The sequence below is a fragment of the Cryptomeria japonica genome, chromosome 4, assembly GCF_030272615.1.
Source record: "Cryptomeria japonica chromosome 4, Sugi_1.0, whole genome shotgun sequence".
Classification (NCBI taxonomy): Eukaryota; Viridiplantae; Streptophyta; class Pinopsida; order Cupressales; family Cupressaceae; genus Cryptomeria; species Cryptomeria japonica.
In genome coordinates this window covers 398,314,571-398,458,749 of record NC_081408.1, presented here as the reverse complement: position 1 = coordinate 398,458,749, position 144,179 = coordinate 398,314,571, and the positions used below count along the sequence as shown (strand labels likewise).

At 38.7% G+C, this 144,179-nt stretch overlaps 1 protein-coding gene across 1 annotated transcript; it reads right to left on the bottom strand.

Annotated features, from left to right (window-relative positions):
* Positions 1–36,249: 36,249 nt before the first annotated feature.
* On the bottom strand, positions 36,250–139,124 carry LOC131074670 (uncharacterized). The gene is made up of 7 exons (XM_059219172.1): positions 138,402–139,124; positions 87,457–87,516; positions 57,997–58,056; positions 57,544–57,792; positions 57,443–57,459; positions 43,693–44,136; positions 36,250–36,492 (listed from the first exon to the last, which is right to left on the bottom strand). The coding sequence occupies exons 1-7, from the start codon at positions 138,796–138,798 to the stop codon at positions 36,250–36,252; spliced, it is 1,470 nt and encodes a 489-aa protein (XP_059075155.1). The 5' UTR covers positions 138,799–139,124.
* Between the last annotated feature and the right edge of the window lie 5,055 nt (positions 139,125–144,179).

Below are 144,179 nucleotides of genomic sequence, written 5' to 3'. Positions count from 1 at the left end.
TTCCTTGAGTTATCTTCATGGTTGTTGGATGTACTTGAATCACGCTCAATCAAAGTAGTTTGTTAATTAGAAAGACTAAGTGTGAGATTTGATATTTGGTAGGATTCGCAATCCAAACCACTAGCTTCTTGCTGATTGTAAGAACGCCTTGCGTGGTCGACTGGAAAACACCTTGAGTCCTTAACCTTCAAGCATTTTCGTATCTAGGATATGTACCTTCGTAGTAGTGTCCTTGATCTTTGATGCATTGAACATCATTATTACCTTAGAAGATCGCACTAATTTCAGTTGAGTTGTTATCTTATGGCAAAATTGAAATTGGTTGAGTCTTGCCAAATCTCATTCATGCTAAGTCGTTCATAGGGTTAGACTAGATTAGACCTCTCAAACCCTGTCCTTTTTCCTTTTTTTTGAAAGTTCCTTTTAGATTAGTAAAACCTTCGAACTATTGAATCCGTAAGACGCCTTGAAGGAAACAGCAAATCACATCATACCACTAAAAAAGCTTGTCCACACGTGGAGACCCCACTAAAAGAACCTTGGAGTCCACCTAACTGATCCTTTTTGCAGATCTTCAGCAGTTAGAGACTATTTTCTCAAGAGAGGATAAGATGCCTAATGGTATTTTATTCTGTGTATGATTGTGTACAAAATACACGTCAACAGAATTGGCGCTAGAAGGAGGGCCTCTTTAGTTTCAAAGTTCGAAGTCCGAAGATTTTGAAAAGATATTGCAAACATGATCATGAAGTGCGATGGTGTTGCCAGATGAAGGACGGAATCAAGTGGTGCAACCCAATTTGCAAGTAGGCAATACCCAAGAAGACATCATTTCCCAATTGAATCAAGTAGCTTGGAACGCAAGGAGAAGCCAGGTCGAATATAACAGAGTCAGAATCATCTTAGAGCAAGAGGAAGATATAGCCGAAGAACATCAAAGGGTCATAGCTAGGAATCTTCGCAATCAGAGGAATCCACAATAATCCTTGCAAGACTTCACGCTGGATCGCATTGGTTCTTTCTCGCCCGAGAAACATCAAAGATTGTTGAGGTCCACACCAGGCATCAAGGATCTAAGTGAACTTCAGTTTACTTCCAAAGCAAAGCGAGTTAAAAGAGAGGACACTCCCAAAGAGTTCGAACTAAGATTGGAAGGATCTCCTGAGTCATCACGAGTTCTCCAAGAACAAGTCCAAGCGGCGATCCAATTTAGTATCCAAGCAATTTCACAAACAAAGAGCCAAGCTAGTTCATCAAGTTCAGTTTCAAGAAATACAATGGCTCATCGTGCTCCACCACCACCTCCTCCTCCTCATGTACTCAATGGTGCGACATGGCTAGTCAACAATCCATCACCGTTGGAATTTGCAGTTTATCATGATATGCCGAAGAATCCAGAACACTTTTGTTCCAAGTTCAATGTTAGTGATTTCCATCGCACAGCAGAAGATCACATCAAGATGTTCGAGGACCTTCTTCGTAACAGACAAATTGAATATGGAGATGTGGCATGTAGGCTTTTTCCCTACTCATTGGGAGAAGAGGCATACTTTTGGTTTATTCATTTGCCTACAGGGTCCATCAGGACTTGGGACGCGATGAAAGACGCATTCATTGCAAAGTTTGGCATCCCAACTACACCAGCAGAGTTATACAGACAGTTTGTTGAGGTTCGAAGGAGAGAACATGAACCTATTACCTCCTTCAATGACAGATTTCACCGAGCATACACAATGCTACGTCCTCCTTATCTTATTGCAGATCCAAGGGAAATTTACTATGGAGCCTTAGATCATCTCACAGCCATGTTCGTAAGGACACATCCAACTCCGAATGATCTAAATGCGGCATATACAAGAGCCATTGAAGTAAGTAAGCACATGGGACAAAACATCACTGGACCACTACTACACATGGGATCCGTCGCAGCACCTAACCAGATGCAGGCAGTTGGCACGGCTTTGGCCAACCAAACTCCAGTCATGAATCCAATTCCGCAAGCGACATATCCCAACGTACAGCCGGCGAATCAGTTGGTCCTCCACCCAGGAGCTCCAATTTCTCAAGCCCCACCCGCTCAACCTGTGTACCTGCAAAATGCTACAAATTCGTCAAGGACACAAGAAGAGAAAGATGAAATGAAAGAGCTGATTGAGCAAGTCAAGAAGTTATCAACTGAGGTCACCCATTTGAGGAACCAGAATAATCAACTCCAGAGCATGCAGAGGGCCAACCACGGCCAACACGCGAACAACCAGAATTTCCAAGGCAATAATAATCAAGGATTCAGAAACAATTATCAAGGAAATAACAATCAAGGTTTCCAAAGAAGACCATGGAATACAGCTCCAAACAATGGAAATGTGGTGACGCCTTTGGACAATCCACCAAATGCGCAAAGTCAAGAGAACCCCTCTTCGGGCAAAGTGTTTTTAGCCGAAGCAGCCTTGTCTAGTTGGTGCAGACTCCACAACACGAACCAACATTCCGAGTTGCAGTGTCCTGAGTTCAAGATTGCGGCCGACATTTTCCAACAAGAGATGCGTACTACCAATCCGCCTGAAAATCCTCCCACCACAGGGTACGAAATTGTTCCAACCACGCAGTATGGTCAAGCTATGATCGTTGAAACCTGCAGATATTCACAAGAAGAAATTAGTCAAGAACAAAATGGGAGATTTCCTCCAGAATCGGCCAATGGACCGATGTTACCACCAGGATCTCAGTTTCCGCCAGCATCTGCAAATGGACCTGTAGAAGATTCAGAATACTATTTCCCACCATTGAACGACAGTGTTTTAGTAGAAGGAATCAAGGAAGTATTCCACCAAGCGTCAGGAGGTGCAAACCAAAGAGTTTATCACAGGAATCAGAGAAATCCCGAACCATTAACAACATCGATTCCTCCAAACAATTTTTCAACTCCGCCAGATCCTCAAGCCAGCAACGTCCCTGAATATCCACAAAACACTCAAGAATACAGACAAAGAAGAAATATTTCACCTCCTGCGGGAAATGAAATGAAAAGATTGGCCGCCTTGGTGTTAGATGAACTCAAGAAAGTCAAAGTAAGTTTACCACTCTACGAGTTGCTCAAAGTGTCTGAAATTAAAGAGACAGTGATCAGTAGTTTGAATGAACCTAGTGCAACGAGGTCAAATGTTCAAGCCACTATCAATGTGACTCAAGAGGAAGCCGATTCTCAAGAACAACCCGGGCAAAATGAGTGCATGGTTCAAACTATAACCTTCCCAGCTAAAAAGGAAGATATGTTAGAAGGAAAAGTATTACTCAAAAGAGGCGAAACCAAGAAAACTCAGCCTATAGTCAAAGAGAACCTCACTACTAACTTGGTTCTTCCCGAAAAGGAGGTTGCAATCAAGAAAGATGTGGTTAAAAAAGGAAAATCTGCAAACCAAGCCAGTCACTCGAAAGAGGAGAGCCTAGCGAAGGAAGATTACTCGAAGATTAATCAAGTTAAACATCAAGAACCAAGTGAAGAAAATTCAGTGCCTTCTCAAGGAAAGGACGAACCGGCCCCGTTCCTACTATCAGTCAGAATATTTGGAAAATTATTACACAATTGCCTTTATGATTCCGGAGCCTCAAGCAATGTCATGCCCTTAGCCGTTTGTCAAAGACTGGGAATAACTCCCGCACCTACCAAGAGAAAAGTCACTCAGCTTGACAAGACAGAAGTTCCAGTCATGGGAGAATTGAACAACATTCACATGCAATTGGCCGCAGATCCAAGGATCCAGAATTTTATAGATATATCAGTAGTGGATATTCCAGATTCATATGGAATGCTCCTGAGTCGAGATTGGTCCCGAAAATTGAATGGATATGTATCGACCGATTTCGCACACATGTGGCTACCATGGAGAGGAGTCCCGAACCAGATTAAAATTGATAGCACCCCAAGGTTGAGATTGATGATAACTGAATATGGAGAAGACAACGAAGTTCTATTTTTAGAATCCGACCTAGGAACATATAAACCAAAAGTAGAGGAGATCTTGATGATACAAGATATACAAGATGAAAATACCCAACAAGAGGTCATAGAGTCAACTGAGATCGTCATTGAAAGCGATCAAGGATCCGACCAAGAAGACGAAGGGATGTTTGAAAACTTCAGAAGGTTTGTACAAAGAAACATCCAGCAAAGTGTACAACTTGGCAATAGAGCATCTGTTCGAGAGTTGCTCCTTCCGAATTGGTGTAGAATTCACAATGCCGTCCACTCGGAATTATCTTGTGCTTTATGCCAGACCGCACTGGAACAAGTATACAAAAGGGTCCCACAGACACCAACTATAGAAGAAATTCAGGATTCAGAGAATGAGAGCTCTACAGACACCGAGAGTTTGGTGGAAGATGAAGTTTCATCCGATACAACAAATGAAAGTCATGAAAGTCCAGAAGCAAACAATCAAGAAAGTCAAATATGGACATTAAGATTCGACGGATCTAAGTCCAAACAAGGATCCGGAGCCGGATATGAATTAATTGGTCCTAAGGGAGAAACATACTTTGCCGCTCACAGATTGCAGTTCCCTTGCACCAACAACGTAGCGGAATATGAATCTTTGGTTCATGGATTACTGCTAGCCATCCAAAAGGGGGCAAAGATACTGCAAGTATATGGAGACTCAGAAATCGCAGTAAGGCAAATCAGGAAGCAATATGTTTGCCATGACAAAAGGCTAACTAAGTATAGGAATCGAGTCTGGGATTTAACTGAAAGTTTCGAAGCTTTCAATATCAATTCAATTTATAGACATCAGAATCAAGTGGCCAATTCACTTGCACAGGCTGCGAGCTCATTGATTCCATTAGCGATGGAAGGGTTAAAGAAGTTTACCATCGAGTTAATATCAGTTCCTTCAGTCCCAGATAACATCACCAATTTCCAGGTTTTCGAAGACGACAAGCACATTCTAGACTTCCTAACCAGCACAGACGTCTTCTTAACACAGATCATAGATGAAGATGAAGTGGGTGAAGCCGAGTTCGATGCCGAAGGAGTCCTGAACTTAAAAACAAACACTATTCCGAAAGGAATGGTCGAATTAGAAAGGATTTTTGATCCTGACAAGTTGAAAGAAAAGAAGAATCACAGTGTAGAAGGCAATATGTGTGACGTGATCAATCTAGGTGACGAGACACAAGTTAAAAATGTTTTCATTGGAAAGTCCTGCACAGCGACTGAAAAGGATGGAATCCTGAAGAACATGAAGGACTTCCCAGATGTCATCGCATGGAGCTATGAAGATCTCAAGACCTACGACACTGCGGTTATCACTCACACAATCCCGTTGAAACCAGGAAGCAAGCCATTCAGGCAAAGACAAAGACCCGTCAATCCTTTGTTAGAACCGCTGATATACCAAGAAGTGAAAAAGTTACTCACAGCTAAAATCATCTTCCCAGTAAGACATTCGACGTGGGTCGCCAACCTGGTGCCGGTTAGAAAGAAAAATGGAGAGATCAGATTGTGTGTTGATTTCAGAAATCTCAACAGAGCATCAGAGAAAGATAACTATCCGCTTCCATCATTAGATGAAGTACTGCAGATCGTCAATGGATCACAAATGATGTCCTTCCTAGACGGATATTCAGGATACAATCAAGTCCTAGTCGAACCTGAAGATCGAATAAAGACTGCTTTCACCACCAAATGGGGAACATTTGCCTATAAGAGAATGCCTTTTGGACTCATAAACGCCGGGGCCACATTCCAGAGAGCTATGGATATCGCTTTCAGAGATTTAATTGGTAAAAGCATTATTATATATATGGATGATATCACAGTTTTCTCTAGGCAGAGAGGAGATCATGTGGAAGATTTGAGAAGAGTTTTCCAAAGATGTAGAAGATACGGTGTCTCCCTTAATCCGAAGAAATGCATATTTGGAGTCACAGAAGGAAAGCTTTTAGGACATGTCATTTCAGAGAAAGGAATATCTATTGATCCTGAAAGGGTGAAGGCCATATCTACTATCAATTTGCCAGCAAGCAAGAAAGAGCTCAAATCATTTTTCGGCAAAATCAACTTCGTCCGAAAATTCATTACCGGATTTGCCGAGATTGTCAGGCCATTGAATGAAATGTTAAAGAAAGATGCAAAGGTCGAGTGGACTCCACAAGCCAGAAGAGCATTTGAAGAAATAAAGACCGCAATTATGGAGGCGCCAGTCTTGATTAGTCCTGATTATCTCAAACCATTTTATTTATATTCCTTCGCCTCCGAATACACTTGTGCCGCCATTCTCACCCAAAGAAGTGAAGAGAGGGATGAAAATCCCATTGCTTTCATGAGCACCCCGTTGAAAGACGCAGAATTAAGATATCCAAATGTTGAAAAGCAAGCATACGCATTAGTAAAGGCAGTTAAAAAATTCAGACATTACCTCCTGAGAGCCAAGATTTATGCAATAGTGCCTGATGCGGCAGTCAAGACTCTTCTCATGCAAAATGAATTAGGAGAGAGAAGAGGAAAGTGGGTCGCCATTATCCAAGAATTTGATATTGAGATACAACCCATGAAACTTGTCCGAGGACAAGCTTTGGCACAGACATTAGCGATAGATGGGCCAGGATTAGTCCAACAAATTTATGAATTAGAAGATGTCACACCTGATGAATGGTACAAAGACATTGTGACATATTTGCTTAATCACAGATGTCCTGCTCAGATGACACCTACACAAAAGAGAGCATTAAGGTTAAAGTGTCAACATTACGTGCTTCAAGGATCTGTTCTATACCGGAAAAATTATGAAGGAGTATACCTGAGGTGTGTTGGCAAAGACGAAGCAAAGCAGATAATTGAACATTTCCATTCCAAGTTTGGAACCGGACATGGAGCCAACCTCGCCACAGCTCACCAGATCCTAAGAGCAGGATATTACTGGCCTACGCTTTTTAAAGATACGTTCAATCACATTAAGACTTGCCACACATGCCAAGTCGCAGCTATAAGAGAGAGAAATCCTGCCATGCCACTGAATCCCGTGATCGAAGCCAGACCATTTGCGAAATGGGGAATGGACTTTATTGGTGTCATCAACCCCGCATCCTCAGCACAACACAAGTACATCATTACAGCTACTGATTATTGTACCAGATGGTCAGAGGCACAGGCACTTAAGGTTTGTTCTACTGAAGTTGTAATCAAGTTTCTAGAGGAGAACATAATCACAAGGTTTGGATGCCCTTATGCGTTGGTTTGCGACAATGGATCGGCATTCACATCATTGAGATTCTCAAATTGGGCTTTTGAGTACGGGATAACCCTCAAGTTTTCATCAAATTATTATCCTCAGGGTAATGGATTAGCAGAATCTACAAACAAAAATTTGCTCAGCGTAATCAAGAAATTATTAGAGAGAAGTCCAAGAGAATGGCACACCCAGCTGAGATTTGCTTTATGGGCAGACAGAATCAGAACAAAGAACGCATTAGGCATCTCGCCTTATTTCCTAGTCTATGGCCAAGACCCAGTCTTCCCCATGCAACTCAGGATTCCAACCTTGAGATTCATTCAGGAGTACATGGAAGACACTGGTGCAGTGCAGGCCAGGTTGACACAGTTGATGAATTTAGAAGAGAAACGAGATCAAGCACTAGAGACCTTTGCTAAACATCAAGGAGTGGTGAAGAGATGGTTTGATCGACAAGCAAGAGTCAAGGCGTTCCGAATTTCGGATCTCGTCCTGTATTGGGACAAAGCTCATGAGAAAAGAGGAGAACATGATAAGTTTGATAAGCTTTGGAAAGGTCCTTATCAAATTTCAGAGATATTGGGAGAAAATGCATTTAGGTTGCAGACTTTAACTGGAGAGGACATTCCGTTGCCTGTCAATGGGAGATATCTCAAACACTATTTCCAATCCTAAAATGCCAAGGCCTTCCCTTGTACATAGCTAGTTTAGTTTGCTTTCGTCGTTTTCCGTTTGTTTGTTTTTCTCGCGTTGGTTTGCCTTTTGTTTTTTTTCTTAGTTTAGGTGCTTTTGCTTTTAGGTTAGTTGTTTTGTCCTGAGGGGTATCCATTTGGCATTGGGTGATTTTGTTATATTACGCTCTGACTTCCTGCTAGATTGTTGGATGCATTTGGAAAATCATGAGGTCTTTTGGAATTACTAAGGGAGTTTCTTTTAATGAAGCTTTGAGTCAGGACATATTTGCATTGAAGTAGATTAGCTTATTGAACTCACGTATTTTTGTCCTTCAGTTATTATATTTTCACACACTTATAATCTCCGAGTCATTATGGTTTACAGGCGAAGCTGTGATCAGTGAAAAATCTAAAGTCTAGCTTCAGCGCCACCGCAACCCTCAAACCCTAGTGAGTTTCGTTACTCACAAGCCAAAGAATTGACAGAACTGAAAAGCAGTATCAAAAGAAAAGTTGAAAAGATGAGAAAAAATCAAAATGAGCTAAAAGGAAATATCAAATTGGCTAAAGGGAATATGCGAGTAACTCCATCGGGGCTATAGACGCCTGACTGGCAATGGAGCAATGTTCGTGAGCTTGCGGCGATAACCTCGTCGGGACTATGGACGTCTGACTGGCAGCGAGGCTCTATCCAGGATGCTTTTGGAGTTTAGACGAACCATGTAGCTTATCACAGGGGAACCTGAAGATCATGATTGTCTTGTTGAGGGGAATTAACGCATTTGCACACACATGGGTAACTGTGGATTTGATACTTTGTCTCAATATGATGGTCTCTTCTTGTAAGTGTTTCTTAACTCCTGGTTTTGTTGAGGGAGGTTTTCTGAGTCTTCCTTTAGAAGGATTGATTCCCAAATGTTTTGCAACATTTCTCAGTGGTGTCGCCAGATGTTGTGACCATTTCACACATCGCCCCATCGCAAATGGGGACCCCCTCTTTTTTGCTTGTTTTTGTTCGTTTTCGCTTTCGTTTTTAGGGTTTTGTTAGTCCGTTAGTTGTCTGGATTTAGGGCTAAGCCTTAGGGTTTTAAATTTTGCCTTTTCAAGCCAAAATCCAGTCGCTTTTGAGAGCTTTTTGAGCTTCTTTCCTAGAAGCAAATTTTTGAATGCAATGAATTCGCCAAAATGGTCTAATTTTCAATTGGAATGTTCATGCAGAGCTTAAACTTGTCTAAAGGATGACCGTCAATGTGAATTTTTGTCTGATTGAATATTTTGACCAAATTTTGACTTTTTGAAGTTTGATCCTGGGCATTGGAATTGATTTGTTTTCGCCTCGTGAAGTGTTAAAATGTGAAAAATCTTGTTATTTTGGCCTGTAGGAGCAAAATCGCTCCTGTCCCTCAGTGAAGGACGGGAGCTCAATTTCAAATATCTCATTGTCCTTGCAGAGCCCAGACAAATTTTACGTTTGAAGTGATGAAGAACGACGAGATCTTTTCATTGAATATAAATTGAAGATTTTCATGAGCACAGAAAGGTCTCCAGAAGGAAAATCGCTCCTGTCCCTCAGTGAAGGACCGGAGCTACAATTCAAATTTCGCCATGCCCATGCAAGATTTTGATAGCTCAGCAACTGGAGGACGTCCGAAGGAAGATACTTTGCCAAATGAATATAATTTGAGATGCAAAAAATGAAGGAAAATGACCTATATTGACCAAATCGCTCCTGTCCCTCTCCAAGGGACCAGGGCGAGGTACCTTGTAGCTCTCGTCCCTCTCCCAGGGACCAGAGCGATTCCCTCCATTTTGCAAAAACCAGACAAGGGTCAAGACAAGTTTACGTTCAAAAACGAAGGAGAACATGGGATGAACGCATTGAATATAAATTGAAGATTTTTGAACGTCCATAACAGTGCTAAATGCCTAGTTCGCTCCTGTCCCTCAGGAAGGGACCAGAGCGATTTTTGATATAATTGCTCTTCTTGCAAAGTTACAAATGATGTCAAGGCATGAACGAATGGAGGGAAGAAGGACGAGTCCGTTGAATATAAACTTAGAGCATGGCAAAGTAAGATGAAAGCCACAGGGGAAAAATCGCTCCTGTCCCTCTCCAAGGGACCAGGGCGATACAAGGGTGAAGATACGTCCCTCTCAAGTTCAAGGTCGTCCCTCCAAGGTTCAAGACCGATCCAAGCCAGGACAAAAGGTGGCGAGGACATTTCAAGGCATTTCCACCAGGCGCAAACGTTACAAAGGTCATCACATGGAAGGATTTGTACTCTAAAGACCTAGATCGCTCCTGTCCTTTGGTAAGGGACCAGAGCGATATCTACATAATGGCGTAGATTTCAAAAGGCGAACAAAGTTTCGAGCAACCAAGAAGGTCGAAAGGACGTCATTTCACGCAATGAAGTTGATTGCAAGTTGGTACAAACAAGAACAAGCATATAATGATGAACTTCGCTCCTGTCCCTCAGGAAGGGACCAGGGCGATGTTAGATGCATTGCCCATTTTATGCAAAATTTACGTAAGGACAAAACATTGCAATGTTCTGGAGGGTCCATGGTATGACAACAAGGTGATAAACAAGAGAGTTGAACGTCCAAACATCGCCAAATGGTGTAAAGGCCCCACATCGCTCCTGTCCTTTGGACAAGGACCAGGGCGATCCTATCAAAAGCGCTCATATTCCTCCAAAATCGAAACAAGGCGAGGTTAAGCAAGACAAAGGAAGGCGTTTGGAAAACATCACAATGAAGGATCGAAGGTCAAAATGCATGTTGAACGTGAAAAAATCAAGATCGCTCCTGTCCTTTGGACAAGGACCAAGGCGATGCTATTAAAACACTCCCGTCCCTTCAAAGATCAAAGCGAAGCAAGGTTAGGTAAGGTGAAGGACGACGTTTGAAGGACATTACCATGAAGATCGAAGTACAAAGTTGACAAGGCCAAGGAAAACATGTGGATCGCTCCTGTCCCTCTTCAAGGGACAAGGGCGATGATCCTTATAACATCGAAAGTACCTTGCAAAAGCAAGTGGAAATAAGCGCAAAGGACACAAGCAATGATATTTCGAAGGTCAAAGAACGCAAGGTGAATGCGAGATGGACATGAAAACAAGAAGATCGCTCCAGTCCTTTGGACAAGGACCAGGGCGATATGCACTTAAAGGACACCCATATGCGCACACAAGGCGATCAAATTCGAAGGACCATCAAGGTGATCGATTTTTAACGTGGAGATGAAGGAGTTGGACGTAAGAAATGCAAGAATCATGCCAAAGATAGTGAATCGCTCCTGTCCCTCTCCAAGGGACCAGAGCGATGAGGTACGTCCCTTTGTTTTCCAATTTTGGCGCCAAACAAACAAATTTAAATTTCCTTAAATGCTAAATCGATTAAAAAATTGAAAATCCATTTTTATTTAGCATTTAATATGGCGTTATCTTTTATTAATTATATTTTGCCTTTATTAAAAATCGAAATTCTCATTTAAAAAAAAAACGCAAGGCATTTATAATTAATTATTTAATTAATATAAAAATCGGTTTGAAGCGCCCAATTAGGCAAGTCGGCCTTGTTATTTTATTGCAAATCATTTAAAAATGGTTTTATTTGTCAAAGTCGGCCTAAGAGGTGAAAGGGTATGAGCGCTATTTATAAGGGGAGTGAAACGTTCATTTTTACATAATCATTTTTACCTTCCTTCATGCGAATCAAGAAGAGGCGAATATAGTGCGAAGTGTGTTCAAAGGTGGTGCGATTTCAAACCAAAGGTGGCGCTAGTATCATCTTGTGTAGAGTGCGAATTGCGTTGAAGGCCAAAGGTGGTGCGAATTTCATTCATCCAAGGGTGGCGCGCTTAGCTATCAAAGGTGGTGCGATTCCAAACCAAAGGTGGTGCGAATTTGAAGATCACGCCTAAGGCGAATTTGCTAAAGACTTGGAGATTTATTTGTGCGAATTTGAAGATCCATTTGAGACCACGTCCAAGGCGATAAGTGAAGATCACATTCTATCCAGAGGTGGCGAAGTATATTTTGAGGGAACCATATTGAAGATTATCTTATACCTCAAATTTTGCCTAGGCGAATTTTGTTTTTGCATTCTAGAGTTAGCTCTCTATCGAGGTATGGCGATTTAATTATTATTGTTTTATTCATTCATCGTCATATTTCAATTTTTGAAATTTTGATTCTTGAATTTCTCTCAGCTCAATCGTTGTATTTTAGGAAATGATAACTCTAGGGACTTATCATGAGGTTTCCTAAAATCTATCTCTCTTATCTACGTTATTTGTTTCAAAAATCTATTTCTTATAGTGAAATGTTGTGTAGGTATGGCGACCCCAAAGGCGGGAGCATCCACCAGTCGCTCGGCCCTCATGAAAGAAGATCAGAAGACCGAAGAAGTGGAGACTAAGATCGTGTCCAAGTGGAGCAACATTGGAGATACAAGCTTGGGGAACTTTAGCACGAAGAAGTTCCGAGAGGTCCCTTACATCGGCAAGCCATCACCTGTCGCCCGGAGAATAATAGAAAGTGGCATCATTAAGGCGGCCGGTTTTCCTCCAGCTATTCAGTGCCACGAGTTGATGATCGAGTGTGCCCGTCATTACAATCCACAGTCCAGGACAATTGTGTCCAATGAGGGAAACATTTTGGCGTACCTTTCAGAGGAGGCCATAAGTGAAGCCTTTCATCTTCCAGAGCACAGGGACATGATATACAAGAGCATTGAAGGAGCCAGATCAGTGTACGATGATGATCCAGATGCTTGCCTAAGCATAATCAACAAGAACTGGCTACTTAAGAGTCGTCCCCGTCTGAGCAAAGTACCGAACACACCACACAGGATTGATTTCCAAGAGGAGTACAGAGATTTGATCACCATGCTCAACAGAGTTACAGGAGCACCTCATGCCTTCTATTTTGAGAAATGGATGTTTTACTTCATCCAGGTGATTGTTCAAGGAAAGGGTACAATACATTGGGCTAGGATAATTAGCCATTGCTTAGACGTACAGTTGAGAAGACTCAGGGCCACTAAGTCCTTCCACATGAGTTCATATGTCATCTATGCCTTAATCAGGAGCGTTGAGTACGCAGGACTACCTCACAGAGGAGTGATTGGAAGAGGACCCGGCGAGGTCAGAGTTTGTGAATCCTATACCTACTTGCATCATCCACCAGGGAAGAACTACAAGTTAATCAATGATACTTTCACAATGAACATCACCAGGACGTTGCAAGGAGGGATTCACAACAGATTATCTCAGGATGCCCAGGAGTTAATCAAGAGGTACGGTGCTTGGTTCATTCAGTTTCCTAAGTTCACTTACATTAGAGTGTATGGATGTCCTTTACCTCCATACATGTTGCCAAGATACCCGACAGACAGGATTGTGTTACTTGAAGTAACAAGGCAGTTGGCAGCATATGTGAAGGCATTCAGACACAGACATCAGAATGGAGTTCAGGTACCTATTATTTTGGGTAATTCGGTTGAGGTATGTCCCAGTGTCTCAGCCATGGATGATGCAGAGAGGGAGTTAGCCTTGTATCCTTTTTCATCTTTTGCTTGGAGGAATAGTTTTGATCCTCATGGACATTTAGAGGAGACAGTCGGTAGAAGATTTAGACATGAGTACCAGATTGAAGATTTTATGATGAATCTCCTAGATGATCTCGAAGTGAAACGTAAGATACATTCTAGATTGCCTCTGGATTTCATCAGGAAATGTAAGATTTACAGAGTAGCCGACCAAGCTCAGGACAACGGCAGGCACATCCAATCTTCATATGATAGAGAAAGCAAGACAATAAGTTTGAATTGGAATGAGCCCGAGGCCGTGGATTTAGATGGATTGATGGCACCAGTCTTGTCTTGTACTCGCAGATGGGTAGATGTTCAGCACCAGAAGTTGAGAGAACAAGGCATAGCCATGTCTTTTACTTTGGAAGAGAAACCAGCCGAAGGTGGAGCCAGCGTTAGTGAAGGCAATCCTAATCCTAGGAATTCAGGTGAAGGTAACCTTCGATGTGCCAGTGAGGGCAATCTCCATTCGAGAGGTTCAAAGAGAAAGGAAAGATCAGAAAAGAAAGAACCTTCCAAGAAAAAGCAAGGTGCCAACAAAGATCAGACACCAGGTATTTCTTCCAGGCCAGAAGATAAAACAGTTCGAGTGGAAGAATCCATGGAATCGATGGTACAGAATGACAGGCAGGAGGGAGAACAGGCACAGCATGTTTCATCCGATGGATCTCTCCAAGACTATGATTTAGAAGAAGATAATGAAGTAACATCTCCTCCCAGACAAGAAGAAGTAGTGCACAAAGAAATTCAAGTTCAAGAGACAAGATCAAATATCCCAGATTGGTTGAAGGAAAGATTGACTAAGGTGATCGTAATTGAGGACGAAGACAGTGCAATCGATCTAGAGAGCCTTGTTGGACGTTCACATATGACAACAGAGAAGAAGAAGGCTACAAAGATGTCCAAGATGATTCGAGATGAGACTGGATCTAGAAAACTGCAGGTAGCTACACCGGCAGCAGACAAATATGAGGGTGAGATCCTAGCGGAGGACTATGATATACAGACTATTGAGTTAGGACCATCCACAGCAGAGCAGACTTTAGATGATGCCACCGACACATTTGAGGCATTGAAGGACAAGTTCAGAGAAGAAGTAGAAAAGAATAGAAAGCTTGAGAAAGAGGTCGGTGCATGGAGAACATATTTCAGTCACATCAATGAACCTTTGGGACGTCAGGATCCAGTTAGATCACCATTGCAGGCATTGCCCCTTCAATCAATCAATGAAGCGGAAAGATTCAGGAATATGGTCCAGCGTACATGTAATTGGATGGATAGATCTCACACGGTGGCCATTGAGTTTATTACAAGGATGTCGAAGATCACCCACCAGGCTATCCAAGTCCTTGAGATAATCCACAGACTGATGGCAACAGTAGCTGCATTTGCCCACACCAAGGACGTTGTCATTCCTGTCTTGAAAGTTATAAGACATACATCCAGAAGAATTTTAGCACAAGAGAAGATCTTGGAAGGCGATTCTCACAGTTTGTTTCAGTGGTCAACCTTACTCCATATAAAGAGTGTTCTCTTTGAGGACATCAGTGTTAGATGTGGTCAAGTTGAGGAGGTGATCAATCCGATCCAGGACAGAGTATTTGAGGTACTTCGTACCATTCTTGGCAGAAGGATCGAGGTCGAGACAGATGTGGATTTACAAGAATTTGAAGATAGAATCAAGATCATCTTTCGCAAGGACGCAGATGTTACAGATGAGCAGTATGATCAGATGTATGCCACCATGCTCCTAATTGATAGAACTAAGGAACTTGAACCTACCTGGGACACAGCTCTTCTAGATGCATTTGATCAGGTTATCCACTTAGAAGAGAGTATCAAGAATCTTCCCGAGATTCCAAGCACAGAAATCGAAGGAATTGTGACAAAATTCATTGCATATGCTAAAAAAGAAAATTGGAAGGGGAATAAGATTCTAGATGAAAGGTTGTTACAGATGACATGACATCTTAATTCTCATTGGCTGATACCTCCTAGATTTTTGTGCCAAATTTAATATTTGGCTATGTATTTAATATTGTTCAGTAAAAAGGAGGTCATTTGTAACAAACCCTAATTAGGGTTTAGGTGTCATGATCTTGTCCATTGATTTACTTTCAATCTGGACCTTTCATTGTAACTGGGGATGCTATTTATACCCCCATTTTTCATTTCATTTATATCAGAATAGTCAATAGAGAAATAGAGAATAGAGTTGTAAGCAATTTTTATGTTGTAGCAAGATTGAGTCTTGAAGAGAGAAGTTCAAGCAATTGTTGTATATGATGACTTGGAAATCAATAAAATATTGAAGTTATGGTGTTTTGTTGCAAGTTCCTTGAGTTATCTTCATGGTTGTTGGATGTACTTGAATCACGCTCAATCAAAGTAGTTTGTTAATTAGAAAGACTAAGTGTGAGATTTGATATTTGGTAGGATTCGCAATCCAAACCACTAGCTTCTTGCTGATTGTAAGAACGCCTTGCGTGGTCGACTGGAAAACACCTTGAGTCCTTAACCTTCAAGCATTTTCGTATCTAGGATATGTACCTTCGTAGTAGTGTCCTTGATCTTTGATGCATTGAACATCATTATTACCTTAGAAGATCGCACTAATTTCAGTTGAGTTGTTATCTTATGGCAAAATTGAAATTGGTTGAGTCTTGCCAAATCTCATTCATGCTAAGTCGTTCATAGGGTTAGACTAGATTAGACCTCTCAAACCCTGTCCTTTTTCCTTTTTTTTGAAAGTTCCTTTTAGATTAGTAAAACCTTCGAACTATTGAATCCGTAAGACGCCTTGAAGGAAACAGCAAATCACATCATACCACTAAAAAAGCTTGTCCACACGTGGAGACCCCACTAAAAGAACCTTGGAGTCCACCTAACTGATCCTTTTTGCAGATCTTCAGCAGTTAGAGACTATTTTCTCAAGAGAGGATAAGATGCCTAATGGTATTTTATTCTGTGTATGATTGTGTACAAAATACACGTCAACACTACCAAATTAGTAAATTAAGGCATGGGCCTTATTTTGCAAGCAGATTTTAAGATTGGAGGATGATACAAAGAAGAGATACAACAACAATTCATGGTTGAGAGCATAGAATGCTTTCAAGACAGAGATGGTCATGACATGAAAAGAGGAAGGCAGCCCTTTCCCTCTTGAAAAGCCAGTACTACCCTAAGCAAGAAGATAAGGTTGAAGTTCGTTGGCCAACGACACAAAGACCATTAAGGATGCAAATTCCCGTTCCAGTTCAAGATGTCTTCACTAATTCAGAATATTTCAAGTTCTAGCATCCTGAAGCAGCATGAAGATCATCACAGACAAAGGATGAAGCAGTTAGAGTCGTGAAAGATCCCCGAAAGATCCCCGATGGATCTCTTTTACCAATCTGCTGTAATTTTTATTTATTTAAATTGATTTTTCCTGCTTATTAATATTTTCTTTCAGAAATAGACAGAAGTTGCAGAAGGGTTGAATTCTTTTTGTATTTTGATGATTTTTCAACAAGTAAATAATGAAGTACAAGTACATGAACAAAGTACTGAAAATGAAGTTCATATACAGCCAAAACAAATTCGATTCAAGGCAGATTTCTGAATATAAAATCAAATATTTGACCAGATGAAGATTTCCAATAATTTCAGGAAGATTACAATCAGGAATAATTCCAACCTGGATGCTGAAAGAGTAACATAACTAGGAATGAAGTTGTGGCAAGATTCCAGCCCTCCAAGTGCTGCACGTGGGAAGGAAAGTGGCTGCCAGGTACAGCCGTACGGCTGCCAAGTACACCCAACTGGTTAGAAACCCCAAACCCCACGCTGAACTCTGTCAGAATTGCTGAACCTCCAGAAAGAATGCCGTACAATCTCCAAGATGCTAATAGCTGCAAACAAATCCAAACCACTGTATTGGGGGCTACGTCCCAAACAGGCAAGGCATTGGGGTTGGCGTCCCAGATGCTGAAAAGCTCTTCCAGAGCCAAATCTCAAATCCAAGATGTAAAATGTGTAAAAGATAATCATAGAATGAAGCTCCTATCCCCTTATAACCCCTCTCAATTGCAAATCGAACCCTAATTGTCTCCAAGTGGCGTGGTCTAGTGGAAATGTTATAATTTCTTATTTTAAAGTGGTCATGTTACTAGAAAATGACCTTTTTCCCCATAGACAGAAATCCGCTCACTGAATTGCCCTGAGACCAAAGAGAAAGATTTAAAGAATTTCAAGATCTTTCCAACGAGCTATCACACAATAGGATGCGCATCCAGATGAGACCAAAAATCCCCTTATTACTCCAAAATGGCTAACAACTTAGCCTTATTTAATTATTAAACGCTAACTTAGGAAATATTAAAAATATAACCCAAATAGCCACAAAATGCCCAACTGACATTACAAACCCTAAAATCATCCTGTCACCTGTCTGTGACTGAAGTCGGAAATCAAGGATTCACTGGTAGTCTCATCCCTAAAATCTAGGGATGTTCCTAAAATTTAGGAAACAAGCCCAATCTCTTTGAAACTGAAACCATCTAAAAGGTCATGAATAACCTCATGACTGGCAACTGTCACGACCTCCTAAAATTTAGGGATACCCCCTAAAATCTAGGAACTGCTCCAAACTGGCTCCAAACTGCCTGTAAAGCCAAAATCCAATCACTATATGCACTGAATGAGTCCCAATCAACCTCTGCTAGCCTACGAGACTCCAATTATAGGCCAACTCCTCCGTCTCCGATGTCCACTCTAGAAAGGGGACATGACAAGCCTCCCCTCTCGGAGTTGCTTGCCCACAAGCAACTGAAACACCAATCCTCCACCATCCCAAATAAGATGTAAACAAATCATTGCATGTAACTACTGCTCATCTCTGATATAAACAACATGCAATGCCCCGGTTTGGAATGGCTCCTCAAAATGCTGAAGCACCTGTGCTGTCAAATCAACACTGTCTGGGTCCCAGAGCGAAGCATAGCTCCCGCTGAATACCTCAAGTGAGCAATGGAAAACTATATCATCTCCATAGATCAAATATCCATAAATGCCAAGACCACTAGTGTGTCTGTGATCACCAACATGCATAACATCCGTCATAATATCCACTGAATGCCAATCCATGGAAGACCCTCTATGATCTGACCCCATCTGACACAAGTGACACACAACTGCCACACACTGCTGCTGATGTGCCGGAAGATCTAATGCCAACTCACTAGACAATATATAATACTGACTAAAATCATCACTGTCCAAGCTGGCATCTAAAAATATGTAATCACCAACTAGCAATGAAACAATCACCCTGTCTAGAGAATCAGGTGAAATTGCCACATCAACTGGCTCAAAGTACTCACTAGGAGTAACATCACATAACTCATCCAAGCCAGCTATCTGATGACAATCAACCTGTGGATCAACTGTCGTCCCACTCTGCTCGATAAACTGAGATGGATAGTGGGTAAACTCCAGCTCCATCCTCGTGATATTCCGAACATACCGTCCAAGTGTCAACAACCACTGTACACCCACGACTACATCTATACATTTGAAGTGAAGCAACCCATGTAGGATCCACGAAAGAAAGGTACTACACATGTCTATACCATGATCCCACACAAACCACTTGTAGGACATAAACTGCTCCTGCTGCTCTCCTCTGATATAAGTGCCATATAATCTTAATATCTGGAGCAACATACTATAATCCCTATAAGATGCTGTATCAAATGAATCAACACCTGGATCCCAAATAAAACTAAATCCACATCCATCTGTCATGAAGAGACAATGATAGTAAGAGGCATCGTCGATACCGTGTCTCTCTATAGCCACTGTGAAACCATAAATACCACCAATCTTCAATGTTGAAATGGACCCATCAATAAGACAATTTCCAACAAGCAAAGTGTGATGGAAACCTCTCCAAAACCTTTGATCAGCGGCTGCAACTTGCCCAATTTCTCCACAAGTTAGTATGTCTTCATTGGAGGATGCCAAATAAATATATTGTTTAGCCATGCACCAAATATAGTCTCTTACACGCTGATCTTCATAGCCCACTATCACATCTAAGAAAACTGAGTCACCAATTAATAAGTACATCGCTGCCCTATCATATGAAAGAGGTGACAAGTCCACAAATGAATAGTAGATGTTTTTGTTCTGCAACATGGATAAACCTTCAGTGGCTGGTCCACTATGAATGCCACCTAACAACTCATAAACTTCACACCTAGTCTTCCCAACTTGAATGTTCTCAATGCAAGGTTTCAAATTTGACTCATTAGATGAAGGAAAATTGCTGATCAAACTCAGAAAATCAAACTGATTTCTATTTCCATTCAATATATCTTCGCTGTCCTTTTCTTCCCTTGGAAGAAATAAAGATCTAATGGATGATTCTCTTTGTATCCTTGCATCATCTAACCGATTGTGACGCTCTTTGACTCTTTGGAGGTGGTGTCTTGCTTGGGCAGCAAGCGTTTTTGCTTGGGCAGCTCTATGTAACCAATCTTCGTTCAACTTTTGGCAATGTTTTATATCAGCTGCCCCAAAGTACACAAAATCAGACTTATGGTGAGTTGTATTATTTGCATCAGCATAACCCATGCTTGTACCATAAGCACCCGCAAATGTAGAATGCAAATCTCTATTCTCTTCATGACCAAAGGCTGTCATATCTTGAGGGAGATAAGTTATGTCACTGCTGTTATGGACTTCAGAATTATGATCATACTGTGGTGACAAATCTTTGGATTCACTACACACCATTAAATTTCGACTTTCCTCATGGTCTTCCCAATTGAGAAGAGGAAGTAGTGTGACAAATGAATCCAAACTTACGCTGTCCATTTCAACCTCATGTTCTTCATCAATTGCTGATTCAAAATCAGTCTTTGGGCAATCTGAAAACTCATCAAACCTCTCATGAATGTCTTGTGTATTGCTTGAAGTTACAAACTCTTCCTTCACATCTTCCACCAAAAATGATGGGACAGCGTTGTAACCAACCAAAGAGGCACCAATTGGATCTACATGTCTCTCAAAATCTTCAAATAGTTTCCTACCAATCTCACTGGTAAACATCATATCTGCTCCTCTTCCTTTGCTTCCCTTGCTCTCAATTGACTCTTGTTTTGTTCTTGGTTGATGACGTGGACTTGAAAACATCAAGTCATCTTCAACTGGTACACCCATGAATTGTGTGAAGGAAAGGTGGTCACGTATCTTTTTAGGAAGAGAGCAATACTTATCATAGTTGTTCATAACTATATCATTGAATGTCTTGGCAGGAGACCTTCTCCTTGTACTTGTTGAAGGAGTTGTACCCTTAGACTGTCTGGAACTCCTTGAAGGTGTTTGTTCAAATTCTTTTCCTGCTTGTTTATTTCTAAACAACCCTGTCATGATGTCCAATTTGATTTTCAACCAAACTAAACTCAAATCTGAATTAGAACTCTTGATCTTCACCCAACAGGCTGGCAAGATCAAAGCTCTGATACCACTGAAAGATCCCCGATGGATCTCTTTTACCAATCTGCTGTAATTTTTATTTATTTAAATTGATTTTTCCTGCTTATTAATATTTTCTTTCAGAAATAGACAGAAGTTGCAGAAGGGTTGAATTCTTTTTGTATTTTGATGATTTTTCAACAAGTAAATAATGAAGTACAAGTACATGAACAAAGTACTGAAAATGAAGTTCATATACAGCCAAAACAAATTCGATTCAAGGCAGATTTCTGAATATAAAATCAAATATTTGACCAGATGAAGATTTCCAATAATTTCAGGAAGATTACAATCAGGAATAATTCCAACCTGGATGCTGAAAGAGTAACATAACTAGGAATGAAGTTGTGGCAAGATTCCAGCCCTCCAAGTGCTGCACGTGGGAAGGAAAGTGGCTGCCAGGTACAGCCGTACGGCTGCCAAGTACACCCAACTGGTTAGAAACCCCAAACCCCACGCTGAACTCTGTCAGAATTGCTGAACCTCCAGAAAGAATGCCGTACAATCTCCAAGATGCTAATAGCTGCAAACAAATCCAAACCACTGTATTGGGGGCTACGTCCCAAACAGGCAAGGCATTGGGGTTGGCGTCCCAGATGCTGAAAAGCTCTTCCAGAGCCAAATCTCAAATCCAAGATGTAAAATGTGTAAAAGATAATCATAGAATGAAGCTCCTATCCCCTTATAACCCCTCTCAATTGCAAATCGAACCCTAATTGTCTCCAAGTGGCGTGGTCTAGTGGAAATGTTATAATTTCTTATTTTAAAGTGGTCATGTTACTAGAAAATGACCTTTTTCCCCATAGACAGAAATCCGCTCACTGAATTGCCCTGAGACCAAAGAGAAAGATTTAAAGAATTTCAAGATCTTTCCAACGAGCTATCACACAATAGGATGCGCATCCAGATGAGACCAAAAATCCCCTTATTACTCCAAAATGGCTAACAACTTAGCCTTATTTAATTATTAAACGCTAACTTAGGAAATATTAAAAATATAACCCAAATAGCCACAAAATGCCCAACTGACATTACAAACCCTAAAATCATCCTGTCACCTGTCTGTGACTGAAGTCGGAAATCAAGGATTCACTGGTAGTCTCATCCCTAAAATCTAGGGATGTTCCTAAAATTTAGGAAACAAGCCCAATCTCTTTGAAACTGAAACCATCTAAAAGGTCATGAATAACCTCACGACTGGCAACTGTCACGACCTCCTAAAATTTAGGGATACCCCCTAAAATCTAGGAACTGCTCCAAACTGGCTCCACACTGCCTGTAAAGCCAAAATCCAATCACTATATGCACTGAATGAGTCCCAATCAACCTCTGCTAGCCTACGAGACTCCAATTATAGGCCAACTCCTCCGTCTCCGATGTCCACTCTAGAAAGGGGACATGACAAGTCGTGTCTTTGGACACATAGAATAGTTTTAATTATGCATTTGTAATTTTATTTTGACAAGTTACATGTAAAATATAACTTTCTAATTGCAAGTTAACTCATCACTTGCACTTTTGTAATTACATGTAAAGCAACTACAAGTTGAGTTCAATTAGGACTGTAGTTGGAATAAGTCATGATGGTTGAGAGAATTTCTCATTAGTTAGGATCCTCCCACCTTTTTCTCAAGGCTCCCCTCCTATAAATACTTGAAGGGATCTATTGTAATAGGAATCTTTTGGCAATGCAACAAAATTCTGCCAGTTTGTATGTGCACTCTAAGACGTTGAGCTTAGATGTAAATCAGATTGCTTTCAATAAAAGAGCCAAGTCGTGTTGAGATTTGTGCCAATTCAAGTTGTTATGTGACGACATTTTCTGGAGTTGATTGTGATTTTTGTTCTATTGTTCAAGAGAGATTTAAATTCAATCTTGCAGACTTTGAGCTGCTAATTGTATTTAGAGTTATATATTTGGTTTTCAGATTTGGTCTTGCAGACTTTGAGCTGCTTATCATATTTGAAGCTAGTGTGGAAAGCTCAAGAGGGAAGATAGCTTGTAGACTTTGTGTTGCTTCTATTTTTAAGACTTGTGCATGTAAGGTGAAGTGCATCATGTATTTAGACTTTGAGTTGCTACATACTGTGTTTGGTTACTAGAAAATCATCTACAAAGGTTGATACGACAATAGAAGTGTTGAAGACTTTGTGCTTTCATTTATGTTTTCCCGTCGCGGAGAAGTGACGGAGGTCTTTGTGCCTTCATGGAAACTTTGCTTCCCTTTATGTTCCAAAAATCCTACAAAAAAGTCTCATTTTCTGTATTTGCTATTATTTATTTCCAATTGCTATTACTTTTCTGTGAAGAGAAAAGAGTATAGTTTTTCTTGAAAGAAGAAGAAAGATTGTTGTCCCACACATATTAGATTAATTTTGTTTGTAGAAAGGGGGAGCCTTCCCTAAATTAGGAGAGTACCATACTCACACACTGTGCCTGAAACCACAATTTTGCACATCCCCCAAGTGTACAAATTTTTCAACCAACACTTCCCAAAATTGCTTGTCCTCAAGCAATGCCACCACAACTCTAGAAAATTTTAAACTAATCCACACCAAAGCAAGCACGATCCCAAGGTCCCATGTTCGTCTCAGGGAGAACCCACCATGTCGATGTTGCGCCACTCTGATCACATCAATGAAAACATCATGCCAAAACTGCACTAACCTCCCTTGTAACTCCAAAATGTTACCATCCATGATACTCAAACTGAAAAATTTTGAAGGTCTGAAATCAATATCATGCAGGATCTCATGCCCATAAAGCTCTGAGTAATCAATATCAACAATGCCACTGTCTATCACAAGCCTGGGCAATAGGAAATAAAGTCTACTCAGCTCACAATCAAACTCCACAACATATCTCCCCAAGGTATCCAGCAGAGCCATGACTGTAAATGTGACTTCTCCAAATCTCCCTGCAAAGAGGAAAACAATCCTTTGCAAGAGCTTAACAAACTCATCCCTATAACTCCACATGAATCTACTAGGCCTCAATTGAATTATTCTCAAACAACCATGGAAACTTCTGAAAACTCATAGTTCCCACTCCAAACACCTCAGAACGATGAACCATAGAAAGCAAAGGTTCGTTGTCCCAATCATAAGTAGAAGAGAGGACATAAGGATAACCACTAGTTAGAGCTTGAACACTTCCCATACACGGATACTGATTGCCCCAACTTGCCATACCTCTCATCTGAGACCATAAACCCGTCCTACCAGGAGACTGTGAAGTCAGAAAAAGAGTACACTAGCAGCCCACCAAGTCTGAAATGAATATCTTCCCAATCCACTAGTTGATGAGCAAAAGGAACCATCGAACACAAACTTCGTAATGAATTCCATCTATTCTCCTGAGTGAAGAAGAGTCCCAAGTCTCAACTAGTCGCTATCTTTCAAGTGAGAAGCCAAGCATTCAATCTAGGAGGAGACAATTCTCGAAGCATTCAATCAACATTCCGACAGCACTTCGCTATAATATTTATGGATAGTCTCAAATGAAGGCCAAGGCACTTATTTATAACTTCCCCTCCAAATCAAACTTCCTTTCCCTCCAATATGGGATTAAACAGTAACATTCAAATTTCCTTTAATTTGTGTTTCATTTCATTCCCTCATCAAATTGCCCAAGGAATAATAATAATATTTTATTTGGCAACAAATACATTATTCCCTCAAGTGGACGCCAACTTTAGCCAATGCTAAAATAATACTAAGAATAAACCTTTTTAATGAGAATTTCCTTGAAAGGCGTCCAACCATAAGTTATAAAATTTGACTGCATTTTGGCGCCCCATTATGAAGGTAAAATATTTTGCCAAGTAGACATAGGATAAAAATATTAGTTCTCTGCAAGTGGTCCAAGTCTAAATAAAATAAATAGAAGGCTTAACCATTAAAATATACCTTCTTCACTTATTGACAACTGCCAATGTTGAGCTGAGGCCAAAGTACTGAACTGCATTGCTAAAAATAGCCATCTGAGCTAGAACACAGGAACTTGCCAAAAATAGTACTGCCAAAAATAGTACTTACTATAAATAGCATACTGCTAAAGATAGTAATTTTTCCCAAAGTGATTTTAACCACATTCTGAGCAATCGTCGCAACTTACTAAAAATAGTAAGTCCGGAAAAAGTCTTCAGATTGATTTGCATATTATACCATCGCGAAGCTCTCAAAAAACCCAAAGAAATAAGCTGCCCTTGCCTCCACTTACTAAAAATAGTAAGTTTGTCAAACTCCACTGCTTGCTATGCATGTACCATCATTGCGAAGCTTTCTGAAAACCCAGAAAAAATCCAGAGCCAAAACTAACAAACTCGTTTGTCAAACTCCACTGCTTGCTATGCATGTACCATCATTGCAAAGCTTTCTGAAAACCCAGAAAAAATCCAGAGCCAAAACTAACAAACTCCAACATGCAAGCCACCAAAAATGCTGAAACATCCTCCCAGAGGTAGGAAACCCTAATTTCTACTTCCAACTAACCTACGAGTCTCCGACGGAATAGGCTAACAATCAATTGAGTTGATTACTGCTGAGAAGGGGACATTACACTTTGTCGGCATGTGTGGCAGCCTGGGATGATGGACAAGACTCTAATCCTTTTCCAATATTAAGAGGAAAAGACGCTCTTGTCTTTTGCTTTCCTCTCTGCACAATTATAAAAGTCTCCAATTGCCTTATTACCTCAAGTAAAACCATCTTGTTTGTGGGAAACATGGGCAGTTTGTACAGGGGTCCGACGAATCCTTGAATTCGCAAATATGTGAACCGGGGGTATTGGATACACCAATATCCAAATCTGCTAATCAAATCCTTCGACTCCTGAGAGAGTCACTGATGAAGGCCTCCTTGAAGGGTTCTTGTGATATGCATGAGAAATGCATCATTGACCCTCTTAAAATGAAATTTCTCTTCCAAATGTAACTGTGGGTAGCAATCATAAACACTGAACTGGTTCTCTTTGTTTCCCACTATCCCTACACACTAGGCTTTTGTATCTATATGTTCTGGCCAAGGAATAGATCAAGTAGGAACTCATGTAAAATGTTTTATTCTTCTTTAGGTTCCTATGTTGATCATCCAAGTTATCACTGATGATCCTAGCTCAATTGATCACCTGCATGCCAAATGTAACTTCATGCATAAAGTAGTACATCCATGGCTCAAAGGGAGCACCTTGTTGGCTCCCATAACTCTGTTCAACAAGACAATAAGGTCGCCATAATCCTCCTTAAAATAGGGCTTGAGAAGGGTCTTAGGCATCTTTGACACACTCTTCCTTGGCTTCTCCAACCATGAGTGGTTGATGTTAGCTTCATACTCTTCTGTGTTGTCTTCATATAGTTTGGTTGCCTCCTCTCTGGTCATATAGACCGTGTTGTGGTATTCCGGAATACAGAAGGCCTCCTTATTGCCACTTATCCTATATTGGCGAGCACTCTACCATCAGGGGCTACAATCTCTCTATCCACAGGGTTGTAGTGTTTGGAACACTCAACGATCAGCTCATTACACTGGGCTGCCGGAAGGAAACCAGCAGCTTGCACAATTCCGTTTCTCATCATTCTCCAAGCAATCAGAGTGGGTAGTTGTGTGTCTGTGCCATGCATTCTCTTCTTGAACTCACGAAGATTGATGTGTCTGAGGTTGGTGTCTCCAACCTGCTTCCACTTCAGGTTCATCTTGGATTCCGGAGGGGAATCCTTGTCTACTTGGAACTTCATTTCAACTTTTCGTGATGATCCGGCTCCCGAGGTCATCCAAATCTGCAAAAAGTTAAAGAAGATTAAATTAAAACCTTCATTTTGGGTGTGAATTTGGAAGTTTTAGCAGCTAAGTAAACTTTGATTTTTCACTTAGCATTTTAAAGGGGTTTTCAACACTCAGATGTTCTTGAATAACCTTAGGAAAACCCTGAAATACAACCAAATTTAGGAACCTTGGGTCTGATTTTGATCAAAATCAGATCTGAGAATGAGAAACTAAGTCCAAAACTTGACTAAGTATGCATCAATATCTAGTTCAAGGGGTAGAAAATAAGAAAGAATGGAAGGAATTTGTAGAAGATTAGTTCTTTCTCTTGAAAAATCTTGAAAAATCAGTTTAGGAAACCTGATAATCTGCCCTTGAAACCAAATTTCAACTTCAGAAAAGATAAGAAAGAAGGGAAAATGCTGCTTGTGATGAAAAAAAATCAGAGGTTGCACTTTGAAATATTGTGAAAATAATCCTCAAAACTGTCAAAATCTTCTTCCAAACTGTGTTTGAACCTTCAAAATCTTGATGAAAACCATAAAACCTGCGTAAAACCCTTTAAGAACTTCCCAATTTTCTCTCCTAAGTTCGAACTTCTTGTGAATGAATGAGAGAATGAAATGCTATTTGTATAAAAACCTCATGAAGTTCAAACTTCCAAGTTAGAAACAAAGAAATTCTTTCCTGATTTGCTTCTAATTGCTCTTTAATCTTTTGAGTTCCAAAAGAAAGTTTCTGTTTTGATTTTAATTGAGTTGGAATCCTTTGGGCAGGTTCAAACTGTGAGTTTCAGTCCAAAAGAATGTTTATATTTTGATTCCAAGTTCATGGATCGAACTTAATCTTCAATTTTTCAATTTTAAAAACTTTCTAAAATCGATCCTTAGTTCGAACTTGGATAAAATATCTTGTTGACAGCCATGAGAATATTCTTTCACTCCCAATTTAGCAAGTTTCTTAAGTTCATGAAGGCAGACTTGAGGAGGTTCTTGCCTGTGTATCTAGGCGGACTTCATGAGTGTTGTTTCCATTTGCAAGTTGTAGGGCGGGCTTGGTTGATTATCCTCCCAATGAGAGCGGACTTCACAGGCCTCATGCCCCTTAGGTAAGTTGGACTTCATGTGACTTGCTTCCTTAACTTGTTGTTTCCTAAACCCTTGGGCGAACTTCCTTGACTCTTTGCACCTCCTAACTTGCTTCTTTTTTCACTCAAGGGCAGACTTCACCACACCCTTGCACTACATACCCTCTCCATAGAGCGGACTTGGTTTGTTTCATTCCCTCCTACCATACTTCAAGTCGGACTTAGACATATCTTTGCTCTTTACAAGGCAGACTTGCTCATTCTTTGCACTTCACAAAGCGGACTTGAGCAGAATTGTTTTCCCCATCCGAGTCACCCAACAGAGTCTGAAATAGACTACCAAAGATTCTAAAAACTTCGTGTGCCAACTCCCCAACAGAGTCGCCAATCTGTTGGGTGACTCGGATGGGGAAAACAAAACTTATCAAATCTTCAATGAAAAAACACTAGAGCTTCTAGGTGAATGTCAAACTATGTATGTCAACTCCCCAACAGAGTCACCAAACAGATTAGCGACTCTGCTGGGGAGTTGTCACACGAAGTTTTTCAAAATCTTTGGTAGTCTATTTCAGACTCTACTGGAGGAGAGATCCCAAAAGATCAGTTAAGTTGGTAATATTTCCTCTTAGGAGGTGGTGACTCTACATTTTAATACATGAATAATAATTGGTATGTTGAGAAAATAAGAGAAACCCCTAGGAATTTGTCAATAAGATTTATGCAGGGGAGGAGGTCTTTGCATAAGGGACAAAAAAATTTTGTTCAATTGAGTCCCAAGAAAAGGAACAAAGAGAAGAAATCAAACATGGTGTTTGAAGGATATAAGAGATTTCCTAGTAGGGAGGAAGATTCTTCATCTGCTGGCAAATCTGAAAATAGGGAGGAAAATCCTTTCGATAAAATAAGTACAAAAGATAATAGACATAGTCATGATGAGATCTTGACTGAGGAGGACAAGCAACTAGATGAAATCATACTTAAAATGGCCAATTTAAATGGAGATGAATCCAAGATGGCGAAAGCTCTTAAGAGACAACCGGATTGGGTGTTGCAAAAACTAGGATTAAACAGAGATACAATTCAAAGCCCTAGGCCAGAAGACATTGAAGACAAAAGTAAAGGTGAAGGAAATAGGCCAGCAATTCCTAAATATAGTCCCCCTCATAGGAGAAGAATAGAACAGCCTTTTGTAACTTATGATAACCCGTTATTAAATGGAACTAGAAGATGGAGGGATGTACATAGGGATCAAAGTGAAGAAAGGCATGAGGATGGAAGAAAGAACGGAAATGGGGGAAATGATGGGAACTGGAATAACACAAATAGGGGTAACCATATAGGAAGTAATGGGTATGGCATCAATCAAAGTAATGGACATAATAGAGGTAACAATGGCAATTATGGAAATGGCAATGGTGGAGATAGGAACAACAATAATGGCAATGGAGGTAATAATGGAAACAATGGCAATAATAATGGTGGTGGAAACAGTGGGAACAATGGTAATTATGGCAACAATGGTGGATTCAACAGAGGAAGTATGAACAATCAAGGCAACCATCATGTCGGCAAACGGCCTATGATCATGGAAAGATACAGACAGTTGGATTTCACTGTCATTGTTGGTTTTCCAAATCAGATCACTTGTGATTTAAGATCAGCAATCCCTAAATTTTCAGGAAATGGAACTGATTCGGCAGAACAACATGCAGTTAATGTAAAAAATATCATTGAAGAATTCGAGTTTCCTCATGAGGATGTATTCATGAAGTTGTTTGTTCAATCTTTGACAGAAGATGCAGGGGAATGGTATAGGAACCTCCTTGATGGATGTATCGGCAGTTGGGATGAGTTTGTAACATTGTTCTTGGAAGAATTTGGAGATCACAATGATCCTTCATTTGCATCCCATGAATTAACAAGTATAAAGAAAAATCAGAATGAATCAGTTGCTGAGTTTAATAAAAGATTTAATAAAGTATTAAATAGAATACCCAAAGATGTCAGACCTGTTGATTCTTTTCTGATTAATTTTTATTTGAGTGCTTTTGAAAGCAAAACCCATTATGAGATTTTGTCTCATAGACCTGATACTCTACAACAAGCATTCAAGATTGCTGCCACTATTGAGAACAATAGGAAGGTTGCTAGGAAAATTGCTAAAAGAGATGATCCAAAGTTATACAATCCTAGGGTTCCCAAGAAAGATGACCTTACTCAAATCATGGACATGCTTAAGGACATAAAAGGTAAACAAAATCTTAATGAAAAGCCACCATACAGAAATAATAAGCAAATGAATTTCAATAGGCCCAGACTCCATGATATGCCTTATAACACCAACTGGAAGGATGGGAAGCCAGTAAAACCAAATCCGAGTAAAGAAACTCCAGATCCACTGAAGAGAGAAAATAACTTTGTGGGAGATTTTCCATGGTGTGAGGTCTGCAACCTTCCCCATGATGAAAATCAATGCATGATTGCACAGGGTCTGACGGAGAATTGGCATCAAGAAGAGGAATGTGAGCCTGCAATTAATGTTTTGTCATCAGATCCTATGTGGGGTAGAGATGAGCATTCATCTGAGGAAGAGCAACATTTAGATATGCAAAGGATGAGAAACCATAAGCAGTATAGCATACAAGTAGTTTTTTCTGATGATGATGAAGATACCCCTGCCTTGAGAAAATTGTTTCAAGAGGAAGCAGTGCCTTCTTTGAGAAACTTGAGTGAAGAGGAGAAGAGAGCATTCACAGTGGCTGTTGTTGCCCAGGCCAAGAGTAATTACTAGCTGAGAAACAGAACAATGAATCCTGAACAGGGGAGGCCAGCAGGAATATTTGCAAAAGTCTCAAAACAAAGTGTGAACAAGGAGGCAAATGACAAGAAAGGAAAAGAGGATCCAAGTGAACCGGCAAAGCAGATTGATGCTCCAAAGTTGGTCAAGCCTATGGAGAAGAAACAAATCAGTAAGCCTCTTTCAAACTGTGGAACTTTTATGTCTCAAGCGTTGTCTCAGGTAAAAATTTCTATGCCTTTGCTTGAAGTGATGAAATTTCCAGATTACAAGAATGAGACTTTGAAAATCATATCAAATGTGGGTGATGCCAATAAAGAAAATCAAAAATCAAAAGAAAATCCTCCTATGGTATATTTAGGCACGTCCATTACCAAAAACTTCGCACAAGTGGATTCTTTTTATTTAACACTGCTTATAAACAATAAGATGGTTAAAAACTGCATGATAGACTCAGGAGCAGCAGTGAATATTATGCCAGAGGATGTCATGAAAGAGCTAGGAATGAAGGTAGATACCCCTTATGGAAAATGTTATGCAATGGATAATAGGTCAGTCCCAGTGGTCGACATCATGAAGGATATTGAGTTCAAGTTTCCAGCTTGCCCAAACACTACTTATAAAATGGATGTAACAGTTGTACAAGTGCCTGCGAACTATGGAATGTTGCTATCCAGACAGTGGTCGAACTTGGTAGGTGGATATGTGCAATTAGATCTATCATATGCTACCATCCCGGTCAAAGGAGCAGAGGTAAGAATCAACAGAGAACCAAGATCTCCCTACCTCATAGAAGAAGTTGATCCGGATCAAGTAACTTGCTTTTGCCATTCCGACATGGACAACTTTCAGGTAAGTATTTCTAAACCTTTAGAAGTTGAAAAAATTGCAGAGGCTGCTAAACACAATGAAAGTTTAATTTGGAAATTGTATTTTGATGGTGCCTGCAATAAGGATGGAAATGGAGTAGGAGTTGTGTTTATTTCACCTAATGGAAAATCTTTTAAATACTCTTTCTCATTGGCTTTTGAATGTACTAATAATATTGTCGAATATGAAGCTCTCTTATTAGGACTTAAATTAGCAAACAAGCATGGCATTAAGTTAATAACAGTTTATGGTGATTCAGAATTAGTTGTTTCACAAGTTAGAGGCAAATTTGCTGCAAAAAATACAAAATTAAAAAGTTATAGGAATGAGGTTTGGGATTATATTGAACTTTTTGATGCTTTTTCCATTAATTGGACTAAAAGGTCCAATAATATTTTGGCGGACTTTATGGCTAACCTGGCAGGTAAACATAATGATATCCCTCTTGATAATATTACACAAGTTGAAATTAAAACAAGACCATCTGTTCCTGATAATGTTAAGAGTTGGCAAGTGTTTGATGATGACAGGGATCTGCTAAGATTTCTCTTTTGTGAAGATCAGTATGCAGACCAGCAAATTGATTGGAATGGACTTGTAGAAGATAAGGATGGCACAGAAACAGTACTTGGGCAGGAGGTGTTGCAGCTGAAGACAAATAAAATCCCGAAGGGATTGATAGAGCTGGAAAGAATGTTTGATGATAAAGACATGACTAGTTTTAGACCTAGTTTAGGAGGGTGTGAAGGTGTTCAAAAATTAAACTTGGGAAGTGAGAGCAATCCAAGAGAAGTGTATATTGGAAAAAAGCTCACACCAAAGATTAGAACAACATTGATAAATTTATTGAGGAATTATAGGCATGTCTTTGCCTGGTCATATGATGACCTTAAAGCATACAGAGAAGTCCTTTTTCAGCATGAGGTACCATTAAAACCGGATGCTAAACCTTTCAGGCAAAAGAAAAGGCCTATAAACCCTACCTTGGCTCCTAAGATGAAGGAGAAGTTAATGAAAATGAGAAATGTAGGGATTATCGAGCCTATAAGGCACTCAACATGGGTGTCAAACTTAGTACCAGTACGAAAGAAAAATGGTGATATTAGGTTATGTGTAGATTTCAGAAATCTAAATGTTTCATCTTTGAAGGATAACTATGCTTTGCCTAACATGGAAGCTCTGTTGCAGAAGGTTACAAGAAATGAATTGTTGTCTATGATGGATGGGTTTTCAGGCTATAACCAAGTTAAGGTCAAGGAGTCAAAGAAATACAAGACAGCCTTTACTACACCATGGGGGACTTACGTGTATGATGCAAGGATGCCTTTCAGGTTAAGAAATGCAGGAGCTACATTCCAGAGGGCTATGGATGTAGCCTTTGAAGGGTTAATTGATCATATTTTAGCAGTGTACCAAGATGATATGACTACTTATTCTAAAAATGCAGAAAATCATTGTAACGACTTAGAAATTTTTTTATTAGAGCATTAGAATATGGCATATCTTTGAATCCTAAAAAATGTCACTTTCGGGTTACTGAAGGAAAGTTGTTAGGCCATATTGTTTCAAAAGATGGTGTAAGAATTGATCCAGAAAGGACTGCTACTATTGATAAAATTCAAATCCCAAAAACAGTTAAAGCAATTCAATCTTTTTTCGGTCAGATTAACTTTGTAAGAAGATTTGTTTCAAACTTCTCTGAAATCATAAGGCCTATTCCTAAAATGTTGAAAAAGGGTGCTGAAATAAAATGGACTAATGAGGCTCTTGAAGCTTTTGTAAATATCAAAAGAGACATCAAAGAAGCCCCCGTATTAAAATCACCTGATTTCTCTAAACCTTTCCAAGTGTTTTCATTTGCTTCATTCCATACTATTGTTGCTGTCATGTTACAAAAGAATGATGAAGGTCATGAACAGCCAGTGGCGTTTTTTGGCAAAACATTGCAAGCATCCGAGTTGAATTATGATTTAAATGAAAAACAAGCTTATGCTCTTGTGAAAGCTGTGAAATCTTTTAGACCTTATCTAGTTGGTGCCACTGTCATTGCTTATGTACCAAATGTTGTTGTTAAAGACATCTTCAGACAATCAGAAACTACTGGGAGAAGATGCAGATGGATAAATCAGATCCAAGAATTCAATATTGATCTACAAATCACAAAGTTGGTAAGGGGTCAGGGTTTGGCAAAGTTAATGGCAGAATCCAATTTTGAAGCAGCACAGGTAAATCAAGTAGAGTTTGAAAATGTACAAATTAGCATTGAGAGATGTCCTTGGTATACAAATATCGTATATTACTTAAGATACATGAAATGTCCAGATAGTATAAATGATAGTCAGAAGAGGACTTTAAAGCTTCAAACGTCTAAGTATGTGTTACTTAATGGAGATCTATACTGGAAAAATAGAGATGGTATTCTTTTATTGTGTCTAGATGAGTGTCAAGCATCTGTTGTTTTGAGAGACTTACATGAAGGCATATGTGGAGGCCATTTCTCAGCTAAAACCACTACTCATAAAATTCTAAATGCTGGTTATTATTGGCCCCAAATTTTCAGAGATAGTCATACTTATATCAGAAAATGTGAAGCATGTCAAAAGTTCTCAGGAAAACTTAAGTATAATGGGGCTACTCCTCTCAGACCCATGCATATAGAGGAACCATTCCACATGTGGGTATTGACTTCATAGGGGAAATAGCAAACAAATCTAGTGGTGGCCATAAATGGATTTTGGTGGCTACTGACTATTTTACTAAGTGGGTTGAAGCCATTCCTACAAGACAGGCTACCAGCAAAGTTGTGATAAAGGTTCTTTTGGAAAACATTCTTACTAGATTTGGGGTAACTCGGAAAATTGTGGTAGATAGGGATGTGTTTCAGATCCAATGAGTTCTCTGATTTCTATGAAAACTATGGCATCACTTTGTCCTATTCATCACCTTACCATCCCCAAGGAAATGGACAAGCAGAATCCAGCGATAAAAACTTGTTGAAGATTATCAAAAGGATGTTGGGTGATAATAAAAGAGCTTGGGATTCGAAATTGATATCAGCAGTATGGGTTGATAGAGTGACAATCAAGAAGTCCACGGGATTTGCTCCGTATGAGCTTGTGTATGGCAAAGAAGCAAGATTACCTTTGAGTAATGTGCTCCCAGTTTATAAATTTGTTACAGAGGCATTTTCAGAAGAAGTAAACTTTATGGGGGACAAATTGATGGCTTCGGTTGAGTTGGATGAATGTAGAAAAGAGGCTCATGAAAGAAATATTCAAAGGCAACAAATGGTTAAGGCTTTACATGATAAAAGGTCTTGTGACAGAACTTTTGAGGAGGGAGAATGGGTACTAAAATGGAATGCCAAAGACCAAGACAAAGGAAAACATGGAAAATTTTATGCACTCTGGCTAGGACCTTATATCGTCTTTGCAAAAGGTGGAGAAAGATCATATTACTTGCAGGATACTGATGGAGAAGTGCTGGAATTTCTAGTTCATGCTCAATATCTCAAACATTTCTTCTCTTGATGATCAGGGAGTATTTCTTGTATTATAGTAATATAGTTTTTTCTCTTGTTTTCAGTTTTCATTTTGGTCTGCTTTCCAGAGATAACTAGGATCTTGCTATGTCCTTAAAGAGAACATACATCCCCAGAAAGAGCCATTGTCAGCACATATTTTTTAAAAATACTTTGTGCTATATATAGATGCCCTTTTTCTTATCATTCGAGCATTTACTGCGGGTGTTTTATATGCAGGAGCATACTGAATAAAATGGAGTTGTCCAAAGATTAACTGGCATCGCCAAGACCCCCCAACCTGCGCATATAGAACGGTGGAAAAGGCTTTGGAAACTTTCAAGTGTGTTGCGCTAGCAGAGGGAAAGCCTTTATCCCACATTGTTTGTGGGATAAGCTCGTTTAATGTTTAAGTCCAAAATGGCCCATATGATAACTGTCGAAAGACAAAAGGCTTTTGGCGTGAAGAAGGCTGAAGTTGGTGGACCCCACACGCGCGTGTATCCCGAGGAAACCAAAGTTTTACAACAGACTGCGAGGATGGAGGCTAAAGCTCGAGCAAGTTTGACTGATCGGACGGTAATCACAGAGGATCTGACGGTCGTCGCTATGTCGCAAGATAGAGATGCACGCTGGTTTAAACCCGCGACTTGGCGACTAAGCATGTGCGGAAAAAGGGAGGTTAACAAGCACGCAAGTTCGAAGTGGATCAACGATCGTCGCTATACCGCAAGATGGAGTTGCACGACCTATATCCCCCGCGACATAGCGACTGCCAAGGTGGCAGATGATGTGTCATCCCGGTAGATATGCAAGCGAATCGAGATGTGCCACGTGATGGAGCGCAGAAGAAGAACCCAAGTCGAGTGGCGGATTAAATGGCAAGACAGATAGGGTACAGTGGCAGTCAAGGTGGATCCGCGGGTAAACCAAAAAGTGACACGCGGCACGGACAGACAAAGAGAAGAGAAAGCCGCTCTGGCAAGATTAAAGGCCGAGCAGATAAGGAAGATCGGACGGTCAGATGGATCGATCAAATGGTGGTCGCTATACAGCGATCGGAAGGTGCTCGATGTGTATTCATCGCGACTTGGCGACTAACCGCTAGCGGCAGGCGGTAGAATGAGGCGGTTAAGGGAAACAGTTGAAGTGAAACAGTTTGGCGGTGCTGAGCTTATCAAACAAACTTAGGTTGCGATGGATTTCAAAAAAGACTCACCGAAAGCGGCAGTTTCATCGACATGAGGTTCATCGAAGAAATCAGCAGCGGTCCCATCGAAAACAAAAGGTATCGATGAAATTACAGAATCAATAAAACACGCAAGCAGTTCACCGAAGGAGGAAGTTTGGCTGAAAGATAAATGGTGATCCGCCAGCAAACCAGAAGAGGATACATGGCACGAATGGATGCGCAGCAAAAGGGAAAATTCCTGAAAATAATAAAAGGGAAGTACATTCTCTCTTTTAAGTTATTTGAAAGTGCATTAAAAAAAAAATTTATTTATATTTGAATGAATGCCTTAAGTATATATTTTAGAGTAAGGTATTATTTTATATGAACGGATGCTATGTTTGCAAAATATTGAAGGGAAATACTTTGGTTTTATTGGACTATTTTAAACAAGTATTTATACAAAGATATTTGACTTTTCAAGATCTAAGGTGGAGTATATTTAATTTTCAAATCAAGGAATTTGATTGGCTCATCTTTGTGTGCAGAAAATAATGAGAAGATAATGAATACTTGCCGAGGAATTTTATCAAGGCGGAGAATAGAAGACATATTGTTAAAGCATCATTTAGTATTTTAAGGGTTCTCATTTGTAATTTTTATTAAACCAAAGGGTGTTTCCTTTGGAGGGAAACTGTCTGTAACTCCCGTTTGTATGAGAGGGTGTGTCCTTTCATATATGTCTTTTGATTCACATACTTATAGGGAGTCATTTTTTATGTAAAAAAAAAAGAGGTCAGAAGAACAACATAAGGCTGTAGGGATTGAATATCATTTTGTATCAGAAAAGTCTATAGGAAGAAGAAGTATCATTTTATGCAAGCAATCTGTAATGAAGTATTTACAAGTGCAGCTTATGTATGCAATCATTTCCTAAAGATTAATATACAAGGTTCACTGTTTCTTTTTCCAAATATTGTGTACACTTTTGTGTTGATGAGTTATCTTTGTCCTCTTGATAAATTTGTTTATAGATTTGCTATGATGTGAAAGATCCCAAATGGATCCTTTGCAGTTGCTGCTGTAAATTCTTAATTAAACATACTATATTTTGTAATTTTCCGGTGATCTTATAGAATAGACAGAAGTTGCAGAAAGGGATTGTTTCTTTTTGGGTTTTGATGTTATAAGTAAAGTAATTGATAAATAGCAAAAACTGTGAAATAAAACAGTAAACAATGTTTTTATGTAAGAACACTTAAGCAATCTGAAAATACTGCAAATCATACCAGGCAAATAACCTAGTTTTGTATTCAGAAAGAATCCATACATTTATTTGGAGTTGTTCTCAATCTGGATTGATGCCAGATGGAGGAATATTACTAGCAACGAACAAGGAAGACCAAATAAGCTGAATACAACCCTTCAAGCCAACATACAAACAAGGCGTGGTTGCAAAGGAGGCGTGGAAGCTGCTGCAAATCACATGCCAGCTGAAATAGACCAGCCGCCCTGTTGAAACCCCCAATATGCACGCTGAATCTTCAGGCCAAGAAGATGTGTCTTCTACCTCTTACAATCTTTGTGCAATCCTGGATAAATCCACTGTCAACTCCTGCTGAGGGCTACATCCCAGCAAGTTCAGACCTGGGGTTTACGTCCCAGACCAAAATCACTCTTCTAGAGCAATTCCCAAATTCGCAAGTTTCAAAATGATCAAAGATGCTATCAATTAGGTTTTCATCTGCTTATAACCCCTTTCCCTTTGCAAGTCGAACCCTAAAGAATAATAAAGCTTGCGCTTTATAATTAAAGTGACACTTTCCCAATTATGGCGTCAAACTATAGAAAAATATCACTTTATTGCGAATAAATATCTTCAAGCATCCAAAAAGACTCCGGGAGGTGAGAATCATGTAGCAAAGTTCAAGACCTTTCCAACGAGCTATAACACATAGACATATCAAACCAGATGAAGCCAAAAACCCCTTATTACTCCGAAATGGCTATATACATAGCCTTATTTTAATTTATTTAATCGCTAACTTAGGAAATATTTAAATATATTAAAATATTTCCATAGATCCAATAATAGCCCAAAATAAGCAACCAAACATCAATCTGACTTTGTCACCTGTCTGTGACTGATGCCGGACAAGATGGGCCAACTGGTAGTCCCATCCCTAAAATCTAGGGATGCTCCTAGAAACTAGGAAACACATCCAATCTTCCTGAAACTGAAACCATGGTATGGTCTCGTGGAACCTCAAATATGGAAACTGCCACAACCTCCTAAAAAGTAGGGAATCGCCCTAAAAAGTAGGAACCTCTCTCCAAACACCTGTAACTGCTCAAAAGGATCCTGCTCTACTCCTTGGTCCCCCAGGTGGTCATTCAGTCAACTGCCAGTTCTCCCTAAAAATAGGAGACCTCCCTAAAATGTAGGAACTGTCGTCTGAAGGTCCAAAACGGCTGACAGAGCCCCTGCAAAGCTCCATGACCCTCAGAATGAGTCCCCTAACCATGTCATTGACCTACGGGAACTCGAATGGTAGGTCAACCCCTGCTCATCTCATGTCACCTAGAAAAGGGGACATTACATGATGTGAATCGCATGTCGTTGCATTAAGTGAAAAATTGAGTTCTTATTGTTTGTGTAACGCATACTGAACCTTCATAGTTGAAGAGAAATTGTCTCTTGAGTTGATAAGATATTTTGTCCACAGAGTGTCATATATATCCCCGGATAGAGGCACTAGTATGTTATTGATCTTTTAAGGTTTTGATCTGTATGCATTCAAGGTCCTTGATAGAGAAACATTCTTCCCAAATCCTATATGAACTGATCTATGCAGATTTTATTTAAGTCCTGAAAGCAATCTCATTTTCAATATACATTCACAATCATTTCTTTTCAAAGCATTCAGTTAAAGCACATAATAAAGCATAGTTGCAGAACAATAATTTGCCAGTTGCGTAAACTTGCTAAAAGGTTTAAATCCACTATAAATAACCTCTTTTGTGCTTGAGAGGAAGAGGCACACCCACCTTGGTTCAGTGGAGCCTAAAGTGTAGAGGGATTTGGTCTTCGACCATCCCTGTTCGTTGGCCAAGGCTGATTGGACTACTTGAGGATTTGGCAAGTCTTTTGGTTTTCCAATCTGTGGTTTTGGGCACCAACACATAACTTGTGCAATTTTACTCGGACCATCTTGAAATTTGAAAATCACACACTATTTTACCCTTGAATCCCTCTGGATCCCTAAAATTTAGGAACTTAGCTTTTTCGGACAAAATATCAATTTTGGGTGGAATCTCGATCATTTCCAATATAACTCAGAGCCAATAGTGCAAACCCTAGATCCCCCTCTCCAAAAATAGAAAAAGCAAGGCTCCCTAAAAAATAGAAAAATCTTTCTAAACAAAGCCATTTCGGGGATCGTGCTTAAAGTGACAAAAACAAAACTTCCTAAAAAATAGGAAAAAGCAAAAAAAGCAAAACTTTCCAAAAATAGAAAGTTGTCCAAATTGACCCAAATTAATTGCGATCTTTGTCCTTCGGACCTTCTAAGCACATTGACGATGTCTAGACTCTGTTCTGACCATGGTTTGCAAAGATTAACTTATGACTTCCAAAACTCGAACCTTTCAAAACTAACAAAAATGGGCGCCAAGAAGGTTGCGAGGCTCTAACAAAAACCCTAAAAAGAAAAAGCAAGGAGGGTCCCCATTCTCAATGGGGTGATGTGTGAAAAGGTCACAACAAGTTGGTGTTGGCGTTGGGGGGCTTTCTAATGCACCAATGAGTTCAAATGGATTAATGGAAATGAACAACACCTTCTAGGGTGATTTTGAACAACTTGTCCAAGACTTTCTATTTTTAGCAGTGGCCATTTTTAACACTTACTATTTATAGTAAGTTTTAGTGCATCCCAGATTGGGCCAGTTTGGTGTTTAGACGCACTATTTTTAGTAGTGTTTATTTCTAGTAGCAAGTCGGCCTCTATTTTCCTAGCAATGAAATATGTCATTCTTGGACGTTGGGTGAAGTTTAATTGTGTTAAAAGAAATATATTTTGATTTTCAGTTACTTAAGTCTATTATATTGTCACTTTACGACTTCAGTAAATTGTATCCCTTGGCCTAGTTGCACAACATTGTTTTAAAAGGGGGGCCCTTTTATGTCCTTATGCGAGGCTTATTTTTTAAGAAATCTTTTATCCCACATGGATTGGTAAAGAGAGTGGAGCCTCTTGAGAATGTTTTAAAAGAAACTTAGTGGAGTTCATTTCTCATGATTGGTTTTATTATTTTTTCTCATGGAGAATTTGGGAGCTTCTGGCTTTCGGTTTCGTGCCCTAGGACGGAAACCCTTGGGTTCTTTTGTCGGAGAACTCGAAGACACTGTGAGCTCTTTGGAGAGTTCATTTTAAGGTCTTTTAAGGACAAAAACCCTCATAGCTAAAAATCTCTACGTCGTTGCAAAATATAGTCTGGAGATTTAGTTTGGTGCCTGCATGACCGGTATGATCTTTGTGCACATTATAATTATATACTACATTTTGGCTTATTATCGGCATATGATTGCAAGTTGAAGCAATGATTTGAGGAATAGGAGTTGGTGACTAAGACAAACACCTTACTGGAGCTTATTATCAGAAATTCAGGAAGTGATTATTTGTGGAGGCTGAAGCATGTTTTGGTTCATAACATTGAGAGAGGTTTAAAGTCGCTTCTAGGTACATTGCCCTTGCATTCCTCTTAGCTCGCCGCATTTCTTAGAGCTAGTACTTGTGAGATTTGGATATGAAATGAATTTATTAAGCCAAATCGCCCCTTTGACAGGCAGCAGCCCTCCCCTCTAGCACGTGGTTATTGGAGAAGCAGTTTATCTTTATTAAGTAGTTCGTTCCCGTATATCTTTACACAGTTTTTTGTAGTAGACTTCTACACCTTATTTTCTAAGCATTGAGAGCTGGGTTTGTGGATCGTAGCCCTTCTTGTACGCACAGGCTGCTGTAGTAGAGTTGTTGTGGTAAAATCACAATCACAACTACATTTTTCCCAGGTCTGCAATGATGTTTAATTCAGATTTGTAATATCTTGAATGAGTTTTGATGATGGTTGAATGAAGACTAACTGTTATCAGCTCATTGTCCATACATTATGTTGCAAATATACTATGCTTGTCTATGGTCTTCATCTTGAGTGAAATCGGAAAGTAAACAATCAGTGAACTACCTGTTTGGTTCACATTTGCAAACAAATATTTTCAAAATATCAAGGGTGTCCATTACATGCACCCAAGGATACACCTCTTGCATAAGAGAGAATCCTTGAATAAACAAACAACTTCACACAAGCAATGACATTGTATCATGAGCAAACACCACTCATCCTAGGAAAAGTGGATCCTATAATATCACAGATATTTTGTTTTTGTTTTTAAGACCAATAATAATCATCCACAAACAGATAACCCGTTAAGGTTAGAAAACATAAACTCAATACTTGTTGAAAATTGCAACCCTTCCACTTTCTGATCACCAAGTGCCCAATATGGGAAGGTGAGAGCATACGGTGAATAGTGGATCGTTAGATCTCAAATTTGCTGAAAAGATGAAATGAAGACAATAATGGGCGGCAAGCCAACCCCTTCCGCTTATCCAGCAAGAAAACAAGAAACTTGGCGGTGAACCTGCTAAGAGAAACATACAGCAGACACAAATCACTCAACTGCGGTATTTCAACGAGAGGACTGAATTAAAAATAAACTCAACTCGATCGCTTATGCAGCGGGAGGACCATTACAACCAATCATCACTCGACCGCTTATGCAACGGGAGGACTGAATTACAATTTAACTCAAATAGGCAGCAAGCCAGCCTCTTCCACTTTTCAGCGGGATGAGAGTTTACAAGCCAGAATGGTTAGTAATACTACTACTTAACCTTACAATATTAGAGAGAGTGAGAGTAGAAGAGCAATGCTGAACATCCAAAATAAATAGCATGAAATTCTGCTAACATGAAATCTGCAGGCTGGAAATGTAAAACCAGCAGCCTATGAACTCACTAAAACACTCATAACTCTCTCATTTCTCACCCAATTCACCCCAAATCAGTTCTAAACCAATACTATACCCGCAACAATGAAAACAAACCCAAAGGAAGCTATCAAAACACTCTCATTTATTTAGCACGCATCCCAATGCACTCACTAAACCCAACACCTAACCAAAGAATTTCGATTTGCATTATAAAATTCCACACTAAATGCAAGGTGCTAAAAACTTACAAGATGAATCGCAAGTGGCAGGAAAGATGGATGAGCCCGTACCCAAAATGATGGAATCGCCTGGCCAAGAGGTAAGAGCAAAATATAGTTTCAGCAGCTCCGCAACCAACAACCAGAAAACATTCCAATCCCACACAAAACACTCCACAATCTGCAACTCACTCACCAACAGCACTAGAAATGCAAGGACACAGCTAGGTACTATCTTCCAAGTACGAAACTGAGACTTAGCTAGGAAGCCACACTTCGAAACTCAGATTTTTCAATCGCCAATCCGGCAGCATAACGATGCAAATTCATAAGATAACCAAAATGGGAGCCCAAAGATCTTATTTATAACTTCTAACTCCACCAAATCCAAATGCAAATACTCACAAATGCGCCCAAATTCAACTTTCCCATTTGCATTTCATTTACCCAAGGATGGCGCCATACCATAAGTCAAAATCACGCCAAGCAAGCAAAAGACCATGATGTGACTTAGCAAATACTTTTGGTGAATAAAGTAGTATCTCCCATTATAAAAATGGCGTCCCTTTCCAGACATAATAATTCGCCTAGCACTTAGGAGACATTATGCGCAATTTCAAAAGTCATTAATCAATAGTAAAAATAATCAAATTAATTAAATATTAAACCTTAGGATAAGGAAATAATATTTGATTACATCACTTATGACTCCAATACAGATTATTGACAAAACCAGGATGAAGCTGAGCAAGGAAGACCACTGAACTGTTGCAGGATCAGGACCCTGTCCACTGCCAAAAATAGAACCATCCCATACTGCCACTTACTAAAAATAGTAAGTCATGAACTATTGCTCCAAAAAGCATGATCTTCGCACCCAGTGACAAAGCATGGAGAGCTCAATAGGACAGTATCACCAAAACAGCCAACCTTTGACTTACTAAAAATAGTAATTTCTCGCCTCATCAATGTTTGGCCCTCATTCTTCATTCCACATAGCCTACGGGTCTCAGGAATAGGCCAATGGACCACTGGAAGTACATCAACGAGAAGGGGACATTACAGTCCGCCCTCCCCAAAATTGCTTGTCCTCAAGCAACTGTAAGGCTGGATGCAGTAAAATCTCCTCATTTTCCCATGTAGCATCCTTTGCTGGTAAATTTTTCCATTTCATCAAGTATTCCTTGATCACCCTTCTCCTCAAAGAACGTTCCCTGAAATCAAGGATAGCTTCAGGAACCAAAACTATCTCTCCCTCCTCATCAAGTGGGGGTAACTCAGCTAAAGCAACAACGTTGTGTCCCAAAGCCTTCTTGAGGCGTGACATATGAAATACATTATGAATCCTGCTGCTTGCCGGTAATTCCAGCTCATATGCCACTTCTCCAATTCTCTTGTTGACTCTAAAAGGCCTATAGAATCGTGGATTCAATTTCTCAACCCCACTCTTCTTGAGAGTAGACTGTCTATAAGGCTGGAGCCTCAAGTAAACCATGTTGCCCAACTCAAAGGTGTGCTCAATTCGCTGTTGATCAGCATACAACTTCTGCTGATTCTGTGCATGCTGGAGATTGTCTCTCAGAATCCTCAGAATATCTGACTCTGTTGCATCATATCCTTCACCTGAGGGGTTTTGCTATCACAAATACTAAGTCAGCAAAGCTAGGAGCTTCATAACCGTATAGTGCCATGAATGGTGACATCTGGATGGACATGTGGTAGAAGGAATTGTAGCAATACTCTCCCGGGTGAAGCCATCTCACCCATGCATTCTACTACTTCGAGACATAGTTTCTAAGATATCCTTCCAACCACTTATTCACTATCTCGGTCTGCCCATCAATTTGTGGGTGATAACTTGTGCTTGGAGTGAGCACAGTACCACATAATCTGAAGATCTCCTGCCAAAAGGCACTTAGGAACTTGTTGTCCCTATCACTCACAATGTTCTTTGGTAACCCATGTAATCTGAACACATCTCGAAAGAACACTTCAACAACCTGAGCTGTTGTAAAAGAGCTAGTGATGGCGAAAAAATGAGCAAACTTAGTTAGCCTGTCTACCACCACATAAATACTATCCTTCCCTTGAGCCCGTGGCAACCCAGTGATGAAGTCCATGGAAATACTTTCCCATTTTTGACCGGGAATACGCAAGGGTTGTAACAAGCCAGCTGGCAGAGTGTGCTCATCTTTGTTTCTCTGAAATGTGTGACACTCCTTGATGTACTTTAAAACATCATTTTTAAGTCCCTTCCAAGAAGATCTCTCTCGGATCTGCCTGTATGTTTTGAAGTAACCTTGGTGACCAGCGAGGGGGATATCATGGAAAGTCTTCAAAATCTTCTCCTTTAGCTTAGATTCAGCCATAATGAAGATCCTTTCGATTTATAGTATCAACCCCTCAACCAATTTATACCTTGCATCATGAAAAGTACCTTCTATAATGCTGGTTGCAAAGCGATTTTTGGCATAATCAACAAGCAACAACTCCATCCAATCAGCAGTAAGCTCGCATAGTGAGCTCAAATGGGGCCTTCTGGATAAGGCATCAGCCACAACATTGTTTTTTCCCTTAACATACTCGATATTGAAATTGTAAGCCTGCAGCTTACTCACCCACTTCTATTGTCTTTCATTCAGATCCTTCTGATGCATGAAATGTTTAAGACTATTATGATCAATCTTAACAATGAACTTACTCCTCACCAAATACTGCCTGAACTTTGCAAGGGCATGCATTATGGCTAGCATTTCCTTGTCATAAATCGAATACAGCCTTTCAGGTCCTCTCAACTTCCTGCTCTCGAAGACTATAGGATGCTTATCCTGCATGAGGACTGCACCAACACCTTCTCCAAATGCATCACATTGCAGTTCAAAAGGTCTGGTGAAGTCAGGTAAAGCCAAAACACGGCAGGAACTCATGATCCCCTTAAACCGCTCAAACACTATCTGTGCCTTTTCGGACCATTTTAAAAGCTCCTTTCCCTGTAAGATCTGTGAGGGGGGCAGCCAACTGAGAATATCCTTTCACAAACCTCCGATAAAAACCACACAAACCCAAAAAAATCCCTTCAGATGTGTTATGTTTTCAGGAGGAGGCCAATCAATGATGACTCTAATCTTTTTGGGATCCACCTTCACACCACCTGCACTGATAATGTGACCAAGGTAGAGCAACTCTTCCATTCCAAACTCACATTTGGACTCCTTGGCAAACAGGGATTCGGATTCTAGTATGCTTAGCACCTCATCCAAGTGTTGTAAATGCTCCTTCCAAGATTTGTTGAATATGAGTATGTCATCAAAGAATATCAAAACAAACATCCTTAGCTATTCTTGGAAGATTTTGTTCATACATGACTGAAATGTAGCGGGTGCATTCGAAGAGCCAAAGGGCATGACTAGGAACTCAAAATGCCCAAAAAGGCATCTGAAAGCAATCTTCTCCACATCTGAAGCTCTCATTCTAATCTGATGATACCCCGACTTGAGGTCAATCTTAGAGAAGAACACTGCACCATGTAGCTCATCAATGAGCTCATCAATTCTCGGGATAGGATACCGATTCTTGATAGTTTTCTGATTCAGGGCTCTGCAATCCACGCACATGCGCATGGTCCCATCCTTCTTTCTCACCAAAACAACAGCCGAAGCAAAGAGGCTTTTGCTAGGCCGTATGTAACCAATGTCAAGCAATTCCTGGATTGCTTTCTCAATCTCATCCTTCTGCTTCTTAAGATACCAGTAAGGAGTAGTCATAACTGGCTTAGCTCCTTCTTCAAGCTCAATGATATGTTTGGCACCTCTCTCAGGGGGTCTACCAAGAGGTGGGTTTTCAAACACCTTACTTCTCTTGGTTATCAAGGCTTGAATGTCTTCAGGATAGTTCCAATTTTCTTTTAGTGGTTCTGAGGGCATGACCATGACCTTACTTCTATCCGTGATCATTGCCTAGATGTCTGTGGAATAGCTGACCTTATCTACCAATGGATTGGAAGGCATTATCAAACACTCTGCTGCCCACTCCACCTGGTTATGGCAGATCAGCCTTTCCATCCTTTTCAAAGATACAACTTTAAGTCCACCATGTGACATTCCTCTCAATACTACCTTCTTTCCCTAAGACATGAATTTCAGCTCCATGGTTTGCAAGTTTACTGTAATCTCACCAAGAGATCTCAGCCATTGAACCCCGAGGACTACATCATCAGTCCCACCAATGCTAACCACAAAGAAATCATCTATGATTTCATGATTTCCCAACTTCGGAGACATGTTGGAAATCATCCGGTTGCTGGATATAGTGGAGCCATTTGCTACCATGACTTTGAAGCTCTCAACTTCCTCTGCCACTAGTCCCCTCTTAGCAACAATCCTTTCATCAATGAAGTTGTGTGTCGCTCCTGTGTCAATGAGAGCAATGACACGATGCTCTCCAATCACACCCCGAACTCTAAAGGACTCATTCTTGTGAATGCTTGAGAGTTGAGCAACCACTCCTCTATCTTCTGACCCAATTTCAAGCCCTTCAGGAGCCTCTTCATACTCGCTGTCCTCAACTTCAGTTTGCTGTTCTGAAATTTCAGAATCTGATCCATCCGCAGAATAGCACTCCATCTGATGTAAATTGCCCTTTCCATGACACTTATGTCCTGGGGCCCAAGGTTCTTTGCAAGAATAACAAAGATTATTCCTTCGAAGCTCTTCACGGAGCTCATCATCCATTCGCGAAGGGAACCTCTTGGTCTGATTTGTGAACTTCTTCTTATCCTTTTTGAAAGGAAAAGGCTTGGACTGAATTTTATTCCTTGAGGCAGCCAACTCCATGCTCCGAGATTTCTTAATAGCTTCTGCCAAAGTGGCCGGATCAAATGCTTTAACCCAACCTTACAAAGGTTCCTCAAGTCCTTCAATGAAAAGGACAACTAACCCCTTCTCCGAGATGCTACTTACCATAACTGATAGATTTTGGAATTCAGTTACGTAAGTGTCTAACGAACCTTGATGTTTGAGTTAAGCAAGTTCTCTAAATTTCACCTCTGGATCCTTGGTGTCAAATCTCTCAATCAGCTTGTTGGTGAAATCAGCATAGGTGGTGATTAAATTGTGACCAAGGGTGACCAACCCATGGTACCAAACCACTTTCTAGAGTGAAGGTTGAGCACTTCAGAAGAGGTCTTGGTATGATTCAAAGGTAATTGCTTTGTAATCTGTACTTATATATTAATAAGATGTTTAATGTGTAAACTTCTTTGTCGTGCTATGACTTTTATGGGCTCCACCCCCTGTGTACATTTCTAAGAGGTGACGATCTCTCAGATAATGAACACTTGTATGAAGACATTATAAGGTGATGATCTTATAATGATCAAACCAGATATCATGTGTGATTCCTGGTATGTCATGGATGTGCCATGATTATATTGTGGTAAAGACATTTGAAAATGTCAGTGCACATACCACAATTTGGATAAAGTGAGGATTTAATTATTCTCATGCATTTATCCTTAGTATTGCTTGCTTTGCAATACTGATATCACGTGCTTAGGTGATATCTTGTCATCACAAGTTAATGTGGTGAACTTCTTGTATCACGTGTTTAGGTGATACTTCATGTCATGTGCTTAGGTGATATGACTTCTTGTATCACGTGTTTAGGTGATACTTCATGTCACGTCTTTTAGGTGATATGATCCTTTGGAGAGTGAGATTATAAAACTACATAAGGAATATTGATCAGCATGAGAAATGTGATGCTAGATATGTTGTTTGTCATTCATCTTCCCGAGCTAAGAGGGAGTGTTGATACATGATAGCTTCGGTAAGATAAATGATTGAATGAGAGATAAATGAAGTCTCTCATTCAATCATCTATCTCATCGATAGACTATAATAGACTTCACTTATTATTCCTTTGTTCTATCATCTGATATTACTATTATAATTGCTCTCCTTATATATATGGTGCATTATCGGTTTTACCGATTATAATCATACAAACTGATGTTAAATTTACGATCATGCTAGGATCGTATTTCACGATCTGTGTTAATATATAAACATTGCAATCTAACAATAAACAGTAACCTTGATATCCCGATTGTTATTGGGCTTCATTGTTAATGCCACCGATTAGTTATCGGGCTTCATTGTTACGCATTGACACCAATTAATATCGGCATTAGATTGGTTCCGTATTGCAAATGAAAAGGCACGATCAAGTGGCATCTTGATCAGCCATATCTAATAGACATGTCCGATCAAGGTGTCACTTGATCGTCCCTATTTTTTATATATACCGATCAATGATAAATGGAGAAGACATCGAAATTATTAATGATCTATCTCCACCTGCAATACACAAAATATAATTAATCACCAGAACAATTATATTGCGATAAACATTTACATTACAACAACATTATATATATACCTTGATCATTGAATTGGAATTTGAAAAACATTTACAAGGCCTTCTTTAGAAGATTGTGTAGGAGGGTCTACAGGGATCTTAATTCCTTGTTCATGTTTGCTAAGTCCTTGTCCTCTATAGCCTTGTTTTAAAATCATATCATATCCAACTTTGTAGGATGTTCTCAATTGTAAGGGAGAAGAGCTTTCATTATGAATTTCTTCAAAATTTGCATTGTAAGGACACATAGAAGGGTCAAAGGGATAATTAGATGAAGAAGGGATATCCTTTGTAGGAAGACTCTCCTTTCTATCATCATCATTCATGTCTTCTTTGGTAGGTGGGAAAAAAGGGCCCTTATCATCTAAGGCTTTATCTTTGCTTAATGTTATGTGAGGAGATAGATCATGAATAAAATGCATAACATCATCTTGTCTACAAATATGCTAATGATTAAGACAAGTTCTAGGAGAATAAGGAGGGTCTAGAGAGATTGATACACCAACATTTTGACCTTGCCCCCCTTGCACTAGAGTATGTGTATGAGAAGAAGATGGTGTCCTGTTTCTCTTCAATGCTTGCTCTCCATTGGAGAGATCATTGGAAGGAGTATTGATTCTTTCCTCATTCTCATGAGATACCCTAGGAGAGGTACAAGTGTTAGCCTTTTCAATGTCATCTCTAGGATTATCGTTGTCTACGAAATCTTTTATGTGATCTAAATATGCAATGCATTTTCTTAAAATTATCATCGTAAAACAGCATACAACATGGATAAAAGCTTTAAGAAATGATTTGCAAGTAGGAAATATCTTTGAAATTCTAATGATGCCATGTGCAAGAGTACTATGAATGAAAGGAAGTAATGTAAAGTAAAAGAAGCCATTATCCAACACATGATTTTGATGAATGTAAGTAAGAAACAAAGTAATCACATGTGAAATAGAAAACCAATCAGATTTAGTGAATTCCATTATGAAACACCCCAAATCAAATATGAAAATCAGAAGATGGAAATGTAAGATAAGTTGGGTTCACCAAAATGTATTGGTGGTAAAATTAAGGTTTTACCAATTAAGATAATAAAACCACTAATCTTACCCAATAGACCATTACATTGAAAAAGGGGGATGAATCCAATAGATCTAGCTACAATTGGATTAGAAAAAGGGCTAAAATATTGATTAGATTCACATGTTTTTCTGTCTCCCATTTTTTATTTGAAATTTGATTTGTATTGTAAAGTTTAGGATAGAGCAATGGATCAATGAAGCAAAACAGAATGCTACAGAATGCTACAGATGTCAAACAGAGCCATAGACAGAGATTTGAGAAGAAGAATATGATCGGAACCTGATACTGAAAATTCAGGTTGATATTGTTGGGACCGAGGTGGTAGGTTGCCCTGGTCCTGTAACTCCTAGACGGGCAAGTGACATCTTTTCTAGATCAAGAAGACGCACAGGATCCACTATTGGAAGGTCGGACAAAATTCTCAAGACCAAATTTTGCTTGATATGATATACCTATAAAAATTTACAAGAAATCTAAAATAAATCTGTTGATTTTCCCAAGTTTTATTGGATGTATTTTAATGTATATATCTGATTCAATCTAATACTTGCATTCTTGGAATTCTATGTGTTCTCAAATTGAATAACATTATACTATATATATATTCCTTTGGAGAGGCATGTCCTTGAACGGACATGTCTCTCCTTTAATTATAATAATTTAATCAATATTATAATGTTTCATCAATCAATTATTAATTTAGAATAATATAATAGATTAATATTGAATATTAAATTTTATATGATTAATAATAATATAATAATATAACATAATAATATATTATTATTAATCAACATATATTATATGTATTCTAAATGATCATTCGACTGAAGCTACAAACATTAACACTCCCTCTTAGCTAGGGAGGATGATCAGACATAATGTGTAGTGATCTCCCATGTCAACACTTATGGCCCTCACCATAGCTACACAAAACATAATTAACACTCCCTCTTAGCTAGGGAAGATAAAATCAATGCAAATGCATTAAGTCTAGATTAATTATGGAATAGAGAAAATATTATCTCACTATGATATCAGGAAGTATGGTATAAACAAGAATATCAAGGCACATGATATTCACCATAACTCAAAAATATCATCTCATGATATTGGGAGTATTTGCATCAATCATATGATGCTCATCACAGGGGACCATAGTCTCAAGGTGTGAATTTGCCTCCGTCGGCGATTCTATTCACAAGATCTTGCATGGATTGCCTCTGTCGGCAATTCTATCCATAAGCTCTTGTGTGGATTGCCTCAGTTGGTGATTCTATCCATGAGCTCTCACGTGAATTGCCTCAGTCAGCGATTCTATCCACAAGCTCTCACGTGGATTGCCTCAGTCGGCGATTCTATCCATGAGCTCTCACGTGGATTGCCTTAGTCGGCGATTCTATCCACAAGCTCTTATCAATTTGCCTTTGCAGATGCGAAGACCAAGCAATTATATCTTCTACGTTCACCACATGTATCGTATGTGATTTTATTCAACAAGGGTGGCAGATATATATCATTTGTCTTCATTGGATCGTGCCTCCACAAGGGGTCGCGATCCTATGTGGAACCACGTGGTTCCACATAGGGTTGTGACCCCTGTGTGGAGCCACGATCCTTCTACACTGGCGGGATTACTTAAACCAAACATAACAATAACAAACTAGTATGTTAGTTTAATACTAAATTAAATCGCAAGTATAAAATCGAATTTTCTGGGTGCTAAAACAGATTACGATTTTAGAGTTACGACTGAGACTAAATTTAACACTCCCTCATAGTCTTAAGAGTATAGACCTAAAACTTAATTTAGCTCAACACTAATCTCATGATAATTACATCACCTAGGTGTGAAAAATCAGCCTGTGATTCTAAGGATATACTCACTTTGATATCCCTGTTATAAGTATCAGCCTGTGATACTAAGGATATAATCACTTTGATATCCCTGTTATAGTATGTGCACTGACATTAATCCACTTACATAATGTCTACTATAACTTATAATATTACTGATATTCAAATTGTCTGATTTTCAGTTTATATGATCTTCCAAACATTTATAAGATCGTCACCTTACAATGTTAAAATACAAGTGTTCATTAACTAAAGAATCGTCATCCTTTAGGAATGAACACAAGGAAAGGTTACATAATTCATATACTCAAGTATATGACCAAGAAGTTTACATAATTTTAGACATCAATTACATTTGAACCATACCAAGATACCTCCTGAAGTGATCAATTTTCACTCTTGATAGGGGTTTGGTGAGAATGTCAGCTGTCTGATCTCCTGTATTGACATATTCCAGTCTTATTACCTTTCTCTCTGTCATGTCTCTTACATAGTGATATGGGATCTCAATGTGCTTGGATCTATCATGGAAAATTGGATTCACTGAAAGTTTAATGCAGCTTTGATTGTCACAATGAATGATAGTAGGCTTCAGACTTTCACCAAATAGTCCTACTATCAATTTCCTCAACCATGTGGCTTCCTTAGCTGCCATGGATGCAACTATATATTCAGCTTCTGTGGAGCTCTGAGCTACGGATGATTGTTTTCTGCAGATCCAAGATACCATAGCTGATCCCAAGCTAAAACAGCATCCTGAAGTGCTCTTCTTGTCTATCACGCTTCCAGCCCAGTCTGAATCAGAGTATCCATGTAGGTTCAATGCATTGTGTTCATAATGCAATCCATAGTCCAAGGTACCTTGAAGATATCTCAATATATGCTTTACTGCAACCAAATGTATTTCTTTGGGTTCAACCATGTGTTGGCTGAGTGCATTTACTGCATGACATATATCAGGTCTGGTATTGACTAGGTACATTAATGATCCAATAATCTGTCTGTATAATGTTGGATCTGCAAATTTGGAATCTGCTATAGCTTCTTTTAGTTTATGTAGGTTTGTTTCCATAGGAGATGACATTGGCTTACAATTCATCATTCCAAATCTCTTCAGAATGTCAATGATGTATTTACCTTGATTTAGATAAATACCATCTAGTTTTTGCCATACTTCTAATCCAAGGAAATAATGGAGTAGACCTAAATCCTTCATCTCAAACTCTGAAGCTAGTTCTTGTTTGCATTTTGCAATGAGATGATCTTCACTTGTAATTAATAAGTCATCTACATATAATATGAGTATCAACATTTCACCTTTGATTATTTTGAAATACAGATTTGGATCAGCAATGTTCTTAGAGAAACCTATCTCTAATAAGTAACTGTCAATTCTTTCGTACCATGCTCTGGGAGCTTGTTTTAATCCATACAGTGCTTTCTCTAACTTGCATACATGTGTTTTAGCATTATTTACCTCATAAGTGTTTCACCTTCAATAGTGAAAATCCCTCTCAATCACTATGATCGAAATTGTCACAAGTTGACTGAACCATCTTCTCCCTCTGAAGCTCAAGTTCTTGTATCAACCTCTTGTCCTCTTTTGAAATGTCAGACTCCGTCTGCATCTGGTCTCAATCATCAATTCGTTTATAAGCATCAATTTATTTCTCCCTTTAATTCAATTTTATTGTGCTTTCGTCCTTAAGTTTAAAACATTTCCTTTCATAAGGTGAGCCCATATAAGAAATATCACGCATGAATCATCTCTCATCATAATTCCCTTTGAATGATGTAGAACATTTTCATAATTTTGATCAACACTTTCATTATGATCCGCCACACACAGTCGTTAATACTTTTGCAATTTACCAAATTTATCCAATCTCTTCGGTGAGATGTTAGAAAAGCTAATTACAAACATTTCCTCCAAGTTATAGCGAGATCCAACGGTTAAAACAAAGGTTATGACATTTTTTCCAAAACTGCTAACCCTAGGTAGGGTTTCAAGTGACCTGCACCAAAGTCGTCATATCTTGCACAAAACTAAATCAAATTTGATGAGATAAACATATTTGAAAACTAGAAACACAGATCTTTCCATCCATATATTATAGTCCTCATTTTGAGGCCAACCAAGGGCCGTACAATGGCATATTTCAGACTGAAAATTCTAAAAAACTGAATTCTCCAACCCTCTCCAACCTCCAAATTAAACTTCACAGGCCTGAGCTCTGATACTATGTTGATTTTCCCAGGTTTTATTGGATGTATTTTAATGTATATATCTGATTCAATCTGATACTTGCATTCTTGGAATTCTATGTGTTCTCAAATTGAATAACATTATACTATATATATTCCTTTGGAGAGACATGTCCTTGAACGGACATGTCTCTCCTTTAATTATAATAATTTAATCAATATTATAATGTTTCATCAATCAATTATTAATTTAGAATAATATAATATATTAATATTGAATATTAAATTTTATATGATTAATAATAATATAATAATATAACATAATAATATATTATTATTAATCAACATATATTATATGTATTCTAATTTCTAAATGATCATTCGACTGAAGCTACAAACATTAACAAAATCTAATATTGAAAGATTATTTTACCAATAAAAGGAAAAATCCAAACATTTGCCACCAAGGGCACAGATTGCGAAAACCCATGATTGTATTAGAAGCTTTCAGAAAGCCAATTTGAACAAAACTAAAAATGTCCTCTTTTGACTAGTACAGAGTTACAACTCAGCAACACAACAAGAAGGCATATAGACAAAGGGGAAACTAAGAAAAACGTGTCCATCTGATAGCATATGGAAACAATGAAAGTTTGTTAATTATCCTAGACTCTTCACCAGATTCCAAGTTTTGAAGATCGCTCTATGGACGCAAATAAGCCCATTGAACTTGGTTTGAGAAGGCAAACAGATTTTTTCTTGATTTATAATTCTCTTAATGCCATTTAGACCCCAATGTATACAAAAGGTTGATGGTGAACTTGCTATTTATGTCAATGATCTGATCATCGATGGGTATTCTTCCATCTTCATTCAAGATGTCAAGACAAGCTTGATATGACAAACTTAGGCCTTCTTCATCACTTCTTTGGTCTTTAGGTGACTCAATTCAAAACATTTCTCATCCTTGAACCTGCTTAAATGCTTTCAAATGCAATACTCTCTCTCAATCTAGACTAACATTTTTTCCAAAGTCTTCTACACCTTTACTTTATGCTAACTGTAGAAATTTGATTTTAGCAGGAAATGCTAATGATCACAATTCCACTTCTAGAAACATATACCATCTTGGATTTGGTTCAATCACTTGGTCTAGAAAAACGAAACATGTTATTGAATTATCTTATAACAAGGAGTGCCAGTAAGCAATTAATACAAGCCTAGATACTCTTTAGATAGGTCAAGTTTTGACCAAGTTTAGCATTCTCATTAGTCTTTGGTGTGATAACTAAAGTTCTAACAACATTGCTCACAACCCAATGGAGCACCAATATACCAAGCACATTGAGATCCATATGCACTTATTTAGGCATCCAAGATTGTGTCATTAAGTTTGTATTACTATTGCACAAAGGATCAAGTTACGAACATCTTCATTAAACCACTAGCAACAACAAATATGTTCATCTTCAAGCTATGTTAGGGGTGAAATCATCACTAAGTTGGGATAGTCTTTATTTCTCCTTCCATTGATTCCTCAAGTTAATATTTTGGAAGGATATTCGTGTATACACATTCAGACTAAAGATTTAATATGATTCCCTATGTTTTTGATTAGGGGAAAAGCAGGTTTTGAGGGGACCCAAAACCCCATACAACAGGTTTTGGAGGGACCCAAAACCCAATAGATTTTACCGGGATCTAGAACCCAACAAAGCAGGCTGCTACAAGAAATAAACAATGAAAAACTGCAGCCAAAATCCAGCAAAGATGACTAAAACCAGCAACAACCAACATAGTCACGCCACACCCAACAAAGCTACAGCTCCAAACTATAGCACGGAAGAGTAATATGATTCCCTATGTTATTACTTTTCATTTTATGCAAATAAATGTAATGAAAAATTCTTTGAATATCCACATCACTAGCTAGACTTGCATCAGTCCCAATAAGTCTAGAGTTAGAAGTAGTTTGGAGTCTAGATTTGTTATGTATGACTTATCTATCCTATTTGCATGTATTGTCCATGCAGTCTAATTCACCAAGTTTAACATGATGAATCGTTCTGTTTTTAGTATTTAACAATCTCTCACTCCCAATTCCACCTCTATGTCATTATTGTTATAATTTATAAATAGAAGGTAGCTTTGTACATAATTCAGGTTGATTTATGGAGATTCTGGCTTAGCAATAAATCGGTGTATGTATCAAAACTGCTTCTTTGTCGAATATGTATTCAGTATTTTTGTGGAAGATTCTTCGGCAAATTTGACCAAATGTATGTCAAATTCCCACATTTGGATCATTTAATTTGGGTTTAAATGCTTTAATTTTGCCTCTATAGATGTATTTAAATGATTTTAACGTTTTTTAACTTCTTTAGAACTTGAGTTTTTTTTTCACCTGGAACTATTCTAATTGTAAACGACAGTACTTTTGTATCTCATTGACCACCCACATCCAGATTTAATCTGCAATTAACAAGATGAAAATGCCTTTCCAATCAATTGACAAAACATGTTAATTGCAGATGAAATCTTAATGTGAGTGGTCAATGGGATACAAAAGTACATTCGTTTACAATTGACTAATGTAGTGAACCTTTAAGGTCACTACATTGCACTATGGACTACTTTCTACAATTCCTTGAATATTGTGAGCTACTCTCCTTCAACATGTTCAAAAACCTGCAAACCACATACCTTGTCATATAACAAAAGCATAAATCAGTACAAAGATGCATCAAATTCAGAAGATGCATCTTTAGTCTTAATTGGTTAATTCAAATCCTACTCCTTGCTAGTTATTGAACTTCAACATGACATATAGAAACCTGCAAAATGACACATCAAGTATACAACATTTATCCATGAGAACCACCTGATAAATCAGATATTGATCATCAGACAATCATCACCCTAAAATAACTGGATATCAAACCATTGGTCTCGCAAACAAGAAGTTCCTATTCAGTAGCTTAAAATAAATGGAAATGAAACAATGTACATATTATTATAAAAAATTGAATATAGGAAAATTTGGAACAGCCACTCGCCTTGACCGCATCTATTCTGTAGTTTACAAAAGTAAACGGATAGTCTTGATTAAATTAAACCAAATAAAGACCCTCGAAAGTGGAAAACGGTCAATATTCCTTCAGGTACACAATGCAATCCCTTCCAACGTTAAGGTTAAGGCACAGTCTCCCCTAGAAAAGACAGATCTATGCTAGTATAAAAATGTTTCAATTCAACACAATCTTGCAATTGGTTTTCAGTATACATTGTTTTCTAAATTGATTGCAGCATATATATAACACAATCTCAGTTTATTTTCAATTCTTTTGCAGACCATATTTTAAGTTCGGTGCATTAGAGTCTCGAAATACCACAAGCTGCTCCTTTCCTTCACAGAATACAGCCATGTTGATTTACTAACAAATCAATGACAAAACTGTTATGAAAAGAAAAAATTTCACAAATATCATACCTATAAGAAGGTGCCCTGCTTCATGAACGATGATACGTCGCTTATAAGGAGGCCAAATACTCAAAATTTGAGCAAGAAGTGAACCACCAAGGTATACAGCATCAAATACCCCAAGGCCCAAGATAATTGCTAGCTTTGGTCTGATGTCTATCCCATTGTTCACTAAGAAAGAAATTCCAGCCAAAGAAGCCAATGAAACTAACGTAGAGCTGCCAGAAATGCCCCATTTTTTGGGTGCAAATTTAGATGCTGTTGATGAAAAATACAACTACTTTAATAGATCATGATAAACACATATATCCTACTGATCTGAATTTTATTTTGATATTTAAGCATTGAAAACATGACTCAAATTCAAAGTATCTAAAAATAAAATAATACTCCCATGATATCAATTCTCAAAATAATTTTACTTTTACTACAGAAATGTTCACAAGTAATCTATCCATTTACCTTCCACTCCAGTTAAATCCTTCAGAACTGCAGGTGTCACATTTCTTGCACCTTTAATAACTGTTGATACAAGCAGAAAACAAGCAAGATTTTTTATAATTCAAGCCCCAAACTTTCACTTTATAGTTATACACTTGAACAATGAACAAAAAAGGAACTGCTAGATGTATTGCCCTAATCTCTAGACAATGTTAACAATTTGTTAGAATTATAAGATGAAAAACAGGTTTAAACTTTAAGGTCATGAATAATGTTAAATATGTGACAGAAGTAACATTGAATGTTGTGATCAGCAATTTGTTGATTAACCAATCATCACGTTATTAGTTATTTGGTGCTAATAGCTATAAATATGTAACTAGAGAATGATATGAGTGAGGGAATTATGCATGGCAGCCCACCTAAGTATAGTCATTGCTGCAGTATTTGATAAGATATCAATTTATATCCAATGATCTTGTACTCTGAAGAATGAGCACCCAGAATATCTGACACAATTGTGATGTAATAGTTGATTCTATTCATTTCAAGAATGAATAACTGAAGTTGTGAAGTTCCTCTAAAATGTTCCCTCAAGTAGGTATAGGTTATGATATCCACAGCCTCAACTTTATAGGAAAACAGAAACCCATAAAGAGCATACCTAAAGGCACTGAAGATTATTACCTGAGTTTCACTAAAGCAATGACTAGTTAGAAAATCTTGTAAAAATGAGCAAGAACATTTGAGAGTCTATGGAATGCGAGCAAGGAGGATAACATCAACAGCTAAACGCAGTATAAAACTCAATACGTGATGTTAATTCCAATTATTATCAACAAGAGTGCTTTAATTAAGGGAGTCTTTAAGCTTATCTGCTTAGAAAATGTTAAAATAGATTCTGACCAAACTATCAAACAGGAAAAATGTAATCTACATGCCTTGCTTAATTTATAAAAAATAACAGCCACTTTGAAACTATTAATCCTTCTAATCTTTAATAAATGATAACACAATAAGAAACACTAAAATATATGCGATACAAGGTGATGCAGAAAAGTACACAGATGATTATGATATAGAAATGTTCTTGTTCAGTAGCTGCAATTTACAAAAGAAGGGAATATGAGGTTCAAACTACACTTTAGAGTATTTCATATTTTTAAAAATAGTAGTCACAACATAGCCTCTCAACTTTTATTGCCCATGTTTTTTACAATGTTTGTGTTTTCCTTCCCACCGAGGTTTGATTTTCTTTCCCGCCAATGGTCAACATTAACTTGATTTCACTTTCTCTTGAATTTATTTGAACTCCATATTCCCTAAGCTCATATCTGCCTTATCTCTAATTTCTCCATGATTTTCCTCTTCTCCAAATTAACAGCTGTTTACCCCGTCGGGATGTGTTATTAATATTGCATATCAATAGTCAGATCATAACCATAGAATAGAATAGTAACCAAAAACTAAGAGCAATGCTTTCATTAATGCCAAAATGTCTAGTACAATAATCATTCTCTGCATCAATGTATCCAACAAGTACAAGAGCATATATAAAGACACAGTCGAGGGTTGCGGTTACCACCTGTGGGGAACCGTCATGCAACGGACAACTACCCTCGACGACACTAACATACTTAGCCAACGTAGCTTAACAAGTAGTACAAAGCCCATTTTACGACCAACATCATCCCCACCCTAAGAAAAGTCATCTCCAGACGACAAGGTCAAAAGTCCGGGACTAACACAACAAAATGGGGATGAAGTACATTGTATACCATAAGAAAATCACGGAGAAGAAGGGGCTGAGGGGGCGTTCCTGAGGGAGGTGGTTGCACCGCCAATGAAGAAGATGCAGGAACTACTGATGCCAGTCAAGCCCAGAACTCATACACCAGTTGCATCCTCGCCTGAAAACCCTTTTCTGCTACCATCTGATGCTCAAGTGCGGATTTTACCATTATTGCTTCCGCAAGGAGTTCTTTTTTTTCCTTGACATCACAGTCCTCCTATCTGCAAAACACGCTTTTCAGTCTCAGCCTCCACCAACTGCTACTCAAATGATATTGTCTCCCTAGCCAATTTGTCCTCGATAGCCACCCACGTTGCCCTCTCGGCATCCAACTCCTAGGCACGTTGAGCTAAGTCTCACGCTACTACTGCCTCCAACCTGGTGGTCAGCTCCTCCCGAGCCCTCTGTGCATCCACCAAGGCAACCTCACATCCAGCCGAGACATACTCCGAGTTCCTCAAAGCGTACCATTCATGGCTGGAAGTGGCCACAACCCTCTAGCACAAAGGCTAGGAGACGCCTCAAATCCTCCATCACACTCGCCAAAGGCTGATAACTGAACTGAATAACTCCCTGGTGTCGTACGACTTTCGCGTGCTTGCAATGCCTTCCCTCAAACTCTATTTGTTCACAACCTCCAAACCCGTCTCCCTCTACGGCTTATGGCTTCCCCGCCAATGCTTAGCTTCAGGCTTCTTTCTCATAGTACGGAACAACCCCAACACTTACCGTGACTTCTCTTATGCCCTTTGCCCAACTCAAAAGTGTATTGTAGCTCAAAAATAAACTAGGGGTTTGGTGGCAATGCCCCTAGCGAGGTTGAGGGACAGCGCCCTCGCGGGGTCTGAGGCAGCGCCCCAATGGGGTCGAGGGGCAGCGCCCCCGCCGCCAACACCAATTTACAACCTTCAGTTACACACGGAAGTCCATAGCGCACATCATTTTTGTGATATTTTAAGATGCCAAAAACCTTCTTCTCCACTCTAATTTTTTCAACGTCCTGGCTCCAGACTCCATCGAATGATTTTTCAATCTGGTCGTTTTTTTTTTTTATAAATTAAATGCATGCTTGTTTGAATGTCGGCACATTTTTCTTTTCACGTGCCATCACCACCGTTTATCCCTATCATGTCGTGGTATTTTTCCTTTCACCCTTTTTTTTAAACCGCCGCCGCCGTTGCCGTGCTCCTTCAAACCTACGATGGTATTCCATCGCTGGTGACCTCCGTCAACGGTGGTCCACCATACCATGGTTCCACCGCACGGTGGTCTCACCGTGGTTGTTCCACTGTACGGTGGGCCCCCCGATAGTGGTCCCACCGCACAGCGGTTCCACTGTGGCCACCGATTTTTTTTATTTATTTTAAAAAAATAAAAAAAATTATTTTTTTTTTAATTTAATTTCCTAATCTTATTGTCCAAAGAATCTTCGGCTCGGGTCCCGTGCCTCTAGGATCACCCTTCATCCTTCTCGGTTTGCCTCACCCGAGAGTCTCCCGCTTTGGTCCCGTGCCTCTCGAGTCCCCTGCCCGGCCTCTCGGGTCCCCTGCCCGCTTCTCGTGGTAGGGTTTCAATTTGGACCCATTGATGGCAAGTCTATTTTCAATGGTCATCCGAAGACCTGGAATCATAAATTCTACAGGGACCACGGTCTCCTTCCCGTACATAAGAAGAAGAACAAGAAGAAAGATTTTGAAGGCTACGGCCTTCCACACAGGGTTCCAATCGTTGCCAACACGAATGATCTTGGGATTATCTACGTCACCGAGGTTTGTCTCCTTCAATTTTGCCTCTTGATACTTGATGGGTTCTTCCTCCGGGAACTGCTGTGCGGTGGTGTCACTCACACGGGCGTCTCCCTTCCAATATTCTCTGTATTCCGGCAGGTACACCTCCTCTGTTACTTGCTCTGGTTCCTCTACTTCGAACCTGTAGCTCTAGAACATTTCGTAATCCTCCATCTGCCAGTGGAAGAGCCCGTTCAATGACCCCGTCTCATCCTCGAAGCACTCTCCTAGTTTGAGAATCCCTTCGTCGTTGGGCTCCATGCAGCCCCGTCCTTCGTCCCTCAAGTCGCCGTCTCCTTCAACCTTCAATTCTGAAGATGATGCCAGTTCCTCACTAATCAACTGCGTCCCAAGGTCTATGATAAACTTCCTTCCTCCATTCTCCATAGACAGAGTGTTCTTCTTCCAATTGTGGGTGGCCTTGGCTGCCACCAGCCACCCTCTCCCTAAGATCGCATCATACCCTTTTTTCTTTAGTGGGATTACCACGAAGTCTAGTATGAAGGGTTGCACCTCGATGGTAACTTGCTAGCCCATCAGTGTCCCGATGGGTTTAATTCCATGCTAATCTGCTCCCAGCAGATTGAATGTAGATGGCCACAATGTCGACTTCCCCAGCTTCCGCCAGGTTTCTTCTCGAAGAACATTAAAAAATGATCCACCATCGACGATGGTATCGGTTAGAATGGTGCTAAGGATACCCATCTCCACAATGGTCGGGTTCCTTCCAGTGTTAACTGCCAGTAGCCCGGGGTCTATTGCAGACCCCCCAGGAACATCCGTACGGTGGTTGGTATTGGTGTGGGGTTGGGAGAGATTATTCAGCAACGTCATTCCTAATTGAGGCATCGTCTGGAGGAGATCATGTACCTTCACAGGCACCTCTAGTTTTAAAATTTGATTAAGTATAGCCTCCTCCGACTCCGGTCGGCTGGAAGTACCCACTGTACCCTTCGCCTTCACCCTCTCTCATATCTCTTTCTCAATTTCTTCCCGTGCTTCCCAGACCCTTCGCTTCTCCGTCTCCGGGCTGGGCATGTTGCTTGTCTGGCTTGGGCGCGGGTTACGGCCAGCACTTCCTCTTCTTTGGTTTCCTGGATATTGAGCAAGTTGACACCAAACTTCGGGAAGGTGGCGTCTTCGTGGTCTCCCGGTCCGCACCATTTGCACAAATATTGTGTGGCCTCTCCCTTCGAGCAGTCTCGGGCGAAGTGCCCCCACTGGCTGCACGCTCTGCATTGTATCATCGGTCATCCTTTGGAGCCGTATTGGATCCGGCTCCTTGTATTGTTATTGTTGTTATTGTTGTTTCGTCCTCCCCACCGGTTATCTCGGTAGCCTCCCAATGTTGCATTGTTGTTCGCCTGGGAGCTGTCGGTACCACACGATGTAGTTGGTTGTTCCTGCATAAGCAATACTTGTTGGTTTCGTGTTTTCATGTTGTAGGAGCATTCCCTGGTGGGATGCCCCATCAACTGGCATATATCACAATAGGCCTTCTTTGGGCAGGAGACTTTCATGTGGCCGTCCGTCTTACATTCCGTGCACCAAAGCTCCCCTTTGTCGGTCTTGCTCGGACCTCCCTTCATAACCTTCAGCTCTTTCATCATCCTCGGCATGTCCTTCTGTAGGGCTTGCACCTTTTTGCCGGACTCGCCATCGCTGCTGCTTCCCTTGGAAGAGTCATCATCCTCGGGCAAGCTATCCTTCTTCTTTTTATTCTTGGATGTCTCGCTCTCGTTCTCGAGATCCATCGCTCTATTATATGCATCTTCGTACGAGGTTGGTGGAACAATTTTCATTTTCTTTTGGAGGGAGTGTTTCAGTCCCTCCACGAACCATCTCTTTTTCAACCCATCCGCTGGTTGACTCTCCATTTTCCCCAACAGTTCCTTGAGCGGCCGACTATAGGCTCGGACCGTCTCATTCTTGTTCTGCTTTGTGCCATAGATTTCGGCTACTATTTCATTGTCGTCTCTGAGGAGGCGGAACTCTATCTCAAACTCCTTCTTCAAGTTGGGCCATGTGCCAACTTTGGCCTTATCCGTATCGAAGTACCAGTCGATGGCCACTCCCCTTAAGGTTGCTTGAAATTGTGTTACCCATTTGTCCTAGTCGGTAACACCATTCGCTAACCGTATGGTTTCGCAAGTGCGGCAATGGCAGACGGGATCTTCCTTCGTGTCGCTGTTGAACTTCGGCAGTTTCTGTTTACTGGCCATTGATGGGGGTCGTGTCGCCTATCGTGCACCTGCACCACTCCCACCCACGCCAGTGGTGTGTGTTGTTTGAGTGACTAGGGGTACGGTGGTTTGTACCCGCGTGCTTGGTGTGATGGGTCCTAAGAGGGGGTCCTGCTTGTCGTGTGCCTATGCCTCCTCCGCACCTATGGTCGTACGGTTGCCCTCCCCTCCATTCTCACCCTCTTCATTTGTTCGCTCCCTTCGGTGGTCCTCCGTGCGCGGTGTAAGGGATAAATTCCTAAACTGATCCCGGGTCTCTTTGACCAGATTTCTTCGTAGCCTTGTTTCCTCCAAAAATTCTTCGTAGCTTCTCACCCTATGGTGTTTTGGTGACACGTAGAATTCTCCTTCGGCTTCTGCTCCTACACCCTCCGTGACACCTCCTTGGTTCCCTTCAGCAGGTCGTCCTTCAGCAAGTTGCCTCAGCCTCCATCTACGTTCTACTTGTTGTTCCAGAATCAGGGCTCTCTGTGCGGCCTCCCACTCCTCACTTTGTGCCTTCTTATTTCTATCCTTATTTAATAAGTTGGGCATTAATTCCCATACATAATGTAGGAGTGTTCTTTATTCTGCCCTTGAGGCTCAAGGTTCAAGTTTCCCGCCGTCGCTTGCCATTACGCTCCTCTTCCCAGCGACAGTTGTTTTCTTCGTACTCTCGGAGGACCTATTGGCGTTGCTCCTCACACTGGGTTTCCTTCCTTCGGTGCTGGTGGGCAAGGATTGCTTGGGCTAGGAGACGCGGGAGTTGTTGCAACAACCTATTTGCCGCTGGACTGACGTTGAGAGCGTCCCAGACTACAACCTCGGGTACCTCTTCCTGTGTAGCCTCCCCTCGTACGAAAGTCTCTATAGCCGCCTGGAACCGGATCACGAAGTCGCCTGTCAATGCGTTCTCCCCTTCGTAAAGTTCTCTCAGTCGGCTATCATCCCCCTCGATGCTATTGCCAATGGGCTGGCCCATTATCCTCCATAGGCCATTCACGCTTCGTGGCTACCCAGATTCAGACGGCAACGGCGCCAGATGTTTACCCCGTGGGGTGTGTTATTAATATTGCATATCAACAGTCAAATGATAACCATAGGATAGACTAGTAACTAGAAACTCAGAGCAATGCTTTCATTAATGCCAAAATGTCTAGTACAATAATCATTCTCTACATCAGTGTATCCAACAACAAGTACAAGAGCATATATAAAGACACGGTCGAGGGTTGCGGTTACCACCCGTGGGGAACCGTCGTGCAACGGACAACTACCCTCGACGACACTAACATACTTAACCAACGTAGCTTAACAAGTAGTACAAAGCCCATTTTACGACCAACAACAGCCACTTAACATACAGTAACACTCCTCTGTTATACCGATAGTTGTGCCTCCTTTCTTCATACATACTGGTCAGGAATCATGCATTATATGCATGCTTATTATGGCATTTAGCATTCAAGAATCTGTATACATACACACACATATCTATGTGTGTGTATGATATATAATATTAATACATATACATATATATAATATACATGTATATACATATATGTTATATACACATACATATACATATATATAATAAATACATATACATAATACATATGCATATATATAATGTATACATGTATACATATCATATATATGTATATACATGTATATATCATATAGATGTATATATATGTATATATTATATGTGTATATGAATATATTATATATTTATATATGTGTGTGTGTGTACATATTCATATATATACACATATATACATATATATGTGTAAGCATACATATATAGCATGTACAAAAGAAAGTCAACATTAAATTATACCAGAAGTGTCTTACACCAGAAAAACGAACTCCAAGTTATGGACCATGTAGATTGCCTAGACTAAAATGTCCATTAAAACCTGTAACTATTGTGGTGTAACCAGAAACTATATGAAATCAATATATACAGTAATAAATATATATTTAATACTGAAAATTTCAAAAAAAAGTGGAAATAGATAAAGGTCAGAAGGATTGTAAAAGCATAGTTTGCAACTTGGTAAGTCACCAAGCACTCGAAAAATTTTTGTTGGCCCAAGTTTTTCAGTGTTTACTCGCCAAGTTTCTAGCCAAGTTTTGTCAATATTTCAGTGAGCTTTTCAATGAGAACTCACTGGGTACTCAGCTGATCCAACCTTGCAACTCGGGCCACATGCAAAAAACTATGAAAAAATGGTTTTATGCATTTTAAAACTTTATGAAAATGGTGTGCACCATGAAGGTCTTCATTTGGGCCTCATGGAGCCCGGGCCCACTCTGTAATAAGCTACCCTGCTTGTCACCAAATTTTTTTTCACCTTTCCCCTTTCACTTCCCAAAGGTTTAGTAATTAGGCATTGAGTCAAACACTTGGTCGACGATGTCTTTGAAAGAATTTCCAATTGTAATTGTTCTAGCTTGGTGTGGAGAAGATTTGTTTGCAGTGTTCTGAGATTAGTTGTCTTATGATATTCAAATCAGAATTAACCAATGTTTCATACAGCTTCCATAAGCATGGAAAAATAAATGAAGGTTGCTTTCAATTATCACCATGACTAAAGTTAACGTTAAGAAAGCATCGCAAAGGATTTATCGACCAATATACATTAATCAGCAAAATGCAAATTGTTGCTGTTGCAGAATACAGAGACAATCTTCCTTATTTTCTGCTACAAAATTCAGAAGAAAGACTTACAAATTCTGATCATAAGCTTCAATGAACAGCTACAGGAAAAAGCATAATATCCAACACTCTTCAATCAATTTTGCAAGTATGAACAGCAAACATCCCACGCCTAAAAAGGGCACTCATGCCAAGATAAGTATGTGATGGTCAAGGAAATGTCACCTAATTTGAATAACAAATCTGCCCAGCAAAGAAAAGACCAAACCCGATTTTCCGTTTGCAAATCACTCGTCTTTAGTGCAAGTTTGATTTTGTCTTATTCAAATCCTTTGTTTGCTAGTGATTATCTGATAAATTCAGCACTTAGTCACTAAACAAGCCCAACCAACCTCTGTCTTTATTCTCAATAGTAATTTTTGTCTTTGGTTCTTTGTCTTCTAGCACAGGCCTAAAGACAAACTGATTTGTCTTATTTCCCAGCTTCTCTCTTATTTAACCCAGCAACTAGCAAGTAGAAACTCTTCTTATTTTGTGTGGGAAGGGGGAAAATAATCTTCGATTCACATTGGTGCATGATGAGACTGGATACACGCAGACCTGTAGTTGCGGGATTGATGCCCTGTGTCAGGATAGCAGCAGCTTCAAGGTCGTTGTTGGAACTGTGGGAACAAGGATCAGAGGATTAAGTGGTGTCTCTGAGAGGAAAAGCTTCTTTATGCTCAGTGGACCCTAGTCAATGCTTCATGGGGGCAAGTTTGCCCCACATTCTTCCACTTTTATTTTGTTGCTTCTCTTTCAAATCTTCAATGCCCTTATTCAAAACTTCAAAGTGGCTTTGAAAACTACGGTTTCTTAAAACGATGCACACAAACCATGGTTAAATAGCAGGAATATTGTTAGCACAGTTTTTACACAACAACCCAAGGGTTTGATACCACAACACATATTTCACTGGAAAACAAAAACCCAGAAACTCTAGGGTTAGTAAAAAGGGTTTTCAAACAGTTTTGAAATAGACAATGATTCTCAAATGCTTCCTGGATACTTGCTAAAGAGATACAAAGGAAGATTCTGCATCCCCTAGAATAACAATCTTCAAGCAACAATGGGGCTTGCAGATTTATACCATAATGTGCGATGGGGAACATGGTGGGGCATTGGAACTCTTCTCTGTCTGATGTTCAGCAAACAAATTTAGTGGGGTCAGGGGAAAGGTTGGTGTTTGTGAATGCAAAGCAGTATAGAGGAATTCTGATGCGAATGCAAACTCGAAACATAAGGCAGACACAAAAGAAAAGATTCACTATGATCCTACCAAAAACAACCAGAAACAACAATACACTGACTACTAAAATGCTAATGGGCAACCAGACAGATCAAAGGGTGGATAAAGGCAAGAGACAGGAGATTTTCTCTTTCCAAGAGAAACATGAGCCAAAACAAAGCAACAAGGAAACTCTTTTAACAATCAAAGTGGTTAGAGAAAGGTCTCAAGACAGTAAAGACCTATAGCTCTACAACTACTCCGTTATTGTGGTCGTCGGAGCTCTATGTAAGTGAACTCATGAACAGGGGAAAGAGAACTGAGTACTTAGAAACAAAGGAGCAGGTCGAGTATCACATATTGAAAGAAATTTTGGAATCTAGTTAAAATCTTGATAGGGAAACAAGCTACTCAAAGAACAGGTATTGAATTTGCAAAACAATTTGGAAAGAGGGCAGCAAGAGATAATCACTATAAAACAAGAATTAGAGCAAGCAAAAGAAGCAAGGAAAAAGGGTACGGAAACATTGAAAACCAGCAACACAACATAGCTAGAAGAGTTGCAATTAACAATTGCAAACATGGAAATAAGAGAAAACAAATTAAGAGAGAAAATAGTATAAGCTAAATCTTGGGCACAAGTAGTAAATGAATCATCATTTGAACATAAAGAAATCATAGAGAAACAAATTAGAGACAAATAAGAGAATAAAAAGATATAAAAGACAAGGTTGTAAATATCATCATCAAAAGCTTGAAGGACTTTCGAGAGAAGGAAAGAATGGATGTTTTAGCAAGATATTTTCTCAAGGACAAGCTGAACGATCAGGTTGTCTTCAAAAAGAAAATAGGTTCGGAAAGAAACCAGAAGAAGGAATAGACATGTGAGAGTGGCCTTAAGAAACATGGAAAACAAGATTGATATCCTAAAGAATAGAGGATTGCTTAGGTGCCCTCAAATTTACTTAGATGACGACTTGACATTTGCCCAACAAGAAGAGAAAAGGACGGAATGGGAGAAAGTGAATCGGCAAGAGACGCAGGAAAGTGGGCATGGCTGAAAAATGGGAAAGCTCAAGTCAGTGAGTGATTAACACACAATAAATAGGGATCCGAGGCCCCATGAGAGTATCTGAGCATGGTAAGTCGGAATTGCAAAGATTACCCTTGGAGGGGAGGACCAGGATTGGGGCCCATAGCAGAGGGGAAAAACATTATTATTCTTATGGAAAAACATGAACATGATGGATGCAAGTTTCCATATTTTGAAGGATACAATAAAATCTCAGTTTGGAATGAAGGAACTAAAACAGGTAAAGGCCATGGAGGAATCACAATCCTAATAAGAGAAATGTGGAGTGGAATTGTAAAAGTGGAAGAAGAGGATCCAAATAAGCAATTCATATGGCTGAATATAATAGAAAATGAAGTAGTAATTAGGCTGGATACATGTTATTTTGCCCCAAAAAACTCAAAGTTCTACAAGAAGACAATTTTTGATGATGAGGATCCATATGTTGTATTGAAAAGGGTCATATCTGCATTCAGCACTTCAGAAGAAATAGTTTTAATTGGTGATTTTAATGGAATCAGTCTATTCAGATAGGCAGCAATGAGGGAAGGGATGGTAACCCATTATGATTAGATGAAAAGGAGAATCACATGTGTAAAACAATTTCCCAAAATGGACATGGAAATGTGTCACACTTTGGGGCAAAGTTGTTAGGCTTATGTAGTCTATATGGCATGGTTATTAGTAATGGCATGAAGGCTTAGCCGAGATCTAGTGGTATCACGTGTAAAACCAGGAACAGTCAAAGTGTCGTTGACTATGTGATATGTTCTTAGAGCTCTACGTCTAGGGTGTTGGAGTTCAATATTGGGACCTGCCCTATGGAGCTGAAATCTGATCACATGCCTCACTTTTTTAAACTTGGCATACACACAAATGGTATACATAGAGAGCGAAACCAATAATTGCACAAGAAAATCTACTGTCATGGTAGGATTCTTGTGAATCAAGAAAATCAGAATCTGTTTGCTGCTGCACTTCAACAATACTTTCAATTAGCAAAAAACAACATAGAAAGAAAAGAAAACAGTAGAGGGATTATAATTGCAATTGTTTGATAATACCTTTAATCCACAGAGCTTTAAATGTGTGTAAGAGATCTCATCCTATGAAGGGAGTTTCAAACGCTTTCCCAACTAACCCCTGGTATGACGAAGAATGCAAAGCTGCTAGAAGATACTTCAAAGAGAATGAGACAAACATTTAAAATATGAAAAAATAGAAAAAACTGATAAACAAAAGAAAAATTTTGTGATTTCAAGGAGAAAGAAATTGATTTCTTTGGGGAAGTGTTGATGGGTGTTTTGTGACACTCTCCAACACAAAATAAAATACGCTAAGTATTATATCCAATCTTAAGTAGGGAAACCTCAAATGCTAAACAATGTGATCAATTAAGGTAAACCCAAGGTACCTAATGTCAGGTCTTGAAGTGCAATGGATAGACTCAGTGAAATGATGTGATATTGCTGGTATCACAAAGGGACTTACACTTCTACAAATCTGGAACGTTGAACATCTATTATGGCGATCTAAGTGATGCTTTCCTCCTAAACTAACTCAAACTCTTCAAACAAAAGGACAAAAGGATAAAGGTTAGAGAAAACTAAGCTAAGAACCTAAGGACGATGACAATAATGGATAGTGTTTTAGATAGACAAATTCCTTAAATCAACCTTTGCTTCGCCATGATAACAACTACACAAAACTGATGTGATCTCCAAAGGTAGTGAAAGATTTTCATATTGTAAAAATCCATCCAAATACCCAATGCTAGCATGATTCAAATGATCATCCACAATTGAACTAAGATCATAATAAGTTCAGACTAACCATGCACTATAATTTGCATTCAACAAACTACAAATGGTATGAACCAAGGAATTCATCAAATATCCTTACATTTCTCCATTAAAATCAATGAACTTCACCTAAATATTGAGAAGTAGAAACCATGCAAAATGTTAAAACTTCATACAAAGATCCACCATATCTTCAATGAAAATTATGTATTGATTTCGGCATAGTCTCGCCAACAATTTCTAATCTCCTCCTACTACTATTACTAATACTATTCCTGCCACTTTTAACATTTACAAATGAAAGAGACAAACCTTATATAGACCTCTCAATTTCAAACCAAGGGCCCAGATTGATTCTAAATCGATGGCCAAGATTAAACAACCCTAAGGTGGGGTTAGTTATAACTAACATGTATGTCCCCTACCAGGGACTGCATGTTTCCCAATCAATTAACACACATTACTATACATTATTATGCTTCAATTCATATTTCTTAAACTACTACACTAATTAGTATTCATAACACATTCAATATTCATTATATTAAGTCCTATCTTAGCTTTTTTCCTAATCCTAAAGAGGAATGGGGATTTACTGTCATAGGGCACTGACACCAACTACAAAGAGGCTCCCTCAAGGCCCAGGACTATGTCCCTACCCATCTTGGGCTCACCATCACTTGTGATGGATTTATTCGCCTTTCCCTACACACACCAACCTATCCTCTCATAGGCATTAGCAAATGAATTAAAGTCTAGGCCATTACTATAATTGTCTTTCATGTGCTATGAATGTATATGAAATTAAGTATGACTGTCATACATATTAAATTCTGCATAAGAACATTATCAGGCTTCATATATTAAGCATACGCAATATGCACATCACCATGCATACCACCAAGAACAAGGACGTTACTGCCTGTAACTTAATAACAGTTCTCATCTGATCCGATCCATGATGATGTCACCGGATGCTTTGATTCCTTTATATCTCTCAATGTGAGGGAGAGGTCACACCTCTTCATCATGTATGCCATTTGGCAAGAGACGCACCCTTTCACCATTAGCACCCTTTGAAAGAGTGCAACTCTTCATTATTTCTGCCCTTTGAAAGGGACACAACCTTTCACAATCAGATCTGCACTTCTTATTTAAATAAGATCTGCACTTCTGATTCCCAAATTATCCTGTGATGTCCTTGATATAATTGAATAATAAAATTAAAATACTTATTGTAAGGCCCCAAATGTAATAAAAAATCTTTTGGGCCCTTTATTTAATTAGATTAGTCAAGTCTTAGTTTGGTCGTGTCGGCCCATTTGTAACCCTGAAGGAAATTCCCCAGAGCCCATATTTATGGCCGAGTCTGTCATTTGTGTTGATATGCGAATTTGGTATTTTCTTTGTATGTACGAATTCCAGTTGGAGTTCAGCTTGTCTGCCATTTTGGAGGTGAGAGATCCTCCCTACTTGGCATCCGCAATTTCGGTGGGAGTTTCTCGTCACCCTATTCTGCTTCTGTTCAGAGTCTGTGTAATTTGTTGTGCGATCATTATCAATATAATTTCTCTTTGCATGTGCGAACCCTCGGCATATTCTTTGGCAAGTGCGAATCTCCATCTGAAGTGTCTTGTGTCTGGAATATTAATAATTCATTTCATTCCTCTGTGAAACACCGACTGTCTAAGCATTTGGAGGACTCGAGGGCGGGACTCGGCAAATATTCACTCACCGTACGGCCAGCACTACTGTACGCCCAGTCCGTGCTGCCATCCCCACTGTACGGTCAAGGAACAACTTATCACCGTACGGTCGGCACTGTCGTACACTCAGTTTGTACTACCATCCCCACCGTACGGTTAAAGCACAACATATCACCGTACACTTGTAATGTCCCCTTCTCGATGATGTTCTTTCAGTGGTCCATTGGCCTATTCCTGAGACCTATAGGCTATGTGGAGTGAAGAATTAGGGTTTCAAACGTTGGTGAAGCGAGAACTTACTATTTTTAGAAAGTCAAGGGTTGGTTGTTTGGATGATGTTATCTTACTGAGCTTTTCATGCTCTGTCACTGGGTGCAATGATCATGCTTTTTGGTGTAGTAATTCATGACCTACTATTTTTAGTAAGTGGCAATATGGAGCATTTCTATTTTTGGCAGTGGACGGGGAGGGTCCTGATCCTGCAACAGTTTTATGGTCTTCTTTACTCCGCTTCATCCTGGTTTTTGTTAATGATCAGTATGGGAGTCATAAGTAATTTAGTTAAATATTATTTCCTTGTCAAAGGTTTAATATTTAAATATTTGCATTTACCGATTAAATGTTTTGAGGATGCCTTACGGAAAAATAATTAATTGATATCCATGTGTTATTTTCCTAGGTCGAAAGGCGTATTTTTTGGTGGCAAATGGGGAGGATAAAACATCTCTTGTTTTATGTTTTTTATATTGCAAAAAACGCCACCATAAGGCAAAGTTCAAACTTGCCTAGGAAGAGGGAAGTGGGCGCCATGTTGGAGGAGACATAAAACAAAATGAAAGGGAATTTGAGTTGAGTTTGGGCGCCATTTGCATTTGCATTTGGGGAGGCTTGGAGTTATAAATATGAGCCTTGGGCTCTCATTTTGCTATCTTGAAAAATTGCATCGTTATGCTGCCAGATTGGCGTATGAACTTTGAAGCTTCAGAGTGCAACTCCCTAGTGTTTCCAGTTTCGTACTTGAGATATAGTACCTAGTTGTGTGATGTATTCCATGACATTTTCAATGCACATTTTAGTGTTTTTGGAGTTCGAAGTGATTTCTGGAGTTGCTGGTTTCCCTATGACAGAAGCAAGTTTTTGATCATACCTCTCTGCCTGAGCGACTGATCATTCTGGGTACTGGCTCAATCTTCCTTCTTGATGTTGGCGATACATCTTGTTTGTAGCACCTTTTTTTGAGTTTTGAATTTAATAATGCAAATCGAAATATCCAAGCTAGGCGTGGATTTTAGAGAGTCCATTGGGATGCGTGCAAGGTATTTTGAAGTGTTTTTGTAGCTCCCTTTTGGATTGTCTTAATTGTTGCTTCTTAGTATTGGTTTGGGAGTGATTTGGAGTGAATTGAGAGAGATTTGAGCGAGCTATGAGTAATTTAGTGAGTTTATGGGTTGTTGGTTATGCATTTCCAACCTGCTATTTTGATGTTGAATTAGTTTGATGATCATTATCTCGTGCTCAGCAATATACTTCTACTCTCACTTTCTTCTCTATTGTAAGGTTAAGTAGTAGTACTACTAACCCATTCTGGATTGTAATCTTCATATCCCGATGAAAAGTGAAAGAGGCTGGCTTGCCGCCTATATCGGAAAATTTGTAATTCAGTCCTCCCGCTACATAAGTGGTTGAGTTGAGTAAATTGTAATTCAGTCCTCCCACTAAAATATTGCGGTAGAGTGATTTGTGTTTGCAGTATTGTTCTCTTGGTTGCTTCACCGCCAACTTCCTTGCTTTCCCACAGGATAAGCGGAAGGGGTTGGCTTGGCGCCCATTATTGTACTTGCTTTATAATTTCCAACAGATTAGTGAGCTAATGAACCCCTTATCACCGTATGCTCTCACCTTCCCACATTGGGCACTTGGTGATCAAAAAGTGGAAGGGTTGCGATTTCAGCATGCATTGAGATTATATTTTCTAACCTTAACAAGTTATGTGTTTGTTTGTAATTATTATTGCACTTAAAAACCAAAAACAAATTATCCAGGATATTACAGCAGTCAAAGTCACTGATCCGTCACCACACACCGATTGCTGGAGGGAGTATACCGTACGGTCACCACCATACGTTCTAAGGAAGTCGTACGAATTACACCGTGCACGGAGTAATAGTGTTTGAAGGAGACCGTACTGCGTACGGAACATTACAGTGGTATGAGAGCTAGTGATCTTGCCAGCCTGTCGTGTGGTGGATGCAAGTGTACACTAGAAGGAGGTACCGTTCTGCCAACCAAATGGGAAAACCACAGGATCCTACAAGAGAAATCATGGCACTATTAAGGGAGCTAACTAGAAGCCAAGCTCAACTCAACGACATCATAACCAGAGGGGAGCAATGACAACAAATCACGACAATTGGCCTTGGGAAAAACGAATGGAGAACAGAATGGGCAAGGCGATGATTCGGTCACTGGAAGGTCAAACTTCCAACGCTCACATTCACGGCCACTGATGTCGACTTTTCCCCAGAAATCAAAAGCATCGCGTGGGGAGCAAGAACCCACCTTTCAGGAGATGCAAGCACAATTGAACCAAGATTGGAGGGATGCAAATCTCGAGGGGGACATATCCTTCAAGGATTATGCTAAGCTCCAGATGAAATACTCGGGCGGCAGAAGTCGGGGCTATTATGGACACTATAATAATGACATCAAGCAGAAGGTTGGTAAGATCAACCTGTCATCCTTTGATGGGACCGGAGCAACCTCGGCACAAGCTTGGGTTCAAAAAGTAGATACCTACTTCCAACTCAACCCGATGCCTGAAGATGAAGCTATCAAGTTTGCAGCACTTCACCTGGAAGGAGTCGCTCATGAATGGTGGCATCATGGAATTGTCACTCTCAGCCATGACCAAATAACTTCCTATGCCGACTTCACGGAGAGGCTCATAGACTGATTTGATGGGAAGGATCCATGTTTCCAAGCTTTATCCTTTCTAACTGGGGTTGGCTTTGGGGCACCACTTCTACTACCGAAAGGCCGAGACATTATACTGCAATATATTATAAATGAAAAAAGTCAACATAATGTCTCTTATTCTAAATAAGTTAAAACTTAAAAATAAATAATAGAAAAAAAAAAACTAGAGTTTCAACTTTCATATTTTTTCCATCAATATAAAATAAAACAAAAACAAAACAAATGTACAAAAAAATGGAAATATGAAAGTAAGTAAATCAAAAAATAACAAAAAATGTAACTTACCGCTTTAAATTTGCTAGAAACCTCTTCCAAATCCTTCTTTAACACCTTTAAATGCTTGAATGCATGCTAGTAACTTGCACAAACAATCAACAATTGCAATCTCCTCTTCAATCTATCGGTTGGTCTGCTCTTCAGTGCCCCTATTTTTTTGCTCAAAACCCTCTTTTTCTCTCCTTGTGTTTGCAAACAAGAAAAATGGCTTTTTAGGGTAGGAGAGAAAATATATTGACCTTTTATTCCACTTAAAACAAAGAATTTTTTAATTTTTTTTTTGCTTTTTCATGCAAGTTGGGCGGAAAAGTCTAGGCCTCGGTAGAGGTGACCCGCCTTAGGACTCGCCGAGTCTGGGTCAGACTCTGTGAGTCTTGTAACTCCGCTTTGAATATATATCCCTTTAAAGAAAGGACCGATGAGCTCACCTTCTTCTCAGGTTTACTTTGATTTTTCATTGATTTTCATTGAGCGGAATTTTAAGCTTGTTTGACAATGTTGTGTGGACTTTAGACCTTTCTCTACATTATCCAACGGAGATTACATGTCATCCAACAATTTTGGGCAGAAATTGTTGGGGGGCTTGCATTGTGGAGCGAGTTTCAAGGGTCATCATGCATTGTCCAATGGAAATTGTACCTTCAATTGCACTTTTGAGCGCGTTTACAAGGTAAGATTACACTTTTGAGCAGAAATTCGATAATGCATTGCATTTTTAAATGAAACTTGACCCTTTACTAGCATTTTCAAGCAGGATTTGATGTTGGCGATGCACTTTCAACCGGAGATGTGACTTGTGTTTGCATTTTCTAGTGGAATTGCAAGGTGAAACAAAATTTTCAATCGGAAATTAAAGCTTGTTTAACATTTTGTGGAGAAAATCTCAAACAACTCAACATTTGTGGGCGAATTTGATATAGTTCTTTGTACCAAACTTTCACCTTTGCAATTTTGAACCCTTCACTTGCAATTTTCTTGCACAAATTTCTTCTTCTGCTGTAATTCGTTCCTTATTTTGTTGGGATTCACTGACTTCTTTTGAATTTGTTTTGAATGATGTGAACAACAATTCTCCCATCTTGCATATATAGGCGCTCAACATAGCAATTGTTTCACCTTGAAAAGGGTTGGCTAGGTTAGGGTTTTATTCATTTTTTTCAAATTGCAAACATGAGTCAGCCTTCTTAGGCATGGACGTTTTGCATTTTAAATTGAATTTAGAAGGGAATTTTATTTTTTGCATTCAAGTTGGCATCCTTGCTTTGGACTTAATTTCACCTTGTTTTGAAGGGCTATTTATATAAGATGAGCGCTCACATTCCTTTGCAGGGTTTTGACTTGCTTGCGCATGCATTTATTCCAAGCAGATTTCTGCCCTAGACATGGATTTCCAAGCAGATTTTCACCTTGCATGTGGATTTCTTGGCGGATTTAGAGGTGGTCATGGAATTTTGAGTAGGGATTGACCTTTGCCTTGGATTTTAGGGCAGAAATTGAAGGTGAGTGTGGATTTTTCGGCAGGATTTCACATTAGATCAGAAATCCACCTTGTTCTTGGATCTCCCCACCTTATTCCATGGAAAATGAACCCTTTCCTTTGTTGAATTTTGGAAAAAATCCCTTCTAATATCGTCATTTCCTAGATAATTTCCTAATTTCATTTTCTTTCCAAGGATAAAACCCTCCTTCAAACTTTGGAATTTTCCATAATCCTCATCTCAACCTTGGAATTTTTCTTTGATCCCTAACAACTTTTCCTTAGCAACTTTCCCTTGACAACTTTCAAACTCCATGCTTTGTCAAGCGAATTTTCTCATGTTTTTGCCCCCTATTCCTCATCTTGCAAGTCACTCATTCATGGATTTTAGACTTGGCAAATTTCTAACTTGATCTAACCATTCCTGACGTGAACATACCTTTTCCCGGGAGGAACTCTTGCACTCCTAATCATTTCATGGATTGATCAATGCTATCCTCTGGATTGACAACACATTGCTACCTTCTCCTGACAACTAGGAGACCAAAACTATTACCAAGCTAACAAGCAAAAAAGAGGGGTCCCCATTTGCAATGGGGTGAGTGTGTTTACAACACAACATGAAGCAACCCCAAATGTTTTTGGCAAGAACTACAACAAAAAAGAAAAAATAGAAATTAATATCACAAATGCGATGTTTGCTACTATATCTGATAAATTAAGTACAGGAAACAATAATACAAAAGATAATGTATACCAGACACGGCAATAAAATATATGTTTATTCACACATGCAATTATTACAAAGAAGAAGACCAAAGATGGTCGGCCAAGGATTACAATTGACCTGACTATTCCATACTACCTTGGTAGTACACAACATATTTAAAGGACCTGATAATTGCCGAGAGGAATACAATCGTAAACCAACCAACACATTAACTACCCAAGAGTGACAACCCACTTAATACAAACAATTAATACATTGATTGATAACAAATATCATCAAAATGATAGGCATTTTATGCCAACTACATCATCCCCCCCAAAAGAAAAAGTTGTCTTCCAAACGACAAGTAAACATCAAATAATATTCGAGAAGACTAATGACAAACAATGACTTGGACTGGACAACCCCAACTTGTAGTATACCTGCCAAATCAAATGGAGATTTGGGGGCAACGCCCCCAACAAAGGTCTGGGGGCAGCGCCCTCAGTGAGGTCCTGGGGCAGCACCCCTCGTGAGGTCCTGGGGTAGTGCCCTTGTCGCCTAGCACAAATTAAGACCTTCAAAATCACACGAAACTCCATGGCACACATGAATTTCAGGATTTTTTAAGATGCCAAAAACATTGTTGATGAAGCTAGAAAATGGATTTTCGGGATTTTTTAAGATGCCAAAAACATTGTTGATGAAGCCAGAAAATGGAGATTTCACTCCTACCACCTGCTTTTTGTCCTTCCCATATGGCCTAATAGACATCACGTACAGAAGAGTGTTGTTACCGTATGAGAAAGTCCTGTTGTAGCTGATTGTGTCATACATGATGCAAGAGGATCCGTACGAAGATGAATGGCATCCACACAATGTGGCAATGATGTCATACAGGGTCTTCAAGACGGCCAAGAAAGTGTCATACGAAAAAATCAGAAGCTGACTCCTTAGGAAATGTGTGAGGTGAAAAATGATGATGACAAACTATTGCAAAACCACAAAGATCCAACCACAACAAACCCTAGTTCTACAATAAAAACATTCACCATACCCCAATGAAGAAACCTAAGAACATGCAAATTAACAAATTGAAACAATAATACCATTCACATGCCAAGTAGGGTTTGATCTCCATTGTCTCCTATCTCCATTGATCATGCTTGATATATTTGCTCTCAAACTTTGTATGTGCACAAGAGCTCAACAAAGAACGGATTGTGGTTGTGAAGTTGCTTGATTGCATAAAGATTCGACAGATGCATTAGTTAGGGTTGTGAAAGAATGAAAGTATCCTCTTATATAGAAGACACTTTAGAAAATGGAGGGATAAGATTAAAAGGTGAAAGAAATAAATGGTCGGCTAGGATTAAAGGGTAGGTAAAAGAAAATAAAATATGAAGGGGGTAGGTAGAGGAAAATAAAGAGATAAATGACATGTGTCATGAAGAGAAAAAACTAATGAATTAATTAAATAAATAAAAATTCATTTAATAATTTTAATTAATAAAGTGGGACCAATTAAATAAATAAAATATTTATTTAATTTAGGGAAAAGATAATTTAAATAAATAAAAATATTTATTTAAATAAGGAAAGGCTAGAAAAGGATTAATGAATTAATTAAATAAATAAAAATATATTTAATTAATAGAAAGCTTAGGATAAAATAATCAAATAAATAAAATATTTAGTTAATTAAGCTAGGACAATTTTAGGTGTCTACAGGAACAACCAAGGATAACCGTATGGTCAAGGCATGATATCTTCGTACGGTGGAAAATTGTCGTACAATATAGACTAAAGAACATAGTCATCGTACGAGGTAACGCCAAAGTCGTACGAAGTGACAAAAACATTGCCCAAAGAGAACCACTGATTATCATACGGGATGAGTAGACATGTGATGCCATACAGAATAAGAAATAAGATGATTTACGATGTGGACACTTGAATGTCGTACTCTACAATTAAAATGTCGTACACACAGGTTGATTGTTGACCGTGCAGAAAAAAGCCCCTGCAAGATCTGTACGAGAGGATGGGATGGGCATACGGAAAATGGGGATGTCGTACGTGATGAATGTCATACGCAATAACTATTGCGTACGTGATAGATGCCAAGGGGATGCCAAGGTGCCAAGATGTCAGATTGTCATACAGCTTCAGGAACAACTTGCCCAGTGTGAAAATGACCACCTTGCCATACAAAATTTAATGGACGTGACTGTACGGTTACATGCCACCACTGTATGGAGTAGCCAAAGATGTATCGTACGGGAAGAACATAACGTTGTCGTACGGTGTGGAATGAAACAAGCTACCATGGTGCAAAATAGTAAAGAGTTCGTACAGGTGCAAGATGTCGTACACAATGTCGTTGTACAGGTGCAAATTGAGACTATCGTACGGGTGCAACCTAAAATTGTCGTACACAATGTCGTACAGATGCAAAATGAAACTGTCGTATGGGTGCAGCCTGAAACTGTCGTACAAGGAAGTTGGGAGTATGAGTTTCTCCATAAGTTTCCTGTGACGTTGATTTTCCTTCATAAGTACACTCCACATTACATATTCTGCTCTTCGTACTGTCAAATGCATCCTTCATAACTTTATATGCTTTCATTGGTTGCTCTTCACCAAGAGTTATAGCTTCGAGAAAATTACATGTTGGTGAAAATACCAGTGGAATAGTCCATTTAGGGAGCTCATCTCACCTTCAGAGAAATCTTCCAGTTCGAGCACCCCTTCATTGTTGGGTTCCATGCGTTTCCTCCCTTCGTCCATACCTAACTCCCCACCCTCAGATTCTGAGTCAGAGGATGCTAGTTCTTCACTCACTCCCAGGTTCCTCAAAACCATGATGTGCTTCCTCCCATCACTCTTGATCGAGAGTGTGTTCCACTTCCAATTATGATTTTCCTCGGTAGTAATCAACCATCCCCTCCCAAGGAGTGTGTTGTACGCCTTCTACAACGGGATGACTACGAATTCTAAGAAAAATTGTTGTCCCAATCATTACTTCTTGTGCCATCAATGTTCCCAACAACTTGATGCCATGTTGGTCAGCACCTACTAAGTGGAAGGTTGGCAGCCAGAGTGTTGGCTTCCCAAAACATTTTCAGGTGTCCTCAGGAAACACATTAACACCTGAGCCCCCATCGACCATGATGTTTGTCAATTTTTGGTCCATTGTTTCCATCTCGATGACAATCGGCTTCCTCCTGATGTTCACCGTCGGTAACATTGGATCACTGGCCTCAATTCCTTCGTGTGGTGGTTTCCCCATCAGTTCCTCCTCTTGTGACTTACATTGTTTCTAGATGACTATGTTGGCAATTGCCATTCTCAGTTGCAGCATAGTTTAAAGAAGGTTTGCCACCTTGATGGGTATGGTTGTCTGTAGCACCTACCGAGCTATGTTCTTCTCTGATTCCCGCAATGACGTACCTGCAGTTCCGTTGGAGGTTACTCGTTCCTTCGCCAACACTTGTTCTACTTCGACTTTGGCTTCTCAGAGTCGTTGCTTCTTCGTGCAAGTGTCCGGATACATCGCCTTATTCATCTGTGCTCTTGTGATTGTTAGAACCGCCTCGTCTTGTTCCTCTACATCCAGCATATTAATACCCTTTTGCTTCGAGCAGTCGGTGTCTTCATGCTTTCTAGGTCCACACCATTTGCCCAATAGTTGTATGTTCTCTTTCTTAATCTGGCAACCTCTTGCAAAGTGTCCCCATTCACTACATTGTCGATACTATATGATAGGACGTCCTCTAGAGTCATAGTGTATTTTGTTTCACCCTCATTGATTTCCATTGCCGCCAGGCAATACATTTTGTGGTTTCGATGGGCTAGACTCTCCATGTGTGAAGAGTACTTGCGTACTTCTAATCTTCAAATTATATGGACACTCCTTTATTGAATTACCCATCACCTGGCAAATCTCACAAAACATCTTTTTAGGAAAATTATCTTTCGTGTGCCCCTCAATTTTGCACTCAATAGACCATAGTTCATTACTTTCTTTATTGGTTCCTTTATTGGCCTTCAATTCTTTCATCATTCTCAACATATCCCATCGAAGGGCCTGTATGGTTTTGGATTCTTTATCACTGCTACCTTTGGTGCTCTCATCATCGATCTTCCTCTTCCCTCAGGAGGATGTTTTGTTTTCAATCTTGATGTCCATCGCCCGATTGTAAGCATCGACATACAAGGACAAAGGCACTACTTTCATCTTCTTGCGTAGCAAGGGGATCAATCCCTCAATGAACCACCTCTCCTTCAACCCATCGACTGGTTAGTGTTCCATCTTGTCTATTAACTCTTTGAGCCTACGATTTTAAGCGTGTATACTCTCATTTTTCCCTTGCTTGGTATTATAGATTTCGGCCACGATGTCATTGTAATCTCTCAAGAGTTTGAACTCCTCTTCGAATACCTTCTTCAATTCACTCCAACCAACCTTGTCCTTAGCATCTAGGTCTTTGTACCAGTCAATAGCAATTCCCCGAAGGGTGGTGGGAAATGCCTTCATCCAATAATCATGGTCATCTTGGCCACTCGCCTCCCATTTCGTTATACATGTCTTGCAATGTCGTACGAGGCCTTCTGATCCATCTCCTTTGAAGTTCAGGAGTTTTTGCCTCTCCTGGGTATTCTAGTTGTGCAACATTGTCCTTGCTTGCAAGGTACCATGTGTGTTCGACCAAATTGGACCGTCTTACTCTTTGTGTTCAATGCCTCTCTTGCACTCTTGGCCATGTTCGAGCTCTCTACGCGTCCACCCTCTGCGTCTTCCGCACCTTGGTCACTTACTCCCTTGTGTGTCGGACCTGGGTGGACTGTTTGGACTGCTACATTCTGATGCTTTCCCTGCACTCTTGGCAATGTGCGCATCCTCTACACGTCTACCTCCAGCATCCCCAACACTATACCTGTACTTCCCAGTGTAATAGACCTAGGTGGGCTGTTATGACTGCTGCGTTCCAGGGCTTTCCTTGCAGTCTGGGCCACACGTGCATCCTCTACACGTCCACCTCCAAGGTCCCAACACTCCGGATACTTCCAAGCTCTAACTCGTCCCTGTGCTCCCTCCAGCCGAGGGTCAACAGATCACCTAATTGCTTGGTCTTGACCACCCTATGGCCTCTTCTCACCTTTATTGGGGTCTACGGGCATGAATCACTCAAGACTAACCCGATTTCTTTTAAGGCAATGGCGCCAAAATGTTTGCTACTATATTTGATAAATTAAATAAAGAAAATAATAATACAAATGATAATGCATATTAGACATGGCAATAAAATATATCTTTATTCGTACATGCAATTATTACAAAGAAGAAGACCGGAGATTGTCAGCCAAGGATTACAATTGACCTGACTATTACATACTATCTCCCTTGGCGGCACACAACATATTTAAAGGGCCCGATGGTTGCCGAGAGGAACACAACCGTCAACTAACCGACACATTAACTACCCGAGAGTGACAACCCACTTAATACAAACAATTAATATATTGGTAGATAACAAATATTATCAAATATAACGATAGGCATTTTATGCCAACTACATGCACATTGGCTAGACTATGCAAAGCTCCTTTATGAATGAACACAAGAGAAAAGTGGCCCTCCCATAATTGACAGTACAACCAACCTATTCTTAGTGGAGGATATCAAACAAGGTATAAAGAATTTAGCAAGTGTTACAAGAAGAATTTTTAAAATGGGGTGTTGAGACATCCATACCACATATCAAAAGAATCTTAAACGTCGTCACACAAAGCAGCTTCCCAATTGAGTGGACAACTAGTGTTGTCATTTCTTTTATACAAAAGTGGTGATATTAATAATCCTTCCAATTACCATACTATGATGGTCAATCTTCTTCTTGGAAAACTTTTTCGGAGCATGATAGAATGTAGAATCAACAGTTTGGGAGAAAAAGAAGGTAAAAGGGCAAAAGGATAGGCTGGTTTTAGGCCAAAACACTCTACCATTGATCATTGCATCACTTAGACACTTCATTGAAAAATTTTGGGGCACCCAAGGTGCAGAAGCCTTTTGTTGCTCTGTGGATTTCAAAAAAGCTTTTGACAATGTTCCTAGGAACAAGTTGTGGAGTAGAATGGAAGAATTGCGATCCCAAATGAGAATAGGGCAGCTGTCCATAAGCTTTATGAGCAGTTTGACCTAAAATCAGAACTAAAGAGGGTATATTAGAGTGCTTTGGTAGCAACATTGGAGTCAAACAAGGGTGTCGTCTTTCCCCCACGCTATTAGGTTTGTATATTGATAAACTAGAAGAATGGTTAAACAACATGAGAGAGAGTATCCAGCTAGCAGGCTATGTGGTGAAGTTGTTGTTATATGCGGATGATCATATTCTAATTGCAAAATCTACCCAGGTATTGAAATAGAATTTGAAGGATTTAAACCTCTTTTGTCCAAAGGTTGGGATGCAGGTGAACACCAGCAAAACCAAAGTCAAGATCTTTTCCTTGAAAAGGAAGGAGTAGCAAGTTAACTTTATCTTTGAGGGAAGTTCTTTAGAGATAATGGAAGAATACATGTACTTAGTGTAATGCCCCGCCAGGAAACCCCGAAGGGATTAAGCCATAACACAAGAATAGAGTGCAATAATTTTATTTTTTTAAAAAAGTTACACCACAATAAGATACAACAAGATATCAAAGATTCAGATTTCATAGCGGAAGACATCAACTAACACCTAAGAAGTTTCCCAACGAGATTACTTAAATCACAATTCACTTAACTCACACAATTAATCCAATAAGCTGATTATCTTAATAACGAGATAATTCTTAATCAGGATAATTTCTTTCAGAAGATGGAAATATAAATCACAAGCAAAGATTCATCCATTAAGATCTGTTCATAATCTTCATTTAGGCTTTACATAAAAATACAAGCCATACATCTAATATTCTAACACACTAGAATTTCATCATAAACATATGAGATCTTTTCAAGCATACTTAATTTCCTTAACAACAACTGAATATATTCCATTACTCTAAGATACATTCTTTCATATTACAATTTATTGCATTTAAAAGACGATTACATACATGCATCTACGATACATCTCATCTAAACCACTTATGCATTCGATCAAAAAGGCATTCAAGAAAGAACTGCATATAAGCATTTAAAGTTAATTCCATCTTATCCACTTATACATTCTAACGTAAGCTAATCATACATGATAAAGTTGAATAAGGGAAACATAAGAGAATAACATCACATAACACCATAATGATCTCGGAGTTCACCCCTAAAGGGCTACATCTCCGGGTCTGCTCAACTGCAAGACCCCTTTGATAAATAATAAAGTTAAGAATACAAGAGGTTACACCATTACAATCTTGCCATCAAGGCGAAATATAAACAATATACAAACGACCACATTGGTCAATTAAAACATAAACGATCCCTGAAAAGAAAAGGATCCAGCTGAACATAATCAAAGCTAAAACAAAGGTCCATTGGAGCATCCACAAACTGAGCCATCACCACCCAAGGTCTAACATGAAAACGATACTCACAAGGGCATAGACAAAAGGACGACCCACAAGGGAACTCCTAACAGGACAAAACGACACACACTAGCGAACGTAGGGACAAGTGTCATCACACAACCTAGTATGGTTACCATGGCAGGTCTTCATAGGCCCCGGCCCCATACACTGGGTTACCCTGGCAATCTAATCCGAGCCTCCGGCCCATCCAAGCCTCATGTGGACACACACATCCTCTCATGAAGACAAGGATGATGGTTTGCCATTTCAGGCCTTCTCACAGCATGTCGGGTCTGTGTTAGCACTCGTCCCATGTGTGAGGCACATTATCTTACTTAGAGATTACATTCTAATCTACTGATAGGTTATCACTTATTAGACTCACTTTCGACGGGTTACCCAGCAGCCACTTTGGGCGCGGCCCCCAATCGAAAGCCACTTTCCCATACGACACTAGACTAAACTCGGACGAACTCAAAAACCAAGGAATAGACATGGTCAGACGAACGGAGTTCAAGAAGGAGGGAACAACCATCTGGTCAAACACGACTCGAAAGAGGTACACTACTGACGGTACTCTAACCAGAGACCTGACCAATTAAGGTCAACCGCGAATCAACATTCGATACCCACATAGAGGATATGACCAAATACAACACCACCACAAAACAACAGTCAACTCGGGACCGAGGACTGATACAGGTACCCCAAATCATTCCATACGACAGGGATCTAGCAAACAAAGCACGACTTGCCATTTCATAATCAAAAGCGAATACAAAAAATAAACTCGCATAGGCAATAAACAAAAAAGACAATATTTTCTCAAATTGATTTAAGCATTAACAGTTGATCCAATTCTTTGATTGATCTAAGTTTTCAAAAATGCATTGACGGAAAATCATCGTTACCAGGTGAGTACAATACCACAATTAGCAATGGTACCATTGTCTATTTCTCAAACAAAGGGAAAAATATAAATTAACCATTCATTTTACTAAATGAGAATATCAGTAATTAAACAATTTTCCCAAATGATACTTAACTAAATTTCCAAAAGCACATCATTTAAATTCATACATCCAAGGGTTAAATATTTGTTTCTAACATTTCCGGATCAACAGATGGCTTCCCTGAGCATAAAAAGAAAATTACTCAAACAATTATTAATTAAGGTATATATTTATTAATCCGAGATTAATCAAAATATAACCTATTAATATATAATTGCGAAATTGGTAATACTAGAATTTAATAGAAACAGTACATTAATCATAAAATGAAATCGAATATTAAATTAACGCATATATTTCCTCATACCATTAAATAATATCAAATTAATCATTATTTGTAATTTACGCCACATTAACCATAATTAAAACTCAACTAAAATTTAACATTGAATAATATTAAAATATCATATATTTTTTTTTGAATAATAAAAAAAATACATTAAAAAAAAACATTTTTTTAAAAACTAATTAAAAAAAACATTTATATTGGGCGGCGAAGGCCGGGCCCACCTCCCAACGGGGATGGTTGGGCACCCAAACCCTAGCCGCAGGGTACCCTCGCGGGCGGTGCCACTGGCTGGGGTCGCAGGTTCCGCGGTGCCTTGCGGCCGCCGCGGCCCCTACGGCCACCGCAGTGAGCCTGCGGCCACCGCGAGCTACCACCAAGCGCTAGGAAGGGGAGGAGGAGGCGGGTAGAGCTCCACTCCCCACCCTCCAACCCCAAACACAAGTTTTCTTTTTTTTTTTTTATGCACAGTTCGAAAACTAAAAAAACGCCACACCAAAATTTGTTTAAAAACTTCGATTTAGTTTTAATCTCAGGTTTAAAGAAGTATGTTTTGGTATCATCTTATTTTGATGGGTATTCTTCTTACAAACACAAATGGGTTTCCAATACCCAAAACAAATTGAGGAATATTAAAACCCCCAAAACAATTTTTTTTTTTTTTAAGAAAGACCAGACATGGCAAAAAGAACCATTTTAACACAATGGTTTACCTATGTAATTTTCTTGAAGAACACAAGCTAAAAGCATAGTTCTAAACCCACAATTCTAAATTTCAATCTGATAACAATTTTAAAAAGATTGGATTTTGACAACAAGCAATTTCATTCAACAACAGACTATTTCCATGGCAACAAGGAAGAACAATTAAGGTAATTCCTACCTTCATACGCAATCCTGGAAGAGCTGAAGGAGAGCCCACCTGCCAGATCCAGAATAACTCCTTCCTCCCAAAACCCCCAAAACAATTTCCAAAAAAAACATTTTTTTTCAAAAACATGCCTCCCAAAATTTCCCCAAAATTTAGGTTATAGAGAAGAGTTGACCAAAATTCCATTTTTGGAATTAAAATTTTTATTTAAAATAATTCTCAAAAATAATTCTTTTCTAACTATAACAACAAATTAAATTGTTTTTCAATTCCAAATTGATTTCCTCATTTAATTCAATTTAACCTTTCTAATTTCAAAAGCCAACAGAATACAATTAAATCTATTGCAATTAAATACAAAACTTTTTTTTTCAACAGCATATACAAAATGCATTTAATATTCAAAATCAGCTATTTAATTGAACTTACTCCCAATTTAAAACGAGCAATCCAATATCAACGAAAATCGCATAACGAAATCCCGATTAATCTAGTCCATTAATCTTTAATGCACGAACACATATTTAGTCAAATAAAATACTAAGGACTAATTAATCAATTTAACCATACACACCAAGCACGCAAATCGAGAAGGTCAACCAAACAGACGACTCGCAAACCCAACCAAAAAGGGATTACCGACGGCGACTGACGATGCTCACTTGAGCATGACTAAGGTCAACTAGGGTCTTACGACCACCTAATCCAACTCTAAGGATTAAAGAGGTACACTCAAACCTGCAAACCCAGGTGAAGACGAACCTCGCACTCATGCGGCGTTGTACCTGAAATCTCCTGCAACCAAGAGTCATACATGCATACATATATAAACTTAATGAAAGCGTTAGCGCGATATTAATACCACGAAATAGGAACACTAAACAACTTGCATACAACTAGTGTGAAAACCACATCAACAGCTATGCATTAAATCAAACATTTGACTATAACATTATATTAAGATAAACTAACCAAGATTAAACCAAGATTAGAAATTGATTAGGGCGGGGGTACTACACTTAGGAATTGATTTTCACAATAGGCTCAGATAGGACACATGTAGGACAAAAAGGATTCAAGGGGGATGGAGAGCTTATTACCTTCATCAAAACAAGTGTAGGAAAGCGAAGTTATGGGATTGGAAGACCAAGAAGGCTCTTTTTGGTTTGTTGGTCATGTCAGTTGTCCTCTATGGGTGTGAAATTTAGGGGAGTAGCATATCAAATTACAAGTGGAGGCAATTAGAAAGAATTCAAAAACACTAAATCGCCAATAATCTCAAATCCAAGTCAATCGTACCATATGAGATCCTTTTAGCTGAGGTTGTTATGTTCCCAATGGAAGCATCAGCATTAATCCATTTGCTAAGTTACTTAAAAAAGGTTGAAAGCATGGATAAGCACCACTGGCCCAAAATGGTTGTTAAAAAGGAGTTAAACAATACACAGAAGACATGGAGGAAACAAAACAAGTGGATGAACAAATGGGGTATTAATTGGCATGAATGTCCAAACACTAACATCAAAATTTTTTAAAATGGTGTTAGAAAAGTTCAGCACTATCATGTGAACAAACAAAATGGCAAAAAAAATGCACATTGTGTCAAAGAATTCAACCCCATGTGGAAGCATGATGAAAAAGCCTATTTGAGGGCTGCAATTAAGGGGAAGGCTAAAATTTTAATAGCACAATTGAGGACCAACTCTCATTACCTTAGATGTGAAACAGGTAGATAGACTGCCCCCAAAGAAAAGTGGGAAGAAAGAACTTGTGTCTTTTGTAACAAAGATGTGGTTGAAACCAAGTAGCACTTCATCATAGAGTGCGCATGTAATATCCCCATTCTGACAAGTTTGAAAAATAAAATAATAGTTAATTCCTAAAGTCTAAAATAAAAAGGAATTGTATAAATTATTTAATATTATTCCCTAATGAGAAATTAAAGGTAATAATAAATAATTGTTAAATCAAGTGACTTTAGAAAATGGGGATTAATTAAAGTCACTAATGAGCAACTGTTTACTACTATACTGATAAATTAAATACAAGAAATAATAATATACATGACAATACTTACTAGACACAGCAGTAAAATATATCTTTATTCGCACATGAGATTATTATAGAGAAGAAGACCAAAGATGGTCAGCCAAGGATTACAATTTATCCGACTATACCATACTAACTTCCTTGGTGGTACAACACATATTTAAAGAACCCGAAGGTTGCCGAGAGGAACACAACCGCCAACCAACCAACACATAACTACCCAAGAGTGACAACCCACTTAATGCAAATAATTAATACATTGGCAGATAACAAATATTATCAAATATAACAATAGGCATTTTATGCCAACTACAGCAACCTGTTAAGAAAATTGAAAAATAAGATTATAAAGGGAGTCTTTGAGTATGGGGAAAGCGTGGAATGATTTTATCTTTTCTTCCATTTAGATTTGAGAAGTTTCTCAAATTTATCTTCTCGGGATGGAGACTTGGGACATACCATTTTCAGCAATGAAAGACCTATCCTAGGTGGTCTTGGAGAAATCATCTAGATTTCTTAGTTAGAGCATAACAAATGACATATCTGTGCAGTCTTTGGTGGAGACAAATTTGCAGATGTATTTTATTGTTTACAGAATAAGGGTTTAAATGAGATATTCAGAATACAGGGGATAATAATGTCAGAATAAAATTATTGTTAGAGATATATATTTTATGCAGAATATAGTTAGGTTGCCATAATAAAAATAATTGTGCGATTGACTATAGTTTGGGTCGAGCAAATAAGAAATATTTCTTTGAAGAATCATATATTATTATGGCCATCGGCCAAATCATTATTATGGTTTATTATTCTATGTGACATATTATATCTCATTGGATTTACATTATAGTGCATTTAATGTTGGAAATATTATTAAGTATATTGGCGGCACTAACATGAACTTCAAACATTCACTGAATTAATATAATGGTATCAAGCCTTGTATATTTTTTGATTTAGTGCATTATTCTTCTCCCTTACAAAAGTCACATACAGAGCATGAGAAAAATATACAAACTATAAGCCTAAAGATTGCTTGAAAGCACATTGGCCGCATCGGGATTATTAACACCAAGCATCATATATGCCATTGAGAGCATTTGGATTGTTCATTCTTCTTTATATATCTATCAGGACAACTTCTAGGATACCTTTGAAACCTGTATCCGTAACATCTTCAGTGTCGAAGTGTTGTTTAAGTCTCCTATGTTGATATAGGACTATTATTCCTTCACAAGACCGTTTTCACTTCAAGATGGGCATCAGTTTGTTCATTGTCATATGACATTCATATTTGCTGTGTGACAAGAATTCATCAGGAGGAATAAGAAGACGAAATAGATATTGTGTTGAGTGCAAGCAATGTATTATAGTGGGGTGGTGTTTCTATAATAGAATAGGCTCACTACAAGGCATCAACATCTTTAATTTGAGCTGAGCCATCGTTTTGAGTTGGGTGGTCCGTAGTAATATTCTTCAACAAAATCGGGTGGTCAAATGGTCATATTCAAAATCATCCACAATTATCATAAATCTTCTAGAGTCGGGCTTGCCATATGCAGCATTTGGTCTGAAATGGAAGTGTGATTGGGAAATGAACCAGGATCCCTCACGTTGTGCATCCATGCATATATTGATACTTCTGCATACATGTATTGATACTTCTGATTAATCAAAGTTGACTACTATGTAAAGAGGTCAGAGACTAATTATAACTTTCATTAGTCGATTCTCTTAATGTTTTGGAATATATGTTCTTTTTTCCAGTTCTTCCATTTAGCCTGTATTATAAATTAAACATGTTGGCTTGTGACAATAAATACCAAATTTGAGATTGGTACAATATAGAAATACTATGACTGAGTAGAACAAATGAATGGGAAACATATGTAAAAGTAGTAATAGCAACTGTTTGACCAAATGCCTAAACAATAAGACAAATTGCAAACTGCAAGAATTGTATTAATCTAGGTTAGGATTTTTATAGTGCAGCATATGAGGATATCCATAAGCAGTTTGAAAATATTTTTAAGGTGGGCAATCTAAACGAGCTTTTTGAGAAGACAAGGCTTCACAAATTAGCAAGATTCTTGGTCAAGATTCATAATAAAAGAGCTGGCATGGAAAGAAATCTGAAAATGTAATAATTTTGTGGCTTTTGGTCCCTTAGACCGCTTGGTCTTGTGGACATCACTAAAATTCCTTCATTCATTCATTCATTGTCTTACTTTGTTTTGTCCTTTCTGAAATTTGTCCTTATCCTAAAAATTTACTCTGGCTTGGCACTAGACTCTAATTACCTTCCAAAAAAGCAGATTTTGACCTTCTAAATTTCCTATGTGCCAAGAAAAAAGAAGTATGTCCATTCAAGGAGTTTGATCAGCACTAAAAATACATTTCTTTGCCAAATATTGCTTATGACCCACCTAAAAAGGTCGCTCAACTGAGACAAATACTTTGCTTCAATACCCAAAACCAAATACTTCTTCCTCCAAGAGATATAAGAAAAATATTGTTTCTCTATAACTCTTAAGATGAAGTCCAACACTCTGAAAATTGCATTCAAACACAAAAAAAATCCTGCAATCCTATTACTAAACGAAACCACACAAAGATCACTCAATGCTAAAAAAGACTTGGAAATACGTGATTAATATCTTCAACAAACACCAACTAGGGTAGATCTCCCACCACTGAAACTGATTTCCAAAAGAGAGTTTTTGCCCTCCAAAACTTGAGGTGAATCACATTCGATCGCTAAACCAAGCATGGTTTCTTCTTCTCAATCAAAGAGAAATATCAAGACTGATAATCTTCAACATTTTTAGATTGAAGGCTAAAACTCCAATATATTGAGTCTCATACAGAAAATAGGGCAACAATAGATTAGGGCAACTCAAAAACAATAAAATAATAACCTTTGCCCTTTTTTAATTTCACTTATCGCTCCTCAAGTGGGCGTCCCTATTGCACTTAGAATATCATTTAGATCTTTTATTTCTTCTTCTCCAATTCCCATGTCCACTTTTGAGGATTACATAAAAATAATATAGAACTATCATTTTATCCTTAGCTTTGACATCCACTTTTTTCACTTAAAGTGATAAAGTCACTTTATTAAAATATTTTAAGTGAAATAATAAAATATTATCTCCCAACCTTAAGAAATTTGCCAAGCCCTAAAACTAAAGGTACTGCACTGGCTGAGGGGGAAATTGAGATTGAGACCAGCTACCAGTTATTGCACTTATTATAAATAGTAATATGCTAAAAATAGAAATTTTCCCCAGAAGACCTAAAATCACAGATGCAACATGTTGAAGTTGAGACGAGATTAAAGCTATGAATAGTTGCCAAAAATAGTAGTTACTATAAATAGCAATATTCAAAAAATAGTAAGTCAGCCCAAACTCCTAACTGACCTAATCGGTGTCTAGACTAACACTTACTAAAAATAGTAAGTACGAACAAGTTGTCCAAAATCGCTCCAAAAAGTGTCAATCATCTTCATCAATCAATCTGAACACACTAGCGGCATCGAAATACTCCTTTGATCATGATGACACCAACCCAGAAAGCCAGCACCAACTACACTACAAGAGAACCTAGAAATGGGGACATTACACACTCCTAGACCTCACCCTACTGCGATAGTGAAAGCATGAGGGGTGCTACCCCCAAACCCCATGAGGGGTGTTGTCCCTCAACCCCTCTAGGAGCATTGTCCCCAAACCCTACCAAACTTATTTGAATCATTTTGTAGTTGTATTTTGTATTTAATTTGTCTATTTTCAAATATTAAAGTATATTTTAAGTTGTTGAGTTTTTGTTCAAGTCAGAAATTTTTAATCTACCAGATCGAAGTTGAGTCCTAGTTTGCAAACTAAGTGCACAAGGATGAAAGTATCTTTGACAAGATGTAGACAATTGATGAATGGGGGAATGAAGGCAATCAAAGAACTATCAAGATTAGTGAAACTCCAAGGGAGAAAAACTCCAATAAAGAAGAAAGTTGTAAGAAGAAAGGAACAAATTCTTGCTATGGTGAGGAGGAGAAATCCAAATGGCAAGCAAATGAAGAAGGGGTCAAAATTTCAAAACCATTGGAAACATATGGAAACCCACAAAGTAGGAAGGGTGTTTTTGCAAATGCAAGTTATAGAAGAAGAAATTTAGACGGATCAGAGTATGAGAAATCTGAAAGGCCATTTGTATTCAACCACTATGATTCAATTGGGATAACCAAGCATTGAAATCGCTAATTCTATCCTAATCATACAAGTTCTAGACAAGCTCTTAGATACAGCTACCCAATCAATTTTTTATCATGTCAAACTTGCAAATTGATTGGGGTGTGGGATGCAACTAAAGATCTAAAGACTGAAAAGCAAGATGAGCAACAAATGTCCATTATGCCATACACAAGAAATCTGATTTTTAACCAAATGATTCTTTAAGATCACTTTTCAATCCACAGAGAACAGAATTTATATGATCTTAGTTCTTTGAGAATTTTGGTATCTATATGAAGCCATGGAAAAGACTCTTTAACCCAAAGGAAGAGTTAATATATGAGATTCTGAGATACTGCTTTGGGTGTTTCTTTGAAAGCTTGCACTTGAGATTTCGGATTAAAAAGTTTAAAGCTGATAGCAGAAACTATAGGAGAATTCACTGATATAGCTGAGCACTGATATAGCTGAATCAACCTGAAATAAAAAATGACTCATCCTCCTATGCCAGTACATGTGTTAAAGTCAACTTAGCTACAGTCTAATTCAAGATATCTGAATCAACAATGCTTCTGGGGTCTAGAAACTACAAATTGATTATGAATGTTTGTTACTCAGATGTTTTAAATGCAGGAAAGTGGAGCTTAAACAAAGAAATTGCACTAAACTGGATAGATATAAGGAAGAAACTCAGAAAAAACCAGCTAGAAGACAATCTAAAGAAACGCCCAAAATTTCAAGATCAAAAGAAACATCAAAGTAGAGATTTTACTTGAAAAAATCACAGAAAATTCTTGCAGAGAAAAAAGTTCAAAGGAAGAAACTTGGAATGAAGAAAATACTGGACCTTATTTGAGTCTTGAAAGGCAAGAAGATGGTGGAGATTCATGGAAACCTGCCAACTGCCAACATGGACATTCTCTCAATGGTATTAAGGGTTTTATTACTGAAGCCATACAGTAGAGCATATGGCAATGGATAGAGACAATCTCAAGCTTGAAGATATTCACGAGGATCAATTTTCAAGCTTCTACAATGAGGACAAAAGAACCCACAATGATAGCTCATTTCTGACTCATACACGTGAAGACATAAGCAAGCTCTAATCCAGCATAATTTGATCTTTCAGAAACAAGCAAAAAAGAGGAACAAATTGTTGCAAGAAGAAAATCTCAAAGGAAAATTTGCAGAAATTGTTACTTCCCCAGCTACCAAATCATAGCCAGACAATAGGAATAATAATGCAAAAACATAAATTAATCTTTTAATAGACATTTAAAAACTATGGCTCCACCATAGTAGGTGGAAGTGAAAAGCCTTCCACGAAGTGCCAATGAATAAATTATGTTGCGTTAGCATTTTAATTTGTTTGTCACCAAACAACACAAAACAAAACAGCACATATGATAGAACCATTCTTCAAATTATAAAGTTATTCTCCCTAAGACCTAACTAGTCCTAAACCTAAACCTATTAACAGAATTTACAAGTATGCACACTGTACAATGTTTCAATGGGCAAGGTTTGCATAGATGTAAACTACCAATTGACTATGCTTTTGCCCTGGATACAAGCATTGGACCACCAATAGTCAAGAACTATAGCCAGATTTACAAATCTAAAACTCAACTTCCTATTGGCTAAGCTATCAAGCACAAATGATAAAGCTAAACTTCCTATTGGCTAAAGCAAAGGGCAAAATTCAGCTTTGAACAAAGGCTTGAACCAAAAATAGACACAACTTTCTACCAACTCAAACAAAGACCAATAGATTTATATCAACAAGGAACAGTCAAATAGATGAATGTCACACGATTACAGAAAACAATTGCTAAGCAGTATACAAAGCCACTAAATAAATAATAAACATCGATTCAAAATTTGACAAAGTTACTCAATTCAATTTACTTTATGTAATCACACACGATAGGAAAACAATACCTCGTGCTAAACAACTATCATGTCCCCTTCTAAACAATAAAAAGAATTAATTGAATACCTATGTTACGGGGACACGTCCCTAGCAAAAACAAAGCTGCCCTATCCCAGAAACATCCCACGGATGAAGGGGCAGGACAGGACCGGGTTTTACATTTTGACAAAAGGAAAAGTTCGAAAATTTGAAATTTTCTATATTTTAAATATAGAAAATACACTGCCCATTTGTGTTAGCACAGTCTCTTTGTCATTGTGCATGCCTTATATGAATATTTGAAATTTTCTATATTTCTGTAGTCATCCCCTAAAAAATGGCTCTCTCCTTACCTCATCCCTGAAATGCATCCCCCCGTCCTCACTCTTCACTCTATCCCGTCCTCGAAACACGAGGTAACATAGTTGAATAACCATAGCCTATTCTATTGCCCATAGGCAAGGGATAAAATAAGGAAAATAATAAAAATAATATTTTAAATGAGCCTAATCACTTTATTTTCAAAAGAGGTACCTTGAATATTATTAATGGCCTATACAATATTTAAAAGTGTCTTCAACATTTTATTCGTGATGTAATTCAAAAAGTATATATTTGTAATTTAATAGTATTTTTAAATACTTGGAGGTAAAAAGGTAAATAAAAATAACAAAATAAAATAGAGGGTCCAAAGTAGGTGCTTATAAAAGAGAAGTCAAGGCTCAAAACAAAGTATCCAATTTTTTCATTTCAATTCGATCGCATTTGGCGTGAGAGATCTTTGAGATGAAAACTCCCTTTGTTCTCATCTTATCCTTTAGAGGTGATTCCATCCAAGGATCACATTTCTGTTGATCTGTTGAAGATTACTCAAGGATCTGAAGCTAATCTTTAATCCTTAGTCATTGTTTCAAACCATCATCATGAAGGTGCCTAGGATTTCTGATTGTTTGCTATTGTATCAGCCATTGGATCAGTTATAATTCATGTTTCCAGCCATCAATTTTGAAAGAGTTCATTGTTGTTGGTGACAAAGGGTTTGGATCTGTTATTTGTCAATGTTTCCAGCCAATTAATCATTGTTTCTAGCCCAACCAAGTGTTGAGCTTAGGGTTTTAATCATTTGCTGCTACTAAAGAGGTTTTAGACATGATTTCACACATTTCAGCACCTTCAACCACTACCATACCAAATCCAATCAGCAAAAACAAATTTCAGACAATTTTATAGGTTGTGCCACTCTCAACAATCTATGCACATGTATTGCACCTATTTGGAATTTCCTGCCTACATATAGCTATACGATCTATTGTAAGTGTACTTGTTGATTGCTCATAATCTAGAATCAAATAAATACCTCTGAAAATTAATTTCAAGCCAAAACAAGTGTTGATCTAGGGTTTGTAACTGTTGAAAGTGAATTGTTTCCAATTATTTTGAGTTGTCATTTATCATAGAAGTCAAATTTTTCATGTATGGTCCATAAATAACTTAAATCTGCCCTCTTAGTTAATTTGTAATTCATGTTGATGCAATATACAAGGGTTTCATAAATTTCCAGCTGTCATATATCAGTAAATTAATTACTTTCATCATTTGAAGGTTTCATAAATTGCTCTAGCGTGCAGGATGTTATGTATTTTGGTCGATAAGGGTTTGCAATTTGTCACATTTCTGAACACAATTAATTTCAATAGATGTGGCATCTACATTTGGTATTTGTTCATCAATTCAGCTTGCACATGTTTGAATATTCATCTATTTCCTAAGGTTGTCTGATTAGGGACATTACAACAACAATTTCTGCAACATAAACTTATGTCAACTTAAATTCATTCACTACACGAAAACACAATAATTTGACTTTGAAGTTTGAATTAAAGCTTTTGCAGCATAAGTTTACACATGAACTCTTATTAAAAAATAATGTTCTCAAGGTAATATCTATAAGCTCTCAAGAGGTAACTTTTTAGGAATAAAATAATAACAAAATAGTCCCAAAACAGCACCACTTTTATGCAATCCTTCCATACCTATAATGTCACTGGTGCAGGGGCACCAGGGTCATTTTGAGTCAATAATGTACTTAGGGGTCTAATTTTGAGTTTTGTGTTTCTCCATATGTAATAAGGTCCTTTAGGACCATTTTTGATATATTTGGGTCATATAGGGTCCATTGGTCTAGTTTTGTCCATATTGTCAAAAAAGATGTAAAGGATGCAATGTTACATTGTCTTTATGATGTATTTGGGAGAACCAACGGTCATAATTTCAAAAGTTGGTTATGAACGTTGGTTCCCAAGTTGGTTGGATGCCAAACATATATGTATCTGCCTCTCAGACTCGAGGGGGTTGTTGTTGAAGTTGATTTGGAGGAGAAATAAAAAAAAATAAGCTTTGTTTCCTGCACTTTTCCTGTTTTCCTGCGTTGTTGCAGCATGAATCACGTGCCTGTATGGACGAATTGCACAGAATAGATGCATTTGAAAGTGCTTTGAGTCCCCTTTCATTTGGCACCGGTTTCATCCAATTTCATAAAGTTTTGAGCGTTTGGTAGACATTTTTTTCTGAAAATTGTCTAGAAACCCTAGTTCCAAGGGTTTGAAGAGAAAAATGTAAATAAAACCTCCATCCCACCTTTGTGAATTGCCAAAATTGGTGGAATGGATGGGCTAGGGGTACTCTAGATGCGTTTTGAAGCATTTTTGCTGGAAGTAGAGTTTGGAGCACTTTTGAGGCAAAATTAGCCTAACATCTCTATGTGTTAGGCCAAGTGAGTGTTTGTGTTTTAACACTTGGATAGTGCAAGTAGGTGTTGTAACCTACATATTTGGACCCTATGTGATGTGTCTAAGCCTGTCAAGTTGAGTTTTGAAGTCTGGCATTTGAATTGTTGGCACTTGCTTTGGAAAAGTGGCCTAATTAGGTCTAATTGACAGATTACCAATCCAAAACAGAGGTATACTTTCTAAAACAACCCCTAGATCCAAGTTGATATGTTGTAGATGAGACAAAAGGGTATTCATAAATGCCTTTGTTCTGTCCTAAAACCATCCGTACAGAAAGAAAAGTGGGAAAAACCTTCAGAGTAGGGCTACTAGGAATTTAGCCTAGTTATGAAGCAACCCACCATGAAGCTTGCTAGAGGCCTATATCAGTGCATGGAAGGTGTTTGTCTTGATGCCCTAAGATGTTTTAAAAGTCTGCCCATGAGGTATTGAATCATTTGGAAGCCTGCACCAAGATTGTGTCAAACCAGTCTATGTCAAAAAGGCCTAGTGAGGAAGATAGGTGAGTTGGGAGAAAGATCTCGACTTAGGGTCACATGTGCCTTTTTAGGTAATTGACTCAAGTTGTTTTGTGAATTTGGTGACCTACTCTGCATCAAGTGTTATCAGAGCATAGGTTCTGATTGAAGAAGTGAAAGAAAGGTGGTAGTGTGAAGAAGTGGTTGTAGAGGTGAAAGGGCAGGATGCCTCCCAAAGGCAATACAGTCCTAACCAGAGAAGTGAGAACAATAAAGGAGTCTTAGGATGGGGTTCTAGCCAAATTAGCAGCCATAGAAGCAAGCCTAAGAAGAGGTAGGATCACTCAGGAAGAAAGTGACCATGAGGAAGAGAATGAGGGTGAGGATGAAGGCCCTCAAGGGGGGTCCAATGAGCCAGAGATGGGTCCAGATGAAAGAAGGTTATTGAGCATGTTGAAGGCTGTGAAAGGGGATCACCTTGATCTCAAAATGGAGCTACCCATATATAATGGGAAGATGAACAAAGAAGTGCTAGATTGGATTTATGCCCTAAACAACTACTTTGAATAAAAAGAGGTACTGGAAGAACGAAAGGTCAAATGGGCAAAGACAAAGTTGAAAGGATCAGCACTTACATGGTGGAACTATGTTCAATCAGAGAGAATGAGGAGAGGCAAACCAAAAATCAGTTCATGGGACAGAATGGTGTCCAAGGTGAAGGGTCAATTCCTACCAGGTGGCTATGTAATGTCCCCTTCTCAGCAGTGAACAATTTAGTTGGCCGTTAGCCTATTCTGGAGGCCCATAGGCTAGTCGAGAGCAGAATTAGGGTTTCCTATCTCTGGGAGGACGTTTCTGCAATTTCGAAGGCTTGCATGTTGGGATTTGTCAGTTTGGATTCTAGATTCCTTCTGGGTTTTCAGAAAGCTTTGCGGTAAGGGTACATGCATAGCAAGTTATGGAGTTTGACCGACTTACTATTTTTAGTAAGTGGAAGCAAAAGCAATTGAGTTCTCTAGGTTTTTCTGGGTTTTCTGAGAGCTCTCCAATGGTATAACATGCAAACCAATTTGAGGACCTTTTCGGGACTTACCATTTTTAGTAAGTTTGGCAGCTGCTCAAAATGTGGTCAAAATCACTTTGGAAACACTTACTATTTTTAGCAATATGCTATTTATAGTAAGTACTAATTTTGGCAGTGCTATATCTGGCAAGGATTCTGCAGCTCAGCTCCGTGGCTATTTCTGGCAGTATTATTTTGGCAAGATCTTGTATTCACTCAGATGGCTATTTTTAGCAATTCAGTTCAGAGCTCCAACTCAGTTCAATTTTGGTGATTTCTAGCACTTCAGTCTCCGGCTCAATTTGTCAATAATCGGTATTTGAGGAGAAGGTATTTTTAATATATTAATACCTTAGGCATGAGGTATTAATATTTGATTATTTTATGGATGGACGACTTAGGAAGGGAGAAAATATTAATTTTATCCTAAGTCTATTTGGGCGAATTATTTCACCTTCTTTTTGGACTCCAAAGTGCAATTTCATGAATATTATTTTTTAACCATTATATTTATCAAAAGTGGCGATATGGATGAAAATGTGCTTAAGTTATAATGTTTTTATGTTGCAAAGTGTGGACCAAGGGAAAAGTTCGAACTTCAAGCCTAAATGGTGGATTTTCATCTTGGGCGCCACATACTTGAAGGAAATGAAATGAAATAAATCGCCAAATGAGAGTGGGATGAAATGACATGTGATTTGGGCGAATTTGGAGGCATTTGCATTTGAATTTGACTAGGTAAAAGTTATAAATAAATGACTTGGGCTCTCATTTTGATATCCATGAAAATTTGTTTAACAATGTGCTACCGGAATGGTGCCAGATTTGTGCTTCGAAGTTGCGAGCTTCCTAGCCTATGCCAGTTTCGTGCTTGAGATATAGCACCTAGCTGCGAAGAGACTATTTCTCACTTAGAGGAATAGATAGAGCTTATTGGGAATGGATGATTCAGCTGGTTTTTTGTTTTTGGTGTGAGTTGTGTGTTTTCCTGGTTGCTGGTCGGCATCATGGCTGAAGCGGATTTTCACTCCTAGTTTCCTGTGCGAGCTTCTGTTGATTCTGGGTATTGGCTCTAATGATTTCTATGCTCCCAGCAATGAGATTTGTATGTTTATAGCTCCTAGTATTGAGTTTCCAAATTTTAATTGCAAATCGAACTTTTCAGCTTACACGTTTTGGTTAGGGAGTGCATTGGGATGTGTGATGAGTGTTTGGGGTTATATTGTTGTTGTTTTCTTGTTGGTTCTTAGTCGCTCTATGCTATTTATCAATTTGGGTGTGTTGTTGGGTGATTTGAGTGGGTTTTGAAAGAGTTAGGAGCATTTTGGTGTATTTTGGTGTTGCTGGTTATGCATTTCCAGCTTGCTGTCATAAATATCAGATTTTTGAAAGTTGGTCATTGGGTGTGCTTTTGAGAGTGTGAGTAGGTTGGGTGGTTAGATGATGATTGGAGGTGTTGTTGCAGTTGTCAACTCATAATCAACACTTGGCTATCAAATTTCATATTTATTGTAATGCTGGTTAGTAGTACTTAACAGCAACATTTTGGCTTTCTGCTGTCCCACTGCATAAGTGGAAGATGCTAGCTCAGCCACCTATCTTAGATTAGTAATATTTCTTATATTCACAAATCTTGTAATGAATTTGTAAAGCTGATTAGTAGCACTAACAGCTATCTTTCAGATTTCTTAGTTGGTTCCCACTGCATAAGTGGAAGAGGTTGGCTTGGCCACCTCTATTGAGTTTGTAATTTTGTCCTCCCGCTGAATAAGCAGTGGAGTTGATATTAATTTCTATTTCTAGTCCTCCCGCTGCACAAGCGGTTGAGTGATTGCATTCTTCAGTTCTTTGGCTTGTCCTTGGCTGGTTTACCTCCAGGTGATTGCATAGTTTTCAATATCCCACTATATAAGCGGAAGGGGCTAACTTGCCGCCCGAAGATTGTAATCATTTTCAGTTATTGGCATCTAACAATCCCCTCGACACTATATGCTCTCACCCTCCCAGATTAGGTTGTCAGTGAACAGAAAGTGGAGGGTTACTTTTAGCAAAATTTGATTTTCATTTCCTAACCATAACAAGTGTTGTGTTGAATGTAATTGTGGAAAAAATTGGGAAAAAATTAAAGGGGATATTACAGGCTATGCAATCCAAACATTTAGGAAGTTGCAAAATTTGAAGCAAAAAGAGTTGGATGTGATGGCTTATACTAAAGAATTTCACAAGTTGAGCATGAGGGCAGATCACCATGAAGATGAGGTTGAGAAGATTGTAAGGTATATAAATGGGCTTAGGTTCAATATTCAAGATGAACTAAGTCTTGCTACTCCTAGAAGTGTGGAAGAATGCTTCCAATTGGCAGTGAGGGCAGAAGAGAAGATCAAAAGGAGACAAGAACAGCAGTCCAGAGGTAGAGGAAAGAATCCTAGAGGCAGAGGATCCTTTGGGGGAAGAGGACAGTCCTCCAAACCACAAGAAGAGTCTAGCAGCAGTCAAGAGCCAAGCACAAACCAAAGAGGAAGTTGTGGGGGAAGAAGGCCCAATGGGAGAGGTAGGTTCAATGGACAAGGTAGGGGCTCCAATACCTTCTCTAGAAGGTGTTACAACTGCAACCGATTTGGCCATCTAGCTTTCAAGCGCCTGGATAAGCAAGGCTCAAGTTCTCATGGGGGTGAGAGGAGAACACAATTTGTACAAGAGCAAGATGATGAAAGTGTAAACTCCCCTTCTCAACATGCTGCCCCGGAAGTAGGTGAATCCTTGATGATGAGGAGGACACTCATAAAAGTACCAACAGTCCAAGAGCCTCCACAAAGAAAACAATTGTTTAGAACCACTTGTAAGTCTCATGGAAAGGTATGTAAAGTTGTTAAAGACTCGGGTTCTACTGATAATTTGGTGTCTCTAGAGATGGTAGAGAAATTGAACTTGAAGAGAATTTCCCCATTCCACTCCCTACAAGGTGTCATGGCTAAACAAGGGACAGCAAATCTTGGTAAATGAACAAGCATGGGTAGAATTCAACATTGGAGGCTACAAAGGCAAAATTTTGTGTGATATCCTCCCCATGGATTGTTGTCATCTGCTCTTAGGAAAACTTTGGCAGTATGACAGGAGGACCAAACATGATGGACACAAGAACACTTATGTGATAGAAACGGATGGAGTTTCCTTCACATTAACTCCACTTCAAGAGGAAGGCATGGACAACCAGATTGTGTATAGTGACATGGTGGTTGGGGAGGAGTTCTTGAAGACAATGAAGGAAGGAGGAGGACAAGGATATGCCATCCTAATCAGATCACAGTCAGTCCTAACAGCAACCTACATTGATGATGTGCCTAGGGAAGTGCAAGGTTTGTTAAATAAATATCAATACATAGTGGTTGATGAGCTTCCCAATGCTCTACCCCCTTTAAGGAGTGTGAGCCACCACATAGACCTTATACCAGGTGCAACTTTGCCCAATAAGGCTGCATATAAGATGACACCCAAGCAAAATGAAGAAATAAGTAAGTAGATCCAAGAATTGTTGGACAAGGGCCTCATAAGGGAGAGTTTGAGTCCATGTGTTGTCCCTACTGTTTTAGCACCTAAAAAGGATGGAGGGTGGAGAATGTGCACTGATTCAAGGGCAATCAACAAAATCACAATAAGGTACCAGTTTTCTATTCCTAGAATTGAAGACTTGATGGATTGTCTTGGAGGGGCATGTTATTTTTCAAAGATAGACCTCAAAAGTGGATACCATCAGATTAGGATCAAAGAGGGGGATGAATGGAAGACATCTTTTAAAACCAATGAGGTCTTATATGAGTGGAAGGTGATGCCTTTTGGGTTATCAAATGCCTCAAGTACATTCATGAGGCTTATGAATGAAGTGTTGAAGCCTTTCATAGGCAAATTTGTAGTGGTGTACCTAGATGATATTCTTGTGTTCAGAAAAACAGAGGAGCACTTGCAGCACCTTGATATGGTCTTGAGGAGGTTGCATGAGGAGAAGTTGATGATAAACCTTAAGAAGTGTGAGTTCATGTAGGAAGAACTAGTCTATCTTGGTTTTGTGATCTATAAGGGTAATTTGAAGATGGATCCCACAAAGATAGAAGCCATACTTAGTTGGCCAACTCCGAAGTCAGTAGGAGAGGTAAGAAGCTTCCATGGGTTGGCTAGTTTTTATAGGAAGTTCATAAAGAATTTTAGTCATATCTGTGCTCCTATTGTTGATACTATAAAGGGGGATAAAAGGAATAGGTTTCAATGGACTAATGAGGCAAAGAAGAACTTTGAAATCTTGAAGACCAAGGTAGCCCAACAACCCATTCTTCCTTTACTTGACTTCAACAAGATGTTCACCATTGAGTGTAATGCAAACGGATCTGCTATAGGTGCAGTTTTGAGTCGAGAAGGGAGGTCGGTGGCATTCTTCATTGAAAAGCTTAATGAAGCTAAAAGAAGGTATTCCTCATATGACCTAGAGCTCTATGCAATGGTGCAGGCCCTCAAGAAATGGAGACATTATCTCCTGCCTAAAGAGTTTGTTGTCTTCACTGATAATCATGCATTGAGTTTCTTGAACAGTCAAGAAAAGTTGAGCCATAGACATATGAAATGGGTGGAAGATTTGCAAGCAAACAAACAAGGTTGCTGATGCTCTCAGTAGGAGAGCCATGTTAGTACAAGAGATACAACTCCAAAGTGTAGGGGTGGATGCATTAAGAGGTATGTATCAAGATGATGGTGACTTTAGAGATGCTTTTGCTATTTGCAATCAGTCACAAGGTGCTTTTCACATTGAGTATTCTGATTTTGTGTTGCAAGATGGTTTATTATTCAAGGGTGCTCAGTTGTGTGTGCCAAAATGCTCTATGAGAGCAAATCTGATCAGAGAGAAGCACTGTGGATTCTAGGTGGACATTTCGGACATGATAAGACTTTGGAAAAGGTCAAGAGATTTATCATTGGCCAAGGATGAATGTTGATGTCAAAAGGTTTGTGGAGAGTTGTGGGGTGTATCAAAGAGCCAAAGGATCAAGTTCTAATGCAGGTCTTTATCAACCTTTGCCAGTACCTAACGGCCCATGGGAGTCAATCAGCATGGACTTTGTTGTTGATAGATTTAGTAAGATGGCACATTTCATTCCTTGTAGAACTACAAATGATGCATCTCACATAGATGGTTTGTTTTTCAAAGAGATTGTAAGGATTCATGGACTTCCTTTGACTATTGTGTCTGATAGAGATTCCAAGTTCATAGGTCATTTTTGGAGGACCTCGTGGAAAAAGTTGGGAACAAATTTGACATTTAGTTCTGCCTATCATCCACAAACGGATGGGCAAACCGAGGTTGTCAATAGGTCATTGGGAAACTTGTTGAGGTGCCTCACCAAAGAGCATGGTCAATCATGGGATCTCATACTTCCACAAGTAGAATATGATTATAATGATTCTATTAACCAAAGCATAGGAAGGAGTCCTTTTGAGGTTGTGTATGGCATGAGCCCAAGGGGTGTATATGAGTTGAGGGATCTGAAAGGAATGGAAAGGAGGAGTGCACAAGGAGAGGATTTTGCAATAGAAATGCATGATATCCATCAGCAAGTGAAAGAAACTCTTCAAAAGAGTGTGGAAAGGTACAAGGAGAAGGCAGATTTGAGAAAGAAGGATGTTCAGTTCAAGGTTGGAAACATGGTGCTTGCACACCTGAGAAAAGAGAGGTTGCCTAAGGGCAAATACACCAAGCTGATGATGAAGAAGATTGGACCTTGCAAGGTGGTCCATAAGTTTGGGCAAAATGCTTATGATATAGAATTACCCCCTGGGGTAGCCATCTCACCCATATTTAATGTTGCTGATTTTTACCCCTTCAAGGGATTTGTGGATGCAGGTACAAGTGCTGATGCAGATAGGGTGAAATATTTACCACCTACTGAGCTAATGAAGCTTGAAAGCATATTGGACAAAAGGGAGATCAAGAGGACAAGGCACAAGGTGTATAATGAGTACCTTGTCAAGTGGCAAGGGCTCCCAAATGAAGATGCCACCTGGATGTCAGAACATGACATAAAACAACATGGTGTTTTAGTACATGAGCTCATTTCATTAGGAGAATAAAATCTTTCCACCCCAGTTGTATGGTGTGTTTACCACTACAACAGGTAAATTAAATACAGGAAATAATAATATATATGACAGTGCATACCAGACATAACAGTAAAATATATCTTTATTCACACATGCAATTATTATAGAGAACAAGACCACAAATGGTCGGCCAAGGATTACAATAGACCCGACTATACCATACTCATTTCCTTGGTGGTACACAACATATTTAAAGAACCTAACGGTTGCCGACAGGTACACAACCGTCAACCAACCGACGCATAACTACCCGAGAGTGATAACCCACTTAATACAATTAATTAATACACTATCAGGTAACTGTTGACGTGTATTTTGTACACGACCAAACACAGAATAAAATACCTAAAGGTTACCTTATCCTCTCTTGAATAAAGCCTCTGAATGCTGAAGATGTCGCGAAAAGGATCAATCGAGATGACTTCAAGGTTCTTTTTTGTAGGATCTCTACGTGTGGATAAGCTCTCTGTGGTATGATGTGATTTGCTGGAATCACAAGGGGACTTACACTTGATGACCTAAACGTCTGATTTGCTGGATCACAAGATTTACTAACTAACTAGAAGACAAACAAATGGCAAAAGATGCAAGGTTCAGGAAGTCTACTCTGCTACCTAGAATGCGAGAAGATGGATGAAAGACTAGGTGGAGTCCTACTGGGCTGGGTCTCACCATCAGGCTGAACAATTCAACACCAACTCAGTGCGATCTTCTAAGGGATGCTTCCAATATGTTTAAATCATACACCATCTGACAATGATCACCATTCAAGAAAATGCATGAAACAATAGACGTGTAACGACTTATGATTAAGCTCATTTCATTCCAGTTGACCACACAAGGCGTCCTTACAATCAGTAAGAGGCTAGTGGTATGGATTAAACGGATTCCACACAAGTGCATTCAACAATTTCCTTCATTCGATCTAATCATCTACCATCTAGAATTGAAGATTCAACAAGAAACCATGCATATTGCAAGAAACGACACACTTCACCATTACTTCAGTGAAAATGGAGTTTGTTTACAATCAATGGCAACAATTTCTTGCCTTATCCTCCTATTCTACTCTAATTGCTACTCTATCAACTGACTAATCACCTTCTAACTACTCTCTATCTATCTCTATTTTACTGCTCCTATTATTAGCCTTTCACAAATGAAGAGTCGGGGCTTATATAGTGCCCACAATACAATTCGATGGCTAAGATCAATTTGAGATCAATGGCCAAGATTCAACAATAAAAACCCTAATTAGGGTTTGTTACAACCATTACATAACATTTAATGCTTGACCAATGATAAAATCACATCCTTAGGACACATGTCTTCTCTGGAAAATTTGACCAATGGATAGCTGGGGTAGGTACATCGAAGTTTGTGCCACCTTCCATGAGTTAGGTACATTGAGTCTGGACATGCTGAGGTGGACCAATCCGACTGGAGGAGTGATGACTGGGATGCCAACTCATCTGACACTTGGTTGATGCCAATTTGATGTTGCTGAGAAGCTAGCTTTAATTAACTCTTCTGAAACTATCTGCTTATTCAACGAACCCTTGCTCTAACTTCTTTTGTCTTTGATGTGCAGGATGATAATGTACCTCGCCTTGGAATGTTGGATTGGAAGAAGTCATTCCTGATGATGCTTGACCGAAGAAGGCCGTCCTTGTCGATGCTAGACTGGAGGAGGTCGCCCTTATCCTTGCTTGATCTTCTTTGATGATACTGAGCTGGAGGAGATCATCTTTGTCCTGGACTGGATCTTCTTTGATGAGAGCCTGCCGACCTGTAGATCTTCAGCCTTAGGAGTCGCCATCTTGATACCTACACAACATTTCAAAATTAGTTCTCAAGCATTATATCTTGAAGTGTAGAAATCTAGACTTAAAAGGACGATTTAAGATTTTAATTAGGAAACTTCATGATAAATCTTGAGTTATCATTTCCTAATTAACTATGCAATATTTAGATTTTTCCAAAACAAATGTTCAAAATTCAAATCTTCAACAATGGTGTCAAGATGATTTCGCCATACCTCCTCTTGAGTATTAAACTCTAAGAAATGATGTAAAAATAGATGAATTTTGCTAGGCAAAGTGTAGATCAAAGCCTTCCCTTGAACGAATTGTGCCTCCTCTAACTTCAAAAGAATAGACTCCACCCTCTTTGATCTTCAACACTTAGTAGAAATTCGCTCCACTCTCTTTGATCTTCAACACTTAGTAGAAATTCGCTCCACTCTAGCTAGATTTCGCTCCTCCAATAGCTCTCCAATTTCGCACTTAGGAAAGGATGAATGAATGATTAAACTTGAACAAAGCATCACCCATATATAGAGCGCTCACCTTGATTCCCTCCAAGGCCAACTTGCCAAAAGGGAAATGAAAATGAAATAAAATCCCCCTCAAAAGAAGGTCGACTTGCTTGTAAAAGCAAATAAATGTATTTGAGCGCTCACCTTCATTTAAAATTTGAAAATTAATTTTAATGCCTCCAAAGTGGATTTTTGATTATTTCAAGGCCTAAAAATTAATTTATTAAATTAAAATGCGTTTAATTTAATGCGAATTTGATTTAGCCCTTCCAAAGGCCTCAAAGTTAGCAACTTGGTGAATTTTAAGGAATATCAATGCTCAATAAAAAAATGAAGGATATCACCAATTTCGCCCTGGACCTTCGGTGAAGGTCAGGAGCGATTTTTCAATCTTGCTCTTAATCCTTCATCTTTTGGATTCCAAATTGCTTCCAAGACATAAAATATCATCTCTTCTTCCTATCCACACAAGATTTGGTCTCAATTCCTCAAACAAAGGAGAGGAACCTGAAAAATCGCTATGGGACCTCTCTGAGGGTCCGGAGCGACTTTTTGATTTTAGGCTTGATTCTTCATCATTTTTCATTGAAACTTCATTCTTCATTAAGCAACATCCTTCCTTTATCTACTCCATCCAAATTCGCTTTGTTGTTGCAAGGTAAAATGAGGATTTTCAACAATATCGCTATGGGCCCTCTCTGAGGGTCCAGAGCGATTTTTCGCTGTGGGCCTTCACTGAGGGTCAGGAGCGATTTTTCATTTTCTGACCAAAATCATCAAGTTTCAAAGGTAAAATAATATTCATCATGTTGTTGGAGGTCTCTTCGCCTTATCCTAACCTTGCCTTAGCACCATTTTGAAGAAAACATGCATTTTTTGAAAATCTCGCTGTGGACCTTCAGTGAGGGTCAGGAGCGACATTTGGGTTTTAGGCAAATTCCTTTATCTTTTAATCTTCAAATCACCTCCAAGGCATAACACATCACGTTCTCCTCCTGTCCAAGCAAGATTTTATCTCAATTCTTCAAACAAAGGAGAGAAAACTGGAAAATCGCTATGGGCCCTCTCTGAGGGTCCGAAGCGATTTTTGTAATTGCCCTCATAATTTTGATTCTCAACGATTTCTTTTCACTTCAAGGCTTTTCAAACATCGTTTCAAACCCATGCCTAGCCTTAGCCTTCCTCAAACTTGGATGAAAAATTCCCATTTTAGGTTTCTCACTGTGGGCCCTCTCTAAGGGTCCGGAGCGATTTTTCGCTGTGGGCCTTCAGTGAGGGTCAGGAGCAATTTTTTCATTTTGGGTTGATTTCCTCTTGTGTTGATCCTCCAAATTATATTCAACGGATAGAACATGCTTTCCTTCATCTCTTCCAATCATAAAATCACTTTGACCTTGCAAGAATAATGCATATTTGAAAATCTCGCTGTGGACCCTCTTTGAGGGTCAGGAGCGATTTTTGCTACCTGGACCAAAATGTTTCACTTTTCATCTAAAAATCATTTTGCCAAGGGAGATGTCATCTTGTTCTTTGCTATGAATAAAAATTCATGTCCAAGAAAGGTCCTAAAATGTGTACACAAAGAAAATCGCTGTGGGCCCTCTCTGAGGGTCCAGAGCGATTTTACCTTTCCTGGGCAAAACTCCTTCAATTTATCATCTTTGATCAAGTCTAGATACCTAATTATGTTCATTCTATCCTTCACCAAGCTTTTGACCTCTCAAATCGACCAAATAAGGCTAGCAATGACCCTTATAAGATTTCTCGCTGTGGGCCCTCTTTGAGGGTCAGGAGCAATTTTTCTGTTTTCAACAAGGTCCTTCATCATTTCTAGCCAAAACTTCTTCAGGTGGGTGGAGAAATTCATTCATTTCCCTTTCATGCTCAAAACTTAGTCCTTTTCCATTGCAAAATGAAGTAAATCAAAATCTCGCCCTGGGCCCTCTCTGAGGGTCAAGAGCGATTTTTCGCTATGGACCTTCTCTGAGGGTCAGGAGCGAAATTTGACCTTTTGAACTCTCTGTCAGGATAATTTTATGGAATATAACATTTAAGTATAATATACTTTCAGGATGTTTGAGAGTGGTTTCAGACATCCAGGAGTTATATTGCAAAATCTAGTTTTTGGAGGTTTTTCAGTTTCCAGACTTAGCCAAATTTCAGGATCAGGACATCACTCATCAACTTGACCCTACTCAAGCAGAACCTGCTATCCAGGTGATCCCCTTGGCGACACTCAAAATGCAAAGGCTAACAGACAAAACCCTAAAAGACCTAAAAACAAACCCCAGAAAAGCAAAAAGAAGGGGTCCCCATTTGTAATGGGGCGATGTGTGAAATGGTCACAACAGTAACCAAAATTATCAAACATAACAATATGCATTTTATGCCAACTACATGGTGCAGGGGCACCAAGGTCATTTTGAGTCAATAATGTACTTAGGGGTCTAATTTTGAGTTTTGTGTTTCTCCATATGTAATATGTTCCTTTAGGACCATTTTTGATATATTTGGGTCATATACGGTCCATTGGTCTAGTTTTGTCCATATTGTCAAAAAGATGTAAAGGATGCAATGTTACATTGTCTTTATGATGTATTTGGGAGAACCAATGGTCATAAATTCAAAAGTTAGTTATGAACGTTGGTTCCCAAGTTGGTTGGATGCCAAACATATATGTATTTGCCTATCAAACTCGAGGGGGTTGTTGTTGAAGTTGATTTGGAGGAGAAATAATATAAATAAGCTTTGTTTCCTGCACTTTTTCTGTTTTCCTGCTCTGTTGCAGCGTGAATCACGTGCCTATACGAACTAATTACACTCTCAGACCAGATGCATTTGAAAGTGCTCTATGTCCCCTTTCATTTGGCACCGGTTTCATTCAATTTCATAAAGTTTTGAGCATTTGGTAGACGTTTTTTTCTGAAAACTGTCCAGAAACCCTAATTCCAAGGGTTTGAAGAGAAAAATGTAAATAAAACCTCCATTCCACCTTTGTGAATTGCCAAAATTGGTGGAATGGATCGGCTAGGGGTACTCCATATGGGTTTTGAAGCATTTTTGCAGGAAGTGGAGTTTGGAGCACTTTTGAGGCAAAATTAGCCTAACATCTCTATGTGTTAGGCCAAGTGAGCATAAGCTAGAAGTGAGGGTTTGTGTTTTAACACTTGGATAGTGCAAGTAAGTGTTGTAACCTGCATATTTGGACCCTATGTTGAGTTTTGAAGTTTGGCATGTTGCCAGGAATAATCATTATGTCATGTTGTCGTATTATGTTATGTTGTCATCAATAATTGTGAGTTCGGCAGTTAGTTAGTCATCCCGAAGGGCAGTTGGACACGACGGTTGGTCGCACCCCTTCGGGTATTATATATTGCATACATTTCCTTCGTAGTGGCATCATGATAGTCATATCTGGGTTTAATGTTATAGGCACTTGATGTACATAGACTGTTGAATTAATACAGAAACTGGTTCTTTAATATATTTCCATTATGTTCTGTGCATTTGCTTTCTGCATTTAATCGTTTACCGTATGTGGCAAACATGGCATTTTAATTGTTGGCACTTGCTTAGGAAAAGGGGCCTAATTAGGTCTAATTAACAGATTACCAGTCCAAAACAGAGGTATACTTTCTGAAACAACCCCTAGATCCAAGTTGATATGTTGTAGATGAGCCAAAAGGGTATTCATAAATGCCATTGTTTTGTCCTAAAACCATCCGTACAGAAAGAAAAGTGGGAAAAACCTTCTGAGTAGGGCTACTAGGAATTTAGCCTAGTTATGAAGCAACCCACCATGAAGCTTGCTAGAGGCCTATATCAGTGCATGGAAGGTGTTTGTCCTGATACCCTAAGATGTTTTAAAAGTCTGCCCATGAGGTATTGAATCATTTGGAAGCCTGTACCAAGATTGTGTCAAACCGGTCTGTCAAAAAAGCCTAGTGAGGAAGATAGGTGAGTTGGGAGAAAGATCTCGACTTAGGGGTCACATGTGCCTTTTTTAGGTGATTGACTCAAGTTGCTTTGTGAATTTGATGACTTGCTCTGCATCAATCCCCAATTGGACAACTCTAGGAAATGGATGATTTATCAAACATGTGCAAGCTGAAACAATCATCAAATGACCACTATAGATGCCAAACCCTAGGTGACCACTATAGATGACTTGCTCTGCATCAATCCCCAATTGGACAACTCTAGGAAATGGATGATTTATCAAACATGTGCAAGCTGAAACAATCATCAAATGACCACTATAGATGCCAAACCCTAGGTGATTAGCAATAATGCAATACTGCAAACCCCTTGTAAATCAAACCTACACTTCCAAATAGTGAATTCATACCCTCATAATGCTAGTATCTAAGTTACAAGTTCGGGTTCAAGCTCAGGTTCAAAGGTTTAGTTTGCAGATTCAGTCAAAAAAAATTGGGGGTTGGGTTCAAGTGAGTTTGTTCATACAAAAACATATAAAAATCAGAAATATATACATATTTGCAGCAGTAATTAAGTTCAAATACACCACCATATTAATAGTCAGATATTAGTCAGATTCAAATGTCATGATATATTAAATTCTAAAGTTAAAAAGTAATAATGTCAAGTGTCTACAATCAGCCATCAGTGATCAAATATCATATGGGTTATCAAAAACATCATCATCGTCATCCATATTTGATGATCTATGTTGTGGTAAATTGGAAGAACCACAAATAGTGCCACTAGCACTAGCACTAGCATTGGCACTAGCACTCTCAAGCTCACTAGGCGGCTCATAGTCATCATTAACATCAAATGCAACAAAGTGGGCAGTGGAAGCATCCAAGTCTATACTCTCTAGCTCAATATCCCACTTCTTTGTCTCCCCTTCTTTGTAGCTAGTTTGTGTGTGTGTAAGGGGCCACAAGTTTGAATGCACATACACCAAGTCCTCTGCCTTTTTTGACTGTAATATATTGCATTATTGAGTGGATGAAAGAGTATGTGTTTTGATTCCTCTCATATGCAGATGAACTAGCCACCTATTAAGACAAAGTTAGAGAGTTATGACTTACAAAATTTAAAATATAAATTATAAAATTTAAATATAAATAAAACTTAGAAGATAATAGATTTTTTTATAAAACTTACTTGCAATAAAATTTTGATCAAAAGAGGTTGTAGGTGCGTATATGTTTTGCCACTGAAGGACCACCAACTATGAGCATCAACCATACAATTGTCTCGAAGAGCATCAAGACCAGAGTCATTGGAGCATGCAAAATCCACGAACTCAGCCCTCACTTAATCTTGCATGTCACGATCCCTAAAGAATCTACAAAGTGCTACCTTGTACCTATTGTGACGTTTTCACACATTGCCCCATTGCAAATGGGGACCCCCATTTTTCTCACTTTTTAGGGAAGGTTTTTTTCTTAGGTTGTCTTTGTTTGGCAATAGTTTCCTAGTTTTAGCCTTTGCTAGTGAGGAAGAAATGTCGTCAAGGGATGCAAAAGTTGTCAAATTGCAAGAGGGTCGTCCTAAGTGTTAAGTTGTCTTAATTAGCCGGTTTGTCCTCATAGAAATCAAGTTTCCACTTTGCCTTAGAATTTGAGCAAGAACGATGAAAAATGTTGCAAATTGATGTAGATTTTGTGAAGTTAAGCCAAAAGTCCCTATAGGAGTCGATTTTCCACTTCTAAGGCCTTTACTCAAGTCAAAAACGTAAAAAGTCCCAATGGGCTTCGATTTTCCACTCTTGAGGACTCAAAATGATGAAAAATGAAGTTAAAAATGCAAAATGTCCCGATGGAAGAGTTTTTTTCACTAAGAAATTAAGGTAAAATCAATCAGTCCCGATGGAGGTCATTTTTCCACCTCCATTTTGAGCATCAAATTACCTATCCAATGTTAGGGACAAGTGTTGAGAACAAAAGTCCTGATGGAGTTCAATTTTCCACTCAGGGCCTTATAGATCAACTTACCCATCGGAAATAAGGACAAGTGAATGAAATAAAGAGGAGTCCTGATGAGGCTCAAATTTCCACTCCATCAAATGGTGATATGAACACAAAATTTTCAAGGACAATGAGTCCCGATGAGGTTCGGATTTCCACAAGGCTATGAATTGCAAAGGAAAGATAAAATTCATTAAGGAGCAAAAGTCCCTATACCCCACGATTTTCCACTTAAAGGATTAAGATGCATTAAGGAGTGATATATAGTCCCTATAGAGGTTGTTTCTCCACTTGGGGACTAAATTTGCAAAGAGAGTGAAAGGGAATTGTTGTGCGAATCGCACACCCATCCCCGTCTTGGACAGGGACCCCCCGATTTTGTGCCTTCTGTCTTTGCGGAAAAGGAAGGGGATATGAAGGATCAAGTTGGTGAGTGATGGAGTCTGGAATGTCATCTTAATCTCCAAATGCCCTGAAATTTGGCTAAGTCTGGAATGTCTTGATCCTGAAATTTGGCTAAGTCTGGAATTTCCTGATCTTGAAAGTTGGCTAACTCTGAAAAACTGAGGAAACCTCCAAAAACTAGAATTTGCAATATAACTCCTGGAGGGCCGAAACCACTCTCAAACATCCTGAAAGTATATATGGAATATAACTTAAAGTATAAGAACTTATACTTAAATGTTATATTCCATTAAATGATCCTCCGGAGAGATCTGTACAAACTTGCCCAAGTGCCCAAGCTCGCACTTCTTGAGAAAACGTTTAAAATCGCCCAAAATGCCCAATTTCGGACCCTGGGGCTAAAATGTGAAAAAGTTCAAAAGTTGCAAAAATGCCCCAGAGGTCCGAAAATCACTTAAGTCTCCCAATTTCGGACCCTGGTCCAAAAAGTCAAAAAGTTGATAAAACTGGCAGGAGGTCCGAAAAAGTGAAATGTTGCAAAAGTGCCTTCAGGTCCGAATTTCACTTAAAGCACCAATTTCGGACCCTAGGGCCGAAATTCGAAGTTTCTTCTAAATTTGCAAAACGCATTTTTAGGTCCGAAGTTCATTTAAAATCGTGAAATGTGCCTTATGGTCCGAAATCTGGGTAAATTCGCCAAAGGCATTGGGCGTCCGAAAATTCCAAAGTTGGCGAAAATTGTGAAAGACCCGAAAATCGCTTAAGGTTCTTATTTTCGGACCATGGGGCGAAATCGAAAAAAAGGTATAAAGGTGCGAAATCCTACAAAGCTTCTCCAAGTCCGAAGTTTGCCTTAGGCACCCATTTTCGGACCCCAGCCCCGAAATTTTAAAACCCATCAAACTTGCCAAAAGGTGGTTTAGGTCCGAAATCTGGGTAAATTCGCCAAAAGACGTTTAACGTCCGAAAATCCGAAGTTCATTTAAAATCGTGAAATGTGCCTTGTGGTCCGAAGTTCTCCAAAATTGCAAAGACGCTTTAGGTCCGAAGTTTTTTTTAAAAAAGGAAGGTGCGCAAGATTTCCAAGTGGTCCGAAAAACACTTAAAACTTCAATTTCGGACCCTACCTGCGAAATTTCAAGTTTTAGCAAATTTGTAAAAAGGTTCAAAAGCCCCGAAATCTGCAAGAGCATACTTTAGCTCCGAAATTCGAAAAGGCGGAAGCTTGCGAACAGAGGCGTCATAGGGCTCGAAGCTTATTGCGAAGCATGTTTAAAAGTTCGAAAGTCTTTCAACTCGCCAAAAGCCTAAGTCTCCAAAAACCCCAAGAGCTCCGAATTTCGTCCAAAACATCAATTTCGGACCATGGGGCCGAAATTTAATATTTGGAAGAGTTGCAAAATCCCCAAATGGTCCGAGATTTCACTTAAAACGCCAATTTCGGACCCTGGGGGGCTAAATTGGAGAATATGATGAAATTACAAAAAGTGCCCTCCATTCTCCGAAATTCACCAGAAAGCATGGGAGTTAGAGTTTTAAAATTTGCAGAAGTTCTCCAAACCTCCAGAATCGCGCCATAAACCCATTTAAAACGCCCAAGACTCCAAAGGTAAAATCACGCAGAAGTAAAAGACCAAGGATCAAATTTCACAATCGAAGAGAAAGAGAAGCATTTTCAAGATACATCTCACAAAGAGCTTCTCAAGCCAGATGTCGTAATTAAATTTAATGTTTGTTAAAATTAAATTATTTAATTTTCCAAATTAATTTAATTAAGTGAAATTGGTTGATCGCAGGATGTCATCGAAGAACCAGGAGAAAGACCTGAAACGCAAATCGAGGAAGGATCGCAATTCAAGGCTAGGTGCTGAAGACTGGAAAAAGAAAAGATATAGGAGCGCAAGAGCAACCAAACATTGGGAACCGTGCCGCTGAACAAAGATGAAGTCCACCACCGGGACCACAGACCAAAGAACACTCTGAATGCTGCAAGTTTATGCATTCTCAGAAAGTGCACAGATGGATTTAATTCCAGGAATTCAATTCCTAAAAGCTGAAATTGCTTTATTGTAAACTGCCTATGGGTCCCGTGCAAGATATTTTTGTGAATAACTATTCTCAACCACCAAGAAGATTGGATAGACCTGAATTAAAGCCAAATAGTGGCAAGAAGTTGAGATAGTTGCTGGTTGGATAACTGAGAATTGATTAGGCATGGGTTAAAGCTGTCAGCTTCTGGAAGACAGATCAGGACCCTTGGATGCAGGCCATCCTGGCCTCTGATTCAAAATTGTAATATCTATAAAAGGCAGGGGCCTTTCTTTTGTAAAGGTTAGAGATTGTTAGAGATAGTTAGATAGTTAGATAGTGAGATAATCAGAGCTTGTTAGATAGCTAGATTTTAGAATTAGAATAGGTTAGATCTTAGCAGTAGCATAGAGATGCTGCAGAAATTGTTGTAATAGGCAGTTGAGATCAATATATAAACATTGATTTGGTGTTTATTGTCTTGTTTTCATCCTGTTTGCATGGTTTCTTTCAGCATTTTAGATAGATCTTTATGTTTTGGGTGTGCAGGTATTTGATAGATTCAGGCTCATACCACTGAGGATATGCTGATTGTGTATCCTTTTGTGTGGTTAACCTGAGCCTTCAATTGTGCTTAGTTCAATTGCAGGTGTCCGTCTGAGCTGCGCCAGAATTGGGTGCTTAGCTGTGCGTCTCCAATCTGAAAATCTTCCAAGTTCCTTTGAAGATTGCACCGTTCCTGCAAGGCTGTGAGCCATTCTGGCCAAGCAGGAATTGGTTATGTGGAATCCGTCTACCCGCATACCCGTGTTGTTAGTTTTAGATCTCCTAACCCTTTCCTTTTGCTCTTTATTGCGTAATTTGAGAATCACAGCAGACTAGCTTGTTGCCAGTTAAACGTAAGTCCCCCTTGTGTTTCCAACAAAAACACATCAAGCCACTGAGAGATCCCGCAGTCAAGACCTGACAAAAGAAACCTTGAGGTAGTCTCCTTTGATCAAACTTAGAAAACAGCATTAGAGACTTCCTTATCTCAAGAGAGAGTAGGATAATCAGTCGGCTATTCTATTCTGCATTGGCCGTATGGAGTTTGCAGCAATGCGATTTCATCCACGTCAACAGGAATGTGTAAAATGCTTTGTCCCTATACCCCTCAATTCTCCACCAAGGGACAAATCAATTCAAATGATGATAAATGACAAAGTAGTCCCTATAGGCATCGAATTTCCACACCAAGTAAAGAAGTGAACAAAAGATAATAAAAAGTTTCAAGGACAAGTCAGTCCCTATGACTGGCAGATCTCCACTTGGGTGTAAATTACAAAGACGAAATTCATATAGGAAAAGAATCCCTATAGCTAGCGATTTTTCACCATTGCATTTGGTGGATAAAAACAAGGGAAACCGATTCAAAAAGAATATCAAAACAGTCCCAATGCAAGTCGATTTTCCACCATCTATATTTGAGGCAATATCCCACATGTATTATGGTGTGGCACAAGGTGGAAGAAAATAGAATAAGTTGCAACTAAGGTAAGTGAAACAAATATCGAAGTTTTTAAAAATGCTTTGCAAAGTCAGCTGGGAATAATATGAAGATACGCCACCTTTTAGGAAACCATTCAGCAGCGTATAAAATAGGAATCGACTAAGAGAAGTCAGCCATTCAATTCGGAAAAAATGATTGATTTCCTTCCAAAGCAGCTTGCACACAGCTGAAGCCAGCGAACAAAGGGGAAGAAAATCAGAGTTTCAAATCGCATAAGGAGAAAGAATAAGGCTGATCGCAGATCAAAGCCTTCATCACTGGAAGAATGTCAATTTTCAGAGTTCTTTTCAAGGATTCAACACTCAGAATCAAGTTGCAAAGTGAATAAGAATCAGAATCAGACACAAAAGAGGGAAAGGCGGGGATGGAGGAGGTCAAAGCCTCATTCAAAACACATTCTAGGCGACTTGCAAGGAAAATCAGACTTAAGGTGAAAACTGAAGAAGAAAAACATGCATTTCCAGATCTGAAGCAGAAAATTCTGAGTTTGAAATATTACTTATAGACTTGTAGCAGCAATTTCAGACCTGAAATTATTTCCAGAAAGGGGAGTTGTTCATTTTTTTTCATAAGGATTATCAATATAAATTTGAATACAAACTCTCAGTTTTGTCATGATTAACTTAATGTTTCATCCATGATTGTAATCTAAGCCATATCTTCTTTGTCTTTCAGGATTGATAAAAGGAGGGATGCATAGAATGAAAGAACTTCCCAGCTTGAGGAAAATTGAATCATGCAAAGGATCAGCTCAAGGTGTTCACAACGGATTCAACAACAACTTAGGGACTTAACATCAGGAATAAAACAAGTTCCACATTCAAGAACTCCACCAAAGGAATCCAAATCCAAGACAAGGAATCGTAAGAACAAACTTCATTGGGACATTCATGAATATCAAGACACGCAAGGAATGATTGCAAGGGAATGAGTAGGATCCCTCAACAAAGAAAACAATGCAAGGACAACATCGCAATGGCAACATGGAAGGTCTCAACTTCGTGTATGAATCAAGATGGGGAAGGACTTCAAGGTGAAAGATCCAATGGAACAAAGATCACCTAAGACTAGAAGATCAACCCGATCACTTGTGAATGATGCAATCTTCATCACATCATCAAGCTTGGAACTTTCGAATATCAAGAGATATCACTCTACTACACACTTGTCATGATCTACAAGGCAAACTGAGATGGCATTCCAGTCACTATTCATCCAATCAAAAGGGTTCCAAGTCAGCATTCATTCAAGGAGGGAATAAGTGAAACGTGGCGCTACATCAAATATTATTTATCTTACCTATCCTCATCTCTCATTGGCCATATGTAATGGTGGTTGTAACAAACCCTAATTAGGGTTTTATCTTGTAATCTTGGCCATTGATCTTGAATCAATCTGAGCCACTCATTGTAAAGAGCTATCTATATAAGGCTCAGCTCTCTCATTTGTAAAGGCTAATGTTAGAAGAGCAGAAGAATAGTTGCTAAGGCAATTAGGAATTTCAAGTTAGAGTAGAAGTAGATTACAAGAGAAGGCAAAGATTGTTGCCAAGATCTTGTTGCAAGAGAAATATTGTTTTTTCATTTAAGTTGTGGTGAATTTCGTATGTTGATTCAACATGTTGCAAGGTCTCTACTTCTCATTTGTTTTAATGTTGGTTAATTGAATGAAAGATCTTGTGAATGATTAATGGTGAAATTCACATATCCATACTACCAGCAGTTTGTTGATTGTAAACTTGCCTTGCATGGTCAACTGGAATCCTTATTCAAGCTTAACTTTAATTGCTATTCACACATTGATATGCATTGCCTTGATGGTGTATATGTTGTTGGTGGTATTTTAAATATCATATATTTACCTTAGAAGATTGCACTAGCTTTGTGGAGTTGTTCATTGATGTCAAAGCAAAGTCTAGTAGAGTTTCACCAAGTCATCCACTACATCCTACATTCCTAGGAGTAGATTAGTCTTCCTAAACCCTTCCTCCTTTTGTCCTTTTTTCCAATTCAAGTTAGTTTAGGAGAGAAAGCATCACAAGATTGCAATATCAAATGATCAAATTCCAGCAACATTCAAGTATTCGGGTACAATGTAAGTCCCCTTGTATTACCAGCAAACACATTCCCAATTGAGCTTATCCATGAGTCAAGACCACACAATAGAAACCTTGGAGTCATCCCATTTGATCACATAGTTTAGCATCCGGGAGGATTTTGTTCAAGAGAGGATAAGATACCTTAGTAAATTTTATTTTGCATTTGAGGTGCATAAAAAACGCATCAATAGTACCCTTGAGCAACTTCAGTAACCAAGTATCCCGGACTTGGATAATGCTTTAAATCTGATTTGGGTTTTCATTTTTACTCATGTTTTGTTTCATCATAATGTAATATTGCAACAATCAAACATGCAACATGAATAATATTGATTTTCAAGGAATCAATCAATGAAATACAAAGAATCTAAATAAACCAATGGTATTCTTTTGATATAGAAATGTATTGCTGTTTACAAACACATGTTGCTGTTACAAATCAGAAAATGCCTAATGCCATCAAGTAACACATACCCGGAATACCTCCATACATAAAATATCAAACCTTCTAAAAATTTGTGAGATAGATCAACGAATCTCCATGAAAACTGATCAATGATGTGCAACTGTGAATCTTGAGATGAATTCACCAAGTGGACTGATCTGGGTTTCCGTCCAAATAGCCAAAGCCTCTAGGGTTTTCATCCTAGGGTTTACTAAACTTACAAGCTAAAGCTCTCAAGGAAAAGTTTCTTTAAAAATAACAACTCATTTCACTTTTTCCTCCTTTTATAATACTTTTCCTTTTCGAAAGTAATACTTTATTTTATTTCTTTCTTTTTTTCTTTTCCCTTCTTTATTTTATTTCTTTCTTTTTTTCTTTTCCCTCCAAAAGTGACTTTACTTTATAATTTGTCATTGACATTATCATAAAGTCACTATATAAAATAATGTACAACCAACTGCTAATTAGTTAAATATAAACAATCCCAAGGACTTAGGACTATATAACATTTAATTAATTATTTTATTCCCTTGCATCAATCTAATAGCCCACGAGAATAAAATAGGCTAATAATCTCTTCTAGGTGATCACTCGGAGAAAGGGGACATTACACACTTGTCCCGAAGAGCATCAAGACCACAGTCATTGGAGCATGCAAAATCCATGAACTCAGCCCTCACTTCATCTTGCATGTCACGATCCCTAAAGAATCTACAAAGTACTACCATGTACCCTTGAGCAACTTCAGGATCTCTATATTGGGGAACTCGTGGGTCAACAAAATGGGGCTGAGAACTATAATATTTGGGACTCAATGCAAAGGAAAGAAGATGCAACAAAGTGGTCATTTTGTTCTTGTAATGCCCCATTTTAAGGTTCTCTAGCAATTCAGTTGTCGTTGACTTTCAGGGTTTGTGTCAACTTATTCAGAGGGGTAATTTAATGTTACCAGTGAACTCAAATGGTTTAGAGGAGTCATATGACACTTTTAGATGTTATTTCTAGCTTCCAGTTTGGGCTCCAAGATTCTTGGAGGGAGCGTCTATTTTTAGAAAGTAACCTAGTTGGGTCCATTTATCATCTTTCATCATCAAGATGACTCCTATGCAGTCAAATTTTAATTTCGATGCATTTTGACCATTGCCACTAATTGCTATCTTATTGAGCTATATTTAATCAATTTCATTAAGGTTGCCATTTTAATTAAAATTATATATTAGGCACCTCAATGTTTTTGATTAAGTAAAAACAGGTTTTAAGGGACCCAAAACCCATTTACATTCGAAAGATATTCAGGAAAGAAACAAAACACAACAGCTGCAAAAGACCAGCAAAAAAACCAGCAACAAAAAAGAGGACAGCAAGAGGCCAGCAAGAAATTGACCCCAAGCCCAACATAATAGGAAATTTTAAAAACTCTTCATGGTTTCTTCTGCATCCTGCACCAAGAGCATCATTGCCTTGGCCGCTTCCCTCAAGTCGGTGTTTTCCTGAGCAATCTGACTCTCTTTCATTTTCGTGTCCTTCTCAGTCGTAGTCTACCTGGTTCTGTGCCTAGGGGTCTGGTGGGTTAGGCTGGAGGTAGGAGCATCTTCAATAATTACCAGGTTCTTCTCCTGGTTTTTCTTTTCCAAATGATTCACCAGCGCATTCATATTCTGGGAGGAGACTTTAAGAACCTGGAGACTATGATTCATAAGGCTTTCTCGTTTCGGGCAATCCGAGCATTGACATTGTCCTTTTCCTCCTTCACCTGTTCCTTCATGATTTTAATGACGTCCTCCAAATGTTTCAGGTCGCCTTTTATCAGATCTTTATCCAGCCAGTCTTCCATTTCCATTTCCTCCTCCGCTTCACTGTTTTCCGTCTCCTCGTTCTGTTTCCCAGAGTCAGACATCTTCATCAACTTGTTGATCTTAACTTCCAGCTCCCTTTGTTTACCCTACATGCCGGTGATGTTTTCAACCACCCACTTCTGAAAATTGAAGAATTCAAGGGTGCAGTTGCGGGCGGTGCCCAGAATGGTATCCGCAGAGTCCTTGCTCTGTTCAGTCTCCTCCGCATTAGGGTTTTCATCTTCCTTAGGCTTCAGAGCCTCTTTCTCACTTTCCGAGCCCTTAGGGTTCGGGTGACGATTCTCAGAATTTCCCCCTTCCTCTCCTTCCCCATAGTTCTCCTCCTTGTTAAGCTCCATTTCAAAATCAGTTTCCTTATCCTTTCCCTCTTCATCAAAATGCACATCCTTTTCATCCTCCTCGGTTTCAACCTTCCTTTTTTTATGGGTAGGGGTGCTGGGCTCCCCAGTCGAATCAGAGTCAATGCATTTTTCAGATATCTGAGCATTGATGATCAAAGGATCATCCTTGGTAGCCCTAGTCTTATCCTTAATATGTTCATAAATCAACAGAATGAGTCCCTAGTGCGTTAGAGGATAGGAGTTGGGCTTTTTTGCATGGTCAGCCAGGCTCTCGTTTAGAGAGGAGGCTAAATAGAAGGGCAAAGGTATTTTAGCCCCATGGCGGAAGTGGTTCAGGATAGCGAAATGATAGTTGTAAATTTTCGTAAATCTGCCATCCACAGTCAAATATTCCATTAAAGCCCTAAGAACTTTTTGCCAAAAAGATTTTACCTGTTGGGGGTGTAGTATGATATGTTGTCCTTCTTCGCCAGGTTGCCCTTCTCGTCCTCTGTCTTTGGGAAATTTTTGAAGGCCTCAACAGCATACTTTCTATCCCTGTAGAATTTTGTCCCCTCCATCTTGAGTCCCGTGACCTCCGAGATCAAATTTTCATCGATTTGCCAAATTTCCCCAAACAGGGTAGCCCTGTTATTGCTCCAGCTTTTAGCGAAACCATGAGACACAGAGTTTCTACTACCATGGAGCTTCTCCATATAATTAGTGAAACCGTGTCTGTGAGCCTTCTCCACACCTTTCTTTCGCTCTTCCAGTTCTCACAACCTGAAGGCTCATTCCTGTTTAGGTTGCCTCCCATTCTGCTTTCCAAGTAACGATATCCTCTGCTGCAGGTCTCAATCCGCGGATAAAGCTCTGATTTTCTGGTTTCCCCTTGTAAAGACTCTTTCGCAGTTTTGAGATTGCTACTCGTGTTCATACAAACCCAGCTATTATTACTACTATCTTTCGCACACATATGATCTTGGTTATGATGCCGAGAAACACTCATCATCTGGCAGTTCATCCGCCCCCAAAATCTGTCATTGGTACTTGTTCCCCAGAAATTAATCATGATATTAGCTTGATCCATTGAGGCGATCAAAGTATAATTGCTCCTTAATCTCCCATTTTAAATGTTTTAAATGTTGAGACACTTAAAAGTGACTTTAAGTGCCAAAAATCTTTTAAAAGTAAAATAACTTTTTGGAGTAAAAGGTTCAATAGAATAATAAAGTGATTTTAAAAAGGAAGTTTCTAGAAAGTTCCCTAAAAAGCTTATGAATTAGGGGATGGAGAACTCATTTGGTATGTTGATTTTATTATTTTTAATATTTCTCTCTGAGAAAACCCTGCATGGTTCTGGAGATTTGGACTTGGTCCATCTCCGAAGAAGAGTAGCTATGGTAGTGAAAGATCTACTCTAGCTGGTATTTGTTGGAGATATCTGACAAGTATTTCACAATGCTTTCAGATTTCAGATTTCTTTGTGTGGTTTCTTTCATTGTCTAGATTGTAGGAGATTTTGGTGTTGGGGATTGGAGGATTCAAAAGCAACATATTCACTTGCTTTTGTGTGGATTTTGTGGGTATCGGCAGCTAGGGTTTGGGAGTCTTTCTTGCTGCTTTGGAGGTGTTGAGGGCATATGAACGGCAAGCATCATTTGGTGGCCATTGGAGGAGTCTCTAAGAAGTGGCATACAAGTCTGGAAGTGCCAGTCTGCTGATTTTACTTACATTCGAGCTTTTCTTGTAATGCAGCAAATGGGTATGTTGGACCTTTAATTTAAATGTGTTTTGATCATTTGGGTATCAAAAAATTTGTTGATAAATTGTATTTTCAGTTCTAAAGATAATTTTGTAAATTATTGCTGAATGTGGGTATTTCTGAAAATGGAGATTTGAAGAGTTATTTCTATTATTTTACTCTTGCAAATGAGATTATTGTAAATTTCCTATTTTTGCATTTTCGTCTACTTCTCTAAACACATTCAAACAATAAAACTAAACAAAAAATCTCTCTAGAATAATTTGGTGTAGTTATTTAAAGAATTTTTCTTTAGGATCTTGCTATTTTGCATTAGGATCTTGCATGTAAGCATAATAGATCATGCGCAATATGGACTCAGTGAAACTGACGAGATACTCAACACAATCCCAAAAAATCTCATCTAGGATCATTTGCTTTACCTTTTTTGCCCTTGTACTGCTATATTCCCTCCATATGGACCAATTTCGGTTGATTATCATGTTAGAAATCGCCTCACAAACCTTCACAAGTCATCTTATCACAATTGTGTTGGAGGCAAAACGAGTCTTAGCAACCTGTTTAAAAATCAAAATAAATAAAAAATTACAAAAATTTAAATTGAAATTAAAAAGTTTACAAAATTGAAACATGCATATTATTTAACTTACCTTCACTAGCTCCAATTTTGAGAATGTTGTAAATATGCCTTGTGACATATAGTGGTTGGTGACAAACATTTGAATCCCTTCTACCTCAATAGCACCTATTTGATCCAATCAATTTTGGTGCCAATTTTTTGTAGCATTACGTTGAGGGAGTCGACAACACAAGGTGTCCAAAAATATATGACTAGCATTCCTCAACCAGTAACCTAGCAGCCCTACAGATTTTGGCATTGTTTATTATAACTTGCACAACGTTTCAAGGGCCCACTTTCTCAATGGCTTGACAAAGAATGTTAGCAATAAATGCACCATCCTTCACCTTACCTTTACAATCCACTGCTTTCAAAAACATTGCCCCTTTAGGGGATAATACAATAACATTGATCAATGGGTGACCTTTTGCATCTTTTCATCCATCAAAATTGGACACCCCTATTTCGACCCACGAATCCCTTATGGGCTTCAAGGAGTCCTCTACAAATTTCACCTCTCTATCCAATAAGGTGCTACACCTTTTCAAAACATGGGCCCTTGTACCCTCTTGGAGCCTCATTAATTGATTTCATCACTTTTTGCAAATTTGGTGAGCGGACAACATTGAATGCCAATCCATTTGCATAGACACATCTCGCTATGTCTTGATCGGTAATCTCTCTCGACTTGTTCTGAAATGCCTTCTCCAATAGTACCTTTGATCTCTTATGTGTAGAGGCCACAAGTTCTTCGGGTATGGACAAAAATGGATGGCTCTCTATAGGTTCAAAATAAGAAGGTGGTGGAGGGGGCTTCATCCCTCGAGATCCTTTCTTTAGCAAAGGATCATTTGATTTACGCTCTGAAGCTTGGTCTACTTTTTCTTGCTCTTCAACATATGTTAAGACTACTTCATCTGGAAGGGCTTTATCATTCCACCTGGACAAAATTTGATTCCTTGTCCAAGGAGCCTACACAAATGACCTTTGTGTATGAGCTCGAATATATTACTTTACAATGACTAAAAAACCAAACATAACCTCCACCACTTAGAAGTTGTTGTACTATTTCAACATATTTCCAAAGGGGAGAGTTTGGGTCTATTTTGAAGCAGGGTTGGTTAACAGAGCTGAAACAGTTGCCATTATAATACCTAAGACAAGAAGCTTAATAAACAACACATTCAAAACAAACCAAAAAGAAAAAATTCAAAACAAAACGAGAGAGTTCATTTGTAAAAAAATGTAAGGAAAAAAATCAAAAACTTCTAAAAACCTACCTCTTTTGAAGAAATCCTCCTATACGATCTCCTTAATTCACGCAATGGCAAGCAAGAAAATAAGTTCAACAACAAAGGAAAATATTCTTGTTTTTCATTCACAATATGAAAAATGAGTTTGGTTTTACCTTTTAGATGTTTTGTATAGAATAAATTAGGGTTGGAGGGGTGAAATGACCTTTTTACAATAAATAAAAAATAAATAAATGTCAAAACATGCCAAATTCAGTGGAAATGTGTTTCTGGGGATGAAATTTACCCCAAGTTCCCCAAGGTTGGACCCACAGCAAACCAAACCCGTACCACAAAACTGGTTCGGACCGGCCCAGCACCTGCCCTACTACCCTTGCAAACCGGTAATAGAGACTAGTATACATAAAATATGACTATTGATTCATTAAATATAGCAGATTTGAATAATTCATGGATTACACGACATAAAAAAGACATCAAATGCTGATGGTATAGCTGACCAAGCCCCTAAAATGGCATGGCAGTCTATCCAAGGCAACAATCAAACCTATAGCATGGTACAAATGGCTGGCAAATAACAATATGGTGGCTGGAAACAATGATAATTAATGTTGTACAGTATCATAAAACTCTGAAACACCTCCACAACAGCAAATTAAAGTGTCCCAAAAGGATACCGAATGATTTGCTTGCAAATACTAGTCAACCCAAGCTAATATCTTCTATTAACCATTACAACAACACTAGAGCAACATGTAAACTTGAAAACTTGGCCAAAAATGTTGGTTTGATGATGTGTTAAAATTTGCTTGTAAATATCAATCAGACAACCTCAATCAATAAGCCCAAATGTGATCCTTGAGTAGAATTGCCTCAAAGGATATGACGGTTTTCATCCCAAAATCCAATTATGGAAAACAAAGAAGGTTTTTGTCCTTCAAATCACCAAGGGTTTTTGTCTTTTGAATGCTTCCATCTCCAAAATGGAAGGAATAATGAAATGACAAAATCAGATATGATAAAGTAAAATGATTTGATGTGAGCCTTAATTTCTCTTTTATGTGTGCCTAAATTTGGGCCCTTTATTTTTATTTTTTTTTGCCTTTCTCTCCAAGTATTAAAAATACTTTTAAATAACATCTAAAGGGTTTTTGAATTAAATTTTGTACAGTTTTAAAAGCACTTTTTTTAAATATTAAACAGGACCTAATATAATATTTGAATTGCCCTTTTGAAAATAGAATGATTGGGCCCACTTAAAGTATCATTATTTTTATTTCCCTTGCTCTAATCTTTAGCCTATGGGAGATGAGGATAGGCTCGAGGTCTTCTCCATGGATCTAATTTTAGAAAAGGAATGACATTATTTGTAGAAATGATAAAACAAAACACTTTTAAAGAAAATTAATTATAAAACAAAAAATAAAATAAAGGCCTTATTGTAGCCATTGCAAATGATAACTGTCAAATCCAGCTATGCTAGAAAAATAGAAACTTTTGTCACCTGAGTGATTTTTTAAAAAGTAAAGGAACTTTGACTTGCAAACTTTGTCAAATCCCAAAACATGGTGAACTTTATCTCAAGCCTAGGGAAGTCATGGAAAACTCACGAGTGCAGACTTGACAAACACTCCTTACCAATCTTGACTCTCTAAAACTCAAAACTTCACCCTTGGCAATATTTGATTGAATCTTCCATCTTGATACCATGATGAAAATCTTGAGGATTTGAAACAGCACCTAGAAGACAGCCTAGATCATGCCTTAGGGTTTGAATGAAAACTATAGCACATCCCTCATTACCATGAATATTTTAACCCAACTAGATGCTAAATCTGTTGATTTGTGATTTCTTTGATGCAATGAAAACCTTTAACTGCCATTCATGAAAGATGACCTATACAATGTTTGATAAGGCTGAAAACTTGCCATTAATTTGATTGATTTTTCTGCAAAATGGAGGAAAGAAAATCATGTTTCTGCTAAAAATGACATAGACCAAACAGATTTACTTTATAGGAGATAAGTTGCATACTTTCAGATTATTTGTTGCTTAAATTTTTTACTAAAACTAGGTCTGAAAACACAAACTTGGGGCACTGATTTACCTTATCTTGTTCTTCTACATCTATCATATTAATGCTGCCTTTTTGTTTTGGGCAGTCTGTGTCTTCATGGTCACCTAGTCCACACCATTTGCATAGCATTCCTGCCTTGTTCCAGTTACTTTGGCATTCTTTGGCGAAATGCCCTTATTCCTTGCATTGACGACATTGTATCATAGGTCATCCTTTTGCATCGTATTGGATTCAATTTCTCACCCCACTATTGTTATTCCCTCTTCTATTCTGATACCCCACCAAGTGATGCATTTTTGTTGTTATTTTGTTGCTTTGGTGGTGTTTTAGGTGGGGTAGATTGTTTTCCTTGTCTAAAGAGCACTTGTGCACTACTTGTTTTTGAATTGTAAGGACATTCCTTGATAGAATGTCCAAGAACTTGGCAAATCTCACAAAATAATTTTTTGGGTAGTTTGTATTAATGTGACCCTCATTTTTGCACTCAATGCACCATAGCTCCTTATTTTCTTAGTGGCTTCTTTCTTGGCCTTTAATTATTTCATCATATCCTTCCTCAAAGCTTGAACAGTTTTAGATTCATTATCACTACTATAGTCTATACTCTTATCTTCTTCTGTCTTTCTTTTCCCTCAAGAGAATATTTTCTTCACTGACTATGTCCATTGCTCAATTATAAGCATCAGCATAGAAGGGTGGTACTACCCTCATCTTTTTCCTCAATGAAGGAAGTAGCCCTTCAATGAACCACCGTGTTTTTAGACCATCGACTGGTTGGTTTTCTAATTTTACTAGAAGTTGTTTATGCCTACGATTGTAAACTCACACATTTTCATGCTTCCCTTGCTTAGTATTGTAGATTTTGGCTACAATCTCATTGTTGTCCCGTAGAAATTTGAATTCTTCTTCAAATGCATTTTTCAACAAGTCCCATGTAGCTTTAGAGGTTGTGTCAAGCTCTATGTACAAGACTATCACTATACCCCTCAGGGTTGCTAGAAACACTCTTAACCAATAGGATCTATCATCCTAGCCATTAGCTATCCAAATTATTTCGTATGTTTTACAATGCCGTATAGGTTCCTCTAATCCGATACCTGTGAATTTTAGGAGCTTCTACTTCTCCACCATCAGACTTGCTACGGAAGTCGCAACTTTTCTTCCTTGATGCACCCTTTGTGACTAGAACCTGGTTGGGCAATTTTGATTGGTACATTCTGGTGCTTCTCTTGCACTTTTGGCCACATAAGAATCCTCTACTTGTCCTTCCTCGGTGTTCCACATGCAAGGGTTGCCCTCGAAACCCTTCATGTGCTCCCTTTGTCCTGTAGTTCAAGACTCAGATCCTTCGACTATCGGCTCTCCTGCTAGTAGTAGTTCCTCAATGCATTGGACGTTGTTCTCGTACAATTTTTTGAGTGAGTCTGTGGACTCTTCTTCCCACTCTTGTTCCTCCAATGCTAGTAGTAGTTCCTCAATGCATGGGATGTTGTTCTCGTATATTTTTGAGTGTGAGTCTATGGACTCTTCTTCCCACTCTTGTTCCTACAATGGTAATTGTACTAATGATTTCTCAACTTGAATAGCAAGGTCCATGTATGCTCCATCAACGAGTGTTAAGTGCCTCGGTGTTTCTTCCCACTCTACCTATGTGTATTCTATTTCCGAAGGATTCTTTTTCTCTTCCCGACTACAACTCCAACTTACACTTTGGCTTTTACTCTATTCTAATGATGGGCTCGAGCTTTCGATCACAAACCCTTATAATTATTCAACTATTCACTTCAATCTTCTCCTTCATTCCCTTTGTTCCCTTTTTTTTTTTTGAAAAAAGGGGCAAAGATTTATTCAGAAATCACATAATTACAAAGAACAGGCCTTAGGCCCACCAAGACAGCAACAAAGACTAAAAGGATCCTAAAAGAACCACCAGCACCACCACTACAAAGTCCAATGACCATAGCAAAAGATCTGACCGTCGGATTTCCAATGATAAAACCTTTTCGGAAAGCCCTCAGAAAGACGACATTTTGTAATTGCACCAAAAACCAGGCTCATCCGAAGCCTCGAAGGGCCTCAAAAATGACAATGAAAAAAAATACATAAAAGGGAAATTGATCCTACACCACTGGGTGCTCTTGCATCATCCTGACTTCTAGCATTAACCTATCTAAAGTTTCAAGATAATCAGGAGGTAGACCATCCCTTCCACTAAAATCCCAACCATCAATATGCTCTGAAGCCCACTTGGCCAGACAATCAACCACTCTATTCCACTCCGTGGGAATATGACAAAAGGAGACAAATTCCAATGTATTATACAGTTGTAAAATCTATTTGACCACAGAAGCTAATTGCCAACTCACATCATTCAAATTTTGTGTGTTCAACATGTCCACAACAATCTGATAATCCGACTCACAAATAATCTTCCTCCATCCTAAACAACAGCCTCACTCAACAACAATCTTAATAGCTAAGGCCTCCATAAGATTGTTAGAGTGCTGCCCCATATAAATAGAGAAGAAAAAAACTGCACAGCCATCATCACCTCTACCTATACCTCCAATACCTGCATATCCAAGATTCCCACGGGAAGAGCCATCTGTATTAATTTTTAAGATTCCCACAAGAGGGGGAATCCACCTTCCATCTCTACTTATCCGCTGCTTTGCATGTCGAGATCTATTTCCAGCAACACAATCCATTTTAATGTTTTCCAATTGCAGATTCCTTACAATAGCATAATCACCCAGATCAACATTTTCAGACAAATTGCACTTAGCCGAGATTGTCTCTTGAAGCCTATTAACTATCTTCTACCACAACTGAGGACTCCCTATATGTGAATCACAAAAGACCCTCCGATTCCTTTCCAACCACAAATTCCAGATAATAAGGGCTGGCCCAATAGCCCAAGCCACTTGAAGAAAAGAGGTCTTTGCTGAGGATTTGCCCAAGCTATCCCAAAATTCAATTAAGGAGGTAGCATGAAAACAAGCATGTTGCCAAGCCTCCCACCACTTGTGCCAAATCTCCCTAGAGAAAGGGCATAGAAAAAACAAGTGGGAGCAATCTTCCTCATTATGCATACAAAGATAACAGATAGATGGTCCCTGGAATCCTCTCTTATGAAGATTCTCCCACGTGAGGCATTTCCTCTGAGCAACCAGCCATAAGAAGAAATTACATTTCGGCCAAGAGAAGCTATTCCAAACCTTCTTCCACCAGGGAACATCCGTCAGGCCATGCAATTGCCTATCAAGCTGAACATAACCTTCAGCGATAGAAAACTTGCCTTTTGGATTAGGACCCCAAGCCAAAATATCTTTCTCCTTGAGGGAACTACATAACCTACCCTCCAAGATATTAACCAACACCACACAATCTTCATCCGAACCACCCAAGGACCATTCAAGAGGATCCTTCCAACAAGTCACCTCAACCTGTCCAATGCGCCTAACCGTTTTAAAATTCTCCACCTTAACCCATCCAACATCAGTGAAAATGTTGCAAAGAGGCTGAAGCTGTGGATAACTAGACAGAATAGGAGGGTGACCATCCCAAGAGTCCTGCCAAAAAAGAGCATCAAAGCCTCTATTACAAATCCAGAAAAGGCCATCTTTAATAAGTTGGGAACCTTTTTTAAGAGTATCCCAGATACAAGAGCCCCTCACCACTAAACTAAGACAAAGCACCTCGTGATCATTAGCACCAGGGAGATACTTGTGGGTTAAAATCTTGGCCCAGTCCTGATCCTGACTGTTACGCCACCTTCAATACAACTTAGCCGCCAAGGCCTTGCTAACCAAAGCAATAGATCTGAGGCCAAGACCCCCAGCATGTCTCGATCTACAAACAGAGTCCCATTTAACTAAACTCCACTTAGAAGAAAGAAAACTACCAGACCAAAGAAATTGACGGGAAAGAGCATCGAACTCTCTCACAAAGCTGGAGGAGCCTGCACAAAACACCTATAAATGGGAAGCGCTTGCACCACAGTCTTCAGAAGAATCACTCTTCCAGCAGAGGATAACCACCTGTAAGTCCAATGATTAACCTTACAACGAAATTTATCCAAAATTCCTTGCCAAAAATCTCCGCGTTGAACCCCCAAATCTAAAGGAATCCCAAGGTACATCAAAGGAAGGGACCACGTCTGAAATTTGAGGATCCTGACAATCCTATTCTGAATAAGCCGAGGGGTATTAAAGAAATATATGGATGATTTATCTTCATTAATATTCTGACCTGAGGCTTTGCAATAGATATCCAAAGCTCTCCTAAAATTCACTGCCTCATTGATTTTGGTCCTGCCCATCAAACCTATGTCATCCACAAACTAAAGATGAGAGCAGGGAGGTAGAACATTACTCCAACTCCAGCCCTGAATAAGACCATGTCTCACCTGGGAAGTGAGAAATCTGCCAAGACCTTCAGCCATGAGAATAAATAAATAGGGAGATAAAGGGTCCCCTTGCCAAAGCCCCCGCGAAGCGCTAAACAATTCCGAGGGTTCCCCATTAATAAGAACTGAGAAAGAGGTAGAAGTCACACAACTAAGAACCCAATTCACCCACTCTTCTCCAAAACCAAAAGCCAAAAGGATCTTCTGTAAGAAATCCCAACTCACCCTATCATAAGCTTTGGCCGTGTCAAGTTTACTAAACATAGCCTTCTCCTTAGAGGAAGCCATCGAATGAATAGCCTCCATTGCTATCACAACTCCATCAAGGATCTATCTTCCATCAATGAAACCACCTTGCTCCTTAGAAACCAAAGTGCAGAGGAGAGGTTTGAGTCGTTCAGCAATCAATTTAGTGATTATCTTGGAGACAACATTACATAAAGCAATAGGCCTGTACTGATCCAAGCTATTAGCCCCCTCCTTAGGAATGGGAGCCAAGAAGGTAGAATTCATAGATTTCAGCATTTGTTTATTCCTATGAAATTCTTGAACCACATCTAGAAGATCCTACTTTATAATCTCCCAAAATTCTTGAAAAAACTCAATAGGAAACCCGTCAAGGCCAAGAGCCTTGCTTTTTTTCATTTGAAAAAACAACCCCCTCAAGTTCAGACAACAAAATGGGGCGCAAGAGAGCAACATTCATTTCAACAGAGACAAGAGGGGGAATACAGTTCAAGATGGCCCTCTCTTCCACCATAGCTTCAAAATCCTCTTTGGTAAACAAATTAGAAAAAAAACTGACAGCTTCCGTAGCAATTTCTTCTTTAGATGAAAGATGAACCCCTTTTGAAGAAATGAGAGAGGTAATAGAGTTACCATACCTCCGAGCCTTAACAGAATTATGAAAAAAAGCAGTGTTTCTATCACCTTCTTGGAGCCAATCCACACGAAACTTTTGTTTCCAGAAAATCTCCTCACACAACTCCCACTCTTCTAAGTCCTTTAGAGCAAGGGACTCGGCCATACTGAGCTCCACAGTCATCCCTTGATCCCTAATTTGACGCGTACCCTCATCCAGCTTGGATTGAGTTGTCATCTTGTGTCTATGCAGGTTCCCAAAACATTGTTTATTCCACCTCTTCAGCCTGTATTTTACATGTTGTAATCTCTTCCCAAAGGAGTACATAGCCCGCCCGTGGGTAGGCACCCCTTCATACCACCAATCAACCATAAGATCCCTCAATGACTGATCACGAAGCCACATCAATTGAAATTTGAAAGAGGGATTTTTGGAGGTTCTAAAAGATGTAATAGAAAGCTTAATAGGCCAATGATCAGAACCCCTCCAATCAAGAATTTCTGAACTAGTGGACCACCTATCATGCACCCAATAGCAGAAAACCAAAAATCTATCAAGCCTTTCAGAGATAGCCTCAACACCACTCCTATTATTCCATGTAAAGACACCATTAATTGGCTTCACATCAATGAGATTCAAGAGACCAATATTATCTCTGAGTAAATTTGAGGAAGGATCAAGCCTGAATAACCCACCTCGCTTTTCCTCCAAACTAGTAACGACATTAAAATCTCCAGCCAAAATCCAGGGGAGAAAAGGATCCTGAGCCCGAACATGATTGATGTGAGCCCAAAGATGAGACTTACCCACAAGATCAGTAGGAGCATAAATATTAGAGAAGAGGCATCTTTCTCCAATCTCAAAGCTAGAAGCGACCATAGAAATGGAAGACTTGCTAGAAAACCACCACAAAGTGGAGACTTTCCTCGGGTTCCAGAAGCAAGCAAGCCCCCCTGAACTTCCATGAGAGCTCACTCCCTGCCAAAGGCCCTGGGGCCAGACACGCAAAGCACAACTGGCCAAACCATCCACTGAAAGCTTGGTTTCCTGAATAAAAACAACATCAGGAGACTCAGAGTCAATTAATTTGCAAACAGCCTTTTGTCTAGGGATGTTGTTCAACCCCCTTACATTCCATGAGAGCACAATCATTTATGTGGTTGAGAGAAGTGGGAATCAATGGGCTTCACAGACCCCGACTCAACCAGAGTATCACCAATAAGCTTAACCTTTTCCTGATCCGTTTTTCGTCCACTCCTTAAAGGTTTGTCTAAAGAACCCTTTTTGAGGGTCTTCTGCTGCAAACTTAAAACAGGTGGTGCTTTGTTACTCTTCACTGAACCTGAGGCCACTATAGTGGAAGGAGGAGTAGACGCTATGACCACTGCACCTTCAGGGACCTGTGACTCACTAAGATCTCTATTGTCTTGAACATGGGAAGGCAAATCCATAACCATTTGAACATCCTATTGATTCTCCAAATATAGGGCCCGACCCTTTTTCTTGGAATCCCCATCCAACACCTCATGCTGAAATTGGGCACCCAAGGACATTTCAATTGGAACTCCTTCCTCTTGGACCAAATCCTCTAGAACCTCAAACCTATTTAGGGTGAAATCATTTTGCCTATCCAACCAAGTTCTCTTCTTTCCCTTGTCTTTATTTTGAGGTTTGATAGGAATGAAGCCATCTTTATCAGCAGGACCATTAGGCATAGGGGCTTTCCCCTTATCTTCCCCCAGAACAGAGTGAGGATGATCGGAAACAGCCAGTTTAGAAGATTTATTTCTGGGACATCTCCGTTGTAAATGACCATATTCATGACAAATTCTGCATCTAAATGGCAGGGTCTCATAGTCCAACTATTGGATCCAAGAAGATGTCCCCAAACAGATTTCCATAGAGTCTAGCAAAGGATTATTTAAATCAACTTCTACACATATACGAGCGTAGGAAATTACCTTTTGATCTTGAGTTTGTGAAGCCGAACCCACAGGTTTACCAAGAAGCAGTGAGATTGAGTGAAGAATATCTTCTCTCCAGAATTCCAACGGAAGCCTCGGCAATTGGATCCATACGGGCACACGAGAGGGAAGCTCCTCAACAAAATTAAAGCCAATATGCCAAGGTTTGATTAAGAGTTCCACCTGGTTGAAAAAATAAGGGCCACCCTCAAAAGCCTTGTTCCTGTCTGCTAGGTTGGAAAAAATAACCAGAAAATAGTTATAGGCTGCCATAAGTAGCTCCATGTCTCCTTCAAGATTCCAGACACGGCGTGCCCAAGACTCTAAAACAGGAATAGAGAGGCGAAGACTGATAAATTTGCATATGAGAGCATGATTGCACCAATATTCAACATCCTCTGAAATTTGCTCAGGTTGAATAACCAGAACTGGACGATCTTGAGATCTCTCCAAACAACCATTCACCTTTTTCATGCGAAAAGGCTCTTTCGAAGAAGAGACGTCTGCCCCTGATTGGGAATGACCAATGTGTTCCTTTCCACATGCATGCATCAAATGAGATGGATCCGCCATATCCAGATCTCCAGGGACCATCTAAGAAGAGGATAATCCTCTATTCTCCATGGATCCAGAGAAAATACCAAAAGCAGAAAAAGAAGAGGGGCGGAAAACCCAACCCCAAAAACCCACACACCCCAATGGCAACCCAGAGCAAAAGAAACAGAAAAGGGTTGCAAAAAAACCCTGCGGCAACCCAGAAAACCCGACTACGGGCAAGCAAAAATCGACCCCCAACAAGCAAGAAACCCCCCCCCCCCCCCCTGGAACAAAGCAAGCAGAGCACAGGGCACAGGCTAGGGCACGTCGGCCCTAGCACGACACCCACGCACACACAGAGCCATCTCCCCAATTTCGATTCAATTCCCTTTGTTCCTTATTCTCAAGGACTGTCTAACTTTTTTCTCTAATGGCTTGTGACTGCTTTGTGATCTTTTCCCATCCTTATTTGGATATAAGAGCATTAATTCCAAGAAGTGCATCATCAATCAGTGTTACGTGCTTCTTCCTATCGATTCCTTTCTTCGTTGCGTTGGAGTATTTGTTGATGATGTCCTTGTTCTTTTTCTGCAAGCGGATCTTATAAAATAATAAAATGTCGTGGAATGAGACTCGGTCGATAGTTCAGGAGATGATCTAATTCTTTGTTTACTTGCAAGTTATTGCAAATTGTACCCTGTGGTATGTTTCTTTGTGGCTTCCCTCAGTACGTGCTCCTTGACAGATATGTCCCACAAATTTACAAGATCTTGTGTAAGATTGTCTTCTCTTTCTTCATTAGAGTGTATTGGTTCTTCCATTGGCTGCCCCATTTATATATCCATTTTCATCGACCTTGATTTGTACTCAACCCAACTTCTTGTAGACAACGGCACCAAATGTTTACTACCTAATCCAATGTGCCTTGAAACTACATGAGTAAATAAACAAATAAAACTATTAACTATAAAATATTTACACCAGCAATTTGCAAGAAGATAATATCTCAATATATTTATTTATATGCACTTATATAATTTTCATTCAGGGGATGCCATACATGTGGTCCCTTTTCTCATGTATAATATAAGTTTATAACCATTAACATGCACAAGAAGGGAGATCATATGAAGCCTTGTCTGACCAAGAGGAAACGGAGAAGAATTCAGTTTGCTCGATATTTTATGAAGATGATAGATTGTGCCACTAGTGGCTATAAGTAGACAGCCAATCAAATTCCTGTATAACAACATTTTTGTGTATAAGCAAAAAACAAAGTTGAAAATGCGTCTATTTTTTGGAGAAAGAGATTGTTGGAAAAACTGTGTAAAGAAGGTTTGTCTTCTTTTATTGAAATGATCAATGCTGAACACAAGTCTGAAGATGATTTATTGGTATCACCTAAATAACTCAACGCCTTTATTGAAACATAGCTAGATGCTGCCAGTAAAAAGCCTTGTATACTCTATTTTCCACCAAGTCCCCACAAGGGTGGATGCCTAAAAGTAAACCAAGGAAACATATTTGAAAAATGATAATAGCGTGAGGATGGAACAGGGGACCAAGAGATTGGAAGGCATCGTTGTGGAGGATATGAGACCTTTTAGTTACCACTGTAGAATCTGATGCACTACATTTCTAATTGAGTTCAATAGCACTCTAGATTTATGACCTAAATATCAGAATAAATGGACTTCCTCTGGCTTGCCATTTTTTAGATTTGATTAGTCTATAAAGCTTCCTATTTTTACAATGGTCGTAAAAAAGAGAAAATTATTTAGCTTGTCCATTCGTGTAGTTTTAGGACGTGATTCTATTCCATTCAATATTTTAAATAGTTTATACATTATTTGTTAAAAAATACCTGTATTCTTAAATTTTCCAAAGTTGGGAAGAAATCCTCGGTCGTAAAGAAATTGGAAGCTTCGTGCCACTAACTCCATGTCTTGGCAATTCAAGCAGGTGTCGAGAATCTCCCAATTTCTTGAGGGAGAGCTTCCAACATTATTCAATTCTAAATCCTCGTACTCAAGAGATTCCAAAAGTCGGAGAGCTCGTGTGAGTTCTTTCTCCTGCACTGCGTCCTCGAATTCTTTCCACTCCCCTCTCCATGCTCTCAAACGCCACCACTCGTATTTTATCTTAGACGGACATATTTTAATGCCGATAATCTGCTTATACAAGCTGTAGTGTGGATTTGCCCCAGCTTTCAGGCGGCCCGGCGGCAAAGACGGGCGACGAGATGGAATCAAAATTGTCATGGCTTAAAAAGTAAATGTTTCTCCTTCCTCGCTCAGCCTGCACTCTAAACAACCTCCATCTGTGAAAGTTCTTAAACTGGAAACACTTCTCATATTTCAAGTTAATCAAAAGAGAGGATTTTTAAAAAGGTTTATTATAAAAAATAAAAAAAAGTAGCTAATTGGAATTCACAGGCCCAAAAAATATCAGTATAAAATTTTATAAAAAGAAACATTTAATGGCTGAGAAGGAGAATCATTAGACTTCGGAATCATCCAAAGGCCATTTTCATTCTGCGCATCTGAAAATGATCACCTATTTGAAGTAGTCAATTGGTATTACATTGTTAAGGGCGACTAAAACACACCCAAACAAATAAAGGATTCAGAATTGGTGGCGGATTCATACTCTCTGGGTCCATGATTGAAGGTAAATGCATGACCATAATCTACTTAGAGTTGGGCACCTTTTCACAAGGGGAAGTTATTGGTTATGGTTATTGAAGCAATTGTAATTACAATTGTGAATAGCCAAAGTAGGTATGGTGTGACCAATATCATTTAGAGGAAGTCGATTCATGATGTATAATGTAGTTTTTCAATTGTTGAGCAAGTCTTCAAGATGTTGAAATTTTAGGGCTACTTTCTCTACTGCTTTTCAATCTAAAAGTAAACAAAAGAAACAACATTCATTTTCTTAAGTAGTGAGAAATTATAACCAATATCCTAATCTTAAAAATAGCTCTATTTCTACACTTTCAAAGCTATAAAAGAATAACATGATTGAAAAATCTGAAGTATAGCAATAAAGGCAAGTCAGTGAGTTGTATCCCCAAAAATAACAATTGTTCAAGAGAAGAACTCTAGATAAAATGGAGCAAAGAGGTTGTGAATCCACCACCAAGTGATTCAAACCAAGAGGCAAGTCTAAAAAGAATGCTTAAAAGTCTCAATTCTATGACAAGAAAAATATTTGGGCTATGAATTCCCAAGATAGAACAATTATTGGCAAACCCGGAAATAATATAAACACCACAAAATAAAGTAATTGTAGGCTCAAGTCTAGCTTGCCAAATTCTCTTAAGCCTAAATCTCAAGTGTGGGGAAAGAGAGAAGACCACAACATAGATTAAGCTTAGAAAAAGCCAAGATGAAGTGACCAAGAAATGCAACAAAGCAATCCAAGAGTAAGATTCTTGAATGATATATGATGATTACAATGCCAATGTTTTTACCAAGCTTATGAGTATTGTAGACCAAGATTATGCAACATGACATCAAGGGTGATTTTTTAAATTACCTTAATAGAAGGTAAATTTAAATCAAGAAATTTAATTTTTTGTTGGAAAGTTGGCCAAGGAATCCAATCTCTAAAAGAGATAAAGATCCTTTTATGGTACAAATCTCTTTCTTGAAAAGTTGTGTGGCTTTTATTCCAAAGGTCTGAACTAAAGGCAAGTTGAAGGAATTAATAATAGGTGGCCACCAAATATTATGGTCAAATTAGTCATGAAACCATCATCAACCTACTCGAGGAATGGCTTCGCACATCAAGAGATTTACAAATTCTTTTAAAAACACAAAATTAAAAAATGGAGAATGGAAAAAAAAAGATTCTTCTAGCATTGTATTCCATAAGGGGAGCCTTCTTCAATGTGATGCATGAGAAGAATCACCCAAACTTCAAGCCCTTTAATATCTCTAATGTCCCACTTAGCACAAAGAGCTCGACTCTTCTAGTAAATATATATCAGTCATGTCCCCTTTGTCCTATGTAAAATAATAGATACAACAAATGACCCTATGGAAACCATGAGAATTTTCATGGGACTTCAGCAAGACACTCATAAGTAGATTTAGATGAGGCAAGAAGATTAATAAACACAAGTGGTTGCCAACACCTTAAGTACAAATATGAAATTTCCTTACAAAAGAAAGAGGCTTTGAAATTTAGAAAGATTTTTTTTTTCAACCCTTTGGATTATATATTGGTAGAGAGTGACAAAAGATCTTTCAAAGGTAAAAGGAAATACCTAAGAATTCAAACACCTCACCATTTTTAATCCACTTTCATTAAAATTCTTTCAATTAAGGTGGCAAGGGAAAGGGACTATGACCATAACATTATGCAATGTACCATTGTAGGCTAGATCTAGAGGCCAAACAAAAAGCATCAAGGCAAATCATGGCATCTCAAAAAAATTATATTACTCTACATTATAAGAAAGGATTCATTGGTAAAGCTTTTATTGATAAGTGACTTGGAGGAGGAAGGGAGATAAATTTTCTCAATCAATCCACTAAGGCTTTATATAATGCCCAAATTTTACTAAAGAAATCAATGAGATAAAACAAGATGAATAGTTTTTTTCATGCTCACAAATAGTATTGCAACATGCTACACACACACACCAATGTTGTTGTCTCTATGAAAATACTAACACAAACACATATAATAATAGAAAATTACAAGAACAAAGAAGACACCAACAATTCAATTCATCATAAGGTTCATTTATTACATTCAATTATTCATTACAACTTGATAAGTATAAAATAGAGATTAGGGACATTAACCATAAATCCTACTTGCTCGATTTTCAATGGCACATAAAAAGATAGAGAGATAACAACTACTCGTGTCCAAATAAGATATCATTCCTTCTCACCAATAAATAACATCATAGAGAGACCTTTAAGAGAAAAATATGTTTATAAACTCTATGAAGGAGATACAGATCTCAATTCAAATATTTATTACACCATGTTTTTCATTTCTCAACATGAAGAGGGAGAATAATAACCATAAATTTGTCCTATGATCTTACCATTTCATGTATTTTCACTATGAGAACTAAAGAAAGATAGAGAAAATGATTTCACAAACTCACCAAAGAGAAATATTTTCACAAGAACTATTATTTCCTTACCAACAATAGCCTACAAGACTTGATTCATTCAATAGCCAAACATAAATGTTATAATTAATAAGAGAGGTAGAAGATAATGCACATTCCATAAGACTTGTTAATTTCTATTGATTTTTCATGATACAATAAGATAGAAGAGAATTCAAGGGTTGCATCATACATGGATTCACAAGAGGAATCATTTATTTGTTTTACTATATGGATAGCAACAAAGAACTAGGACATCACTATCAATAATTAGGACCAAAAACATATTAAGTCACAATAAACATTTCTCCTTGCAATAAATGAATAAATGATACTTCAAGATGGTTAGGAAATAATTATCTTTTGTCAGGTAGCATCACATATAGCAATATAAAGCATAATTTATTCTTTAATTACCCAAAGGAAAACACTCATGCTTAGTAATCACTAGGTCTCTAAGGTTAAGAATGACTAAATTTCACAATTCATTCCCAAAACCATAAAAGAAGGCTTGACCAAACTCACTAAATGCCCCCTTGAAATTTGGGACTTGCTTCCCTCCATCTAGTTTCCAAATGCCCAATCTAAAACTATTCCATCAATCTGAATCGCTAGAAGAAATAATGGCAAGAAGTCAACTTGCCACAACGTTAAGGAAGGTGTGGAAGAGTGCCCCCTAACTCCACCTATTCTTCTTGGTAGGGTGATGGTTGTGATGGTTGCGGTTTATATCCACTTGATTGGATGATAATCAATACATAATACAATGTGCCCAAAACAACACCCCTTAAAGTATGAAGCCAAAATATAATTTTGTAGGGTAGGAAAATTTAATTCGTGGGAAGATATAGTTAGGTAAGGAAACAATTTGAAAAAAAGAACAAATTTTTTTGTAAGTTCATGGTATTAGGCACATGGTTCATGTAATACCATTTGGCTATTTTATACAAGATTTTTCCTATAAAATCAAGCTCACGTGAGTAGATTTTTATGGTCGGTTATTATAACTTTGTCTTATTGACTAAGAATCTATTCTAACTTGCATATGCAAGGAGAGGAAGCATGGATTGGGATGTGTGGTTACGTTATTCTTATTTTCTTGTTTTACATAGAGTGCAATTAATGATTTTGATGTTTTGAAAGCCTTGCATGAAGATTCTACATGTGTATTATAATCTTTGTTCATGAGATAGTATGTAGAGTGTATGAATTATTTTGGAGACTATATTTTTTCTCATGAGGTTTTTCCCAAGGTACATCTTGTGTCATCTCAATGACATGTTGATTGAGCATCTATTGTAAGTTGCATATGTGACAAGAGGAAGCATGGACTAGGATGTGTGCTTACATGATTCTTGTTTGCGTGTTCACATGGAGTGCAAATAGTAATTTTGATTTTTCAAAAGCCTTTCATGAAATGTATATTGTAATTTTTGTTCATGAGATAACATATAGAGTGAATGAGTGATTTTGGAGACTATATTTATTCTCATGAGTGTTTTCCCAAGGTACATCTTGTGTCATCTTAATGGCATGTTTATCTATTCTTTTACAGTATGGATTGTTAATACTTGTTTACATATTCTTCTCTTGGGGTTTGTATTAGTGTGAAAAATTAGGGTTTCACCAATTAAGATAATAAAACCACTAATATTACCTATAGGACCAACACATTGAAAGAGGGGTGATTCTAATATATCTAACCACAATCCAAATAGGAAAAGGGCTGAAATTCTAATTAGATTCACTGGTTTTTGTTTGCCACCTTCTTTCTAGTTGAACTTTGGATGTGAATTGTGAAATTAGGGCAAGACAAGGGATAATTGCAGATGAATACTAAAAATAGATTGCTATAGGTATCTAATAGAGCCATAGATAGGGATCTGGGCAAAAGAGAATCAAAACTTGTTCCCAAAAGTTTGGGCTGGTTTTTTGGGACCGGGTAGCAAAGATTCACCCTGATTCTTTGATTTTTTCTCCATGTAAATCTAAACCTATTCATCTTCATCAACTTTGTCAGAATCCCTGCACTCAAAAACAGAGAAGAAAGGGTTGTGGATAGGGGTTATCCTTATGTCAAACCCTAGTTTAGGAATTAACCTTGAATTGAATAATGTAATTACTTAATTAAATGTTGGATATATACCTCAAATATGCAATGGTTGATAGAAAGATTGATGATGCAATGCTCTTTGAATGTGATAGAAAAAGTTGGATGTAATCGCATGACAAACACATGAACATGAAAGACATAATAAAACACACATGGTTGCATTAAGATTGATGTAACTTTACTCCATAATGCTTGAAGGATGAATGATGTCTTGAATGCTTGAGAATGTTGGATGATGAATACTTGATAGATGTATGAATGATGGGGTATGTTCATGATGCTCAAATGAATTGATAAGATGTCTTTATATGTGTTCCCTAGGTAAATTACCAATTAGGCCGACCTCCAACGATCAAGTGTAGCCACGAGAACCAAAATCCATCAGGGAGGGA

Coding starts and splice junctions, on each gene's coding strand:
- LOC131074670 (XM_059219172.1), bottom strand. CDS start 138,798: ATGACAATTTTGATTCCATCTCGTCGCCCGTCTTTGCCGCCGGGCCGC. Junction 87,517..138,401: donor TGGAAAATTTAAGAATACAG/GTATTTTTTAAC, acceptor TTTGGGAGGAAG/GAGTTATTCTGGATCTGGCA. Junction 58,057..87,456: donor TTCCAGGATTGCGTATGAAG/GTAGGAATTACC, acceptor TTGTATCAACAG/TTATTAAAGGTGCAAGAAAT.